The 139,640-nt window shown below is 51.4% G+C and overlaps 6 protein-coding genes and 2 pseudogenes across 10 annotated transcripts in view; 3 read left to right on the forward strand and 5 right to left on the reverse strand.

Annotated features, from left to right (window-relative positions):
• Nucleotides 1–625: 625 nt before the first annotated feature.
• Nucleotides 626–30,743, reverse strand: MARK4 (microtubule affinity regulating kinase 4). Of its 2 annotated transcripts, XM_040252537.1 has the most exons (18): nt 30,416–30,743; nt 25,494–25,694; nt 22,927–22,980; nt 22,781–22,829; nt 22,001–22,066; nt 21,824–21,894; nt 20,643–20,699; nt 17,835–18,071; nt 14,404–14,523; nt 13,847–13,946; nt 12,269–12,378; nt 12,002–12,161; nt 9,352–9,569; nt 7,003–7,106; nt 4,538–4,816; nt 4,306–4,385; nt 3,301–3,345; nt 626–1,946 (listed from the first exon to the last, which is right to left on the reverse strand). In XM_040252537.1, exons 1-18 carry the CDS (start codon nt 30,464–30,466, stop codon nt 1,882–1,884), a joined length of 2,067 nt encoding a protein of 688 aa, XP_040108471.1. In that variant the 5' UTR covers nt 30,467–30,743; the 3' UTR covers nt 626–1,881. The 2 variants fall into 2 exon arrangements, with proteins under 2 accessions (XP_040108471.1, XP_040108470.1); XM_040252536.1 differs by lacking the exon at nt 4,306–4,385.
• Nucleotides 30,744–34,759: 4,016 nt separating this feature from the next.
• Nucleotides 34,760–65,978, forward strand: EXOC3L2 (exocyst complex component 3 like 2). 2 transcript variants are annotated; one of them, XM_040252525.1, is made up of 12 exons: nt 34,760–34,914; nt 39,001–39,539; nt 42,401–43,034; nt 44,560–44,671; nt 45,769–45,870; nt 45,977–46,077; nt 46,259–46,369; nt 47,830–47,965; nt 50,820–50,942; nt 51,405–51,560; nt 52,330–52,451; nt 65,815–65,978. In XM_040252525.1, the coding sequence occupies exons 2-12, from the start codon at nt 39,017–39,019 to the stop codon at nt 65,846–65,848; spliced, it is 2,154 nt and encodes a 717-aa protein (XP_040108459.1). In that variant the 5' UTR covers nt 34,760–34,914; nt 39,001–39,016; the 3' UTR covers nt 65,849–65,978. The 2 variants fall into 2 exon arrangements, with proteins under 2 accessions (XP_040108459.1, XP_040108458.1); XM_040252524.1 differs by lacking the exon at nt 65,815–65,978 and adding an exon at nt 54,608–55,259 and having other exon boundaries at nt 34,761–34,914.
• Nucleotides 65,979–69,464: 3,486 nt separating this feature from the next.
• Nucleotides 69,465–71,079, reverse strand: LOC120873261 (annotated as a pseudogene).
• Nucleotides 71,080–71,372: 293 nt separating this feature from the next.
• On the reverse strand, nt 71,373–84,042 carry LOC120872318 (very-long-chain 3-oxoacyl-CoA reductase-B-like). 2 transcript variants are annotated; one of them, XM_040252591.1, is made up of 11 exons: nt 83,781–84,028; nt 83,405–83,451; nt 79,327–79,402; nt 78,938–79,048; nt 78,700–78,767; nt 74,060–74,104; nt 73,798–73,832; nt 73,497–73,578; nt 72,925–72,990; nt 72,285–72,434; nt 71,373–72,094 (listed from the first exon to the last, which is right to left on the reverse strand). In XM_040252591.1, the coding sequence occupies exons 1-11, from the start codon at nt 83,938–83,940 to the stop codon at nt 71,987–71,989; spliced, it is 948 nt and encodes a 315-aa protein (XP_040108525.1). In that variant the 5' UTR covers nt 83,941–84,028; the 3' UTR covers nt 71,373–71,986. The 2 variants fall into 2 exon arrangements, 1 of the variants encoding a protein (XP_040108525.1); XR_005723222.1 differs by lacking the exon at nt 72,925–72,990 and having other exon boundaries at nt 72,285–72,666; nt 73,362–73,578; nt 83,781–84,042.
• A 28,072-nt stretch (nt 84,043–112,114) lies between these two features.
• LOC120873262 lies at nt 112,115–112,439 on the reverse strand (annotated as a pseudogene).
• Nucleotides 112,440–115,556: 3,117 nt separating this feature from the next.
• On the reverse strand, nt 115,557–120,212 carry BLOC1S3 (biogenesis of lysosomal organelles complex 1 subunit 3). Its single transcript, XM_040252610.1, has 2 exons — nt 120,063–120,212; nt 115,557–119,613 (listed from the first exon to the last, which is right to left on the reverse strand). Exon 2 carries the CDS (start codon nt 119,603–119,605, stop codon nt 119,003–119,005), a length of 603 nt encoding a protein of 200 aa, XP_040108544.1. The 5' UTR covers nt 119,606–119,613; nt 120,063–120,212; the 3' UTR covers nt 115,557–119,002.
• Nucleotides 120,208–130,222, forward strand: TRAPPC6A (trafficking protein particle complex subunit 6A). The gene is made up of 6 exons (XM_040252621.1): nt 120,208–120,743; nt 127,938–128,005; nt 128,165–128,282; nt 128,753–128,836; nt 129,005–129,098; nt 129,921–130,222. The coding sequence occupies exons 1-6, from the start codon at nt 120,660–120,662 to the stop codon at nt 129,950–129,952; spliced, it is 480 nt and encodes a 159-aa protein (XP_040108555.1). The 5' UTR covers nt 120,208–120,659; the 3' UTR covers nt 129,953–130,222.
• A 2,216-nt stretch (nt 130,223–132,438) lies between these two features.
• Nucleotides 132,439–139,640, forward strand: part of NKPD1 (NTPase KAP family P-loop domain containing 1) — a 7,615-nt gene continuing 413 nt past the window's right edge. The window contains exons 1-5 of one of the 2 annotated variants that reach the window (XM_040252545.1): nt 132,439–132,506; nt 133,244–133,356; nt 134,211–134,657; nt 136,491–136,622; nt 137,959–139,640. The exon at nt 137,959–139,640 is cut by the window's right edge and continues 413 nt beyond it. In XM_040252545.1, the coding sequence (XP_040108479.1) occupies nt 133,257–133,356; nt 134,211–134,657; nt 136,491–136,622; nt 137,959–139,640 (2,361 nt within the window). In that variant the 5' untranslated portion in view covers nt 132,439–132,506; nt 133,244–133,256. The remainder of the gene's footprint in view (nt 132,507–133,243; nt 133,357–134,210; nt 134,658–136,490; nt 136,623–137,958) is intronic. The other variant, XM_040252544.1, reaches the window with a different exon arrangement.

The following is a 139,640-nucleotide window of genomic DNA, read 5'->3' on the forward strand; positions in this document are numbered from 1 at the left end:
GGTTCGGGGTGATCACATGACTTATCCGGGCCAATGAGAGCCTGTCTTGGGACTTTTGCTTGAAGTTGGCAATGAGGAACTCTGCTATAGCTGCTAAGCTGGAAGGATAAAAGCTTGGAACTGCTGGTGTCACCGTTGACACCAGGCACCTATTGGATGAAACTACTAGAATGAAACTTACACTGAAAAAAGCAGAGATGAGCCAGCCTGCGGCCTGAATCCAGCTATACCTGAAGTCACGCACCCCTGACCTATGAAATGAGCAAATACCTTTTTGCTTAAGTGTAGATGGACTATTAGTCCTAATACAGCATTCCTCTTGCTGATTTTCCACCCAGCCCCCAACACAGCAGCCATACTGAAATTACCCACAGTTCTCTGAGCTATACCACGCATTCCCACGTCCTGGCTTGTGCCCAGGGAATGCCCAAAACCTGGTCAACGCCTACTCATCCTTTAGAGCCCAACTCCAGCATCAGTTCTTCTGGAGTGCTTTCCCCAAACCCTCTCACTTTCTCTTCTGGCCCAACCCCCTCCAAAAGCAATGGTTTCTTTAGTGTCTGTCAGAACCCATGCCCCACAGACAGGGGCTCCCTGCATCTCCATGTCCACCACTGGGCCTGGATGGAGTAGGCACCGGTCAATGACTGTTTATTGAATAAATGTACTACTGGAGTAAGAAGTGGCTTAGAGTCCAGTATAACATGTGGGTGAATATGTGAGTGGATGAACAGGGGTCCGATAGAGGAACTGGGGCCTCGTGGATGAGGCCGAGTCCCTTCCTGCCCTCTTCCACAATCACCCTTGACCCCACACCCCCACTGCTCCCATTCTGCAGATGAGAAAACCGAGGCTCAGAAAGGAGAAACCACTGGCCCAAAGTCACACACCTCCTTTTCATCTCACTTGCAGGTGAGGGCAGGGAAGGAAAACCCCAGGGTCAGCATGGGGGAGGGGGGGACTCTCCTAAGTTTATTGGGCATCAGGCTGCAGGTGAGGGGGCTGACAGGAGGAGGGTGGGGGGGTGTAATAACTTAAAAACCAGAGGTGAGAGCGGCAGCTCCTCCAGAGATCTCTGCAGAAGGGAGGGTGTGGGGGTATTTACAAGGATTTGTACAAAGTGCCCCGCGCCAGCCTGGGGCAGGAAGGGGGAATTCGAGCAGGAGGGGTGGGGGAGGGGAAGGAATCTGCCTCTCTGACCCCCACTCCCAGCCCCCCCCATACCCCCAATTCTTCAGTCTTTAGGCTCAGCAACTCTTCTTGTCCCTGCCCAAGGCCTAATTCTTGAGCTGTCGGGGAATGGAAGTTTCCTCAATTTCCTTTTCTGCCCCACCCTGACCCCAAAGTCTCCTCAGGTGCCCCATGGCAGGGTGAGGGGGGACTGGGTGGGCTGGAGGCTCCAGGAAGGTGCCAGCTCCCCCCTGTGAAGCCCCTTAGCTCTTCTCTCCTGCTCAGCGGGCCCCGGAGAACACAGAGGGGACAACTTCTGCCCCCAAATCCATTTCAGGGAAACTGAGGTGATGACAAAGGGAGAATCCCCTCCTTGACCCCCTTTCTCTGTCGAAGTGAAGGGGGCGAGGAAGAGGAGGGGACTCGGGGCCGTGGCGGCTCAGAGCTCGAGGTCGTTGGAGATGCGGGTGACGAGGGTGCGGAAGGCCAGGGCAGTGCCCGCCACGCGGCGGAAAAGAACTCCCCGCAGGCCCGGCCGGGGCAGCTGGCAGACCTCCACTTCGAAGTGGGACAGGGGCTCGGGCCCGCCCGCACCCCCGTGCAGGCAGGCCAGCAGGAACGGCTGTGGCTGGCGGCAGCGGCAGCGGGCGGCCGTGGTGGCCTGGCGCAGAGCTGCCATCAGGGCCTCGGGCGGGCGTGAGCTGGTCAGTTTCACACTCCAGGGGAATCGGAGCAACCGGGGGGCGGTTTCCGTTTGATCCCAAGGTAGATGGCAACTGAGGTGGGAAGATATGACGGGTTAGAGACGGGAGAGAAAAGAAAGGTAACCCGCAGTTCCTGCTTTGGGACAGGCTGTCCTAGACATCTTCTCAAAACCTCTTTTACTCCAGGGGACAGTCTCTCTGCTGTACAAATAGCTGTCCACCTGGAAACGATATATCCCAGCCTCCCCGGCAGCCAGGTGTGGTCTTGTCTCCAAATGCCTGGATGTGCGTGGATGTGACCGTGTAACTCCATATCACCTCTTTCAAAGGAAACTGTATGCCCTGGACTCTCCTGCCCCACCTCCTGCGAGGCTGCAGCACGAGCTAGCATGGACTGTGAAGATGACAGGGCTCTAGGGGTGAGGATGTAGGAGCCCTGGGTACCCGAAGGATCTCACATAACAGAGTGGCCCTGCCAGCCTGGCCTGGACACACGGTTTGTGTGAGACAGACACGTATTCCTGTCTGTATTTTGGGGTCTCTTCCCTATAGCAGCTCAGTTTGTTTCCTAACATATCCTTTTTCTGGTAATAATCATTTTTCCCTTGGAGAACCAATTCTCACTCTAGGGATTTCTCACACCTAGGAGCAGTACTGTCTTCCAACGGATATTAGTAAATTTCTGAGGGCTTTTTGATTGTCAAAATGTCTTGGGAAGGGACGCTGCCTGCATTTATCAGGGTGGAGGGATGGTTCAAGAATGATACACATTCTGCAGTGTGTGAAAGGGCCCTGCCTAACAAAGAAATGTGTCTCTTAAAATACCAAGAATGTTCTTGAAAAGCACTGCAGATCTAGTCTTTCTGGTTTAGGTGGGGCAGACTCACCTCTCAGCGCCAAGAGTGAACACGTGACTCACTTCCAGGCAAAGAGAGCATTCCACACCTCTCCCCACACTCTGATTGGTTCAAAGATGAGCATGTGACTAAGTCTGACCAATCAGAGTACTCCACCCTCTGGTCACAGGCATTGGTTTAGAGATAGACAGGTGACCCAACTCCAGCCAATGAGATTAGGTCCTGGGACTGTTGGCCCTGCCGGGGAGGCCCTCTATTTCCACGGAGGTTTCTATACTGGCCCAGGGTTGTCGGCAACCATTGTGCCTCACTGGATGAAAGGGGAAAGGTGGTGTGGTGTCAACAGGGTGAGGAGTGGGTTATAGATGGGAGAGGCTGAAGTTAAAGATGGTCAAGGGATGATGCTCAGGGATGGAGGTGGACGTGAGAGGAAATCAATGCGGGGGTGCATAAAAGGAAGTGGCAGAGAAGAGGGGGTCATAGCCCCGACCAGGGGTCTGGCACGGGTGGTAAGGAGAGGTACTTACACAAGAGGGGTCTGAGGCAAAAGGGGAGGCACAGATACTCACCTTGTGACCTCAGGTCCCCCGATTCTCTCAGGTTCGTCTGTGACCCTACAGGAAGGGTTGGGGGATGAGTGTCTAATTTGGACATAAAGGAGCCCCCCTCCCTCAATCCACTGCCTCCAGGACTCGGGTAGCCCTTGCCTCAGCCCTGGTTCCTCCCTGAGGGCTGGAGCTGGGCTGGGAGTCAGGATTTGATCTCCCTCTCCATACCCAGAAAGGGAGCCCATTCGGAAATGGTTAGTGCAGGTTGGAGGAAAGATACTGAAGAATTTGGAAGACAAAAGAGGCGGGGTGGGTAAAGACACGCCTACATATAGGAGACAGACAGACACACAAACCCCTCCTTCAGCCTGTGCTCAAATGACACCTCCCTAGCGAGGCCTGCTCCATTTAAACTGTACCCTTCCTTCCCCATACCCTGACAGGCACATCACCACCACCACCACCCCACCCCATTCCCTGCTCTATTTTTCTCCTTAGTACTTGCCACACCTGATAGTCTATATATTTTATTTATTGTTTACTGTCTGGGTCCCCTAGTAGAATGCCCTGGGCAGGGATTTTCTCCCTCTCGTTCACTTTACTCTGCGCTCACGATGGTGCAAAGCACACAGTAGACACTCAAAGAATAAAAATGATAGAAAACATTTATGAAGTATTTTCCAGGGCAACATTCAAAGCTCAGTCGATTTACCACCTCACTTAGTCTGCACAACAACCCTCTGAGGAAGATACTGTCATTACTATCCCCATTTTAGGGAAAAGGAAAGTGAGGCCCAGAGAGGTTGAGTCATTTGCTTAAGGTCTCTCAGAAGAGCTCAGGGTCTGAACCCGGAGTCTGGCTCCAGAGGCCAGACTATTGTTTATTATCTGAGTAAATGAACGACCAGAGCCCATATACAGACCCCCTAACCAACTCACAGCGCCCCCTCCCGCCAGGCCCGCACACGGGTCAGACATGCAGACAGGAAGGCAGAGCCAGTGAGAGCAGAGGTGGAGGGGACTTACTGATTTTGGATCCCTGGGGCAGAGAGGCGCCCGAAACGCAGCGGTTAGAGTTCTGCCGTTTAGAGGGATCGAGGGTAACCCTGTAGTGTGAGGAGGGAGGTGAAGAGTGATGGAGGAAGAGGAGGAGGAGACGGAGATGTTGGGGCACAGGAGGCAGAGTAGAGCAGAAGACAGGTTAGGTCCCATCAGCCCCCGACCCCTCTCCCTGTCCCCCATGTCCCGTGGGGCTCACCTTCGGGTCAGTTTGGAGGTCAGCTTGGTGAAGAGGTTGGTGGTGGGGCGGGGCCGCCCAGTGGGCAGGGGCGTGGCTTCGTGGGCCAGTGTGGGGGAGGCCGGGGGCCCATTCTGCACGCCCCCACCTCCCCCGCCCCCTGCCCGCCTGTCTCGGACCTGGCCACCGTGGAAGGTGCTGCGGATGGTGGAGCCGCGTGCCAGGCGGCTCCGCTCCCCTGATGGGGGAGCCAGGCTGTGACTGGAGGGGGAGGCGGGGGGCACCCGTGGGGTACCCGAGCTGTGGGCAGAGAGGTACAAGTTAGGGTGGAGCTTTGAGGCAGGCCAGAGTCCTCAGTCCCTCTGATTCCTCACTGGTCTGTCCTGAGATCAGAAACCTCTGCCAAGCTAGAACTCAGAGACAGGGCTGTGGGGCAGAGTTGTGCAGGTTGTACCCTATACACCCTTAGCATTATTTGACTGACTCTTCTCACCTCCTAAATCATTCTTCCTTCAAACCATCCTTTCTTCAAGCTCTGTCCCCTCCAAACCATCCCCTATCCCAACTCTCCTCTCTCCAAACTTGGCAACTGAATAGATTCACATATACTTTTAAATAAATCCCCTGCTATTTGCCATCCAAACCTCAGGAACCACATCAATTGTGCAAACACTTTGCTATCTGAACTTTCATTATTCAAACGTGGGAGAGGAACAGATGTGAACATCAAGGAAACTTACATTCATTATGAAAATTTTCAACAGGTAAAAATAAAGAGGAAGGAACCCTCTCTCTAATTCTCAAGATTCTGTGTAGGCAGGAGTGGTCTATTATCCTAGGACCTTCCTCAGGCCCTCTGACCCTCTCAGTCCTCACAGCAGAAGCCAGACTTCCAATTAATATCCTTCTAGGGACCCCAAGACCAGCCAGATCTCAAAGAGGGAGCCCTGATTGGCAGATACCATTACCTCTCACCCAGAATCCATACACAACGTTTTACTCTTAGTAACCAAACCCCTTAAGAGTATAAACATTGCACATGGCCACCCAGCCGAAGACTACAAGTCCCAGCTTCCTTTGCAGCTAGGGATGGTCATATGACCATGTTCTGGCCAATAGGATGTAAGCAGAAGTGCTTTGGCCCATTTCTGGGTCCTGTCTTTGAACAGAAAAGCAGTTTGCACTCCACTATCTTTCCACCCTTTTTGCTGGTTGGGAAATGGTGGGAACTGGTGCAGTGGCCTCAGATCTAGAGCTGCAGTCTCATGTTAAGATTGGTCCTGAATCCTTGGAGGACCCTGCCTCCTACTTCTGGATCACGGAGGACTAAACCTCCACCTCATCTACTGTGCCTTATGGTCTCTTCACTCCTGAACCTATAACCTAACATTATGCTATCTCTTGGCCAGGACTTGGAGGCCATATATTATAGTGATTAAAAGTACAGATTCTGGAGTCAGTCTGGAATCTTTGCTTCTTGACTTACCAGCTGTGTGGCTTTGGACAAGTTACTTAACCTATCTGTGCCTCATTCCCTCAGCTGTAAAATGGAGACACCAGGATCGATCTCATATAATTGTTAGGGGCATTCAACCAGCTAACATACACAGGCCCGGCCTACAGCTACTGCTTGATAAATGTTGGCTATTATTATTTTTATTTAATAACTCCCAAATAAGTTCTGACTCATTGAATGCCTACTGTGTCTCAGACCCTGTGTGAGGTACAGGACACACCTATCTCCACCAGATCCCTCTAATGGGACTGGAGGCAGAGGACATCAGCTCCATCTCACACAGGAGGAAACGGAGGCTCAGACACCTGCCGCTGGTCATCTTGCTCGTGGAGTGCAGAGGTGAGATTCGGAACTCAGAGCTGAATCACCGCTTCCAAACACTTCCCCCTGCCCCCACCAAAGGACACCTGCATCCCTTTACTGGGTGTTTCCCAGAGTGCACCTAGGAATCACGCCCTCTAGTCCTGATGGGTGGGAGTCTCATGATCCTGAAGCCCACCCTACTCTAGGACTTGAACTGTGATGTGAACCAATTCATTCCCTTTGTATGCTCCGGCCAGCCTGCTCTAGTTTCCCTCACTTGCCAGCTGAAGGAGCCTGAACCAACTCAAGCAAGTAAGTTTGAAATCCCGCCAACTAGAGGATGTTGAAGCTGTGACATTCTAGGGCTTCTCTCCAACTCTAAAAATGAATCATTCAAAAAAAATGAACTCAGGTTCCCCAGGCTCGTGGGCAGAGAGTGGGGCAGACTGCTTTGCTGGTGCTGATGACTAATTAATTAAGGGGGGAGGATTTTTCAGAGGGGTCTGGGACAGGGAGGACATGGATAGATTCTGCCAAAGGAACGGCAGACATGCAGACGCCCCTGTCCTCACACCATCCCTCCCCACAATGTCTAACATCTTAGATCAGGGGGTCCTGCTCACCTACACCCCATCTCTCCTTCCCTGTTGCTGCCCTCCCTTCATACCTGTTTTCTTTGCCATTTGGCAACAAGGATGGGCGCTCAGCCCCCGGGCGTTCTGTGCAAACGTAGGTGTTTCTGCGGGTCATCATGCTGGGAGGGAGGTTGTTCTGTAGGAGATAAAGCCAAGAGGAGAGTGAGGGGGCAAAGGGACCCTCCTTAATCCCTTTTACCCTCTCTGGCCTACCTCATTAGGAATGAGGCAGGGGCCTGTGTGTGAACCAAAAGTGAGTAGGTGACGGTTTACTTTGGCTAAAGACATGAAAGGTCAATGGGTCATGCCAGCAGTGCAGGCTGAGAGTCATGAGGGGCCTTGGAGCTGGGAGGAAAGAAGGTCTCGGAAAGTTCCCAGGGGGCAGCCTCGCCCACCTCCAGCCATGTCAAACTTTTAAAAACATACTTATTCAGGCCACGTTGAGAGGCACATGGCATCTCAGTTCCCGGACCAGGGATTGAACCCAGGCCCCCTGCGTGGGAAGGTGGAGTGATGACTGCTGGACTGCCAGGGAAGTCGCATCTCTCCTCCTAAAGGCGTTTGCACAGGCTGTCTCTTCTGCTTGGGTCTTCCCCCTACCTGTCCCTCTGACTCACTCCTACGGATCTCTCAGGTGTCAGGTCGACATATCCCCACCCTGGGCTCTGGCTAAGTCAGCTACCTTCTTTGCGCTCCCAGCTACAGCCTTGTATTGGCCACATCGCTTTGTACTGACCACTTCTTTTCATACATACATCTCCACCCTGCACTGCACTGAGCTGAGGACAGGAATAGCATATCAGGATTTTGTTGCCTCATAAAATGTGCTGGGAAGTGATCCTTTTTCCCTCTGGAAGTCTGCCTAAGATAGGTATTATTCCTTCTTTCATGTTTGGAAGACTTCCACCAGTTTAGAGCCATCTGGGTCTGGAGTTTTCTTTATGGGGAAGTGTTGAGACTGTTCAGGTTTTCTATTTCTTCTCGGGTCAGTTTTGGTGTGTTTCTAAAAGACATTTGTCCGTTTTATCTAAACTGTCAAATTTATTGGCATAAAGTAGTTCCTAATATCATCTTTCTTTTTGTCACAGTGAAGCTCTTCTTTTCACTTCTGATACTGGTAATTTGTGCTTGCTATCTTCTTTTTAAAAATTGAAGTATAGTTGATTTACCATGTTGTGTGTTTTTTTCTTAACTAGTCTTGCTAGGCGTCCACTGACTTCATTTATCTTTTCAAAGAATCAGCTTTTGGCTTGTTGATTTTCTCTCATGTGCATCTGTTTTCTCCTGTATTGATTTCTTCTCCTTATTATTTCCTTCCTTCTATTTTTTGGGGGAGGGGGTAATTTGCTGTCCTTTTTTAGTGTCTTAAAAGTGTGGATATATTTCAACAACAGCTTTCATTCACTGAGTGTTTACTGAGCCAGGCACTGTGTGAGGATGGCACGAGATCCTCCCAAATCCCAAGCTCTGTGATAAGCTCATTTCACAGGGTGGCACAGTGAAGCTCAGAGAGGGGAAGCCACCTGCTCAAGGCAACACAGCTCATCAGTGTAATTCAAATGCAGGTCTATGCTGCTTCCGCGTCCGGACCACCTTCCTGTCACTTGCTTCCACCTCTGTCTTCTGAGGTTGAGGATGTTTTGGTTCCCTCAGCTTGTATTATAGCATTCTAGGGAGCTGCAGGGGCAAGAAAGCCAACTGCTACATTCCCCAGAAACTCTTCAGCAGCCCAGGTTCTGGGTATGAATGGTATCCAGAAACCTCTGCTCTTGTGGAGATCTGGAAGGTGGAAATGGGGTGGCAGCCACGTTCCTGCTCTCTCTGACTTCTGCTCACACAGGCAAGACTGGGATGAGGGTCTCTGCTTCAGCAGGGCACCAGGGCCAGTTCTCCAGACCTCTGGGCAGCAAGAGGCTCTCCTGGTGGAGGATGACGTTTCTGAGTCTTGCATCGTAGCCCTGACTGTATGTTCTTGAACTCAGCAGAGCTCAAGGGGGCCTCAAAGGCGGGAGCTCCCTTGGTGGGTCAGCTCTGCCGTGGTAATGTGTCTTTCTTGTAGGTCTGGTCCAGTGTCTGCTCCTCCAGCCCTCCCTACAACTGTGTAAGCACCACAGCTAATTCTCCATATTAAATCCTTCAAGTTGAAAGCACAGGGCATCTCTTTTTGAATCCTAACTTATACACTAGAGCCGATTACAAGCTCAGGCAGAGAGCGCACTCGTGTGTGTCGAGTGAATGAGTGAATGGATATAACAGAGCCCTGTGTGGTGGTCTGCGTAACAGGAGGGATGGGAAATGACGGAGCACGAGAACTGTGACCCAGGTCACCGACAGGCTGGGCCACAGGCGGGGTGCCATCCCCCCAGCGCCCCCCAACTCACAGGGGTGCTCGTGCTGTCCTTCCGCCGCTCTGGGATCTCTGCCTTGTTGGGGTTGTGGGCGCTGCTGACCATGGGGCTGGAAGGGGGCAGCCCTCGGCTCCCGCTGCCCGCAGCACTGCAGTGAGCCTTCCGGCCTGGCAGGCGCTCCTCCTTCAGCTCCGCCTCCCCCGTGCTGGTTGGGCTGCGCTTGGGGTGCAGGGGTGCGGGGGACGGGCCACCTGGTAGAGGGAGGGGACAGTTTTGTGCAGAAAAAGCAAAAACCTGCTCTGGGTGATCCTGAGAACCTTACAATTCCTCGCACAGGCTACTCTGACAATGCCTAAGTGACACGAATTCACGGACTCAGAGGCTCCACATAAATGACGCGACACTTGAGCAGGTTGTTCACCAAACCCTACCCTTTTTTCTTTTTTTCAGGCCAAAAGATTGCGAACAGCCTCAACGCCCCTTATTATGGGAATAACTGAATAAGTCAAGATATTGCCACCCAATGGAATACTATGCAACTATAAAAAATGTTCCCATACAGAAAGACCTCCAAGACAGACAGTGATATAGAAAGGGCAAGGCTAGGTATGAGGTCTACAGTGGGCTACCATGTGTAAAAATGAGGAGAGAGTACGTACCTATCTATACCTATTTATCTGTACTTGTTTATAATGAATGTTGCCCAAAGACTATCACTTCTATTAAAAGGGAGACTATCTTTATAGTATATTAATATATTAATATTGTATTTATACATCTTTATGCATTTTCATATCTTTTTCCTTCTTTTCATGTCTGTCTCTTTATATATTTATATATGAATAAAACTTCTCCAAAAGAGTTCATATAAAACCGGTAACAGTGGCTGTTTCCAAATGGGACTAGGGGCTGGGAGAAACGTGTAGGACAAAGATGTTTTTACTGTCTACGCTTTCTGCACTGAGTTTTGAAGGATGTGACTATTAATTTCAAAAACAAAACAAATTTGGTCCCGTAGAACATCTTCAAAATTTATGGTTTTAGAACCCAGGGGTTAAGGGTGTTCTAGAACTTCAGAGAGTTGGAACTTCTGTGTGTGTTAAAATTCAGAAAACTTAATGCTCAAAAGCCCCAGAACCATAGCAAGCCCTACAGTGACACTCCCGGGGCATCCATTGACCATCTTTCATCCCGTGAACCCTGGAACCCAGGAGGTCTCCATGGGGATTATGTCCTAATCATAGGTTGTTGGAATCACAAGCTTCTCAGGGTCTTTCTGGGCCAATCTCGCTATTGTATAGGTGGAGAAAAGGAAACCCAGGGAAGGGGAATGGTTTGACCATCCAGGATACGCCCTGCTCAAGACTAAGCTTCCCTGACTTCCCTCTTCCTGTACTACTGCCTGTCCCAGAGTAAGGAACTTCACCCCCAGGAGAAGTAGGGATGCAAAAATAATAGAAAGTTGGAAATCACCTTGGCAGTTATTTAACTATTAAATATAGAGTTACCATATGACCCAGAGATTCTACCCTTAGGTACACACCCAAGAGAAATGAAAACAAAGACCCACACAGAGAATTACTCACAACAGCCAAAGGTGAAAACCCAAATGACCCTCCACTGGTGATGCATAAACAAAATACAGTATATCCATGTGACGGAATATTATTTGGCAATAAAAAAGTGGAATATTGATACATGCTATGATATGGATGAATCTTAAAAACATGCTTAGTGAAAGAAGGTAGTCACAAAAGGCCACGGATTATATGATTCTAATCATAAGAAAGGTCTAGAACAGGGAAATCTATAGAGAGAGTAGGTTAGTAGTTGTCAGAGCGGGGGGGTGCTAGGGTGGATGGGAGATTTGAAGTAGATGGCTAAGGGTGGTAGAGTCTCTTTCTAGGGTACTGACCATGTTCTAAAGTGGACTGTGGTGAAGGATACACACATCTGTGAACGTACTAATGCCACTTAATTGTATATTTTAAATTGGTGAACTGCATAGTATGTGAATTATTTCTCAATAAAGCTGTTAAAAAATATAGTGAAGATGATTAAGATGAGGGTATAAGTAGAGACCTCTTGCAAGTTCCCATGTCTCATTTATGGTGGCAGTGGTCGTGGGTCTATTTTCTGCAGGAAATGAGATATCTGTTAGTTGAAGACTGTAGGATGCAAGCAGGTGTCTCCCCAGCCCCTTCCCACTAGTAAGTTTGGAAGAGAGGCAAGAGGGCAGGCTTTCAGCAGCCTTTTTGTACAATGTGACCTTCTGTGTCCCAGTCAAGTGGATTAATCCCGACTGGACCCTGATATCAAGTGGATCAAAGGGATTTCAGTTACTATTCAGCTGGCCTCTAAAACTGAGTTGTAAGAAGTTAAGAGACTGGAAAAGGTAAGGCAGGATATGAAAAAAAGGAAGGAAGAACCAGATGAACAAAGAAGAAGCAAGTCACAGAGTGTCTGTTCTAGGGTTGGCTGCTTTTCCAGTTTCTAATCCCTTCCTGAGCCTGGCTGCCTCCACATTCCATGCAATGTCCCTGCACCTTTATAACACGTTTCTCCCTTTGTTGCAGTTGTTTCGAGCCAGTTTCTGCTGCTTGCCAGCCAGAGAACCCTGACGTAATGCAGGTCTGCAGCCTTGGGCCGGGATGGCATGTGCAAGTGTTGGGGGAGTACTCACAGAAGTCGCTATGCCTGCGCTGGCGGTGGTAGGTGGAGGAGGAACTCCGCTGCCCTTTGCTGTGGCTGGTGCCTTTGCTGGAGCTTGTTCCATTGGTGGTGTCGCTGGGCGCCCGCACCCGTGCCAAGGCCAGCCCTGGGGCACCCCGGTCCCCACCCTCCTGCAGGAAGATGACAGACAACGAACCTCAGCCCCTTCCCCTCTGTCCCAGAGGTCTCCCTCCACCCCGGGTATCGCGCATCCCAAATGTCCCTGACGCCTTCTGACCTCAGTCTTCCTGCCCAGCAGGAGGTAGGTGGCAGTCACTTCGTTGTACTTCTGGCTGGTCAAGGCCTCTTTGATTTCTTCCCGCGTGTAGCCCATACCCACCATCACCTCTGGGAGAGGGGGATGGAGAGGAGGTTCAGTCTCCCCAGATCCTTCCCTTCCACTCTTTTCTGCATCACACAGTAATGTCTGCACTTTGGCCTGTCCAGTAATCATTCCCCCTTCTGCCAGCGGCACCCCGATTTTCCTTGGAAGAATATTTTTTCTCTGCTCAGATCCCCCAGCTGACTCCTGCCTGCTCCAAACCCCCGGGGGCAGGCATATTACTCAGGTCTGACCGATCAGAGTGTTCCATCCCCAAGGCCACACTGATTGGTTCAGGGTGGGCATATGACCCACTTCTGGCCAATAAGAGTGTTCCATTCCCAAGGTCAAACTGACAGCTTCAGGGGTAGCCAATGGGTCCCACCCTACAGCTTCCATTGGAACATTAGGAAAGTGGCTTTTCTTCCCGTTGAGGTGTCCAGGCCACTAGGACATGCTGTTATCAGTTTGCTCCTGCAGGGAGAGCTGCCTGGGAAAGAAGTCACCACTGAGAAGATTCTTAACAACTGTCTCTGAGCACGTGGATCCAGCTGTGCCTGAAAGCTGACATATCATGGCCTTTTCAGTTATGTGAATGAAATAACATCACTATTAGGTTAAACTACATGAAACTGCTTATACTGATCATTTCTGAGCTATGGAAATGGTGATTTCATATGGATCAACCAATTATTACTTTCTGGTTGAAGCCAGAATGGCTTAGGTTTTCTGTTACCTGCAACTGTGAAGTCCTGATTAATACAGCCAGATCTGATGGTGGCTTCAACTTCATCAGCTGCAGAGTGAGGGTTTACTAGATGGTTCCTAAGGGGCTCTTCCAAGGCTAATGCTTTAGGGCCAAGTGTTCAAGGGCTCTGGGCTGAAGGGACTGGGCCTGAAGGGGTGGTGAGTGAGGCAGGTGCCAAGGTGGGAGTTTTTCTCAAGCATGCAGATGACTGATGCCTTTGTCCAAACTCTTTCGGAAGTCACCTGTGAGTTCTTGTGTGTTAACAGTCAACGCTTGGAAAAGGAAATGGCAACCCACTCCAGTACTCTTGCCTGGAAAATCCCATGGACTGAGAAGCCTGGTAGGCTACAGTCCATGGAGTCGCAAAGAGTCGGACACGACTGAGCGACTTTCCTCGCTGAGACAACAGCACTTATCACATGTCTATTATGACACAAAATCACTTGTTTCATGCCCAGTGTAAGTGCTTTACATAAACTCATTCATTTACTATTCACAACAAACCTATAGCACAGGTTCTATGATTATCTCATTTTATAGACAAGGAAACAGAAGCACAGAGAAGGGAAGTCACTGGCCCAGGGTCGCACAGCTAGAAAGGAGCAGGGCAGGGACCAGAGCCCAGACTTCTCTGCTGTCCCCAGGTGCCTTGCAAACTTCTCTGATGCACTAACCAAAGGGGTAGGTGCTGGGAAGTCCCCACTCCCGGGTGTGTGGCCCATGGCCCTGCTTCCCCCGACCCTCACCGATTCGCTTGGTGTCCCCAAAGTCCTCCTCGGGTTCTGTGTATGGCTTCAACTCCTCACCCTCATAGCCGATGTTGATCCATTTGTCTTTCATGATTTGCTGCAGGAATTGGGAGCAGGACACGGAAGGGGAAAGAGAGAGATGTCAGAAGACACTGGGACAAAAACATAGCTCCCAAGTGGGGCTCCTGCTCTGCCTTGCCCCCCACCTCCAAGGCCCAGCACCCCAGAATCGAGGCCATCCTGAGAGCTAGCACCTCCTCTCCCAACCCCCAGACCCCATCTGGAGCCTGCCGAAGCCACCCTTCCTCCTCCGCATCATCTGGGCCCCCAGCACCCTGTAATCATCCTAGGAGCTCATTAGCTAATTACTGGCATGTCGGGGAGTAGGCGAGGCTGTTGGGGGTGGGGGCGGTGGTGTCAGGATGAGTCTAGGAGCCTTTTCCTGGGCTGCCCATCTCCCCTCACCTTCCAGCGGCGGATTGGACAAGGGAGAGGAACCGTGTCAGGCAAGAGGGCTTCAGTGGAAGGGGTGTGGGGCTGGGGACTGAGCTCACCTCGAGAGTACAGCGTTTAGCTGGGTTCAGCACCAAAAATCTCCGCAGGATGCTCTCACAGTCTGTTGACATGTAGAAAGGGACCCGGTACTTCCCTCTGAGGACTCGCTCCCGCAGCTCCTGGGGGGACGGGGTTACTGGGGGAGGGCTCCACCCCACCTCCCCAACCATCTCTCACACACACACACACACACACACACACACACACACACACTTTCTCTTCCTCTTTCTCAATCCCCCGACAGAAGTGACAGGGCCCTAAGTCCTAGCCCTGATGTGATGGGAAAAACCCCACCACTTTCTCTGGACCTCGGTTCCCATCTGTAAAATGGGAACACTGTTACAGATGTAGAAGTTTTCAAACAGGTTTTTTTTTTTAAAAAAAAAAACAAAACAATATAACTTTTCACTTTGAGGAAACCTTACAGAGTGTGTGAGTTCTATGAGCCAGATAAGAGGGGAGGTGGGCCAGTGAGTTGGCCTCTGGGGCCTTAGTTTTCATATCTGTAAAAAGGGACCATAGTGCTCACTTTACAGGCCAGGGTAGGAGTGAGTTTAGAGAAGTGAATGCCTAGTACGAGTCAGGCCCAGAGCAAGTGCTTTTTAAATACTAGGTTTAGGGAACTTCTCCCGTTAACAAGCTGCTTTCCAATGCAGGAGATGCAGGTTTAATCCCTGGTGTGGAAAACTAAGATCCCACATGTCACAGGGCAACTAAGCCCACTTGTTGCAACTAGAAAGCCTGTCCGCTGCAACAACTGAGCCCGCACTGTCTAGAGTCTGCTCTGCAATAAGAGAAGCCCGCGTGCCACAACGAAGACCCGGTGCAGTCAAAAATAAAAGCAAAAGGAAAGACTAGGTTTACAAAGGGGACAAGAGAGAGGCATCCTGCCCGCGCCCCCCACCTGTCTTTCCAAAAAGCTATGAGGCCCTGGCAGTCTCCAAGAATGAACACTGATTTACATGCTGACTCCTCTTTTTTAAGGGCTTTTTAGGAGGGCCCTGCCAAGGCTACAAACGAAAAAAATAAATTCCATGCTCCATGGCATGGCAGACCAGGGGAAGCCCCTACCATCCTGAACAAAGAACGGGGAGAGAGACAAAATGGAGCGGGAGGTGAAGGGAAGAAGGGGTGTCTCTGGGTGGAGCCCTGTGCCAGGGCCTGGGCTGGGAGTTCCCTCCGGGTACTTTCTCCTAACAGGGCAGGATGAGGCCTGGGCCTGGGGAGCCTCCGACACTGCACATTATCACAGCCCGGAGGGTTGTGAATATTTCATAGTGGTAAGCATTGCTTTCAGAGCCCTCATCATGAGCCAGCTGCGTTCTAAGCGCTTCATACGTATGACATCTATGCTCACAAAGAATGCTGTGGAGCAGGGTGATGACGCCCATTTTCCAGATGAAGAAACTGAGGCTCAGAGAGGTTAAGTCACTTGCTCTGGGTTTGTGCAGCCAGAAAGTGGCAGGGCCAGGGTTCAAAGCCAGGCAATCGGGCCCTGGAACTTGTGCTATGTAACCACTGCTCCACACTGCCTCTGTCGTGTAATGCTGCGAAGTAATCAAAGGGACATTGACCCCTCCACCAGGGCAGCTCCCAGGGGTGACACTCTGGCCTGATGCCAAGTCCTGGTGAAGGGCCTCACACACCCAGTCTGGCTGTAAGTGTCCCCACAAGGAGAGGTTCAGAAAGAGACTTATTCAAGGTCACTCAGCAAGGAAATGACAGAGCAGAGATGGCTCCCAGCCACACACCCAGCAAGGCCTGGGGTGCCTGGTGGGGAAACCAGGCCAGCAGGAAGCGACAAGAGCCTGGGTCGGGTGAGATGCTGGCCTGGCCCTTCGGGAAGATCTCCTGATTTCACACTTGGGGCTCAGAAAGATTGTTATCTGATCTCATCAAGTCCTCACATCGCTACTATGAGGCTGGTACTTTAGGGTTCTCACTGAACAGAGGGGGAGACTGAGGCTCGAAGGGGTTGGCTGACTGGCTGACGCCACGGTGACAAGGGGCCCCTCCAACTCATCACTCAGGGCTCTGCTGTCCTGTCCTTGGCAATGACCTCCCCGATCCCCTGACTGCTCCTCACGGCCACTTTGAGCAGGCCTGAGCATTCCTGCTGGAATTTTGGAATTCCCACCCGAAATGCACCACCTGGATCCAATCAGGAGGAAACACTGGGCAACCCAGACCGCGGGAGGCTCTTTCTGCAAGATGACTGGCCTGAACTCATCGCTGCCGGCCGCGGAAGACAAAGAACCGCCGAGGAGCTGTTCCAGATGAAAGGAGAATAAAGAGACAGGACAGCCGAACGCAATGAGGGCGCCCGAGGGGACGCTGGGGCAGGAGAAGAAAAGAGCTGCCAAGGATATTCTTGGGATGGCTGATGAAACCCGAGCGCGGGCCATGGGTCAGAGCTGGGGACTGCATCTGCTCTGGATTTCCTGAGCGTGATCGTGGACGGAAAATGCCCCCGTCTCAGGGGATCCCGGCTGTACGCAACCTTCAGGCAGGGAAGCGATGTGGTGTCTACAGCCGACTCCCATGTGTTCCATCAGGAACTGCAATGGCAGTGACAGCTTGGGCGTATGCAGACACATACATGCAGCACACGTGGCCGCGGGCTGGCAATCAGAGCGTCTCCCGAAAAGAACCACTGTCCTCTGTTCTAGTCTGACTGTCTCTGTTGATCAGCATGTTTCAGAATAAAAAATTCAAAGGGAAAAAAAAAAAGAAACAACCCAACACTACAACTCACCCCACACTTCCCACCCCCTTCTATAGAACTGGCCAGCATCTAATGTGCTATATATTTTGCTTATTATTTTATTTTCTGCCTGGCTCTGTTGCAAGAATGTCAGCATGAGAGAAGGATTTTTTTGTGTGTGTGTGCACCATTCAATGGTTTTTTAGTATATTCACTGAGCTGTTGCAGTCATCACTCAAATCCATTTTGGAACATTTTCATTACCCCCAGGAGAAAACCCTGTCATCCAGCTCCCCGCCGCCTCCCTGTCTTAGGCAACCACTGATCTGCTCTCGGTCTCTGTGATTTGCCTGTTCTGGACACTTCATAGGCGTGGAATCTACCACGGGGGCCTCTAGTGACTGGCTTCTCCCACTCAGCCTGTTTCCAGGGATTGCCTGGGGAGCAGCATGTCTCCTCTGTTCACCCCACGTCTGCAAAACTTAAAATAGAGCCCGACTCATGGACGGTAAACAATAACTATATAAGGAGTGGATGGGTGAGTGAGCAGGATTTGAATCCAAGCTTGCCAGCTGCGAGCCCACTCCTGACCCCCGTCTTGCCTTGAGAACTCGGCCCCGCCCCTCCGGGCCTCTGCAGGGGAGGGATCTGGGGGGTGGGGGCTGTGAAGGCGGGAGACACCCTCCCCAGGGGAGTCAGAGCCCCCGTGCCAGCCCCGCCCAGCACCTTGAGGTTGTGCCCGTCGAAGGGCAGGGAGCCGCTGACGAGCGTGTACAGGATGACACCAAGGCTCCAGATGTCCACCTCCGGCCCGTCGTACTTCTTGCCCTGGAACAGCTCCGGGGCGGCGTACGGGGGGCTCCCGCAAAAGGTGTCCAGCTTCGAGCCCAGCGTGAACTCGTTGCTGAAGCCAAAGTCGGCAATCTTGATATTGGCCTCGGCGTCCAGCAGGAGGTTCTCGGCCTGCCAGGCAAGGAGAGGGCAGAGGGCGGATGTGCGCGGTGCCAGAGCCGGCCAACCTGAAGCAGCCGCGGCCTCGTCCCTTCTTTCCGTGTGACCTCGGGCAGTGACTTGACTTCTCTGCGCCTAGTTTCCTCATCCATATGATAGCGATAATCGGGGTCCCCACCTCACAGGGATGTGTGAGAATTACGTGAGTCAATCCGTGCAAAAGGCCTCAGACAATATCTCACGCCCAGTGAGTGCTACGTAACATGCTTCCCTGGTGGGTCAGCCGTAAAGAACCCGCCTGCCAATGCAGGAGACGTGGGTTCTATCCCTGGTCCAGGAAGATCCCCTGGAGAAGGAAATGGCATCCTGCTACAGCATTCTTGGCTGGGAAATCCCCTGGACAGAGGAGTCTGGCGGGTTAGTCCATGGGGTCGCAAAGAGTCGGACCTGGCTGAGCAACTAAATAACAATAAGCAGTATATGGTTAATGTTGGCTCTTATTCTCCCACGTGGCCCGCAGGGCTGAAGGTCCTCAGGCAATCCCCTGCCCATCTCTGAGTCTCAGTTCACCCAGCAGAAAAAAATGAGGATGGACTGCTCAACACTTATAAAAATGAAAATCATTTCATATAAAACTTATTATGCACCCACTATGCACTGGGCTTTTAGACTATCCTTTATAAAAGTAGCTACATAATAAGGGGCTAAAGTACAGATTCTGGAAGCACCCTAGCTTTGAATCCCAGCTCTACCACTCACTCGCTGTGACTTCAGGTGGATCACCAGCCCTCTCTGTGCCTCGGTTTCTGATGTGTAAACTGAAGGTCATTATAGCACCGGCCTCACAGGCGGTTTTGGGGTTCACTGAAAAGTGCTCATCACAGCACATGGGGCAGAGTCAGCACCCAATAAATACGTTGCATGCTATGTATAGGCTTTTGTCTATTTTTGGTGGCAGGTGTTTGTGTATTTGCCATTTCATAGGAGAGGAAACGAGGCTCAGGGAGAGCATGAACATAGCAGAATTGGAACCCAGAAGAGGCCTGCCATCTCCATAGCCCGAGTGTGGAAGGAGCCTCCAGCATCCGTCTTCCTCTTGTGTGCTGACTACACTTACTGCACAAAAAACCTACCCTTCAGAACGCTGCCAGCGCCTGACCCCTGACAACCTCCGCCCTTCCCCAACCCAGCGTGCGGGGCCTCCTCCTGGTCTCCCTCCCTCCTGGTGGTGCATTTCGGTACCACCCTTCCACACTTCTGACCGGACAAAGGGACAGAACCCGTACAGACACGCACCAAACCTCAATCTAGGGGCACCTCCATCTTGCTCAGGACACTCCCCGTGGTGGCGTCTGAAGCTCCAGAGTTCGGCCCACCCTTACGTCTGGGTTGCTCCTCCTCGCCGGTCCCCTGGGTGCACTAACTGGTTCCCCAAGTCCCCTTTTAGCCACTTCCAGGACCCTCCACCAGGGGGCGCGCCTCCCCCAGACTGTTGGCAATGGCTCACTCACACCCCTGCAGGGCAAACTCACGCCTCTGAGGAGCTTCCTCAGTGGGCTGTGTGGGGATTTCAGCAGCACAGAGGCAGTGTTTCAAACTTCTACAGCAGTTTGACAGAATTTTCTGTTTTTTTTTTTTTTTTTTACTCTATTAATAATCATCTTAAAATCAGGCTTGTATTTTATTTTTTCTTCTATTTTTTTGGTCTCCTTGGGTGGCATACAGAGATCTTAGTTCCCTGACCAAGGATTGAACCTGTGCCCCCTGTGGTGGAAGCATGGAGTTCTAACCACTGGACCACCAGGGACGTTCCTTGGGCTGTACTTTATACATCTCTTTTTCCTTTAACTTTTATTACACTTTACCCAAGCCCCTGTTCACAACGGCCTGGGAGCCGAAACCACTCAAACCAACCCAGTATTCTGTGGTGGAAACCCTGAGAAGCAGTTCCTTAAGTACTTAGCCCAGGGCCTGGGACACAGTGGGTGCTCAAGAAATCACCATCAGGACAACGGACGACCTGATTCGGACCGGACACACGTTTCCTGAGAAAGGAGGTTCTCTCGGGTGGGAGGTGTGCGGCAGAGGCCCTGGGACACACAGCCCAGCCCAGTGGTCGGGAGGAGCAGGGCAGGCCCTGCAGAGTCTCCCGTGCCCACCAGGCACTCGCCCTCCTCTCGAGTTCAAAGATGCCTGTGACTCTGATGCCCTGGAGGCTGTGGGACTCTGGGGCTCTAGGATCTCAATTCTCGAAGCTTCCTGAATGTTCTAAAGTCTCTGGAGACTCTGAGAGTGATGTTCCATACTGTGTGCATTCCAGCGACCTTGCCCGGGACGCATGTAACTGCCCGAGGCCATTTGGGGACACTTTGTTTCTTTCCCCTTTGTTCACTCCTCCTGCCCCCGCCCCACCTGCTCCCCGCTTTGGCTGGCCTTGTTTTTGCCACAGAAGCCTGGGGACAAGTCAAGGGGTTCTGGATGCAGAGGGAGAGCACGAGGAGGAAAGGAAGGGAGATGTGGTGGAGGGTGCGGGGCGCCCGGGGGACTGCAGCGGGCGTCGGCGGGCTGAGCCGGGGGGCTCACCTTCAGGTCCCTATGGACAATGTTTTTCTGGTGACAGTAGTGCACGGCCGACACAATCTGCAGGGGAGGGGAGAAGAGCGGAGGTTGGTTACTTGTGGCCCCCAAACCTCTCAGCCTCCCTCAGAGACCCCAGGAACCTACCCACGACCAAGCTCTGGACTCCAGGCCTCCCCAAGCACAGGCCGTGATGCTGGGTCCCCACCGAGCCCTAACTCTGCCCACTCCCCACCCAGTCACAGCAGGAAATGAAGAGGGCGCTGCCCCGACACACGCCTCCACCCAGAGGAGGAGCTGCCCTCGTGGCAGGGGCATCAGCACCAAGGCCACAGGACCGGCCCCTCCTGACTTTCATGCCGAGAAACACACACGAGAGCATCATACACCCAAACACAGACAGGCAGCCCCGACACACCAGGGCTTACGCCCTGCGCACCCAGCACAGCTGCGTCCAACAGCTGGACAGTCCCAGATCAACATTCTTGCTCAGGTCTCTTCACCCACCAAACCCTCTTCCATACCCGGGCATCCGCACTGCCACGCACCTGGACATCCACACACCTGCTTATCCACCTGCACATCCTGGCGCCATATACCCTCTGGTCCATCAGCCTATATGCCCACCCTTGGGCTCCCTAGCACCTGCTTATATACCTGAGCATCCTCACTGCCACAGAGCTGAAACCACACGCCCTCTTACCCAAACGCCTGGGCACCCATATATATTGTGCCCTCTTACCCACAAACTTAAACCCACGCTTGGGGTTCCTTCACCCATACACCCCAGCTACCATTTCCACTTCTACCCAAAGAGCTACACACCTGTACACCTGGACACCCACACTCCCTTACTCACACACCTCAGCACCCTTGTACCTGCATGCCCTCTTAGGCACACTCCTATACACTGGGCACACCTTCACACTCACACACGGACACTGACCTACCTGGGCACCTTCAGGCTTGGTCCTCTCACCCACCCAGCTAGGCAGCTGCACCCCTCCATGTGGATAGCCTGACACCTGGGCCTCTGCATGCCCATGGCCACCCAACTGTCCACCTTCACCCCCACCCTGACTTAAGCCTCACCCCCCAGGTCCTTCAACAGTCCAGACTCACAATCAGACCCTCATCCCTGGAGACTGGGCGCCCCTCCCAGGCCCGCCCGCAGCCATGACCCTGACCTGTCGGAACTTGGCTCGAGCCTCCTTCTCCTTCATGCGGCCGTGCGACACGAGGTAGTCAAACACTTCTCCTGCAGGGCAGAGGCCGAGTGGGTCAGGCGGGGCATGTCGGGGGGTTGGGGGTGGGGGTGTGGGGAAGCAGCGCAGAGAGCAGGGCGGGGAGGGGAGGGGCCTCACCGGCACTTGCATATTCCATCACCAGGTACAGCGTCTTCTCCGTCTCAATCACCTCGAAGAGCTTCACTGCAACGGCCAGGGGGTGGCGGTAGAGGGGTTAGGCGAGAAGAGACTCCTCACCCTCCACCTGCACTCCGTAACTGCGCATGTGCTGACCACGATACCCCTTACTCAAGAACAGTCAATGGCTCCCTACTGATGGCAAGATTTTTCCAAACTCCCTGACCCCACTTGACCACCGTCTCCACTTCCTCACAAGAATGTCAGTTCTGTGAGGCTGGGGATATGTGCCTGTTTTCTTCACTGCTGGGCCCCAGAGTCTGGCGCATGAGCAGCCACTCAGGGAATACTTACTGAGTACATGAACAGACGGATAAATAAGTGCTGCGGCCACATTCAGGCCAGGCCATATCCTGCTTCTCTGGTACAGACCTCACTCTCCCGGCTCTGACTAATGATAATGACAATGACGATGCTGCTGATGACAATAATCAGAGCGGCTCCCACAGCTCAGCTCTGAACTAAGTGTTCTGAATGCACGATCTTATCCAGTCCTCACAATGACCTTGAAGTAATAAGCCCTCTTATCACCCTCACTCCAGAGGAGGACACTGAGGCTCAGAGAGGTTGAGTGACTCACCCAAGGTCACACAGCCAGGAAGCAAGGATAGAAAACAGGTCCTTCTAACTACTGTAACAGCCAGTTCTCTCTTCCCCTGATTCTCTTTTCCCAAGTGCCCTGATTGGTATCCACTGAGCCCACTCCCTTCCCCTCCTCACCGATGTTGGGGTGGTTAAGGCCCTTCATGATACGGACTTCTCGGAACAGCTGGAAGAAAGGAAAAAAGAGAAAGATGAGGGTGGGGGGTTTCAAGGACCCTCCCCCCCACCTTTCCCCTGCCTTGCTCCCTCTCCCTGGGTCTCACCTTTTGCAGGCTGCTGGGGTTCAGCTGGGTTTTGTCGATGATCTTGATGGCCACCTGGAGATGGAAGAAAGGGGGAAAGGTCAAGGTACCACAGGCCCTCAAGCTCGGAAAGGGTCCCTCATCTAGACACCCTGGTATGTCCTTCCTTTGTCCCCTTTCAGAAACGGTGCTTTACCCAGGCCATTCTTAGTGGATGGGGGCTGGAACCGCAAGGCCTTTGCACACTCTGTTCTCACCATGCCCAGTGCTACTCTTACTTCTGCAGGGAAATATCCCCTATTCCATCACGGGGTCTGGTTGGGGCTGCTCCAGGGGCCTGTCCAGAGTGAGGGTGACCGAGCCCCTGAGGGGGCCCCTTAGTGAGGGCATGTCAGACCATTCACACTGTGGAACAAGAAATAATAACCAGAGCTCACATTTACCAAATAGTCACATGAGCCAGGCCCTGGTCTATGTACTTTAACAATGAGAACCACCTGGCATGTGGGATCTTAGTCCCTCAAGCAGGGATTCAACCTGCACCCTTTGCATTGGAAGCACAGAGTCAGCCACTGGATCACCAGGAAAGTCCCTAAATGAGAACTCTTTGAATCCTCCCAATAACCCCATGAGATTATCCTCATTTTCACAAATGGAGAAACTGAGGCACAGAGCTGTTCCATAATGTGGCCAAGGTTATACAGCTGGGAAGTTTGTGGGCTGGGGTTTGAACTTATGCAGCTTGACAGAATCAGCCTTTTACACTCTTAAAATCTATAGCTAGTTTTGAAAGAGTTTTGGGATGGTCATCATTGGGGAAAAATCAAAATGTTATTGAAGCCTCTTTATACTTATCTTGCAGTTTAGCTAAGTTTTTATTTTGAATTACACATTAAGGTACAGCACTTCAAAAGTCTTAATCCAGCTTAGGTCTTTGATTTTCTCAAAGAGTTTTGGGGTTACCCTCAGTCACCCCAGATCCACTGGATAACAGAACTCTTCCCCTGGGAGGCTCTGTTCCCTAAGAAACCCCTGGAGTCACGTTCAAAACCCACGTGAGGGGAATAATGCACTTTTTGTGGGGGAAGAGGGTCCTTAAGCTTCCTTTATATTTTTACAAATGGGTTTTTAATCTCGACAAGAACTTTTTATGCCAGTATTGAGATGATCATATGGTTTCTGTCCTTGAATCTGTGCATGTGGCAAAGTACATGAATAAATTGTCAATTTGAAAAGAACTGTGCATTCCTCAAATAAACCCAGCTTTGTCACCATGCAGCTTTCTTTAATTGACATGTCAGAGTCTATTTGTTAATATTTTGTTGAAGATTTCTGTACCTATATTCACATGTAAGACTGGCCTACAATTTTATGTCTTACCTGGTTTCACTGTCACTGTTGAACAAGCACATAAAATCTGGCAGCGGAACCTCTTTCTCTAGTCTCTGGAAGTACTGGCATAAAACTGGAATGTCTGGTACAATTTGCCCATAAAACCACTGGGGCCTGGTATCTTTTGTGTGTATGGCATAGACAATGTGAGAGCAGGAGAAACTGCTCCTGTCACTTCTCTAAAATTGAAAGAGGTGTAGAGGGGTCATAAACACACCCACTCTCTTTTATCCCCTACAATGGCAACCCACTCCAGTACTCTTGCCTGGAAAATCCCATGGATGAAGGAGCCTGGTAGGCTGCAGTCCATGGGGTCGCTAGGAGTTGGACACGACTGAGCGACTTCACTTTCACTTTTTACTTTCTTGCATTGGAGAAGGAAATGGCAACCCACTCCACTGTTCTTGCCTGGAGAATCCCAGGGACGGGGGAAGCCTGGTGGGCTGCCGTCTATGGGGTCGCACAGAGTCGGACACGACTGAAGTGACTTAGCAGCAGCAGCAAGTGTGACTTACAGACTCCTCTCCATTTCTGCAACATTATTGCCACACTCAGTGTATATATGCCCACCTTAGAAGGCCAGGTGGGGAGGGTGCCTAAACATGAATAAACCTCTCGCATTCTCAATCAAGATCACTGGAAGACTCCATTGAACCAAAGTCCACCATTAAAACAGGGAGGTGGCCTAGGTGTAGGGGCTTCCCAGGTGACACTAGGGGTAGAGAACCCGCCTGCCAATGTGGGAGATATGAGACCTGGGTTCGATCTCTGGGTGGGGAAGATCCCCTGGAGGAGGACATGGCAACCTACTCCAGTGTCCTCGCCTGTCGAATCCCATGGACAGAGGAGCCTGGCGGGCCACAGTCCACGGGGTTGCAAAGAGATGGACATGACTGAAGCGAGTGAGCACACACGCACGGCCTAGGTTTAGGCACAAGAGCCACATGACTTCGAAGAGACCCTGCATGAGGCTTGCCTGTGATCTGACTGAGACGGTCCCACAATTCCAGGGACGCCCGACACTAGCTCTCTTCTTCTACTTGGGTTGTTCTGGAACAAAAATCGGAGGTGTTCTGAGAGTCAGAGATTTACCTGTGGTCACAAAGCCAAGTGAGGGCCAAGCCTGACCTCCTCCCACCAAGCACCAGGGCTACAGGATTCTGGCCCAAGCCCCGCCCCCCCCCCACCCCACTCACCTCCCGGCCAGTAAGGATGTGGCGGGCCAGCTTGACTTTGGCAAAGTTGCCTTTCCCGATGGTCCTCAGCAGGCGGTAGTTGCCTACGTGGGGCTGCTCCTCGGGACAGGAGGCGATGGAGTTCCGGCAGCGGGCGCCCAGGGAGCGGCTGGACCAGGATGGGCCTTTGTCTGAGGAGCGGCCGCTGCCCAGGGTGCCATGCTGAGCGGGAGAGACGGAGCCTGAGTGGCGGGCAGCGCCCATCCAACCTGCCAGAGGGCTCGGGCGGCTAACTCCAGCCATGGCCTCCGCCCCTCTCAGGGCCCTTTGCAAACCCACACAGGACAGAGGCCTCTGGTTCCCCTCCCCTTCTTTCCAAAAAGACGTCTCTAAGAATAAAGATGCTGGGGCCCCCCAACTCTTAGGCACCTGGGACCCCAGACATCAGCTGTCTTCTTCTTTCCCCTTCCCTGTGATCAGGCTACCCCTGCCTCAACGTCCTTTCCTAGTTACTGGGACCTCCATCAGCTCCAAGATACTTGACTCTAACGCTGCAGTCCTCAACCCCCATGTCTGAACTCAGCCCTCTACCCCAACTCTCACTAATCCCAACTTTCCATATTCTCTATCTCTGTCCCCACCCAGCCCCTCAATTCCATGGCAAACCCATGTATCAACACTTCACTCCCAGTTTCCTGCTCCTAATGTTTTCTTCTGATCCTTACTGCCCCCAGTTCTACTCCAAACACTGTAACTAACCGTCCTTCATTCCACCCTGATACTGTAGGCAACACTGTTAACCTGCCTCCAGTAGGAAACTTTGTTGCCTCCTCCATCAGTCCCCCATGCCCAGCACTGCCCTGTGAAACACCACAGCTCCATCGGCGCCCAGCAGTCTCCCACGCCACACCACAATCTGTCCCTGACGTTCTGTTCCTGCCATCCTGTCCCTCCTGGGCCTCTCCCCCCGCAGGTCACCTGCCTGCTCCTGGCTGCCCTGCCCTCATTGTGAGCCCCAGGGACTGTGCCTCCCTTTCAAAGCTGGGGCCCAGGGTGCGGGAGACAGAGGCCCCAGCCAAGACAGCTCAGCTCAGACCCTATGCTGTCCCTGAGCCCTTCCCAGGGCTGGGGGATGGGACTCAGGAGGACAGGGAACTGAGGAAGAGAGAAGGCGAAATATGCAACAAAGAGGAGGGCCCAGGGCAGCTCCTTGCAGGGACTCTGCCAGGCCACTTAACAGTGATGAGGACCAACATCTAATGAGCACTGGTCATTAGGGCACCATCATCCCCATTTTACAGGTAGGAAAACTGAGGCTCAGGGCTTCCTGGGTGGCTCAGATGGTAAAGAATCTGCCTGCAATGCAGAAGACCTGAGTTCAATATCTTGGTTGGAAAGATCCTTTGGAGAAGGGAATGGCTACCCATTCCAGTATTCTTGTCTGGAGATTTCTGGGACAAAAGAGCCTGAAGGGCTCCTTATAGTCCATGCGATCACAAAGAGTCGGACATGACTGAGTGATTAACACTTTCACTTTCAACTGAGACTCACAGCTGGGACCTGAACCCAGACCGTGTACCCCAGAGTTACGTCTTCCCCTTCGCCACACCATGCTGCCTCATGCTCCTGTCATTTTTATTAAGTTGCCTTTACTATGGGCCAAATCCTGGGCTTCAATGCACCTCATCTGCATTTAATCCCCACAGCAGCCCACTGAGGGTGGCACCAGCACCCCTGTATTCCAGAGGAGAAACTGAGGCTTGTGGTGAGATGCTGCCTTGTCAAGGTCACACGGTTCATTCATAAGAAACAGGGAGGCAATGTTCCCCATGAGGGGCAGAAAGACAGCCGCAGTGCTGGAGGCCTTAGCCGCATGCCTGTGGCCCACTGTGCCATCACCCTGGCCTCCCAGGGGGGCCCGATTACCATCTGCACTCCCTACACGGGGACCCCAGGGCTGAGGCACGGTCAGCACCTTGCCCAAGGTCACAGGGCAGAAGGAGCAGAGTGCCTAGGATTTGAACCCGGCTCTGCACACTCCTGAGCCCCCAGCTCTTTCCCACATCCCCCGCTGGGCCTCCTCCCAGGGAAAGGTGGGAAGGGAGTTGGAGATCCTGGCAGATAACGGCTCTGATTCTCACCCAGATAAGGGCTTGGAGAAGAAACCCCATTAGGTGGCACCAGGGGAGCCAACTGGGGCTGGGCTGGCATTCCACTGAAGGCAGCGTGGCTGAGGGACTGCTGCAAGGGGCCGCTGGGGCAGTGGGTGATAAAGCCCCCCAGGGGCTGGGGGCGGGAGCGAAAATTGGCCAGCACCACCAGCTGGCCCGGCTCCTTCCTGACCGGCTGGCGCCCCAACACTGAGCCTGTTGCTAGGGAACCTCCAGAGGCTGGGTGGTAGGGGGCCTGGAACTTGGACATGACCCCACATGGCTGTCGTCATGGTAGGTGGCGTCATGTCCAGGTGGCAAAGGAGGGGGATATGACCTCAGATTCTAGGAGAGAGGTGACCCTCTGCCAGGACTGACAAGCAGGTCTTACAGACTAGAGTTGGGAGGAGAGGAGAGAATTAACCATCCCCGAATTTCCCCACACATCTGAACAAGAGGAGGAGGAAGTGCTTGTATGAGCCCTGTTTGCTGGATGAGGAAACTGAGGTTCAGAGAGGTGAGGTCACTTGCCTGAGGTCACACAGCTAGGGAGGGACAGAAACTCGATGTGAACTTATGCTTCTCTGGATAACCAAAGTCATTAACAACAACAACAATAATAGCAGCTACAATAGGTCTGGCCCTATGCATCTTACTCACATAATCTCATTGGCTCCTTTTACAACTTCCCTAACAGGGAGGTGCTACCATCTAAATGGTGCTACCATTTAGAGGTGAAGAAACCTCTTAGAGGCTCCAAGCAGGGAATGGGCCTGCAAGCCTGCACAGCAACCAATGACAGCCCTGCACTGAGGAGGCACTGCCGTCCGACTTGCACCCACGGTCACAGCAGCTGCGAACACGTGTAGAGCGCGTCCTGTGTGTCAGGCTTTGCCCCATCATCTTGACTAATCCTCTGAGGAATTCAAGTGATCAGCCCCATTTTGCAGGGCAGGAAACTGAGGTTCAGAAGGCGAGAACCAGCTATCTGAGGTCACACGGCAAAGCGGCTGGCAGAGCCAGGCCTGTGGGCTCCCTGTCACAGCCTGGGGTGACTAGGGGAGCGGTGGTTCTCACTGGAGACTCCAAATCAGAGTCTGGCCTGGAGCATGATGGCAGGTGGCGGCAGTGGGGATGGTGATGAGGGAAAGAGTTTTCTGAGGCAGAGTCCTGTGAGACGAAGGGACAGAAACAAAATTCTCTGGTGGGCATCGAGGGTGAGGGTGGCTGGGGATTGGCAGGGAGCTGGCAGAACACCTTGAGGGGAAAGGGATGAAGAACCCAGCTGGGGAAAAGTCTGGCATTGTTTGGTGGTAGAGTCTTCAGAAGTGCTGAGAGTAATCAGAAATCAGGGAAATGAGGAATAGGGGGATCTCCCTGGGGGGTTGTTCTGGGCTGTGGTGTAGGGGCAGGAGGACCTGGGCATAGTGGGAAGGGTCCAAGCCATGGGACAGTGGAAGTCAGCAGCCAAGGATACCTGAGCCAGGGGCCTGGGTCTTGAGGAAGCTCCTAGAAGTTAAAGAAGAGGGTTTCCAGGAGCAGTCCCTGGAACCAGAGGTCCCGGGGCCTGAAATCCTGGGGAAGGGGCTTCCTGGTCAAATGGTGGATCCAAGGAACAAAGGCTGAGCCTGGTGGGAGGTCAGAGGCCTAGGAACCTGGGGAGAAAGCTTCCAGCGGACAGACCCCAAGAGAAGAAGGCTTAGAGCAGGGCAAGACCAGAAGCTTCAAGCCCAGGAGTCTTCTGGAAGAAAGATCTGGGGCCAGGCCTTGTGAGCTGGGGAAGGGCTCTGACACTGAGGAGGGGCTCCTCTGGGAGGCCAGACCCCCTGGCAAGGAAGAGGGAGGCCCTGGGGGCAGCGGAAGGGATGAGAGCCTGGAGCTCTAAGAGGTGAGGTAGTATCCTGTCAGGAGGGGGGTCACAGGGTTGGGGGCTTGAGGAGGGGGCTTGCCTGAAGCAGAGGAGTTGATACAGGAAGGATGAGGCCTGGAGTCAGACTGGTTCAGGGCCTAGAAATCCGAGACTGAGCTGGGGGGGGCCTGGAAGTTGGAAGCCAAGGTTTCCTGGGAGAGGAAGAGACCAGAGAGGGTCCGGGCGGGGATCTGTGGGGATGGGAAGTGCTGAGGATCCAGAGACAGGGCTGCTTGGAGGATGGGGACCAGGCCTTGGAAGTGGAGAGACCTTGAACAAGCTAGAAAGGGCCCTTGGCCCAGGAAAGGTGGAACTGGCTTCCTGTGAGGGGGTGCCCACAAGAGCTGGGAGCATTCCGGAGGGCCGGAAAGCTGTGGATGAGAAGAGGGGATGATGGGGAGCCCAGCACCCAGATCCAGTCGCGGAAGGCCAGAAGCAGAGGCAGCACGGGGCCAGGCCTCCCTGGGTGGAGGAGCGGGGGCCGGGGCTGGGCCTTGGGGTCAGGAGCCCGGCAAATCCGGGAGGGGGCCAGCTGTCGGATGCAGGCGACCTGGAGGGGAATGGGCTTAAGGACACGCCGGAGAAGGGAGGGGCTCTTGCCAGGCAGGGGAGGGGGCTTCCTGGAGAGAAGAGACCCAAGCGGAAGCGGTCTGCAGAGGGACAAGAGAGGGGTCCCGCGAGAGGGGCGCCCCCAGGGGTCGGGCTGGGCTGAGGAGTGAGTGGGGGAGGGTCGAGAGGCCTGGAAGTCCGGGCGAGGGGCCGGGGGGTGCCGGGCCGCGCCGGGAAAACGAAGGTAGGGGCTTGTGTGGCCAGGGGCACAGCAGGGCGAGGGGTTCCGCGGCAAGACCCGGCCGGGGCTCCCCAAGGGGCCGGGCCCCACTCACCGTGTCCGAGTTCCGATCGTTGCCCGGGGCTAGCGCCGTCCGCGAAGACATCTTCTCCGAGTCCCGGGGGACTGGGCGGCCGGGTCGGGGGGGGCGGGGGTCCCGGGGTCCCCTGTATTCCCCTCCCCCCCCGCCGGCCTGGGGACGCGAGCTCAAAAGCTGGGCGCTGCGGACACCCGGGTTCGCACCGTGGGAGAGGGGGCAGGGCGGGGGAGGGAAAGGGATGCCGAGGGTCCTAGTGGCCCCGAACGGCGGGGGCCCGGGGCGCCATGGGGGCGGCGGGCAGGCGGGAGGGCGGGGGCCGGGGAGGGGGCGCGGAGCCGGCCCGGGCGGCGGCGGAGGGAGGCGGCGGAGGGGCCGGGGAGGAAGGGACGTCAGGGGGCGGGGCGCGCGGGGCGGGGCCGCAGAGACCCCGCCCCCCGCCGCCGGCACTTAAAGGCGCAGGCCGGGGCTGGCCGGGCGCTCTCGGGGCGGAGGCACGTCTGGGCGCGTCGGCTCGGAGCAGGTTCTCACCGGAGAGCAGAGACTCACCGGAAGAGGAGTGAGAAGCGCCAAGGCACGGCGCCAGAGACGCAGAGAAAGATACTGAGAGGCGCAGAGACGGGGAGGCTCAGGAAGAGAGAGACAAAGAGACACAAAGAGATAGAGAGACAGGGGTAGCGAGAAACACAGAGACACAAAGAGATGAACAGGCAGCCAGACAACGGAGCGGCCAAGACAGAAAGGCAGAACGAGGGAGAAACGCTAGGAGAGACACAGACAGGCAGGGTGAGAGACGCAGAGACACAGAGAGCGACAGAGACTGATGGATCCACGCACAGAGACAGAAGGCGGGACGGAGGTGCACAGACCTGAGAAGAGAATGGAGACAAAGAGGCAGGACTGACGGAGAAGCCCTCAAAGGCAACAGCCAGGCCGGCGGCGCTTCCCTGTTCTCCCTCCCAGCCCCGCCTCCTCCCCAGTCCAGGAAGCTCTGGGGACCGCGGGCTAAGGATGCTTGGGGGGACGGTGTCTGGGCGGAGCCACTGAGGAAGGGTGACCAACCTCTCTAGCAATGCTGCCTCCCACCTCCCAGAAAACTCCAGACCCCAAGGTTGTGGGTTGCAGTCTCCTTTCCTTTGCAACCCAGTTGGGGTCTCCAGACTCTCTGTGTCCAGCTTTGGCACTCAGGACAGGCACTGGCTCTTTCTGGGCCTCAGTTTCACACTTCTATAAAGGGAGGGGGAGGAGCTGCGTGTTGCCTTCCTAGCAGGGCTGAAGTAGGTGCAAAAGAACCTGGTGCAAGTATTCTGCTAGGCAAACTGAGACCAGAGAGCTCAAGGGCTTTGCTGAGATCACACAGTGCCGTGGGGGCCACGCATCCCCTCTAGACTAGGGTGGAATGAAAGGAAGAGGGACATTGCCCTGGCCTGGGATTCAGCCCTTGCATGGGATCTATGTCTGTTTGAACGTCTTCCTGAACCTCAGTTTCCTTTTCTAAAAAACTGGTTTGACAATAATAGCACCCTGCTGGAGCCAGCTCAGCAAGCTGGTTGTTGAACTCTCAGGGATTTGGGAGCTGGTTGTTAAACAGTCATTATTAAAAATTAAATTATGAAAACATACAATGAAATAAATTATATTTAAAGCAAAGATAATAGTCATCACGTCCTAATTTTTTTACATTTGGTTCTTACGTGTGATCCTGAGGTTATTTACATCTATTGTATTCTGTTACAGTGAAACTGCTATGTAAGGGGTAACTGCACATCTCTTTTCCCCCAAAGGCTTTCAATGTTGACCCCCTGGTAGCCTGGAATTAGCCATGGTGGGAATATTTACACCATGGAAATTGGCACATGCTACAAAGAAAGGCTTTCCGCCCTCACTTGGCAGAGGGCTGGTTGTAACATATTGACCTGTATATCACTGCTTGATACTATCAGCTACATCTACTCACAGAGGCTTCCTCTGTGCCAGGCTCTGAGCACTTCATCCTTTCTGCTACAGTGTGAGATTGGACCATCATTGTCACCCCCGCTTACAGAGGAAAATCCATATGCTGAAGTCCACACAGCTGGTAAGCAGCAGGGCTGAGGTTTGAACACAAGCGTCACCAAACTCCACAAGGTAGGCTCTTGTCCACTATGGCTTCCTGTCTCTGGAAAGTAAAAGTAGCAGCCCAGCTCTGTGACAAATTAATGAGACTATGGAAGGAAAGCAGTTCTTGCGGGAACAGATTAGAATTTCTTAAATGGGTGATATTATTATTTTCAACAAATGGAGCATGAGGAGTCTCAGGGATGGTGGGAGGCAGAGAGGGAGGAGCTCAGAATGTTGTTCTGGAAGCTTTGGGATCCCAAGGTTTCTGCGGGATGAGGGGTGGGGTCTTGGGAATGGGATAGAGGCTGAATCCGCCCAATCCTTTCCAAGCCCTAACGCTGACAGCTGCAGTTCTCCGAAACACCACACGAGGGCAGAAGATCGCCTCCCTACACAGGTTGCCCACCACTCTTCAGGGCTCACCCTGGCTCCTTAGTTCCCAGGATGGTCCCCACCTCATTTCCCAGATGGGGAAACTGAGGCTTAAAGAGGGGAGGCTGTGGCATGGATGACCTTAAAAAGTTATGCTCATCAAAAGAAGCATACAAAAGACCATTTACTGTATAATTCCATTTATAAAAAATGGGCTTTCCAGGTGGCTCAGTTGTATAGGAATCTGTCTGCCGATGCAGGAGATGAGGGTTTGATCCCTGGGTCGAGAAGATTTCCTGGAGAAGGAAATGGCAACCCATTCTGGTATTCTTGCCTGGGAAATTCCATGGATAGAGGAGCCTGGAGGGCTACAGTCCACGGGGTTGTAAAGAGTTGGATACAACTTCACAACTAAACAACAACAAATTTATGTGAAATATCCTGAACAGGTAAATCTATAGTGATGGAAAGTAGATTCAGGGTTGCCAAAGGCTGGGGGGAGAGTGCAGTAAGGAACGACTAGAAAAGGTTTTAGGATTTAAGGATTTCTTTTTGGGGTGGTGAAAATGCTTTGGAATTAGATGGTGGGGATGGTTGCCACAACCTTGTGAATATACCAAAAACCATTGACATATGCTTTAAAAGGGTGAATTTTATGGTGTAAGAATTACAGCTCAATAAAAAATTAAGTTAAAAAAGAGGGAGAGATCCAGCAGTGTCCATGGCCCATAACAGATGCTTGGTTCCAGCCCGGCCTGCCTTCTCATTGTCATGGGTCCACACTGACTTGGGGAGGACAAAGCCTGTTTCTCCCCTTGCCTTCTTGGCCACCAAATCAGCCCCTCCCCCGGGGCCCTCTGCTGACAAATCCAGTCCTTGAGTGGAGGCCTTCAGACCTTGGAATCTTAACCCCTGATGCACTTATCCCAACCTACTGTCCACAGAGCCAGCACTGGGGCTAGGGGAGGAGTGATCCCTGAGCCCAGCTCCTGTCCCTAATGTCAACCCTACCTCACCCCAACCCCAATCGAGCTGAGGCCAGTGATCATTCTCTCAGGCCCAACACCTGGGATACTATGCCTGGGAACCCAAAGGGCCACCTAAGCCTAAAACCCAGCCTTGAAAGTAACCCTAATCCTGCATCTCACTCCGTCCAACCCCCAACCCATTTCTAGCCCCAACCCATCTGCCGTCTTCATCCACAACCTCCCATCCTTAGCGCTGCTCTATCCCCACTGGTGCATTCCGTTAACAGATCTTTACTGAGCACCTGCTATGTGCCAGGCATGTATTTAGAGTTATCACGATGAACACAGCAAGCAAAATCTGCATTGAATTTACGTTTGATTGGGACAGTCAGAAAATCCACCAGGGAGAAAGAGGGATATTTGATCATTTCAGGTTGTAGAAAGTGCGCTAAAGGAACTGACAAATCAGAGCAATGTCTCTGGGGAGCGGGGAGAGTACAGGGCGGGCAGAGGTGCTTTTGCTGGTCGGGAACCTCTCCTTGGAGGAAAGGACGCTGGAGCTGTGACCTGGGTAATAATGAGAAGGCTGGCGTATGGAGACCTGGAGACAGGGGCTTTTAGGCAGAGAGAACCACGGAAGCAAAGCCCTGCCTAGGGCCACCCCCTGAGGCCTCCAACCAGCCCCTGGTCCCAGCAGAACCTTCCTCCGTGTCTTTACCCCAGAGCGGGGGAACCCAGGAGAGAACTTCGGGGCCCACAGCCAGCATGGGGTGTCTCCGAGGGGGGTACCCAGGAGGGTGTTGTCACCTTGGGAGGTGTGAAGAGCAGACTAGGGGGGTGGCCAATTCCGGTCCGGGTGGATGAATGTGGGGCCTGACCGCAGCCCAACACAGCCTGGCCTAAAAGGGCAGACAGATAACAAGTCCTTCCCGCCCCTGGCCCCAGAGAGGGAGGGGTTTCCTGACAGGAAATTGACCTCCTCTAACCCCCCCTCCTCAGATCCAAGCTCTTGGCAGTCCTGGCTGAAGGAGCCTCAACACAGGACAGCAGCCGAGACAGAGAGACACCGACGAGGAGGTGAGTGTGCAGGAGGAGGGAGTCACGCGCCCCGCGCCTCTGAATTCGGCGCTGGACCATAATTGGGGAGAGCGCGTCCCCTGAAGCCAGGAGAGTCTGGGGGCAAAGAGAAACTCTAGGGCCTGACCTGGTGGGGGGCGGTGTCAGCCAGCAAGAGGGGCAGCAGGAGGAGCAGGGTGCAGGGCACGCCGTGGGGACTCTGTCGATCCAGGCTGCCAGGGAGCCACGGAGAGCTCGGAAGCACCAGGGGAGAGGAGAGACACGGTGTCACTGGGTCGGTGTCATTGGGTCGGAAGTGCTCTGAGTTCAGGTGGGAAGGCTGAGGCCAGAGGGGGATGGGCGGTCTGCTCCGTCCCCAGGAGAGGGGGTCCCAGAGATGGGAGCGGTGACCAGGGTTGGGATGGAGATAGAGCAGGAGGCGGGATGAAGCTGGGATTGAAGATGTAGGTGAACCTGGAACAGGCCGGGCTGGTGCCGGAGTTGTTTGCGGGCAGGGTCTGGATTGGGGTTGTGTAGGACACAGCTGGTCAGGGCAGTTCCCTGATCACAGGCATGGGACTGGAGGTGATAACTTCTGCAAACAGGCCGGCCGGCCTGCAAAAGGTTCGGGGCATTGGGGAAAGGCTGGTAGCAAGGAAGAGGAGGAGGAGCCCAAAGAGGGAAGCTCTGGTGGCCAAGACATCCTGCGGGGGGCACAAAGCCTGGGGGGCTTGAGGGATCCCTCGGAAGTGAGTCAGGGGCCGGCACCCGGAGGCCGACGAGGGGGCTGGAGGGGGCAGGATGTTGGAGTCAGGTTGCAGAGGTAGGTGCTGGAGCCAGGAAGGGGAAAGACGTCGGGGTCAGTTTTGGGAAAATGTTGCAGACAGGTCTGAGGATGTTGGAAATTATTTGGGGGGGAGGGGTCCCAGTTTAGGGGTGGATGTGGGAGCTGGCGTGGAAATGTCAAATCTTGTTTGGGTGAAAAAAGATCTAGTTTGAGTGGTGTTGACTTCTGTTGGAGGGAAATCAAAGGCCCCTGTTTTGAGGGGGAGGGGGAGTTTTTTGCTGGTGGAGGAATGATGGAGCCAGTTCTAGGGAATGACAGAGCCATTTTGGAGATGAGGCCTGTGGAGACCAGCTTGGAAGATGAAAGAGAATCAGTATGTGGGGTGTGTGCATGCTTGCGTGTGTGTGTGTGTGTGTGTGTGTGTGTGTGTGTGTGTGTGTGTAGGGGCTGGCACCAATTGCTCATAGCCACAGGGGTTCCAGGCAAGGGTTGCCATGGTGACTGCCTCTGGGGTTGAGGGGGAATCGGGGACCATGGAGACTACAGAGAGGCTAGGATGGTGTTTTGAGGAACAGGAGGCTTGAGAGACAACAGCTAAGGTCTGGAGGCTGAAGTCAGGAAGGAAAGAAGTGGGGTCACCACCAGCAAAGGAGAGGCTTGTGCCCACAGCCCAGCCAACTCAGGGCCCCTTCAGCATCGGCTTCCTCCCAGTGCCCCCACGCCCCCCCACACCCAGTGCCCCATCTAGACCCTCTCCTTAGCCTGCTCCGACCCTGTCCTGGTTGAAAGCAACCATGTGTCTGGCCAGAGGAGGATGTGGGCACCTCTGATACTTCACACATTTTGTCATAGTTGCGCAGTGGGATACGGTAGGCAGCGCTAATTAGATCCACAGAGACAGGCGTGGACAAATCTCACATGTAAGATGTGAGGAAAGAAGAAAGCAAGCTGCAGGGACACATGTAGTAGGATAGTGTTTATAGAGAGTTTGAAACCACGCAAAACAATATGATATTTCTGGGTGCTAGTCTGGGTAGGCAAAGGGATGGCTTTCCTTGGGAGAGGGCTAGAGCGGGCGGGATGAGGGAGGGGTGTAGGAGGCTTCAGTGCCTTTGCAACGCTTGAGTCTTAGTTCCCTGACCTGTGTCTAACCTATGCCCTTGGCGGGGAAAGCGCAGAGTCCTAACCACTGGTACATGCTAAAGCACTTCAGTTGTGTCCAGCCCTTTGCGACCCTATGGACTGTAGCCTATTAGGCTCCTCTATCCATGGGATTCTCCAGGCATAATACTGGAGTGGGTTGCCATGCCCTCCTCGGGGGGATCTTCCCGACCCAGGGGTCAAACCTGCATCACTCACATCTCCTGCGTGGTCAAGCGGGTTCTTTACCACTAGCGCCACCTGGGAAGCCCCCTAACCACTGGACCACCAGGGAATGCTCTGCAATGCTTATTTCTTTAGAAAACAAAAAACTGAACCCAAGAGAGCATATATTTGCATTAGATGCAGCTAGGATCCTAAGCACAAGGGTGTTTAGTAACTTTGTTTTCTATACTTTTCTGAATGTTTGGACTATTTCATTGTTTTCAAAAGTGCCCTTCCGGAACTTCCCCAGCAGTTCAGCGGTTAAGACTCTGCCTTCCAATGCAGGGGGTGTGGGTTCAATCCTTGGTTGGGGAACTGAGGTCCCACACATGGCCAAAAGTTAAAACAAAGGAAAAAGAACCCTTCACGGCTCCTCGGTACCCTCGGGAGAAAGCTCAGGCCCTTCCTTATGACTTTTGAGGCCCTGCCTAGCCTGCTTCTTGCTGACCTCTCCAACTTGACTTATCATTCTTCCTCCCCCACGAGAAATGAAGTCCTTGCCCCCTTCCTTTGTTTCCTGTTTGGCCCCCATTCATTCCCAGAGTGCCTGCTCTGGGAGCTGAGGACACAGTGGTGACCCAGACAGTCCTGACTCAGCCCTCTTGGGGCTCACAGACCCAACCCCAGAAAGCAATGACCCAGAGTGGGAATATCAAGGAGGGGAGCACCTGATTCAGCCTGGGTATCCTGGAGAGCTTCCTGGAGGCAGCAACATCTGAGCTGGGTCTCAAAGCCTGAATGGACTATGGAGAACAGAGTTCCATGTAGAAGCAGATGTTGAAGCCCAGAGGAGCCTGGAGGAAGAAGGAGGAAAATGTGGGATAATGCTGATGAGGGATACAGCTGGCCAGCTTGAATTTTGTCCTGAGGGCACTGGGGAGCCATGGAGGGTTAAGAGAAGGGGAGGGGCGGGTTCGAGCCCTAACAAGGTCCTCAAAGGTGCACTGGAGGACTAGAGGGTAGAGATCAGGGAGGAGGCTGAAGTAGAGAAGCAGGAGGGGGCTTGGACTAGGGTAGGAGCCATGAAGAGGGAGGAGACAGGGATGTAGGAGATGGAATGGGCCAGACTCTAGAAGCTCAGAGACTGGGTCTGCCTTGGCCACCGCTGTGTCCTCAGTGCCTGCACAGGGCTGGACTGATACAAATACCTAATAAGTGTGTGTGTGTGTGTATACATGTGTGCATGTACGTGTGTGTGTGGTAAAATCTGTACAACATTAAATTTACCATATTAGCCATTTTAAAGTGTAGAGTTCAGTGGCATCTCATGCATTCACAAGGGTGGTCAAACGTCACCACGAATCCCAGAGCATCTCCATCCCTCTAAGAGGAACCCTGCGCCCATTAAGTGGCCAGGCCCCAGCCCCTTTCTCCCAGTCACTGGCAACCACTAATCTTTCTGTCTCTATGGATTTGCTTGTTCTGGATCTTTCCCAGTAAGAGTTTGCTGGAGGAATGAATGGGGTAGAGGTGACAGGAGTACTGACTGGATGGGGAGGAGACGAAGGTGCCCGAGAGTGTGAACAGCATGCCTAGGTAGATGGTGGGGTGCGGTCTGGGTCCCCATGTAGGAGGGGACCTTCCCCTCTCAGCCTGTTTTCTCCTGGAATAGGAGGGTCCCAGGGCAGGAGTGAGGTAGGGGAAGGGTCTGAACTCTATTGCTCCAGGGAAAGAGCCCAGGATCTAGAATCAGACAGGCCTGGGTCTGGATCCCAGCTTTGTCCCTGAATCACCATGGGACGTTAGGCCCTTATGAGCCTCAGCTTCCTCATCTGCAAAATGGGCATAGTGACGGTGCTCAGCACAGGAAGCTGTGCAGATTCTGGGGGTGTGTAAGTGCTCAGCCCAGTGCTTGGCACACATGCTTCAAAGTGCTGGGGACACAAAGGCTCTGTCGTCAGTGCCACCCACCACCAACAATACTGATGGGCCATTTCCACCCCTCCCGCCCCCAGGCCCTCTCCGGTCAAAATGCCCATCCTCAAGAGTCTAGGGATGGCAGACTCTAAGGTGCCCCGGGCAGGGACACTGCCTCTGAGGTCCTCTCGGAACCCCTTTGAGGAAGTCTCCGGACTGGAAGAAGAGGAGGCTGCGGAGCTGGGGGCTCTGCCCAATGGAACGTCATGCCGTCGTCGAGCCACCCTGGAGAAGCTGGCAGGCCTGTCCCCCTTCCGGCTGGGCAAAACCCCTGGCCGGCAGGCGGGCAGCCCCAGGGATGGGCAGCCTCGCTCTTTCCTGGGCCGGGTGCTGTTGCCAGGGATTCGCAGGAGCTCAGCAGACTTCGGCCTCCTGGCCAGGCTTCACGGGAGCCGAGCCCAGGGCGAGGAGGAGGCGGCTGGAGAGGCTGCGCGGAGACTGGCCTTCCTGAAACTGGGGCGTGGGCCCAAGCCCCTGCGGGCATCACTGGCTGAGAGGGTGGTGCCCGCAGGCGAGGCGGCTCCCGAGCCCCCGCCCAAGGTCCCAGAGCCCCCGAAGGCGCAAGAGCCCTTATCAGGTGAGTTGGGAGCCCTGGCTCAGACCTGAGGAGCCAGTATCTCTACCTGTGGCATCATTGCCATTCACGTCTCCAGTTTTCCATCCGCCCGCCTCCTGGACAGGGCCAGCCCGTCCCTCCTGTGGTCCTAATCTCCATCATCAAGCTCCAGCTTCAGCCCCATCTCCACCCCCAGCCCCAGTCTGTCCCTTTCTCCACCTGCCACCTTCAACCTTGCCCCGTGGTCCAACAACAATCAAATCACCAACTCTGGTCTCATCTCCTCCAACGCCCTCCCTGCCTGCAATATCAGTCCTCTTTCCCTTACTCCCCTCAAATTCAGCCTCAATCCCATCTTCAAAGTATCCACATTTGACCTTGACCTTAAACCCCTCCCTAACCTCCACAGTCCACCCTATTCCCATCCTTAGCCCTAATTCTGGCCCCAAACTCCAACCCCCACCTCAACCTCCTCCTTCATCATCAATCTCTTCTCTTCTTCCATCCCACTCTGAACCCCAACCCTAACTCCACCCCAATCCTAAGCCCCCAGCCCCAGCCTCCACCTTCAGCTTCATCTCTACTTCCACTTATACCCAAGTTTCATCTTCAAGCTCAGCCCCATGCCTGATGTCCCCCTCCATCTCCCGGCTACATCCCTCCAAACCCATCACCACCTGGGTTAGTTTTCTGTTAGTACACAGACTGGCTGACTGAAGACCACAGACGTTTATTCTCTTGCAGCTGAAGAGGTCTGAAATCGAGGTGTTGACAGGACCACGCCCACCCTGAGGCCTGCCTGGCCTCTGCCACCTTCTGGCACTCCGCTAGCTGCATCCCTCCCGCCTTCCATCCGCCTGTGGCCTTCTCCATCTTCACCTCATCTTCTCCTCTGTGCCTGTCAGTCTTGGTGTCCAAATGTCCCTTCTTACAAAGACGACAGTCACACAGGATCAGGGCCCACCCTGTTATCCCATTTTAACTTGATGACCTCTGCAAATGATTTGTTTCCAAATAAGATCCCATTCTGATGTATTAAGGGTTAGGGCTTCATATATCTTTTTTTTTTTTTTTTCTGAGGTTGGAGGGGGGACAAACACAATTCAACTCACAACACCATTTTAGCTATATCCTCAACCCCAGCTGTACCCCAAACCCCAATGTCTTCCTTGGTGCCTTTCTGGTTTCCAGTCACACTTATTCCAAACCCATCACCCGTCCTCCACCCTGAGACACATCCACACGCTTATTCTCAACCCATCCCTTTTTCCAAATGCCATCTTTAACCTGAGAGCTATGCCCAACACCATGACAGCTGCCAAGCGGTCCAGTCCCTTGCCACGGCCCGTTCCTCTCCTCTTATCCCACCGCTCAATCCCGTCCCTGTGTGCAACTCTTTCCCCTCTTCCATCTCACTCCCACCTCCCAACCCCAGGTCTATCTCAGTGTCCCCCTTCAACCCCACTCACCCCCCCCAACTTCCTGGTTCAGGAAGTCACATTCCCAGCCCCAGTTTTCAACCTTAACCCAAACTCATCCTCTCAGTCCCAATCCTAACCACCCACTTCCAGCCTCCAACTTCAACTCTCCGCATTCCTAACCCCAGTTCACCTCCAGGCTTCTTCAAACTCACCTCCTTCTTTCCATCCTCACCATTGCCTCAACTCATCCCCAGCCCCATCCTTACCCCAAGGCCAGACACCATCCTCAACTCTTTCCCCACCTCCCTCTTCAGATTGCAGCACCACCCTAGCTCTCCTGAACGCCCACATCCCAACCCCCACCTTCACCCCATCCTCATAACCCCAACCCTGTCCCAATCCCCACCTTCATCCAATCCCACCCCCCGGCCCTGTCTCTATTCCCCGACCCTCACCCCTGGCCTCCCCCCACGGACAGCCCTTGCTGCCCCAGCACCGGAGTCCCTTTCTCCATCCTCTGATGCCTTCCACATCCTGCATCAGAGGCTATTTCAGCCTGGCGCCCTAGGGACTGGGAGGGCACTGCAGGGAGGTGCAAAGCGGGTGAGTGGAGCCCCCGCCTTCTGGAAACGGATGGGCAGAAATAGCACTGGCCAGGAAATAGTTTCTCTGCCAGGGAGGAAGGGGAGTGGGGGGAGGTGTTGGGGGTAACCCTGGGCCACTGGGACCCTGCTTCTGCCTTCACTCAGAGGCCTCTCAGCCCCTCAGAGGACCCCCCCTCACCTGGGGGAGTGTGAAATCACCAGACAGCCAGATCACCCCCACAGTTGTCTGCACCCCAAAAGCCCCACCTCTGGTCCTCACATCCTCCTCTCACCTCCAGGACCCCATCTCTCCCCTCACCTGGATCTGACTGCTCTCCCTCAGCCTCTCCACTTTCTCTGATGCCTTTTTAAAAAATCATGACGCAGGTTTTCTATCCTATCCGCCCTCAGCTCCCCGACCCCTCCCCACATCCTAACCCACCCCCTGATACTCTCTTCCCCAAGCCCTAATCCTTTCCTTCTTCCTCAACCCCTACTGTCATCTTACTCTGACTCCCCCATCTTATCCTCTTCCTAATTAGACATCCTCTAGTCTTTTGACCTCCTTCCCATATCCAGACTCCTTCTCCCATCACCAAACCCCTTCTTCCCTCCCCAACCCTCTCCTGTCTCCTTTTTCCTGACTCTCTCTCTCTGCCTCCTTCATCCCCTCTCCTCCATCCTCCCCTCCCCAAGTCCTGACCCCTCTCCTCATTCTCTCCATTCTCCTCATCTTCCTCCCTTGACCTCCTCCTCCACCTCTGCCCCCACCCCCTCACCACCCCGAAACTTCTCCCCCTCGCCTCCCACCTTGTCCCATTCTTCGCCCCCTTCCGCCCCGTTTTCCAGCCCCTGATCGCCCACTTTGCGCCCACAGTGTTGGAGATCCTGAGCTTGATCCAGCAGCGTGAGCTGGCGCGGGCCGACGAACACATCTTGGAGCTAGAGGCCGAAGAGCTGGCGTCGTCGGGGGGCGGCGCGCCCGGGCCGCCCAAGGCCGAGGGCGCGGGCGGCGGCCGCCGGGCGCGGGACGTGGCTCTGCTCTACGAGGCCCTGCAGCGCGAGATGTGGGCGCTGGTGCGCGAGACGCTGGCGGGCCCCGGGCTGGGCGCGGGCTCCGGGGCGGGCGCCGTGGCGCAGCTGGGCCAGGTGTTGGTGCAGGAGGAGGCGGCCGACGGGCGCCGGGGACCCGAGGCTGCCCGCAAGCTGCGCGCCCGCTGGGCCGAGGCGGTGGCGCGCGCGGCCCGGGAGCGCTTAGAGGCGGCGGCGCCCGGGGCGCCCGGGGGCCTGGCCGGGCAGCTGGAGGCGCTGCGGGGACGGCTGCTGGAGGACATGGGCGTCGTGCGGGGCCGCCTGGCGCCCTCCTACCCAGCCGGCCTGGGCGCCTTCGGCATCTACCTGCGCGGCTACCACGGCGCGCTGGCCGAGTGGATCGGGGCCGCCGCCCGCCGGAGGCTGCCGCTGGCCGACCGCTACGCGCTGCTGCACTGGCACAACCAGGTGTACCCCAGGTGAGCTGCGGACCAGCGATCAGCTGCCCGAAGTCCGTAGAACGCCCCTCCCTCCACCCCGTCCAGTCCCGGCCTTTTCAGATCCTAAGGACCCTGGACTTTCAATCCTAGAACTTGAACGTCTTTGGTGACATTTACAGTCCGAGAGTCTAATGGCTCAGCACGCTTTCCACGCTAGAACTCATTAATAGGAAGCCTCTGATCGTAGCACCATACACGAACCTTAGAATCCTCAACACTTGCACTCTTAAAATTTTAGCACCGCCCACCTTTCTAATCGGAGAATCTTAGCACCAGTGACCCTTGTCCTGCTGAAATCTTGGCACTGTTGACCCTTAGAATTCTAGAACCCATACAGCGCTCTAGCCTTCAACCCTAGGGCACTAGCACGATGACTCTTCCAATCTTAGAACTTTAGAATTGATGACATTTTCAATTCTAGAACCTTGGCGCTGATGAGCCTTTTGAGTCCTATACCTTAGCTTTTTTTTCTGGTCTGCCATGTAAGACTTGTGGGATCTTAATTCCCTGATCAGCAGTGAAAGCTCAGAGTCCTAACCACTGGACCACTCGGAAATTCCCTATCCCCTCTTTGGATCCTAGAACTTTGACACTGTTGACCCTTCACAGTTTTAGCCTCTTGAATTCTATAATCTTAGCATCTAGAACCTGAGTACCATTGACACCTCCAGCCCAAGAATTTTATAACCATCGAGGCTTTGGACCTTAAAACATTCCATTCTTGTGGCCAGAGGATGGAATACCATGATTAGCAATAAGTGGGTCACTACGGGCTCCAGGGAAAAGGGATCAGCCACACCCAAACCACACACTGGAAGGAGAGGGAGTGGGTGGTTCCGCATCAAAATCAGGGTGCTGACACCAGAAGAATAGTAAGGCAACAGTTACCCCCAACCCACATCCCATTTGGGAGTATCTGTTCATGACGCTCACATGCCGACTGTCAGAGGGGGAGGCAGAATAGGGAGCCTGGGATGTGAGATGTCAAGTCTGACTTTCAGGGAGATGGGGCTTCTGGCTGAGGGGATGCCATGAGCCAAAGGCTGGTGTGTGGGGGGGGGGGTTAGTGGAGAAGTGTGGTGACAGTGATGGCATGGTACAGGCCGGGGCACGTAGAAGGGCAGAAGCCAAGGGTGAGGGCTGACGCTGGAGGCCTACCAGGCGAGGCGAGGCCGCAGGGACTAGGGGCGGAGGTGGAAGGGAGCTTCTGTCCTGTGAATCTCTGGTGGGTGAGACCTTGCGTGCCAGATCCTCACGTCTGGACTTGATCCCTCCAAGTCTTGCCCGGACACCATGCATCAGGGAGCTGACTCAGAGAGCTGGAGCCAAGGGAGCAACAATTCCAGAGACTTCCTTTGAGGGATGAGCAAAGCTGGCCCCAAGGGAGGAAGGGAGTGGCTCAGGTCACAAACAGAGAGCGAGTGTGACGGAATGAGTGTGGGGAGGGGTTCAGTTGTGCAGCCTCAGCTCTCACAGACCCCCTGCCTCTTTCCCCCACTCCTAGAGAGGTCCTGGGTCTGGTGGACATGGTTGCTCTGGAGAACGGGGAGCTGGGACCCCTTCTGTCGCCCGGCACCCTTCGTGGCTTGGAGGATGAATGTGTCACAGACGTGAAGGTACCCAGAACTTGGCATTGGTGATCTGGAAGCGGGAGGCACTCTGCAGAGGGGAGTGGGGGTTACACTGGGGTTGGGGGGGCCTCTCGCCTCCCCCTTTCCCTATTTCCATCTCCCTTTTCCCTTTATGGACTTCTGAGTTTTGTCCAAAAGAGAGAAATGTAAGCCCATACTGATCCATTCTGTCTCATGTTCAGTGTATCTCAAGCACCCAGCCAGGCATAGGAACACTCGGTAAAAGTTCAATATATTTGGACACTTCAAATCTTACAGCAAGACAGAGTTGGTCACAGGACCTCAGCTCACAGACCCAAGGACTCACAGAAAGAGGGATTCGAAACATCTTTGCAGAATTCATGTTGATGTATGGCAAAACCAATACAATATTGTAATTAGCCTCCAATTAAAATAAATAAATTTATATTAAAAACATCTTTGCATATAAGCAGGGCTGATAGTAAATAAACATGCTTAATGATTGGCATAGTTACCGCTAAGCAGAATGGTCCTGCTGTAAACACCCATCCCAGCCACAGCTGTGTTTCTGGTCTAAAAGCCAGTCCTGCCTCAGCCACAGAAGTCAGAATCTTTGCAACTCTAATTCTAGTTGCAATTCTGATTCTAATTAGTTCAATTCTAAACTTGAAGCTTTGAAATTTAGACTTGAACAAGTCTAGATAGTCATACTCACTGAACTGAAGACAGGGCAGGACTAGAGAATCAGAGATGTGTAAACCTGAGAACCTCAGATTCTTGGAATTCTTGACTCACAGAATTTGGAAACCCTGAGCGAACTATTTTGCGGAACCTGACAGCAGAGTCTTAGAATCATCAGATAATGAGAGAATAAACCCTCAAGCCCTCTGGCTATTAGATGGAGGTACCTTAAAACCACAGACTCTTAATATCAGGCGCCAAATTGTAGGCTTAGGAATGGAAGGGCTGGGGCAGTTTTCTGGGCCAGCCTCTCTCTCCAGTGTTGCCCTGATGAGCTCACAGGTAGACTCCAGCTGGGGCCTAAGGTATGGGGATTGTGGTGGGAGAGGCTCCTGGGGTTCTGACGTCTGCCTCTGACGTCTGCCTCTGCCCTCCTCCAGGCTCAGACGCGGGCAGCCCTGCTTCGGGTGCTGCAGGAGGACGGGGAGCACTGGGGGAGCACGGAGGACTGGTCCAGCAACCTGGCCCAGGACGTGTGTGAGGTACGGGGCAGGGAAGAGGAGGGAGAATCAGCTGGGGCGGGCAACTGGGACCTGGCTTCCTCCTCACCCCATCCTTACACCCCCACCCCTACTCCGGACCATGCAGCTGCTGGAAGAGCACACAGAGCGAGCACCCCGCATCAGCCAGGAGTTCGGGGAGCGGATGGCCCACTGCTGCCTAGGAGGGCTGGCGGAGTTCCTGCAGAGGTATGGAGGACCGGGGATGGGGCTGGGCATCTGGACCCGGGATCCAACAGATGAAAGTGAATCGAGTCAAGATGGGCAGGGGTGCCTCTGTAGGGATCCCAGGTTTTGCTGGGCTGACTGCCCAGCCAGGGACCCTTATCCTGCAGTGCTTCCATCTGTCTGCCATTTCTCCTCCCACCAGCTTCCAGCAGCGCGTGGAGCGATTCCATGAGAACCCAGGAGTCCGTGAGCTGCCACCCGACACCTACATCAGCAGGACCATCTCCCTGGTCAACTGTGGCCCCCCTCTGAGGTGAGAGCATCCACAGGGTATGGGGGAGATGCCAGTCCAGGGTGACAAGCTCAACTGGGGTGCCTGGATCCTGGGTGGGGTGGCCCCGAGAGGCCTATAACAGGGACCTGAGAATCCTAAAACCTGGGAGTCCTAGAAAGAACCACAGCACCACTAGATTGTAGAGTAATGAAAACCTGGGGGTGTTAGAATTCCAGGAACCTAGAAGCCAGACTCCAGGAATTACATTGTTTTTAATGTTTTTGTCTTACTTGTATAGTTGATTTACAATGTTGTGTCAATTTCTGCTGTGCAGCAAAGTGATTCAGTTATATTACTTCCCCTTTTAATGACTTATTTTTAAGTGAGTTTTTTAAATCGGGAATGCATTCAAGATACAATAGGGCATACAATGAAAAGCTTCCCTCCGTTACTCCTCTGGTCAAGTTATTACTAACGTCTCCCATATCTTTGCAGGGTTATTTGATACATTTACCACTAAACATGTGTAAATAAGTGTATATATGCAGAGGCAAGCTTCATGCATATGCAGAGAGGTGCATGCATATACATATTTCAAACATACACAAGTAAATATATTACTATGTACATACATATTATTTCTTCCCTTAAAAAAAAAAAAAGAAATACAGGCACTTCCCTGGCAGTTAAGACTCTGTGCTTCCACTGCAGGGGACGAAATTTTGATCCCTGGTGGGGAACTAAGATCCTACATGCACATGCCTTGCATCATAGCCAAAAAAGGGGGATGACTCCCCCCAAAATACAGATGGTAGAATATTGAACACACTCTGTCCTTTTCCCTTTTACACCTTGGTGGTCTTTCTGTGAGCACCTGAAGAGTTCCCACATTCCTCTTTCATATCTGAAGTGTTGTCCACTGTCTGGATCTGACATCATTCATTTAATCTATCCGCAGTGGGTGGACAGTGGCCTCCACCCTTTTGTAGAGAAAAACTTGGCACAAGTTTGGGGACTCAGGGATATGTTCTCAGAAGGGGGTCTGCTGGAATTTGGGCAGAAAGTCCCAAATGCCCTCCAAACCGGGTTATTCTCCTTTCAGTGATGGAGATGGTCATCAATTGTTAGAATGACAGAAAATGAGAAAAGTAGAATTTTAGAATTATAGTCCTTTAGAATCACAGACTTTTAGGATGGAGGCGTCCCCACTCTCACCCAGAAAGCACCAAGAGAAAGAGACCAGAGAGACCGCTTCCTCCCCACTACATCCCCCTAGACTCCCAGACAGTCCATAGAGCCCCCCAAATCCCCAACCCTCCAGACATCCCCTGATATTTCTCACCCCAGGCCCTCCCCAGAGCCCCTGACTTCCACCAGCTCCTCCTCTGACCTGTCACCCCTGTGACCCACAAAATAGGGTCCATCTAAGGGGAGACAGGTCCAGACAGTTGGGCTGAGATGTTTGGGTCCATGACTTTTGGTTCCATGGATCCCTGCAGGGCTCTGGCGGAGCGCCTGGCCCGAGTGGGCCCCCCCGAGAGTGAGCCAGCCCGGGAAGCGGCCGCCAGCGCTCTGGACCGCGTGATCCGACTCTGCCACCGCGTCCTGACCGACCTGCTGTTCCAGGAGCTGCAGGTGAGAGGCAGTGGGCTGGGGTGGGGCCAGGGTAAGGGGGCACCCCCACCTCATCCTGCAGCTCCTTTCAGCCCATGACTCAGTGTTTGGGAAGCAGAGTGGGTGGGGTGGGGTAACAGCTATATCTGGGTGGTTTAGGGGGGTAGGGGGTGCAGGAAGGAAGAGGCAGGAGGACATGGTCGGGGGAGGATAGCCATCAGCAGGAAGGGGCCTTGGGGACTGGCTGGAGCTCCTCGTCACCGAGGTCCCCCAAACCCCTGCCCAGCCTCTCCTAGTTCCAAGAGCCCCATTTACTCATCTCTGGGCTCCTGCACATGTGCAGAGGGGACAAGGTTCAGAAGGAGTGGGGGGCTAGTGGGAACACTGGGGAACAGAACTGAGCATTGTGCGTGTCCCTGCTTGCAACTGGTGCTCAGTCCACGTTGTATACCAGATTGTGTCCCACCTCTGCTTAGAACCCTCCATGGCTCCCAGCTCACTCTGGGTAAAAGCCAAGGTCCTCGCTGTGGCCCCCAAGGGCCTGGACGGTCTGCCCGTTCCCTCTCTGACCTCATCTCCTCCTGCTTCGCTCCTTGCTTATTCCACTCCAGCCACATCCACCCGCCAGGCCAGCTGCTCCTTAACGTGTCAGACACATTCCAACTTCAGTACCTTTGCAACTGCGGGTCCCTCTGCCTGGACTTCTCTTCCCTCAATAGGCCCAGTGCCCCCTCTCTCACCTCCTTCAAGTTTTGACTCAAATGTCACCTTCTCAGAAGGACCTCCTCTGACTGTCCTATTTAAAATAGAAGCCCCCTGAGACTCTCCCTCACCACCCCACCCCCCGCAAGCTCTGTTTGTCTCTAAAGCACTTATCACTCCCTGCCATGCTATATCCTTCGCTTTTTTTTTTTTTTCAATCTGTCTCCTCCCGTTGGAATGTTAGCTTCTCAAGGGCAAGGATTTGTTGGAATGCTTCTAAAATAACTTTCTTGTAATGGAAAATTTCAAACATACACAAAAGTCAGCAGAATGACCTCCCGTGGACCAGCTCCAGCAAGTATCAGCTCCACCTTTCCCCTACCTCTCCTGCCCACTGGTTTCTTTTAAAGCACATCCTTGATATGCTGTCATCATCCATCAGCACTTCAACCTGTATCTCCAAAAAGATAAGGAATCCGGCCTTTAAAAAAAAAAAAACATAATTCACTGCCACTCTCCTACCTAACAAATGGAACAATCAGTCCTTAATATCATCACATATCAATCAGAATTCAGATTCCCCCCAAAGGCTTACGATGATCACGCCCTTGGAGTTTTGTTTATCTCATTTTGTGCTGTGTCCTCAAGAGTTCTCTGATGTGTTCCCAGTGATCCACGCAGGGCCGGGCCATGTGGGAAAGGTTCAGAGAATGTTTGTTGAATGACTCAATGGACAAGTATGGGAATGAAAGTAAGTGAGTGTGGTGGAGGAATTAGGTACAGTGTTTATTCCAGGCCTGGCGGTACCACTTCCAGGCAGGGGGTCTTGGGCAAATGGCTTTCCCTTTGGGGTTGCTGTTTGCTCATCTGGAAAATGAGCACAGCCTTCTCGGATGGCTGTGTGGAAGCAATGGGCTTGCCTCCATAAAGTGTTTAGCTCTCCGGTACTGACCATTGCGATCTTCATAAATGTACAGAGTTCATAGCAACAGCAACACTTCCTGAGTCGAGTGCTGTACTAAGAGTGACGGCTCGTTTGATTCACACACCTGCTTTCTAACAAAAGCCCACATTTTTGGAGGATCAGAAAACTGGGCTACTGTGGGATGAGAAAGCAGGAAGGGGGTGCAGGGCCGAATGGGATAGGATCCTGCTTCGGGCCCTCATGGACACCAACCTCAAAGGTGTCTGGGGACCTCCTGCTCCCAGTGTCCACCCAACAGCAGCATCTCCCCTCGCTCCTCCCAGCCTCCATCTCAGGGACAGACCCACTCCCCATCCCACCTCCAGGATCCAGATGCCTCCCGTCCCTCCCTCAACAGGCGACCACCCACTATGTCCTATGCATCTGCTGCCTGTATTCTCCTTGCCTCCTCCTCATCCCTTCCGCCTCCTTCCAGACCCCCCATTTCTGCCTCAGTCTTGCCCCGTCCCAGCCATCTCAGTGAAGCACAAAGCTGATCTGCTCCCTCTCCTGCTCAGAACCTTCCATGGTTCCCCAGTACCCTCAGGAGAAATCTGGAGATCCTCACACAGCCCGGGAGGCTTGTGTGTTCTGCTCCGTTCACCTGACCAGCCCCATCTGTCTACTGGGCAGTCATACATGACCTTCCCCTTCCTTGCTAACCCTAACTTCTTTCCCTGCTTAGATTGGCCCTTAGCTTGGTTTAGCGCTCTGCTGCCTCTGAAGTAATTACTTTTCAACAAAGGTCTCGCATTTTCACTTTGCATTGGGCCTGTGAATTATCTAGATGGTTTTGCCAGCCACACTGACCTTTCTGGCCCTCTGACCTGCAAGCCCATCTGAAATCTGAATCTTCTTCACACTGCCTTTCCCCTGGATTCAGCTACTCCCTCTCCCACTCCTCACTTGGCTAACAGTGACCATCGTCTGCGCCTCAGCTCTGGGGACCCCTCCTCCAGGAAGCCCTCCTTGACTCTCTTTGCTGACTCAGCCATTCCCCTCTGGATTTCCTAACCCCCTGGAAATGGGTCTGTCTCCCCATCTGGACTGTGAGGCCCCAGGGAGGCAGGGCTGGACTGTCTCTGGCACTGCTGTATCCCCAGCACTGTGCAGGAGCAGAGTTTGGGGAACAAATATTGAATTGCTAAGTGAAGAAAGAGGGTGGAAAGGAGGCGAGCCTCCAACCTCTGCCCACTCTTTCCCACCCAGCCGCACTTTAGCAAGCTGATGCGCAGGAAGTGGCTGAACAGCTCGGAGGCCCTGGATGGCATCGTGGGCACGCTGGGCGCTAAGGCCCTGGCGCTGCGCAGAATGCAGGATGAGCCTTACCAGGTGCGTCTGCTTGGGCGGGGGAGGGGTGCGGGGTGGAACCCGGGTGGGGCGAGGGGCGGAGGGGAGCCAGAGTGCTCGGCTGGGAGAGACCTCTTCTAGGTGGGGAGCAACTCTATCAGGGAGAGATAGGTGGCGCTCAATCTGGGGTCTGCGCGGAGGGCGCCCACGGGTATCCGGGTATAGCGGGGGAGGGGGTTGCCGGCAGGGTTGGGGCCTCTGGGAGGTGGAGCTCCGGAGAAACCCGGAGAAGGCTGGGATGGGGCATCCTTTGGGGGCCGGTGGGCTCGCGGGCTGATTAGGGAGCAGGTCAGGGGTTCCCCATATGGAGTCAGGAGGACTGCCTGGGGACTGGGGGCGGGGAGGGGTTCCCGTTGGGTACCCGGAGTGGGCGCGGGCGGGTGGGAAGCGGGGAGAGATGGGCATCAACGGCTCACACTCCCTCGCGGCTTCCCGGGTCCCCAGGCGCTGGTGGCCGAGCTGCACCGGCGGGCGCTCATCGAGTACGTGCGGCCCCTGTTCCGCGGGCGCCTGCGCTGTGGCTCCGCGCGGACCCGCAGCCGCGTGGCCGGAAGGCTCCGGGAGGACGCCGCGCAGCTGGAGAGGCTGTTCCGACGGCTGGTCAGTGCGGTCAGAGGGCGGGGGGCTCCGAAACCAGGAAAACCGGGAATCTGGGGACTCGATAGCCGGGGGCGGGGGCTTAGAATGAGACCCTCACCCAACTTGTACCCACCTGTAACACTCTGATCTCTGCCCTCTGCGGGTAAAAAGTCGGCTTTCTCCCGGCGGCAAGAGCTCAGTCTGGGCTCAAATGAGAAAAAATGGTCCCTATGCGTTGTTGTGGCGATTAGATAAATTAAAGGGGTTTAGGACCTGGAATCCTGAACATTAGCTATTATTACGAGCACAGAGAGTCGCTAAATGCAACAGAAACTCAGGACTTGAGCGCTCCCAAATCCGAGCATTTAAAATCAGCAAATCTTATTTGTACCCAGTTATAATCATCAAGACCGGAAGAGTCTCACTCAGGCTATCTGGGGAGTTTCTAACCTAGAGTCCTTGGAATTTTCTTGTTAATTTGTGGAGAGATAACTGTAGGTTCACATGCGGTTATAAGAAAGAGTGCAGAGAGAGATCAATGACATACTTTGTCCAGTTTCCCCCAATGCTAACATTTTGTCCCTGAGCCCGAAATTATCTACAAACAGTAGATTATATTACGGATTTTCCTTCAAATTTCCAAAGGTTCCAGATAATCTCTTGACTACAGCCCGCCTCTGCCTGGTTTTACCGACGAGAAAACCGCGGGGCCTCGGGAGAGGGTGGTTTCAAAAGGGTAAGCGTTGACTGGGGGCGAGGGTGTGAGCCCGGGGTCCTCTCTTAACTGCAGGAGTCCCAGGCCTCGTGGCTGGACGCCGTGGTGCCCCGTTTGGCCGAAGTTCTCCGCCTGGAAGACACGCCGAGCATCCAGATGGAGGTGGGGGTGCTGGTGCGGGACTACCCGGACATCAGGTGAGATCCCCACCCCCCAACGCCGCCCTGGCCCTTTCTGCCGCCGGCAGGGCCGAGGTCTCCCGCGAGCCCTGGCATATCCGTCCGTGCGTTTCCTGCCTGTTGGGCGAGGGAGGGAGGCGGCGAGCGTGTCTGACGGCCGTTTCCTGCTGGAAACCAGGGCATTATTAATACGATTTCCCTCCTTCTGCCGCCGCCGTCGCTGCCGCCGCCGCCACCAGGGCTCACAAACAAACAAGCAGTCACAGGAAGCCCGGGGCAGGGGGGCCGCGGGGCCGCCCGGCCGGCAGGAAGGGCCGGCCCATCAGGGGAGCCGCGGGGGACTCGGGGACACGCAGGGGCGGCACGGGCGCACACGCACTGGGATAGTGGCAGGGGCCGCTCAGGTCCTGGTGGACTCTTTCCTTTGTGATCCTCTCTGAGCCTCAGTCTCCCCCTTCTGATCCATGGGGACAATAGTTCTCTTTTCATGATTAGCAAGGGATGATTTACCATCCTCCGTGGTAACAGCAGTAACACCACCAGTTCTTGTTTATTGAGTCCTTAGGTCAGACCTAAAACAGCCTCGCACACACCCCCTCTATAAGTAAGAGTTATTTTAGAATGGAAGCTATTTTAGAAATTCTTTGCAGGTAAAAGGCAAGCACTGTTCTGAGAGCTTAGCACCATCAGAGTCAGGCAGAGATTAACTAGCTGACACCAAATGTCACAGCTAGCCAGCAGCAAAGTCTGGACTTGAACCCAGGCAGTGGGCCCTAAAGCTGGTACTCCTGACCACCACACAACACTGCCACTTGCATAAGGTGGTGGTGGCGGTAGTCCCACAGCGTTGGGCAGACAGACATTCTGTATTCAGAGAGACACACCCCACAGGACCCCAGAGTACCGCTGGGTTTAGGGTCAGGACTTGGGGCTGAAGGTAAGGACTCTGGAGCTGATTCAGGATGAATAGTTCTGGTTGTGAGGTGTGGGACTTGTGTCCTTGGGAAACCACAGCATCCCAGAGTTGCATGGCATTCCTGCTGAGCTGGGGTTTCTGAGCTTGAATCTGAACTTGGATATACAGCCCAACAGCTGCATATCCAAGTTTGAAAGGTCTCCAGCTGGCCTGGGAGGGGGGGCTCCAGAGCTGAGTTAGGGGGGGCCACATTTTGAAGCTCACTTGAGCTGGAAGGTTCTTGAGTCCCATTTTAGACTAGTGTTTGGGAGCTATGGGGATTTTGAATTTGGAATGTGGACAGGTGAAGATGCTGAGCTGGATTGAAGGGGGGTGGTAAAGACCCCAGAACCTTGCTTGAAATGAAAGTTCTGGAAATGAATGTTGGGTGCAGGATATTGAATTGAAATATGGTGGTTCTGGAATTGCATTTTGGATCCAGGATCTGGAGCTGAGATTGGGTGAAGGGGAGGTTCTAATGTGTTGCATTTAGGGGCGAGGGTTGTGGAACAGAGTTAGTTTTGACAACAGTTTCTGGTGGGAGTGAGGGTCCCCAAGGTGAATTTGGCGTTCTGGGGGAGGATTTTGCTTGATAACAATTCCAGGAATGGGCTAGTGGTGAAGTGAGTGTTCTGAGGTTGAATTTGGACGAGAGTCCACACAGCAGTGGTGGAGAATATTCTAGACTGGGTGTTGGGGTGAGGTGAGGGTTAGGATAGGGATGGGGGTGAGCACTTCCAGGCTAGATCTGAGTGATGATGTGGAGCCGTGTGAGATGAAAGTGAAGATGAAGTTAAGGGTTGCTACAGAGTCCAGAGCTGAAACAGGCGCGAGAGTAGCAGAATGGTCATTCAGGAGCGGTCTGAGCTCCTGAAGGGGTGGAGATGGAAGGTTATTTTAATCAAGAGCTGATATGGGGTGAGGAGGAAGATGCCTGTGCTAGTTTTGGAGGTGAGGGTTCTGGAATCCACTGTGAGTAGGGGGATTTGGAACTGGTTGGGAGGGAAGTTCTGGAGGGGGGCTGGTGGGATCTAGGGGAGCCGGTGGGAAGAGAGGATCTGGGGGGAACTGATACTGAGGAGGGATATGGAGAGAGCAAAGGGGTTCCAGAGCTAAGACAAGTTCTGGAAGAGATGGCTGGGGGGCAGGGTGGGTATCCCAGGTGGGCTGGGAGTATATCCGGAAGCCCCCATGCAACTGTCCCCTCCTCCGCCCCCAGGCAGAAGCACGTGGCAACACTCCTTGACATCCGTGGTCTGCGCCACACGGCCGCCCGCCAGGAGATCCTGGCGGTGACCCGGGACCTGGAACTCTGCGAGGTGGCAGCCCTGTCCCCTCCTCGGGACCGTGCCTTCTTCGCAGACATTCCCGTGCCCCGGCCGCCTGTTTGCCTAAGCCTCCCTCTCTTCCTGGGCCGCCTCACCCTCTCCCGGCTGGCCTGCCTGCCGTGGCCTCGGCCTCCGGCTCCGTCTCCATTACGGCGGCCCCAGGCCCGACGCTGAGACTCTCCCAACCCCACCTCAGTGCCCCCCATCTTTGCTGCTGACAGACCATCCCCCCCCACCCCGACTCGACTCCCAGCCTGGCACCGCAGACGCCTGGGCTGCCAAGATCCTTAGCGGTCTTCTCCCCTACCCCCAAACTCCCTGTTCCAAGGAGAAAGCGGCTAGAAGGAGCAAGGACTTTCCCAAGGCCATGAAGCCCGTTCCCAGCACCAGCTCCCCAGCCCAGTATGGGGTGGGTGGCGTTTTGGAAGGCTGTACACAAATATCCCAGGCCCCCCCCTTTCCCCTCACCTCAAGGTCTGGCCTCAATCCAATGTATTAAGGAACGTACGATACTTAGAATAAAGAGGTTTCTATTTAACACAAGGAAGGGCTGAGTCCCCAGTGTGTGGGGGGAGGAAGGACCGGGGCAGGGCCCAGGGCCAAGGGCTTCTCACACACCCAAGGCCGGGCTAGGGTCCAACTCCTGGGCAGAGCAGTGGAGGCCGTGGGAGGCCCTGCAGGACGGGAGCAGCCCTGCCGTCCCATTTACACCAGGTCCCTGAGTCTGCATGACTCTACGGCAGGCCCTCGGCCTCTCTGGGCCAGTGACCTTTATTTTGTCCATCCCCAAGTGCCTTCTCTCCTGGGCCCAGTGGTCCCACCTTGGCACACACCCCCTCCCCCATCCTCAGGCGGGAAGCGGTATCAAGAGAGGAAGGAGGTTGGGGGCAGGGCTGGCGGCATCCAGGGCGCCCTCCTGGGTTGACGCAGGAAAATCTCAGGGTGGGAAAAATTCCAGCCTCTCACCCCCAGCCCTGCCACCGGATCCTAGTCCCCACGGAGACCTTGAGGTCACCTCCTTGCTGACCCCTACCCCTCCGGCCCAGTTGGACAGGCTATGATGGATGCTTCCTGGCATGGCTTTTTTTTTCTTTCTGCAAAGTCGGAAGGAGGAGGCAGCCAGGGGTCAGAGTGGAGGCTGGGGTTGGAACCTCATGCACATTTGAACTCACGTTTGACGTCTGACCGTCTCTTGGAGCCCCAGGGCTGTGTGATGCCAGGCAGGAAGCTGACCCTCTCTGGGCTGCAGTTCCTGTCCCTCTCCGAGGAACTGCTTAACCTCTCTTTGCCCAGGACAAGGTGAGATGTCCAGAGGATATATGCCCCTCACTTCACGTCCTCAAGTGATACTTTCAATGTCATGGATATACAAGTGGGGAGTTGAGGAATGAACCAGCTGCAGTTTGTGGACATTTAATGAAAGATGTATTCATCTCAGTTTGGCAGGATTCTTTTTCGAGAGTTTGGTGCCCCACTGTAAAGTGGCTGTATTGAAATAGAATTTACACAGCAGAGAATTCATCCATTTAAAAGTGCACAGTTCAGGGCAGCCACCTCTGCAGTCAATCTTGGGAACATTTCATCCCCCTAAAGAAACCCTGCACCCATCAACCCAACCTCTATATTCCTCTCAGGCCCTGGGGACCACTGGGCTCCTTTTTCTTTCTGGAGATCTGCATGTTCTGGAACATTTTTGTGTAAATGGGATCACAGAAAATGGGGTATTTGTGTGTGTGTGTGTGTGTATGTGTGTATGGGTGTTCAGAACACAACATGAGATCTACCCACTTAACCCATTTCTCAGTGCGTAATACAGTGCTGTTAACTATCGCCACAAAGCTGAACAGCAGATCTTTGCACTCTAACTGTGCGCTCATTAAACAACTCTCCCCCCTCCCCCATCCCATCTGTTCTCTACTTTGATGACTCTGAGTTATTTTCACTTTTCTTATTTTCTATTGAGGAGTATAGTTGACTTACAATGTTGTATTAGTTTCTGCTGCACAGCAAAGTGATTCAGTTACACGTATCTATATACATAGTCTTCTCATATTTCCCATTATGGTTTGTTATAGGATGTTAAATATAGTTCCCTGTGCTATATGGTAGGACCTTGTTGCTTACCTGTTTTATTATGTAGTCATTTGTATCTGCTAACCCCAAACTCCCAGTCTGTCCCTCCCCCACCCCCCAAGTCTGAGTATTCTGAATACCTCATGTAAGTGGAATCATGCAGAATTTGTCCTTTTTTGACTGGCTTATTTCACTTCACATCATGATTGTCACAAATGGAAGGATTTCTTTGTTAAGGCTGAATAATATTCTACTGTGTGGCTTTACCCACTCATCTGCTGCTGGACATTTGAGTTGTTTCCATATCTTGGCTACTGTGAATAAAGAAGTGATTTTTGGGGGGCCTGTCTTCTTTCACTTCGCAAAGTATTTTCAGGATCCGTCATGTTGTAGCACGTGTCACTACGTCATTTCTTTCCATTGTTGGATAACATTTCACTGTATGGCTATACCTCATTGTATTTATCCATGTATCAGCTGATGGACAGACTTCTCAGGTGGCGCTAGTGGTAAACAACTCTCCTGCCGATGTAGGAGACATAAGAGATGCAGGTTCAATCCCTGAGTCAGGAAGATCCCCTGGAGGAGGGCATGGCAACCCACTCCAATATTCTTGCCTGGAGAATCCCATGGACAGAGGAGCCTGGCGAGCTACAGTCCATGGGGTCACAAAGAGTCGGACACAGCTGAAGCAACTTAGCACACACATATGCAGCTGATGGACATTTAGGCTGTTTCTACTTTTTAGTTATGAGTATTGTGCTCTACTTTTTTTTTTCTAGATTACAAACATTTTCTTGGTTCCCTGAGAAGTTCTGACCTTACCCTGAGCTTCATTCCACTGTTTTTTTTTTTTTTTGACCTTGTTGCATGCTTGCAGGATCTTAGTTCCCTGACCAGGGACTGAACCCAGGCCACAGCAGTGAAAGCCCAGGAGCCCTAACCATTAGGCAACCAGGGAACGCCCTCAGTTTCCACTTTTGTAAAACGGGAGAAGAGTCCTAACAGCAGCGTTAATGTGGCACCTGCAGCATGCCAAGTGCCATGCTCCCGAGGATTCTCAGCAAACTTGCAGATTTGGAAACAGAGGCCCAGACAAAGACAGGAGTGCCACTAAAGTCGCCATCCAGGGGCTTCCCTGGTGGCCCAGGGGCGAAGACTCTGCGCTTCCAACGCAGGGGGCATGAGTTCAGTTCCTGGTTGGGATACTAAGATCCCATGTGCTGTGTGGTGCGGTCAAAAAAGTAATAAAAAAGTGTCAAATCACCATCCAAAGAGTGCCAGGGGCAAGACCCCACCTACTCACCCCAGGCTTCCGAGGAGATTGTGTGGGAGAAATCTGGCTCAGATCCTGACCCAGGGGGAGTGCTTGGAAAATCCTTAACTGATTGGATTCACACAGAGCTGATTTCTGGACTGTGGGACTGGGGCGGGGTGGTAACTCTTTATTGGGTACCTACCTATTCTGTGTCAGGGGCTCCCTCAATGTATCCTACATGCAGAGCATCTCAGGACTCCCTGCTCCCAGTACAGGGGGCCCAGGTTCAGTCCTTGTTCGGGGAACTAGATGCCACATGCCGCAGCTAAGAGTTCCCATACCGCAACTAAGACCCAGTGCAGCCTAAACAAACAAAGAAATAAAAAAAAATTTTTTTTAATGCAGAGTGTCTCATGGCACCATCCCCCTAGCCCTGGGAGAAGGGACTGGTCCTCTCAGGCAGGAAGCAGTCTCAGAGGTTAGGACAGAGGCGGTGGCTGGGATTTAAACCCCAATCAAATAGATTCCAAGAGCTCTCGGTCACTGTCTGCTGGCCCTGCTGTGTGCCAGGCCAAGCACGTGCCTAACTCACTGTACCCGTGCCTCGCTGCCTGGTCCAGGGCCAGCCTCCCCGTCAACCCCTGGGAGATGGATGGTGTTATTGTTCCTGGTGCACTGATGAGGTCCCCAAGGCTCTGATGGACACTCTGGTCACACAGCCAGGAAGTGGCTGAGCAGCGCCTTCCTGGGAAGGGTAGAAAGGAGACAACGCCGGCTGGGGAGGGGACTATCCCTATGGGCCACAGCCACGGTCCAGATGAGAGAAAGGGAGGCAGGCGGCCTCCAGGGGGCCATGCCCTCCCCTCGGACTGGGCTTGGTTCAGCTGGAACCAGGATCATTCGGCTTCATCAAAATGTGAAATTGCAGCCAGGACCATAAAGGCACCAGGGCAGGAAATTCTGGGAAAGGAGAGGGCCCGGGGTCAGTAGCCACCCCCACCCTGGGTCTTCCCGCCCCCACCCCTCCAGCCCCACCCAGAGTGGGTGGGGACCCTCCTTTTCTGCCCAATGCCTTTCTGATGAGCTGCCCACCCATGCCTGGTCATTTTCCACTGAGCCCTGTGTCTAAGGCAGCCCCATCAAAGCGCCCAGACAGTGTGAAAGAGGCCCCTAAGGCCAGGGGGAGAGACCAACGGTGTCCAGTGCTGACCTAGCAAAGCCCTTGAGCCCCTCCCAACGCCTCCATGACCGAGCAGGTCGTCAAGCTGGAAGGGGCAAGCCTGGTTGTCGCTATCTGCAAGAGGAGGAGGAAGAAGGTGGGAACCTACGCAACTCCCACCCTGTCTAGCAGCCTCAGTTCCCAGGTCTTCTGTAACCTCCACCCCCGTCAGAGCACCTGTCATCCTTGCCAGCCTTAACAGCTCTCTCTAACCCCCAGTCGCCACTGAGTCCCCATGCCTCTTCCTGAGATGCCACCCCTCTCTGGCTGTCTCTCTCTTCGTGGCCTTGCTTCCTTCTGGAAGCCCCCTTCCAATCCTCAAGTCTCCACCTCTCACTCTGAGCCTCCCTACCACCTCTCTGAGCCCCTGGAAGCTGAGTCCTGTCCCCATCTTGGGTCCCCTCTCTTTCTGTCGTCATAAATTCACTCATTCTATCCATTCATCCACTGAGTTCATCTTGTACACCCAACCTTGTACAGGGTGATGCTGGGGACACTGTAGTGACCTCAACAGCCTTGGCCCTGCCCTGACAGAACTGACAGTCCAGGGAGGAGACATGTCTGTCATCCAAAGTGGTCAAGGCTAGAGTTGGGGAGCTCTCTAGGGGAAGTTCAAAGTTTCCCTGACTTTGTCTGGGAATCAGGAAGGCTTCCTGGAGGAAGAGGCACCTGCTCTGAGATCCAACCCTCCACTGGACCACAGATATCATCTGGCAGGTCATAATACCCCAGAGGACCCAAGGAAGAAAATGGAATCAATAGATTCCCCCAAATTTTCTTGTAGTCTTGCCTAAAGAACTTTGTATTACATGGAATGATGTTCAAAGGGAAATTTAAAATGCTCATACCCTTGAACACAGAAACCCCACTTCTAGGAATGTGTCCCTTTGCAGTACTCTCGCAGGCGCAAGACAGACCCTGCTACTCTGTTCAAAGTGGCGACGACGGACAACAGTCAACAGGTGACCAGTTAAGTTGGGTCCAGTAGGTACAGTCCCCAGTGGAATACAACATAACTAATACAAGATTGGAGGTTGACACTCTCATCTTATTCCCAAGCTCAGAAGGGAAGCATTTAGTCTTTCATTATTAAGTATCATGTTGTTGTTGTTGTTTAGTCGATAAGTCTTGTCTGACTCTTTGCAACCCCATGGACTGTAGCCTGCCCGGCTCCTCTGTCCATGGGATTTCCCAGGCAAGAATACTGGACTGGGTTGCCATTTCCTTCTCCAGGAGATCCTCCCAACCCAGGGATGGAACCTGATTCTCCTCCATTGGCAGGTGGATTCTTTATTGCTGAGTAATCAGGAAAGCCCAAGTATCATGTTAACTGTAGGCTTTTCATAGGTGCTCCATATCAGAAGGAGGAAGATCCCTTCTATTCCCAGCATGATGAGAGGTTTGTATGGAAAATAAAGTTTGCTTGATGCTCTTCCTGTATCTTTTAGGGTAATTAAACTATTTTCTTCTTTATTCTATTAATAGAAGATGGATTACTTAGCTTGATGGTCGATTGTTCAAACGATCTTGAATTTTTAAGGTTAAACCCACTTGATCATCATGTATTATTATTATGTATTGCTTACTTTGCTTTCCTAATATTTTATTATTTTTGCATTCATGTTCATGGGGATATGAAAAAGAATTAGACATGAACTGACACCTTTTATGACAAAAAGCAATAGATAAACTAGGAACAGGAGGGAAATTCTTCAACATGATAAAGGCAATATATTAAAAAATAAGTAATATTACCTGCAATGGGGAAAGATTGAAAACTTTCAATCTTTTTGAAACTCCTAAGATGAGAATCAAAACGAAAATATTTGCTTTCACCATTTCTATTCAACATAGTACTAGAGTTCCAGTTTCTAGAAAAAGGCAAGAAAAAGACATAACTGGAAATGAAGAAATAAAATCTGTTTGCAATAGCATGATCTTATAAGTAGAAACTCCTAAAGAATAAAAAAAAATTTAGAACTAAAAATAAATTCAGCAGTGTGTAGGATATAAAATCATCACACACAAACCAGTTGTATTTCTATACACTAGCAATAGTCTAACAAAGAAATTAAGAAATAATTCCATTTACAAAAGCAAACAAAGTAATAATTAGGAGTAAATTTCACCTGGGAGTGAAATTAGGAGTAAATTTTCACTGAAAACTAAAAAAGCAGTGCTGTAATGGAGAAGGAAATGGCAACCCACTCCAGTATTCTTGCCTGGAGAACTCCATGCTCAGAGGAGCCCAGCAGGCTACAGTCCATGAACTTGCAAGAGTCGGACACAACTTAGCAACCAAACCACCACCACCACGCCCCACCAGGGCACCCCAGGGCACAACAGATTGCGGGGGCAACACAACTGGCCCACCCTCTCAGGCAGGGCTCACATCAGGTATCCAGAGGTGGGATATAAAAAACAAAACAAAACGCTGCTTTAAGAAAGTATAATTTGAAAAGATACATGTCCTCCTATGTTCACAGCAGCACTATTTACAACAGTCAAAACATGGAAACAAGCTAAATACCCATCAACAGATGAATGGGTGAAGAAGATGCAGTATATATACACAGTGGAATATCACTCAGCCACAAAAAAGAATGAGCGAATGCCATCTGCAGCAACACGGATGGCCCTAGAGATTCTCATACTAAGCGAAGTAAGTCAGAATGACATGATATCACTCATCTGTGGAATCTAAAACATGACACAAACGAAGATGTCTGTGAAACAGAGACAGACTCACAGACATAGAGAACAGACCTATGGTTGCCGAAGGGGAGGAGGGGTGCAGGCGGGAAGGACTGGAGTCTGGGATTAGCAGATACTAGTATATGTGTAGGATGGTTAAAGAACATCGTGTGACACAGAGAACTACTTTCAACACCCTGTGATAAACCATAATGGAAAAGAATTTGAAGAAGAATACGTATTTGTAACACTGTATATCACCTATACTCCAATCATTTTTTTAAAGCTACAGTAATCAAGACAGTGTGGTGCTGGAGGTTCTCTGGTGGCTCAGTGTTAAAGAATCTGTCTGCCAACACAGGGGACACGGTTTGATCCCTGATCCGGGAAGAGCCCCCATGCCGAGGGACAACTAATCCCCGCGCCACAGCTTTGCAGCCCATGCACGTGCCGAAACTGAGGAAGCCTTAGCGCCTAGAGCCTGTGCTCTGCACCAAGAGAAACGACAGCAGTGTGAAGCCATTACACTGCACCCGGAGAGCAGGACCTGCTCGCTGCAATTGGAGAAGGCCTGTGCACAGCAATAAAGGCCCAGTGCAGCCACAGATAAACAAGTAAATACTTTAAAAAAGACAGTGTGGTATTGGAATGAGGATATATATCATTCAAACACAATAGTGCCAAAATAGACCCGAAGTTGATTTTCTATAAACATGTAGTATAATTCAAGGGGAGGAAAGTCTTTTTGATAAATGATCCTGAAACAACTGGATATTTGCATGAATAAAACTGCACCCAGTTCACAGTGCACACAAAAATTACCTCGAATCAGAGACCTAACATATAATCATAGACCCAGCATATAAACTCTAAAACTATAAAATTTCAAAAAAAGAATTGGACAAAATTTTCATAAACTTGGGGTAGGCAAGGTTTTTTAGACAAGACATTAAAAGCACTAACCATAAAAGGGGAAAAAAAACAAAAGATCAATGGAACTTAACAAAACTTAAAACTTCTGTCCTCCAAAAGACAAAATTAAGAAAATGAAACTGTAAGCCATAACCTGGGACAAAATATGTGTAATATGTTTTCCACCAAATTGGTTGAAATCAGAATAGATAAAGTATCTTTACAACTTAATAATGAAAAAAATTTTAATTTCCAAATTTAAAATGGGCAAAAGACATGAACACTGCCCAAAAAAAGATATATTAAAGGCCAACAAACATATCAAGACAGTCAGCATCTACAATCACCAGGGATTTTCAAATTAATGCCACAAAGAGAAACAACTAGATATCCAGAAAGGCTAAAATTTTAAAAGACTGATAATACCAAACACTGGAAAAATATGGAGCAGCTAGAACTCTCACATAGTGTTGAAGGGAGCCCAAAATATTGGGTTGGCCAATAAATTCGTTTGGATTTTTCCTTAAGATGTAACGGAAAAACCCAAATGAATTTTTAAGCCAACCCAATAGTACCCCCACTTTGAAAAACAGATTAGCACTTTCTTGTTAAGTTGAATATACATTTACCCTGTGATTTAGAATCCTCTTGGGTATTTATTCAAAAGAAATATATATATATATATATATATATAAGGCTTCCCTGGTGGTGCACTGGTTAAGAATTGCCTGCCAATCCAGGGACACGGGTCACATCCCTGGTCCAGGAAGTTCCCACATTCCTCGAGGCAACTAAGCCTGGGAGCTGCAACTTCTAGAGTCCTAGAGATCATGCTCCGCGACAGGAGAAGCCACCGCAATGAGAAACCAGCACACGGCAACCAGAGAGTAGCCCCCACTCTCTGCAAGTAGAGAAAAGCCCAACAAGCAACAAAGACCCAGCACGGCCAAAAAGAAATAAAATTATTTTTTTAAAAACAGTGTATGTCAATTATAAGCTTCCTGAATTCAATCGCTGAATTGTTGTTATTAGAACAGTGTCTTTGTTCTTGGGAGTTACCTGCTAGAGCGTTTAGGGGTAAAGAATCATAAGGTCTCAAATTACTTTCAAATGGCCCATTCATTAACACCACCACCACGACCATCATCATCACATATCCACGGAGAGAAATAAAAGCAAGTTAAACGAACATTAATGAGCAGTGAGTCTAGATGAAACAGTGAACAAAGATACTAGTCTTGCAATTTAAATAGGCTTAAAAATGTTCAAAATAGAAAATTAAGAATGCCCAGCCTGTGATACCTGTTTCTGTTCTTTGAAGGTGTTCAAGCTTGACCTCAAGGTGAGGGCTTGCTCTTTCTGTGGAGATGGGTCTGCAAGGTATATTCCTGGGAGTGGCACTGCTAGGTCTGAGAGTAAAGACATATGTTGTTCAGCTAGTTAGCTATCATCAGATTTCTCCCCACGGAGTTTGTATCATTTTGCATATCCACCAGCAATGCATGAGAAGGTGTTTCCCACCTTAGAAGTTGTTGCCAGTTTTATAGGTGAAGACTGCCACTTCAGGGTAGTTTTCACTGGAGTTGCTCTCATTATGAGTGAAATTGAATAACTTTTCATATAGTTAATGATGGCTCATATTTGTTTCTCTGTGATCTATTTCTTCTGCACATTTTAAAACATTGGGCTTTTAGTCTTTTCCTTATAAAGAGGTAAACATTTTGTGTGACAAAAGTTGTAAATATTTTCTCTGAGATCGTCACAGTTTTACTTTGCTTATAGCATCATCTTCTTTTTCAATAATCTCAACACTCCAATGTTTTATTAACTATTTTATGTGCATTGCTATCCAGTCTTGAAATCTGATAAAATATGTCCAGAGTTTCTTATAAAGACAAGTGCAAATGCTCATTTACATTTTGCACATTAATAACGACAATGAAAATGACACAACAGTTATAACTACATAAAAATATATACAAAGATTTGGAAATTCCGTGGTGGTCCAGCAGTTAGGACTCAGCACTTTCACTTCTGTGGACCCGGGTTTGATCCTTGGTCTGGGAATTAAGATCCCACAAGTCATTTGGTGTGCCCCATATACATATATTGGAGAAGGTATATAGTAACTTTACCGACAAAGGTCTGTCTAGTCAAAGCTATGGTTTTTCTGGTAGTCATGTATGGATGTGAGTTGGGCTAAAGAAAGCTGAGTGCCGAAGATTTGATGCTTTTGAACTGTGGTGCTGGAGAAGATTCTTGAGAGTCCCTTGGACAGCAAGGAGATAAACCAGTCAGTCCTAAAGGAAATCAACCCTGAATATTCATTGGAAGGACTCATGCTGAAACTCAAATACTTTGGCCACCTGATGCAAAAAACTGACTCATTCTTCAGGAAAGACCCTGAAGCTGGGGAAGATTGAAGGTAGGAGGAGAAGGGGATGACAGAGGATGAGATGGTTGGATGGCATCACGGATTTGATGGACATGAGTTTGAGCAAGCTCTGGGAGTTGGTGATGGACAGGGAAGCCTAGTGTATGCCGCAGTCCATGGGGTCCCAAAGAGTCGGACACTACTGAGCGACTGAACTGAACTGATATAATAAAAGTATAATATAGATTTATATGGATTCAAGATAGACTTAATGTTATTTGACTTATAAAACAGGTAGATACTACACAAAAAATGAGGATGTAATTTCCAGAAAAGTAAAATGTCACTTTTCTTCTTAAAATTTAACAATAAGTTTCCTGTTGTAATTACTAATTCATAGCCAAATCTTAGACTAATTCAAATTAACCTGGGTTAGAGTTAAATACTCTGCATTAAAAAAATAAGGTTTTCAATTTAATAAACATACATAGGGTTTCCCTGGTGACTCAGATGGTAAATTTGATAACATTTTGTCAAAATTAAGAACTGTTTATCCACGTCATTCTAGATCCTGGAAACACACTAGAAAAAGTGAATACTGAACAACTGATTCTTTGGAAAGCTGCACCCCTAGCCCTGGAAAACATCCTTAAGGGGCCCAGGGATCACACCCTAATGGGGGACTTCCCTGGTGGTCCAGCGGTTAAGAATCTGCCTGCTAATACAGGAGACACAGGTTCAATCCCTCTTCCAGGAAGATTCCACACTGCCGCAGGGCAGCTAAGCCCATGTACCACAACTATTGAGCCTGTGCTCTAGAGCCCAGGAACCGCAACTACCGAAGCCCCCACACCTACAGCCTGTGCTCCACAACAAGAGAAGCCAACGCAATGAGAAGCAGCACACCGCAACTAGAGGAAGCCCTCACACAGCAACCAGTGCAGCCAAATAAATAATTAAAAAAAGAATAGGGGGGTTGGGAAGGTCATATTCTGCTAATGTTCAAAATGGATAACCAACAAGGACTATTGAACATACATGTGACATGAAACTCTACTCAATGTAATATGCCAGTCTGGATGGGAGGGGGGCTTGGGGGAGAATGAATACATGTGTACGTATGGCTGAGTTCCTTGCTGTTCACCTGAAACTATCACAACATTGTTAATCAGCTATGTGTGTGTGTGTGTGTTAGTTGCTCAGCTGTGTCTGACTCTGCAACACCATGGACTGTAGCCCACCAGGCTCCTCTGTCCATGAAATTCTCCAGGCAAGAATACTGGAGTGGGGTGCCATTCCCTTTTCCACAGGATCTTCCTGACCCAGGGATTGAACCTAGGGCTCCTGCATTGCAGGCAGATTCTTTACTGTCTGAGCCACCAGGGAAATCCATTAATCAGCTATACCCTAATACAAGATAAAAGTTTAAAGTTTGAAAAAAAAAAAAGAATTGCTTTATAAAAATCCTAATGGGAAACTTACAAAGTAGCAATGATGCTGAGAACAAAGAGAGGGGAGTAATATGCAGATATTTCATTGATGTATATAGTATAATTAAAAGGTATGAGGTGATATTACTGAGGTTTTGGAAAAGGTTTCAACTATTCTTAGGGGATCAATTAAGATGCTGAGAATGAACAATCCTATTAAGATCTCAGAAAGAACATCTCCCCTATTATCATGGTGTTATCTCACTAATAGGAAATTCAGTTTCTAACAACTCTTTTCTATATTTTACTCTACTGGCTTGAGAAGCAGCTTCCTATTTTGAGAAATATATGACATAATATAATCATATATAATTAAGTTAATGGCTTAGAAAACAAAATGATAGTAATTTTAAAAAGGAGCAAGTATCTCTCTTGCTAGGTTGTGACACCAGGCTAAGAGGGCTTAGGGTTGGAAAGTAAGTCGTGGGGATTGTGAGCGGTTCAGGTATAAATCTACCTCCATTCAAGGAGAGGAAGGGCATGAGAAGAGGAAGGGCATGAGAAGAGTCTGGACAGCCCAGAATGGTCCTGGCACATGGATGTACAGTTACCACACTGGGTCAAAGACAGGCTGGTGCATCTCCTCATGCTATGGGACCCAACTCCTGCCCAGTATTAAACTGGGAACATAAGCATCTCAAAGCATGCTTGCCAAAAACAGATTATTCACCCTCATAGTATGAAGCCTAGAAGGAGAAGACATTTGATTATTTTAAAAAGTGGGCTATAAAATGATGACGTTTCTCCTTACTTCTTCTGAAAAACCCAAAGAACAAATATGTTAAAAATTTTGGGACTTCCCTGGTGGTCCAGGAGTTAAGACTTCCTGCTTCCACTGCAGGAGCCAAGAGTTTGATTCCTTATCAGGGAACTAAGATCCACTCCTTCAGGCCACATGGTGCAGCAAAAAAAAAAAAAAAACTATGACTATTAACATGTTTAGAAGGTACTTAAAACATTTGTTTGCAATCCAACTCAAATATATCTGCAACTACATTTTGGACAAGTGTTTAAAAAAATCCCGCTTAATTTTGATGCAAGTTTTCTTGTAACTCAGTGATATTTACTACTTACAAGGGCTGAATGTTTTGAAAAACAGAGCCCCAACTTTCTGCAAAACATCCTGAAAGTGCTTTTATCCTAGAAATGGGGAGGGGCTAATGATCTGCTCTTTCACTGACAACATCCTGTAGTTATTTAAGTAACACATTGTCATTTTCTTGATGTTGATTCTACAACATCATCGATAGCTATTGCTTGCTTCTTTTATATTTTTTGGCCAAGGCACGTAAGACCTTAGTTCTCCAACCAGGGATGGAAACTGTGTCCCTTGCATTGGAGACACAGAGTCTGACCACCAGGGAAGTCCCTATCTTCCATTTCTTGGTTCTCTTCTCACCTTGCCTTATCACGTTGTTGATATCTTTCAAACTCTTAGAGGCGCGGCACTGGATTTAGACAGCAGAGCACTCCTTGGCGTAAGGACTGACCCATCCATGGAAACTGATGTCAGTGTGATCGATCCAGCATCATTTGCTGGATTGTAGGCAATGGGATTATAATTTTATGTCCTGTTGTCCCTATTCTATGTCTCTGGCCATTAACAGAAGACTCTGTCTGGGTGAAATTGACATATTTTCAGCGGTAATGCTTGAAGAAGGAACAAATTTCTATTTTGTTCCCTCTGTTACGATCCTGTGCTTATGCATTTCCTTTGGGGGAAGTCTTCCCCACAAAGTCTCTTAGCACTCCCAGCCGTAGGAGAACTGCAGCGTTTGTGGACAGAAATTGGAGACAACAGTTCCCTACCCTTTTGAAGACTTCCACTGTCAGTCCAAATTTCTTTGACCCTTGGATGACAAGGTCATCCATTTCTTTGACCCAGAAGACACTGGCATCATGGGAAAGATGTCCTTGTACATTTCCCCCACCTCCTGTTTCAAAATTATTTGGGAATATAACTTCTTCACAGGTAGGAACTTTGCAGAAGCATGGAGAGCCTCCCACAGTGCAGAATCATGACTCCATACTAAATTCTCTAAAATCTGTTCTTCGATGCTGTTCAGGTGTTTCACCATGTCTCTGGAGAGTCCCTCTTCTGAGCAGATCACCACCTCTATCACTTCAGCTCAGTCACCCAGTCGTGTCCAACTCTTTGTGACCCTATGGACTGCAGCATGCCAGACTTCCCTGTCCATCACCAACTCCCAGAGGTTGCTCAAATTCATGTCCCTCAAATAGGTGATACCATCCAACCATCTCATCCTCTGTCATCCCCTTCTCCTCCTGCCTTCAATCTTTCCACAAATCAGGGTTTTTTCAAGTGAGTCAGTTCTCTGCATCAGGTAGCCAAAGTACTGGAGTTTCAGCTTCAGCATCAGTCTTTCCAGGGGACTGATTTCCTTTAGGACTGACTGGTTTGATCTCCTTGCAGTCCAAGGGACTCCCAAGAGTCTTCTCCACCACCACAGTTCAAAAGCATCAATTCTTAGGCGCTCAGCTTTCTATATGGTCCAACTCTCATATCCATACATGACTACTGGAAAAACGATAGCTTTGACTACACGAACCTTTGTCGGCAAAGTTAATGTCTGCTTTTTAATATGCTGTCTAGGTTTGTCATAGCTTTTCTTCCAAGGAGCAAGCATCCTTTAATTTCATGGCTGCAGTCACCATCTGCAGTGATTTTTGGAGCCCAAGAAAAGAAAGTCTGACACTGTTGCCATTGTCACTCCACCACCTCTATAACCTTACAAAAATAAAATGGCCACAGATTAAGAACTTTAGTAATCCAGAGAAAAGTATGAAGTGAGCTATAGGCAAAGAGGACCATTTCGAAACAACAGGCTATCAGGGAATGATGAAAAATATATATCCTGCTCTAAAATAACTGACATGTCTATTCCATGAAGTCTTTGTGTTGCCTGAACCATTGCAGTCTCTCATATTTTATAATACAAAATTTCTGCAAGTTCCTGTTTGTTTACAGCGAAGTCTATGCAAGATCCTGGCTGTTCATCTGTTGATTGAGTATAGTGTTGGCAGAGTCTCTCTCACTAGTTTCATTATGTTTTCCCTTGGATTACACAAACAAGACTCAAAAATATTTATAACTTGGTTACTTGGTGCATTTTTCAATCCAGCCACAATACTCTGTAATCAGCTCACACTCTGAGTGACTGAAGCAACAAGAGTTAATGACTGCTACTTTTTCTCTTAAATAATGCTGTCCTGTCAGTGGGGTAGAAGGTATAAATAATGTTTGTTTCAAAGTATTGTTGATCGTTACACTCCACAGTAGTCTGGGTTGTCAGTTTCCGAACAGGGCATCACCAGTGAACCTTCCAGGAGTTTATTTCCTCTTCTGCATTTTCTCCCCAAAAGAGCTTCTCATCATAACCACCAATAGTTAAAACATATTCTTCACACTCCGTGTTCACTGCTTCGCCATTGTCAGTAAACTGGAAAGGCCCAGGAGGCATTCTCTCCTTTAAAGTCTTCCTGTCAAATAGTTTTGAAACATACGGATTAAGGCAGTGCTCCTTTATCCCTCTGGCTATAGTTCACACAGTACAGCAGTGATGCAGCGAGGCTATACAGAAGCTCTAAAATCAGCAATACGAAAATCAGGATGGTAAACCTTTAAAGATGAATTCAAGGAGTCTCGTCAATTTGAGCATATAATGTCACTGGTGAAAATTGGATCCAAGCAGCACAGAAGGAAATGATGAGCTTACTAAATCATCTCCAATCATATGAAAATTATCCTCAGTATAAACAAAGTGTCCAAAAGAAATTAAAAAGCTCCTTAACACTGCAAGGAATCCTCTGCTTCCTGCTTCGTGGTAACTGTGGTGGCTCTTCATATGGATTTTGAAACACATCTTTAAAAATTGGCTCAAATTTTTTGAAAATTACAGTAGACACCTCAAAATTGCGTTTCGCTTAACTTCCTTCCAAGATACGGTTTCCAACTGTGGGGATAATGCTTTTGAGGCAGGCGACAGATAACGAACAAGCCGACCAGTGTGTAACTTCCTCTAGGCTGTAGATGTCCTGGATGGCGGCAGAGTTAGCTTGTAGTTCCCCTCGTCCGGGTTCAGCTCCCGACACAAAATGCCTGCAGCGCCACCCACATCGCGCCACCACCGCCACCTACCTCTGCTTAGTGCCCGCCCTTGTTTATCCTCCTTCCGCTGAGCGCTACCCACAACCACCCGCACCAAGGCGAGCGAAGAACGACGGCTCTTCGATGGTCTACATCCGCGCTTCGCCTCAAAAAAGTCCGTTTCTTCTCCAGGGTTCCGAGCCTGTCCTTCACCAGAAATGTGATAAAAAGCATATCATCTTAAGTGACTTCTAAATCTGCTTAGGTCATTTTATTTATAAATTTAACTTGATTGCTCCTGGATTTCTCCCAACATTTTATTATGGAAAATTTCAAACATGCAAGAAAGTCGAAAGAGGTGTACGTGTCTACCACTTAGATTCTGTTACCAACATTTTGCCATACTTGTCTAACTGTATTTCTATTTACTCTATCCATCTAACTTTTCAATGCATTTCAAAGTAAATTGTAGACATCAGTACACTTTTCCTAAATAATTCAGCCTGTATGTCATTAACCACAGTTCAATTTTTTTTTGCTGCTTTTAATTTTCGATATTAATAATAAAAGATTCTCCCACTTTCAAGATGGAAAGAAATTCATTCATGGATTCTTCTAGTTGATGTGTTTCCACTTTCACACAGCGATTTAGGGATTTCTAATTTATTTGGAGTTTATGCAGGTACATGTTGTGAGAACTAAATCCAACTTTATACATACATATATATATATATACATACACAGGGGCTCTCTGTTTTAAAAGTATTTTTATTGAGATTTAATTCACATACCATAAAATTCACCCTTTTTAATTGTGTACTAAAATTTTAGTGGGTTTTAGTATTTCACAAAATTGTGCACCTATCATTGCTACAAGCTGTATTTGTACATATATGTTATGTATGTGTGTGTGTATTTGTTTTTCTCCAAATGTCTATCTAGTCTTAGCGGCACATATTAAGAGCTGCATCTTGCTGTCAGAGAGTTGAGATGCTGCAGCTGTCACTAATGTCCGGGTATCTGGGAGACCAATTCCGTTCCACTGGTCTGTTTGTCCGGTCTCCCTAACAACGGTTCTGGTTTAGGACTCTGGTAAGGGGCGGGGGGCGACAGTCATGCGGTCACGCCTTCATGGCCTTTAGTCAAGTTCTTTCAGAAAAGAATCCTGCTACATTAAGGCTCTGCAACAGAGTAAATCCCCCAGGACTTATAAAAAACCAACTGGGCAGGAACATGGTCAGCAGGAAATCCTGGGAAGGAGAGGTACCAAGGATCAAGACACGCCCCATTCTTGAGTCTCCCCTCTCCTCTCCCGGCTCCCCAGCCCGGGCTGGGGGCCCTCCCCTTCTCTGTCCGTCTCCCCCTTTCTGAGGACTAGTGGACCCGCACCAGGGGCTGTCCCATCCAGCTCGCATCCTAGGACTGTCCCCAGGAAAGCACCTGAATAGCGTGGCTGAGGCACCCAGTGGTTTCGGAAGTGAGGCCAAGCGTGTCCAATGCTTGCCGAGCGAAGTCTTCGGAGCTCACCATGAGCAGTCCCTTTCTCAAGGGATAGGTCATATTTGTTTCAACCAAAAAGGGGCTCACTGTCTGCAGGTAGGAAAGGGATCAAGATATGAACTCCCTTCCCTCCCGAGCCTAAGCTCCCGGGCCCTCTCCAAGAATCCCTGAATCCCACCCCTCTTGCGGACCACGCCCCCAGGTATGTGCTGACCACGCCTCCCGGGCCACGCCCCCTCGAAAACCCGCCCCTTGCGACTTTCGCGCCACGGAAGCTTTTTCTTAAAAAAGGTTCTTCCTTCCTTCTTCCCTCTTTCTCTCTCTTTTCCTTCCTTCCTCCCTTCTTCTCTCTCCCTCTTTTCTTTTTTCCCCTCCCTTCCCTTCCTTTCTTTCTTAAATTTTACTGAAGTATAATTGATTTACATCCACCGAAGATTTTGACCTCACCCCCACCTCATTCCCAGCCCGCCCCTGCTCCTAGGAGCCTCCACTGAATCCAAGCTCCTCCTCCTTCAGAGCCCTCCCCTCGTGAGTTGCCCCTCCTGCCCATCTCGAGCTCCTTCCCTCCGGAGTCAGGCACCTGCACGATGACACCTTTGGAGCGGTACTCTGTGCCCACGGCCACGGAGAAGCTTCGCACAAACGCCTGCGGAGAAGGAGAGGCGGGTCCCAGGACCACGAGCTTTCCGCGCGGAGTCCTCCAGCCTGCCCCCTGTCCCGGCGTGCCGTCCCGTATCCTAGAACATTCCCTCGTTCCCGGAGGGGCCCCTCCCTCACGGCTCAGGTTCTCACCTTAACACCTGAAAGTTTCTTTGCTCTAAGCCCTCTTTTTGTTCCCATACTCTCACTCTCCATTCCAGCCGTGCCAGTCTGTGTATTCCCTGACCTCCTCCCACCGCACAGGTTCTCGAAATCCTAGCTTTCTTTTCTCTTAAAAAAAGAACACAAAATCTGACTTGCCCACTGGACTGTGCCCGAAATATCTGACCTATTAATAGCCTCAGACTCTGGTGATACATCACACACACACACACACACACATACACACGCATTCGGGTCTTTTCCGCCATAACCTTCAGGGCCAGAATTGAGGGCTACTGTAGGAATGACAGCATGACAGCCAGCCTGTGCCCGGTCTGTGGGTCTGGGTACCTTGGTGGCCGCATACACTGCTAAATATGGATAGGGCTTCCTGTCAGCTACTGAAGATATGTTGATGATGATGCCTTTGCCCCTGGAGGAGGAAGCATTAGTTGGAAGGCAGTCACTGCCAATGGGGAAGAGAGGGTCCTAGTGATTTACCCACCTCCCCACCCTTTAGTCGCTGTGCTAACCAGAAAGATCAGAGAGATAAGGAAGAGTTGGAAATGTAAATGGGAGAGCTGAGGACTAGAAATAGCCAGAGGTTGGATGAGAAAGATCCAGAGTGAAAGATAAAGAGACTGCCTCTTACCTGCTGACCATTCGGGGCAGGAGGATTCTAGTCATCTGCAGGAGGAATGAAGAGGATCCTGTCTTTCCTTCTTTCCACTGCTTTCACCTGCCCAGACTCCGGGCCCCTCCTCAAGTTCACTCCTGTCCCCCTACTTTCCATCAGGGACTATTCTGCTAGCACTGCCTCCATGCCAAGTCCAGTACTGGGGGATATTGAGGACCACCCAGAGTGATCAGAGCTACGCTGACTCTGAACCCAGTCCCTTGTAGCCCTGACTCACCTGGGCCACAGACATCATGTTGCAGTTTATAATATCCTGGAGTTTCTAGGGGAAGAAAATGGAACCAATCAGTCCTTTCCTTCACCACAACTCTGTCACAACTCCCATATTTTCTAGCTTACTTTTCTTTTAATGTGGAACACAGTTTTTAAAAGTTGCATCTACTAGAATTTAAAATACACATAAACTTCGACGCATCGACTCCACTTCTGGAAATGTATTCCTTTCTAAGATACTCACATATGTGGGGAATGCACATGTCCAAAAATACACATTATAACACAATTTGTAGTCGGATATACCAGGAAACAGCCTGAATATCCATCAATACAGGGATGACTAAATAAACACTGGGTAGCCCATGGATAGACCACTGAACAACAAGTAAAAAGAATGGATCAGCTAATTATTCTGATTAAAATGATCCCCAAGATACATGTCTACTTGTGAAAGGTAAAGTGCAGAACAATAGGCTGCTGCCATTTGGATAAAAATTACATATACATCCTTCTGTAGGCATAAAGAGAAAAATCTATCACTATTTTAAACTGGGGGGCACTTGTGGGGAATAAGATTGAAGGGAGAAGGGAGATTTTCACCTTCTTTTCGTAAACGTCTCTCTTTGGATTTTCTGATCAGTAAACTATTTATAAATGCATAACATATACATACCAAAGTGCACAATTCTTAGAGTAAAAACTGAACACAAATCTTTAGCTTCTACCCACATAATGGAAGTATTGAGACTTCCTTGGTGGTCCAGTGGCTAAGACTCTACATTCGCAATACAGGGGGCCAGGTTCAATCCCTGGTCAAGGAACTAGAACCCACAGGCCGAACTAAAAGATCCCACAGCCGCAACTAAGACCCAGCGCAACCAAATAAATAAATAAAATATTTTTTAGAAGATTCAATGCAACTGCTATTAAAATCCTAGTAGCATATTTTGCAGAAAGAAAAACCCTGCCCAAAATTCATGTGGAATCTCAAGGGACCCTGATATTAGCCAGACTAATCTTGCATCCATCATTTCCACTTCTGGGTATATGCCCAAAAGAATTAAAAGCAGGTACCCAACACTAAAAGCCTCTTGATGAAAGTGAAAGAGAGTGAAAAAGTTGGCTTAAAACTCAACATTCAGAAAACGAAGATCATGGCATCCGGTCCCATCACTTCATGGGAAATAGATGGGGAAACAGTGGAAACAGTGTCAGATTTTATTTTTTGGGGCTCCAAAATCACTGCAGATGGTGACTGCAGCCATCAAATTAAAAGACGCTTACTCCTTGGAAGAAAAGTTATGACCAACCTAGATAGTATATTCAAAAGCAGAGACGTTACTTTGCCAACAAAGATCCGTCTAGTCAAGGCTATGGTTTTTCCTGTGGTCATGTGTGGATGTGAGAGTTGGACTGTGAAGAAGGCTGAGTGCCGAAGAATTGATGCTTTTGAACTGTGGTGTTGGAGAAGACTCTTGAGAGTCCCTTGGACTGTAAGGAGATCCAATCAGTCCATTCTGAAGGAGATCAGCCCTGGGATTTCTTTGGAAGGAATGATGCTAAAGCTGAAGCTCCAGTACTTTGGCCACCTCATGCGAAGAGTTGACTCTGAAAAAGACTCTGATGCTGGGAGGGATTGCGGGCAGGAGGAGAAGGGGACAACAGAGGATGAGATGGCTGGATGGCATCACTGACTCGATGGGCATGAGTCTGAGTGAACTCCGGGAGTTGGTAATGGACAGGGAGGCCTGGCATGCTGCGATTCATGGGGTGGCAAAGAGTCGGACACGACTGAGCGACTGAAGTGAACTGAAACCCAACACTGCTGTATTTAAAATGGATAACCAACAAGGACCTATCGTATAGTATGTGGAACTCTGTTCAACGTTATGTGCCAGCTTGAATGGAAGGGGTTTGGGGAAGAATGGATACATGTCTATGTATGGCTGAGTACCTTCACTGCTCACCTGAAACTACCAGAACATTGCTAATTGGCTATACCCCAATACAAAATAAAATGTTTAAAGTTTGGGGAATAAAAAGCAGGTACTCAACAGATATTGGTATATCAACGGTTCATAGCAGCATTATTCACAACAGCTAATAGGTGGAAACAACCAAGTATCTATCAACAGTGAAGAGATAAAGGGTGATACATATTAATACATATGATGGAATATTATTCAGCCTTAAAAAGAAAATTGGGACACAGGCTGTGACATGGATGGACCCTGAAAATACTACGCTAAGTGAAACAAACCAGGCCCAAAAGAATAAATACAGTATGATTCCACTTATAGGAGGCATCTAGAATAGGCAAATTCATAGAGACAGAATGGTGGTTTCCAGGACCTGCAGGTAGTTAGGAACTGGGGGTTACTGTTCAACAGGTAGAGAACTGAAAAAGTTCTGGAGATGGATGGAGGGGATTATTTCACATCAGTCTGAGTGTACACAATACCACTGAACTGCACACATAAGAGTCAAAATGACAAAATTTAAGTTATCTATATTTCCCATAACTTAAAAGCAAAGAACAGAAAAAGAATGAAATTTTGATATTTGCTAACAACACAGATGAAGTTGAAAACATGCTAACTGAAATAAGCCAGACACCAAAGGAAAACTATTCTGTGATTTCTCCTGTATGAGGTATCTAGAATTAGCAAGCTTGCAGACACAGAGAAGTAGAAATAGATGTTACCAGGGAATAGGGAAGAATGTGGAGATACTGCTTAATAGGATCTGTTTAACTTACAGGTCCTGTATTTAACTTATACTGCTTAATGAGCTTCTGTTTGGGATGATGGAAAAGTTTTGGAAATACACAGTGGTGACGGCTGTACTACATTGTGAATGTATTTAATGCCATGAAGTTGCAAACTTTAAAATCGTTAAAATGGCAAGTTTTATGTTATATATGTCACAATTTTTAAAAAAATTTATGCTGATATTTCCATTACCCTGGCTCCATGTGGACCTTGTTATATTATCTATTATTTCTCTTGTGTTCAATCATGAATTTTCTTCTAATAATCCTGGTTATATTTTTTTGGTGCTGAATATTTAATATTAAAAAAAAATAACTGCTAATTTGAGTCTCTGGACTACATTGTTTTTCTCTAAAAATGGTTTGGTTTTGTGTCTCCCAGGTAGCTAAACTAGGGGATGCCAAAATATCAGATCCACATAATCCCAGTGGAATTAAGATCATCTGAGAATTGGCTTCAGTTCTTATGAAACCTGCCGCTGTGCTGTGCTTAGTCGCTCAGTCATCTCCAAGTCTTTGTGACCCACTGGACTGTAGCGCACCAGGCTCCTCTGTCCATGGGATTCTCCAGGTAAGAATACTGGAGTGGGTTCCCACGCCCTCTTCCAGGGCCTATGAAACCTACTTTACCCTAACTCCTGGATTACAGTGTTCAGGATTCCAACCTAAAATCTGAGATATTTTCCAAAGCTTTGTGCTATGTTATTTGTTGCAGCTCCAAACACTATCTATGTTGAAGGGGAATGTTGCTTCAAATGTCAGATTTCACCTCTCTTGCATTCTCTCTTCCCTCAAATCTTGATGTGACAATTCCTCATTGACTTAGTAGGTTGATGCCTTCAAACAGTTATTTTAAAACTATTTTATCCAGCTCTCCTACTTGTTCTCATTTGCAGGGTTAGTCTTCAGTCACAACTTCCTCTAATACCAGAGGCAGAATACACAGGCTAATTCTCCTTGCATTTTCTAAAATGCCTTCTTTTTCTGTTCTGACTTCTGTTATCACAGATTAATTTTGATTGGAGCATAATTGCTTTACATTGTTGTGTTAGTTTCTGCTGCACAACGATGTGAATCAGCTCTGTGTATACATACATCCCCTCCCTCTTGGACCTCCCTCCCACTCGCTTATGCATTCCTTCTGAAATAATAATACTTAGAATTTATTTATTTTTTTGTGTATAGCAAAGTTTTATTAATGTGATCAAAGGACAGGGAAAGCTTTTGATATAGACATCAGAAGGGGGACGGAGAATGCCCCCACTCCCACAACAGACGTCTTAAACTAACATGATTAGAACAGTAGAGATTTAAAAGCCATCCTGATCTCCTATGTCTAACAATAATAGCCCTCATTTATGGAGCACACAACTTAGGTTTATGTGCATTATGTTGTCTTATCAGCTGATATTATCTTATCAGCTCTACGAGGTCAGCAAAAAAACACTGATTCCCATTTTATAGATATGAGACTGAGGCGCTGATTTTCCCACGTGGCTCATTCCCCGCCCCCTACTCTTTTTTTTGGCCACACTGTCGGCCACGTGAGATCTTATTTCCCTGACCACGGACAGACCCCCCAGGGGGGGGGGGGGGGGGTCATAGCAAGCACGGAGTCTTAACCACTGAACCGCCAGAGAAGTCCCTCATTTCTCCAGAAAGTTAGCACCGGAGAATATAAAACGGGCAGAACCAGACTCAATTTAGACAGTGGTCCTGGTTGAGCACTGCAGAAGGGCGCCCCATGGAAGGAGAGCATAGATTCCTAGCTCTCCAAACACGTAATCAAGCTAGTGTACTGCGCGGGGTTTTCCAACAGAGGGAGCAGTGTAAGGCAGAGGTCCCGCGGACTAGTTCTCGGTGTTACTCACTTTGCCGATGTCCTCACAGTCGAGCAGTTTACTCAAGTGGGTTGTATATTTTTGGCCCACGTTGTTTACTGAATGAGAGGGGACAAAGTGCTTGTGTCACTCCAACAGTCCCTGGGACACCGGGCGGGGCCAAAGGGGAGTGTTTGCCAGAGAGGGCGACCAGGAGAGTGTTCCGGGGTCAGGGTGAGCCCGAGGGCGGCTGAGAGCAGCGCCTCTCCCAACGGGCACGGGGACATACCCAATACTCCGATCTCCAGGTCCTTCAGTCCCGCCTCAATGGTCTCGTAGATTTCCAAGCCCCCGGTGAAATCCACCTGAATCACTCGTGCACTTTTGCCGTAAATCCGCTCTGGGAAGTGTGTGAGGGGTTGAGGAGGAGAGGCGGAGTGGGAGCCAGGCTTTTGGCTGCAACTCATCTCTGCCTGCATCTCACTCCAGTCTCAGTTCAGCCCCAGGCCCTTACCCCATCCTTCGCAGGCCCCAGAGGCAGTGGGAGCTTGCTCCCTGCACCTGCCTCGACCACGCCCTGACCACGCCTTCGACCACGCCCCGACCACGCCCCGTCAAACCTCAGCCGGTGAGCCAGGAGGGCAGGGTTTCCGAGCTCCCCTCCTTTCCTTTACTCACCTATCTCCTTTGCCTCGTGCTTCAACTTGCTCAGGTCTCGACTGATGAGGACGACGTTCAGACCTCTCCGGGCGAGCTGCAGGAGATGCATTCGTCTATTTATTCACGAAAGCCACAAATATTTACTGTTTGCTGACAGCGTGCTGCGCTGTTGTAGGCGCTGCCGATGTAGAGGTGAACAAAAGAGAAATAAGGGACGTCGGCCCTCGCGGAGCATGCATTCTGGGGCCAGAGTATTCCAGGCAGAAGGAACAGCAAGTGCAGGCCCTTGCGCAAAGGCTGGCTAGCTGAAAGGACAGCACACAGCCCAGGGTGCACTGAATGAAGTATTCTTGCCTGGGAAATCCCATGGACAGAGGGCCCTGGACACGACTTAGTGACTAAACAACAACTAGCCTCCCCTGCCTTCGTACCCACTCGGGGACATCGCTGCAGCTTTCTCCCATTTTCCCCCTGCATCACGCTCTCTCTTTTCTGGATGATTCCCATCCAACGTGCAGACCTGCCAGAAGGTCTTCTTTGTTCCAGTGTTTCCCCATTTCTCATCACGCCACCCCACTTTACTCAACATTCTAAGAACTGCTTACCCTGGCTCTCTCCTGGCCCGCTTGTACCCACTCCGGTTGGACTCCTGCCCCCACTGTGCCACCCAAACCACTCTGGTCAACAGTAACTTCCACGGTGGTAAACCCAGTGCCGTTATCAGCACCTCCCAGCAGTAGCTGACACGTTCAGCACCCCCTCCTCCAGGCAACGTTCTTTCCCTGGCTTCCAAGACATCTCTTCCAACCTTGGTTTCCCTCCTGCTCTGGCTCAGATCTTGTGCCTCATCTTCTGTGTGTCTTAACTTTGAGCGCTCCAGGGAGCAATTTGGGGGGATTCAGACTGTGCTCCCCTTCTCCATCCACACCCACTACCATGGGCGTCTCATCTAGCACTGGGACTTTATTTTTTTTACAATACTATGTATTTTATTTTTGGCTGTGCTGGGTCTCCATTGTTGTGCGGGCTTTTCTCTAGTGGTGGTAGTCAGGGGCTACTACTCTCTAGGTGCAGTGATGGGGTTTCTCTTCCTGGTGGCTTCTCTTGTTGGAGAGCATGGGCTGTAGGCACATGGGCTTCAGTAGTTGCAGGATATGGGCTTCGTACCTGTGGCTTCCAGGCTCTAGGGCACAAGTTCAGTAGTTGTGAGGCATGGACTTAGTTGCTCCTCAGCATGTGAGATCTTCCCAGACCAGGGATCAAACTCATGTCTCCTGCACTAGCAAATGGATTCTTTACCGCTGGATCACCAGGGAGGACCCCTAGTCTTAGGACTTTAAATGGCATTGTTATGATGCTGATGCTCCAATTTCTATCTCCACCCATTCTGAACTCCAGAATCGCATTTCCAACTTCTGGAACTTCACAACTTGGATACCTAACTGGTATCTCAAATGTGTGTGTTAGTCGCTCAGTCATGTCCAACTCCTTGCAACCCCATAGACTATATAGCCCACCAGGCTCCTCTGTCCATGGGATTTCCCAGGCAAGAATATTGGAGGTTGCCATTTCCTATTCCAGGGCATCCTCCCAACCGAGGGATCAAACCTGGGTCTCCCGCACTGCGGGCAGACTCTTTATCATCTGAGCCACCAAGGAAGATAGAATGTCCAAAATGTCAAACTTAGAATGTCCAAAACTAGACTCCTTTCCACTTCCCCCAAATCTGATCCTCTCCTCAGTTCAACTCCATTGCAGTAATGGCAGCTCCATTCTTTGAGGTATTCTGGTCACAAATCCTATAAGTAATTTATTTTATGAGGTCAGCATTATCCTAATAGCAAAAATCAAACAAAGATGACAAGAAAACTACAAACTAATATCTCTCATAAACTTAGACACAAAAGTTCTCAATGAAATATGAGTAAATCAAGTCCAGCAATATAGAAAATGATGAGGTAATGCTCAAGCTGGGATTTATTGCAGGAATGCAGGGTTAGTTCAACTTTTGCAAAATCAATTGATGTAATTTACCATATAATCAGACTAAAGAAGGAAAACCATATGATCACCTCAACAGACAGAAAAATTACCTGACAAAAGCCAACTATCCATGATAAAGAAAAAACAAAACAAAACTCTTAGCAACCTAGGTATAGAAAGGGCCTCTCTTGACCTTATAAAGGTCCTATAAATATATACATACACACATACATGAATTTTAAAAACCTAACATTATGCTGAATGGTTGAAAACTGAATACTTTTCCTCTAAGAACAGGAACAAAGCAAGGATGTTACCTCTTACCACTTCTCTAAATGTCCTATTTAATTTCCTGGGCAGTACAATAAGGCAGAGAAAAGAAATGAAATGTATGCAGATTGGAAAGAAGAAATAACATTGTCTCTGTACATGGATGACATGTCTGTCTACATAGAAAATCTCAAGAAATTTACAAAATGGTTACAAGAACTAAGTGGGTTTAGCAAATTTTCAGCTTATATAAGGTCAGAGGTTTGGAGTCATACTCTACATCCAATCTTTAGAATAAATCTTGTCAGTACAAGAATTCCCTTATAGCTCAGTTGGTAAAAAATCCACCTGTAAAGCAGGAGACCCTGGTTTGATTCCTGGGTTGGGAAGATCTGCTGGAGAAGGGATAGGCTACCCACCCCACTATTCTTGGGCTTCCCTTGTGGCTCAACTGGTAAAGAATCCATGAGTACTAATGTCAAAATCAATCTGAAATTTTGGGACTTCTCTGGCGGCCCAGTGGCTGACTCTGTGCTCCCAGTGCAGAGGCCAAGGTTTGATTCCTGGTCAGGGAACTAGATCTCATATGCTGCAATTAATAGATGCAGCATGCTACAATGAAGATCAACAATTCCCTGTACTAAGGGAATTTGCTGCAGGTCAACTAAGATCTGGCACAGCCAAAATAAATGAGCTGATAATTCTATAACCAAAATGCAAGTACTTCTCATGCCCCGATGCGACCACACTTGGATGAGGCATCAAGATCTCTTGCTTGGATTTTGCAAGAGCATGCATAAGCAGGATCTCCCTGCTTGCATCCTCAGGCCCTATAGTATCATATCCCTCTTCAGAACACATCTCACTCAGTAGATGTTAAAGCCTCCACAATAACCTACCGGATTCCCCATGATCTGTCCTGAAATTGCATTTCTGCCCTCATGTCCACTCCTCTCTCCTTGTGACTCTGATACAATCACAGCCGGCCTTTTCTTGCTTCTCCAACAAGTGATGCTCCCTGCTGCAGGGCTTTGCACTGGTGATTTCTTCTCCCCGGAAATTCCTTCTCCCAGTCTCCTTCTCATCTTTGCTCAATGCTGCCTTCTCAGTGACACATTTGATTACCCTATATAAAAATTGGAACCTGCACATCTCCAGGGCTCCCTCTTCTTCCTTGATTTATTTTTAACTCTTTTTAAAAATTTAAATCTATTTCTTTCTTTCTATTTTTGGCCACTCCGTGTGGCATGTGGGATCTTAGTTCCCCGACAGGGACCAGAGATGGAATCCTTGCCCCCTGCAGTGGAAGCACAGTCTTAACCACTAGACCACCGCAGAAGTCCCTCTCTTTAACTCTTGTGACAATTTGATGGGCTTCCCTGGTGGCTCAAGCAGTAGAGAAACCACCTGCAATGCAGGAGACCTGGGTTCAATCCCTGGGTCAGGAAGATCGCCTGGAGAAGGAAATGGCAACTATTCCAGTACTTGATACACTATACATTTCATTTGTTTATCTTACACCTAGCTCCCCTCACTACAACATAAGCTTCCAGAAGACAAGTTCATTTTTATTTTTTTTAATTTCTTTTGTTTACTGTTGTACCTCCTAGCATCTAGAAGATGCCTGGTGCATGGAGGTGCTATATAAATATGTTTTGAATGAATAAATTAGAAGAAGCCCAGTGTAAACACCTGCCCCCACCCTGGGGAGCAGAGGAAAGGCTCCCTGGAGAGGATGTCTGCGGGAACCAGAGACAGCACAGCATTCTCAGTCTGACAGAGTTAGCTGACAACAGGCAAACAGGAAGAGCCCTCCCATCACCCACCCCAAGCCCTGGCTCACCTCATGTGCGTAAGCCTTGCCGATGCCGCTGGTGGCTCCTGTCACCACTAGAAAGGAGAGGAGGAAAGGGCAGGAGGGGATCCCCACCCTCTCCTACCCCCGTCATCCTCTTCATGTCCCTCTTGTCCCTTTTTGCACCTTTTCTGGGAATCCCCCTCACTGAGACCCAACCCTCCTGGTTTTCGTCCTCCTCTTTCATCGGCAAGGGGCTCTGACACCTCGGACAGGTTGGAGGACTTCATACATGTCCAGCCTTCACCCGTCATGCTTCCAGGGGTCCCTGGCCTCTGCCCTGACTAGGGGTCCTCACCGGTCATCTGTCCGTGTTCCTGCTGCCCAGCCTCTACCTGCTTAGTGCAGAGCCCTTCTTCCTTACCTGCCCAGGCCCCGTGCGCCCGGAGCCAGTGGTTGCTCCGGCGTGCCTGAGGCAGCAGATACACATAGACTGTGGAGCCCACCGCCCAGGTCGCCCACAGCAGCAGGAACAGGGCTGTAACCGCTCCCAGCACTCTCAGCGCGTCCCACTCCGCCTCCATCACAACCCCGACCAACAGATCACCCGACCTAGGACCAAGGGGGTTTTTCAGGGGCAGCTATTAGAAACCTGGGCGTTAGCCCCGCCCACACTGCCAGTCAAGCGTCTCACCCCGCCTCTCTCCCTAGCTACGCCCAATGAGGGTTTAATCTAACCAACAGCCACGCCCATAGCCCCTTGGTGGGTCCACACCTGAGCTCAAAGTCCGCTCCCAACGCCTGCAAAGCCAGCTTACATCCAGCCTCCCCTCAACCTACAGAGCTGGGCAAAGCGTATCCACAGATAACCTCCATTTGGGTCACTGAACTCAATCTCGCTGTTGGTGGGTGAAGGCCAGAACTGAAACGAGGGACCAATCACGTGGTTGTTCAGGCACCAAGTTGTGTCCGACAGGCAGGGTTTATCGATACACAGTTTGTCAGAAGAACCTCACCGACAACTTATCTGCCGGGGCAGTATAAAGGCCGGAGGTCTTACAGTGGCTCTATGTAACCTTTCTCCTCACTTCTCCTTGGCAAATTGTTTTTTTCACTTGTTCTTCGCATTTATTATTGAATAATTTGTTGTTGTTCAGTCCTGAAGTTGTGTCCAATTCTTTGCCACCCCATGGACAACAGCACGCTAGGCTCCTCTGTCCTCCACTACCTACTGGAGCTTGCTCAGATTCATGTCCACTGAGTTGGTGATGCTATCCAACGATTCCATCCTCTGTGGCCTCCGGTCTTCTTTTGCCTTCAATCTTTCCCAGCATCAGGGGCTTTTCTAGTGAGTCAGCTCTTCACTTCAGGTGGCCAAAACACTAGAGTTTCAGCTTCAGAAACAGTCCTTCCAATGAATATTCAGGATCGATTTCCTTTAGAATTGACTGGTTTGATCTTGTAGTCCAAGGGACTCTCAGAAGTCTTCTCCAGTGCCATAATTAGAAGGCAATTATTTGACAATAATAAATTGTAATTATCATCTAATGATTATGGCTATGGTTTAATAACATAAATTATAGTTATTTAGAATAAATATTATTATTATTTAATAATGGGGTTCCCTGGTCGGTCAAACAGTAAAGAATCCGTCTGCAATGTAGGAGACCCGGTTCGATCCCTAGGTAGGGAAGATCCCCTGGAGAAAGGAATAGTTACCACTCCAGGATTCTTGCCTGGAGAATCCCATGGACAGAGGAGCCGGGCAGTCTATAGTCCATGGGTTTCAAAGAGTCGGACACGACTGCTGTGGTAAAATAAATATACGTAACATAAATTTTACCATTTTAATCCTTTCAAAGTATAGATATAATTCAGTGACATTAGGTGCACTCACAAGATTGTGCAACTGTCACCACATCCTAGAGCTATTTCATCATCCCTGATAGAAAAGAAGAAAACAGGTGCCAAGTGGACAAAGCAAGATTTAATAACTAACTTAATGGTTGTTTCAACCCCACCAGAATGTAACCTTTATTCAACCTAGGGTCGCCTGATTGGTACTGAGCCTTGCTGTTCAGTCACCCAGTCGAGTCCGATTCTTTGCAGCCCTGTGGACTGCAGCCTGCCAGGCCTCTCTGTCCCTCACTATCTCCCAGAGTTGGCCCAGGTTCATGTCCAATGAATCAGCAATGCTAGAGAGGTAGGCCACCCAATAAGCCCTTCCATCCCCTTAGGAGGATAGCCTTGACTCAAACAATGAATTTTTTGCTGAAAAGATCCTTTTTTCAACTCCCTTTCTGCCTTTAACAACTTCCCTTTTCTACAGCTCAGTGGAGATCCTTTCTACGGCTAGATGGGATGTAGCCTGATGCATGAACCATTGAATAAAGCCAATTTGATCTTTAAGTTTACTGAGTTGGGACTTTGTGTTTTTTAACAGATTTGGTGGCAGCAGCAGGACAAAGGGGATTTCTGATGGCTTTGGAGACAGCAGGAGACAGGTGTGGCACCCCGTGAACCCTTTGGGCTCACTGTCTTTCTGGCCATTTCCGAGGATCCTGGGTGAGTTCTTGGTTCTGAGTTCTGTCCTATTTGTGTCAAGTTCCTGACCTAGTGGGCTTTCCAGTTAGTTTTCCCATTTGTCTGGAATTACTAGTTCCATGTCGGGAACAGCCGGGGACCACTGCAGTTTCCCATTTGTCTGGAAGAAGCCTGCAATTCTCATTCTTTGGAGTCTGCTGGTTCAGTCCTTTCCCCAGTCCCTGGTTCCATGTTGGGAACTGGTCATGGTGTACACAGGACCTTTTCTGGGCCAGGATGCAGTAACAGCTCTTGATCTTCACCAATATATTAAGGTACATGTGTTTGCTTGTTTTGAATCAATGAGAGCTGTTGCTAACTGGGACCTCAGAGGTCAAAAGCTGCAAAAATTGATGGGTCTGGATGGAGCAAGAACAGAGTTATGACAAAAAGGAATATAAATCCTAGCAGCACAAGACACTATTACTAAGTTTAAGTAATCCCTCCAATGTAGACCTTATTTCTATGGGATCCATGTCAAAGTGTTTCCTGTGAGACTGAATCCATGTTCTTGCAATGACAAGCAATCTTATTGTCTAGTACTACTCTGGCTAATGAAGTTCGGGCCTTTTGCTGGCAGGTTATGGCTTAAACCTGATCTTTTATGTCCTTTACAATCTGTCCTTGATATAGAAGAGAAAGAATTAAAACAAAAATTCTCTAGTTTAACAGAGGTGCCCCCAAATCTATGGGGTTATTTCTCTCTCTCTTTTTTCTTTCTTGCATTTTAAGCTTTATTTATGAAACAGTGAGATGCTCTCTTTTATATTAGCATTTAATACTTACGAGAATTGGTCTATTTACTGTAACCTGCCTTCGTAACTAAACCATTTTTATTGTTGTTTAGTCACTAAGTTGTCTCTGAGTCTTGTGACACCAAGGACTGTAGTCTGCCAGGCTCCTCTGTCCATAGGAATTTCCCAGGCAAGAATACTCAATCTGTGGGCTATTTCTATTCCTGACTTTGGGAAAGCAAAAAGTGCAGAGCTGGTAAAATCTCTGACATATGTGGTTAGACCTCTTTCTAAACTGCCTCAATATTCATTAAAGCCTGAATCCATACAAGGCCTCATACCAACTATAGACAATCTAACCACCAAGGGTTAATCATACTGGTCTGGCTGACTGGAAACCCTAATGAGGACTTCCCTGGTGTTCCAGTGGTTAAGAATCTGCCTGCCAGTGTGGAAGACACAGATTTGATCCTGGTCTGGGAAGATCCCACGTGTCATGGGGCAACTAAGCCTGTGGGCCACACCTGCTGAGCCCCCTCTCTCTAGAGCCTGTGAGCTGCAACAAGAGAAGCTACCACACCACGAGAGAGTGGCCCCAGCTCACCATTGCCAGAGCCTGCCTACAGCAGTGAGGACCCAACACAGGGGAAAAAAATCGAATGGTTGGGAAGCTGTTTACAAGATAGTTACTCCCTGCTTCCCAGTTGTTTCAAACACAAACATTCTTTTGTCACTAATTCCACCAGGCTCAAAATGGTTCACTGCTGTAGCTCTTTGCTTGGCTTTTTTTCCCCCCAGCATCCCTGTGGACCCCAACAGCCAACATCTATGTACCTTTACTTGGAACAATCAACAATATACTTGGACACTCATGTGGCAAGCGTCCACAGAGACCCCTTCTTATTTCTCCCAAGTGCTCCACCAGGGTCTGAGCACCCTCCACTTCCCCAGGAAGTCGACTCTCTTACAATATGTAGATGAACTCTTGCTTTGCTCAGTGTTCCCTAAGAGACGTCCATAAATGATTCTATTTATTTGCTGCAACAGTTAGTTCAAAAGAGACATGAAGTCTCTAATGCAAAATAACACCCATCTCTAGACACTTGTTTATTACCTAGGTCATAATCGAAGTGCTGAAGGAATCCAATTGTCTCCCAAACAGATTAAGTTAACCCAAGAATTTCCTTGACCCACAACTAGGCAACAGCTTGGTGGATTTCTAGTCCTGGCTGGCTACTGGAGATCCTCATTTTCCTCTCTATAAACTTACTAAGGGCTTCCTCGGTGGCGCCAGGGGTAAAGAACCCGCCTGCCAACGTAGGAGATGCAAGAGATGCGGGGTTTGAGCCATGGGTCCGCATGATTTCCCTGGAGGAGGAAATGGCAACCCACTCCAGTATTCTTGTCTGGAGAATTCTGTGGATGGAGAAGCCTGTGGGCTACAGTCAATGGCGTCGTGAAGAATCAGGCACAACTGAGCAACTAACACTTTCAAACTTTCATTGCCTTTTATAGCAGCACACAAGTGGATTCAGAGAGTAGTGCCCACCCCAACTCTAAGGCTGTAACTAAAACTGTGCTCCACAGGGTTAACAGAAATTGGTGACTAACAAATTCTTGAGCTGGTCTTACAGAACAGCAACCAAGGAAACACCTTGTTTAAAAAAATAAACAAATCTCTACTTGTAACTCGCCTTCACTGACCAAGCTTGCCCTTTTTTTTTAATGCCTTAACCACCCCTATAGATAACACTACTGACCGATGGGTCACTATAGTAATGGGGGCTTAAACTGTTTTTCAGGAACCTGGAGCCAGCTCTTGTCCTGTCCGAGTCAGCTGAGACTGACTGGGACCACCGACCCTAAAGCTGGTTCTGCACAAGTGTCCAACGGATGCCCTTTTGACATCAGAGGGGCAAAAACTCCAGTCTCAGAGTGCGCTGTGTGAGCAGTCGTGTCCGACTCTTTGTGACTGTACCCCTTCAGGCTCCTCTCTCCATGGGATTCTCCAGGCAAGAATACTGGAGTGCGTTGCCATTTCCTCCTCCAGGGGATCTTCCCAACCCAGGGGTCAAACCCTTCTCTCCTGCGTCTCCTGCATTGCAGGCAAGTTCTTTACTGCTGGGCCATTGGGGAAGCCCCTCAGATTGTACTAAAGCACTTCCATTTTTTAACATGCATCTCATGAAGAATTATGTATTAATAATTAGTATCTCATGTATTAATAATTCAGAGACATCTGTGCAGAATGCCAGTTACTTCACCTTTTCCCCTACCTCCAATCTCCTTTCCCCACGCTTATGATCACTCTAACTCTTTCACCCACAGATACTCCAAGTTCCTCACCTATGAGGAGCAGGATTTGTGGATTTGAGATCTTGTTTGGCTGCTTTGTGAATAAACTTTTTCTGTTGCAAACCTTAGTGTCTCGGCCTTTGGCTTGCTTCACTGTGGGCAAATGAACCTGGTTCAGTAACAAATTTGGTGAGCCATCCTGGAGATAAAGGTTCAGACGGACTTTTTGCTGGTTATTCATTGGCCCCTTGCTGACACTGAGAGTCTGTGGACTAGTCTGAGCAGCTGCCTGGCCCCTTGTTTTAGGGACTGTCCCCTGGATATCCCTCACCACAGTGCCACTGAACTTCAGAGCTCAGGGTTTGTTTGGGTTTTTTTGTTTTTTGTTTTTTTTTTTTGCAGTAGAGACGTCTTTTGGTAGCAAGCAACCTTGTTAAAATATACCTGTGCCAGGGAATTCCTTGGTGGTACAGGGGTAAAGAATCCACTTGCCAATGCAGGGTGCGCTAGTTCAATCCTTGGTCCAGGAAGATTCCACATGTCTTAGGGCAACTAAGCTGGTGTGCCACAAGTACCGAAGCCTGTGCACCCTAGAACCTGTGCTGCACAAGAAGAGAAGCCATCACTATGAGAAGCTTGCACACTGCAACTAGAGAGTAGCCCCTGCTTGGTGCAATGAGGCTTCCCTGGTGGTGCTAGTGGTAAAGAATCGGCCTGTCGATGCAGGAGCCACAGGAGACCTGGGTTTGATCCCTGGGTTGGGAAGATCCCCTGGAAGAGGGTGTGGGAACCCACTCCAGTATTCTTGCTTGGAGAATCCCATGGACAGAGGAGCCTGGCAGGCTATAGTTCATGGGATCACAAAGAGTAGGACATGGCTGAAGTGACTTAGCATGTTGTATCTAAAGAATGACTGTGTGCAGCAACAAAGACCCAGTTCAGCCAAAAATAAACTAAAAAAAGAAAAACTAAAAGCTTGTGATTAGGTTTAAAAAAAATCCGCCTTCCAAAGCAGGGGACTTGGGTTCCATCCTTGGTCAGGGAACTAAGATCCCCCATGCCATGAGGCCACTAAGCCTGTGCACTGCAACTAGAGAAAACCCAAGAGCTGCCCCCCCACACACAAAAAAGACCTGTTCATATTTTAGCTAAATGTGAAACCCTTTCTTCTCTTTACTCTGGCATTGGCCTAGCAAGATAATGCCCTCATCATATCTCCCAGGCCCTTGGTGAGTGAAGCAACCTTTCAGACTGCTGAATATTTCATCAAAAACTCACCTGTCCGTGAGGTGAGAGATCCCGGCTGATCCTTCCTGGGGCCCAATTTTCTTCTGTTCACGATGTCACTGCAAACCATGACTGACTCCCCTTAGAAGTCTCAGCTCCTGTGGCCAGAATATCCGGTGCCTTGTCTTTCCCTTCTCTTGTTATGCCCATGCTTACCCCATTACACAGGAATACCTACGTCACCTGGAGGAGGGCCTGGCAATCCACTCCAATATTCTTGCCAGGAGAATCCCAAGGACAGAGGAGCCTGGTGGGCTACAGTCCATAAGGCCACAGAGTCGGACACGACTGAAGTGACTTCACATATACACACGCACCCCTATGTAAATCTTTGTACACTTGCACCCGCCACCTACTCATGATTATCTAGATCAGATCTACTCCCACTCACTAAACATTCTCACCAGCAGCTCCCATCTTTGCAAGGGATTTAAAACGACTCTGTTTCAGGCTAGGAGATTTTCTTCCTGTATGCACTAAAAACCTAACTGACCTCTGGCTTGAATGGGTAAACACAGTCATGCCTTTGAATGGATCTATTTATAGTACCCCCATAAGGGGAATGGTCTGTCCTGCAACAAGTTTTGTCTTTGTCTGTAATGGTTATCATTCTCGTAGGGTGTATGAATGCCTAGATGACTGGTGTACAGCTGAGTAATGCCTTTAGATTATCTAACTGTGCCTCTAACTTTGCGGACAAAGGAATGAAGACATTTCATTGATTGAATCCCTTTGACCTACATTGTCTAGTTAGAAAGGAACTACCAGGAGGCATTCATGATTCAATCCTTTGGCAGGGCCCTACTTTTCCAGTTAGGATTAACTGCAAATGGGAATATGACCTCAAACATCTCCTTAACTCTTGAAGATACTGTAGTCTCCATTGCTAAGACCACAGCTGCCCAACAAAGGGCCTTAGACCCTGGTCCAAGTTGTTCCTGGTAACAGGACAGCCCTTGATTATCTTGTAGCTGAGTGAGGCGGTGTCTGTGGCCAACACCACCTGTTGCACCTGGGTTAACACTTTTGGAGAAGCTGAAACTCAGGTACATATGATCATTGAGGAGGCCACCTGGCTTAAGAAGATGACTCTCTGGGCTTCCCAGGTGGCTCGGTGGTAAAGAATCTGCCGCTAATACACGAGACACAGTTTCGATCCCTGGTCCAGGAAGATCCCACATGCTTTGGAGCAATTGAGTCTGTGGGCCAAAACTATTGACCCTACGCTTTAGAGGTGGGGAATCCCAACTACTGAAGCCCACATACCCTAGAGCCCATGCTTAGAAACAAGAGAAGCCACTGCAATGAAAAGCCCATGCATTGCAACTAGAGTGTAGCCCCTACTTGCCACAAGTAGAGAAAATCTCAAGTAGCAACAAAGATCCAGTACAGCCAATAAATAAATAAATAAAATTATATAATATAATACATTATAATATATAATATAATCATCTTTATATACACATACAAAGATCATTCTTTTAGTGGAGTTTTTCTTTGACTTATTTGATTTGATTGGTTTGGGTCTTGAGGATCATATCTCCAAAGTGCACTCAGGACACTAAGAAATATCCTGCTTATAAAAACCACAGTCATCTCCCTGGTACACTGTACCCTCTCATACTCTCAAAAGCTTTAATTGTGTGTTCATAGCCGATTATCACCAAACAAGTGTTCTCCCTGGGATATAAGAAAAGAAACAAAGAAAATGTCCAGCTTAACAATTGTGAATCTGAAGTTGTGGCTGCGAGTATCACAGATTAAGGAAAAACATCAGGACTTGGGGATACGGCACAGAGGATCACTAGGAGCTCAGAGAACTGCAGAGCAGTAGCTTCGAGTGGCGTTAATGCCTTAAAGTTTAATCATATCTCTCAGGCTGAGAATCTAATCAAAATTAGGGGATGGTTAAAAAGAAGACATGCACGGTCAATTGATTAGTCGAGTCCTCCTCTTTTTGATGGAACTTTTTAGGGAGGAATACTGGAGTGGGTTACCAATTCCTCTTCCAGGGAGTCTTCCCAACCCAGGGATCGAACACGAGTCTTCTGCACTGAAGGCAGATTCTTTGCCACTGAGCCATTAGGGAAGCCCCCTTAAAAAAAGATAGCAGGCTCAAAATGGAGTCACTTGTGCTCAACCCCATGCCAGGAAAACAAGACAATATCTAACCCAACTGTAGTCTCAATCTCCAGGTATGTGACCTTTGACCAGTCAACCTGGAATTGCCTGGTCAGTACCACTGAGCTCCTTCCATTCCCATTAGTAGGTTACTATGCCTGAAAAAAATCTTTCTTTTTTTTCTAATAACTTTTTTCCCCCACCTCTTTCCACCTATAAAAGACTTTTCTTTTGGGATTCCCTAGTGGTCCAGTGGCTAAGACTCTGTGCTCCCAATGTAGGGGGCCCGGGTTCGATCCCTGGTCAGACAATGAGAGCCCACATACCACAACCAAGAGTTTGTGTGCCACAGTGAAAAGATCCTGCTTGTTATAACTAAGGCCTCGCTAAGCCGAACAAACAAATAAATATTAAACAAACAAACAAACAAACTTCTTTTTACAGCTCCATGGAGCACCTTTCTGCTGGTGGATGGAATGTAGTTTGAGTCATGAACTGTTGAGTAAGCCAAATTAATTTTTAATTTACTTACCTGAATTTTATTTAACATCCCAAATAGAAACTCTGTGCCCATTAAACAATCATTCCCTAACCCACATCTATGGTGATGGAATTCCAGCTGAGCTGTTTCAAATCCTAAAAGATGATGCTGTGAAAGTGCTGCACTCAATATGCTAGCAAATTTGGAAAACTCAGCAGTGGCCACAGGACTGGAAAAGGTCAGTTTTCATTCCAATCCCAAAGAAAGGCAATGCCAAAGAATGCTCAAACTACCGCACAATTGCACTCATCTCACACGCTAGTAAAGTAACGCTCAAAATTCTCCAAGCCAGGCTTCAGCACTACATGAACTGTGAACTTCCAGATGTTCAAGATGGCTTTAGAAAAGGCAGAGGAACCAGAGATCAAATTGCCAACATCCGTTGGATCATTGAAAAAGCAAGAGACTTCCAGAAAAACATCTACTTCTGCTTTATTACTATGCCAAAGCCTTTGACTCTGTGGATCAGAACAAACTATGGAAAATTCTTAAAGAGATGGGAATACCAGACCACCTGACCTGCCTCTTGAGAAACCTATATGCAGGTCAGGAAGCAACAGTTAGAACTGGACATGGAACAACAGACTGGTTCCAAATAGGGAAAGGAGTATGTCAAGGCTGTATATTGTCACCCTGCTTATTTAACTTATATGCAGAGTACATCATGAGAAACGCTGGACTGGATGAAGCACAAGTTGGAATCAAGATTGCTGGGAGAAATATCAATACCCTCAGATATGCAGATGACACCACCCTTATGGCAGAAAGCGAAGAAGAACTAAAGAGCCTCTTGATGAAAGTGAAAGAGGAGAGTGAAAAAGTTGGCTAAAAACTCAACATTCAGAAAACTAAGATTATGGCATCTGGTCTCATCATTTTATGGCAAATAGATGGGGAAACAATGGAAATAGTGATGGACTTTATTTTTTTGGCTCCAAAATCACTGCTAATGATGACTGCAGCCATCAAATTAAAAGATGCTTGCTTCTTGGAAGAAAAGTTATGACCAACCTAGACAGTATATTAAAAAGTAGAGACATTACTTTGCCAACAAAAGTCTGTCTAGTCAAAGCTATGGTTTTTCCAGTAGTCATGTATGGATGTGAGAGTTGGACTATAAAGAAAGCTCAGCACTGAAGAATTGATGCTTTTGAACTGTGGTATTGGAGAAGACTCTTGAGAGTCCCTTGGACAGCAAGGAGATCCAACCAGTCCATCCTAAAGGAAATCAGTCCTGAATATTCATTGGAAGGACTGATGCTGAAGCTAAAACTCCAATACTGTGCCCACCTGATGCAAAGAACTGACTCATTTGAAAAGACCCTGGTGCTGGGAAAGACTGAAGGCGGGAGGATGAGATGGTTGGATGGCATCACCGACTCAATGGACATGAGTTTGAGTAAACTCTGGGAGTTGGTGATGGACAGGGAGGCCTGGAGCGCTGCAGTCCATGGGGTTGCAAAGAGTTGGACACGACTGAGCAACTGAACTGAACTGAATGTCTATGTAATCTTTATTCTACTTTCTATCTTGATTAATTTGCATATTCCAGATGCATTATATAAGAGAAATTATACCTATTTGTCCTTTAGTGTCTGTTTTATTTCACTGAGTGTAATGTTTTCGTGCTTGTGCATGCTGCAGGATGTATCAAAATTCGGATCCTTTTCCAGGCTGAATACTATTTCATTGTATGTACATACCACATTCCGTTTATTCATTCATCTGCTGACAGACATCTGGGTTGCTTCCACCTCCTTGGCTATTGTGACTAATGCTACCATGAACATTCATGTGCAAGAATCTGTTTGAGTCCCTGCTTTCGATTCTTTTGGGTATATTCCTAGAAGTGGAGTTGCCAGATCATATAGTAATTATATATTTAACCATTTATTTATTTATTTTTGGCCACACCACATGACATGTGGAACCTTAGTTCCCTGCCTGGGGATCGAACCCTTACCTCCTGCATTGGAAGTGTGGAGAGACCGCATTGCCTAGAGCCTTCTGCCCACTCTGGAGGCTGCAACTGAGAGATCCTGGGACCTGACAAAGGCAGCAAAACGTTAGGCTTCTTTTCTGTTTCCCAGACCTCTGCATGTGGTCTGATCAAGCCCAGCAGTACAAGTCTCTACAGTATTTCTCCCTTCTAAATTTACATTAGCTGGAGAAAACATTCGTGTGAACTAACTCCTGGAGTCTAGTGACTTTTGTGATTATTGTCTCTTTCTGGGTTTTGGGCTACCTAGGTGGTGCAGTGATAAAGAATCCACCTGCCAATGCAGGGGACATGGATTCCATCCTTAGGTCAGGAAGATCCCCTGGAGGAGGGCACGACAACCTACTCCATTGTTAGAATCCCATGGACAGAGGAGCCTGGCGGGCTACAGTCCATGGGGTTGCAAAGAGTCAGATACAACTGAGTGACTAGACAACATCTTTGAAAATTCTACCCATCAGTGGTGAGATAAGGGATCCTTTGCTTTGGAAAAACATTTGTGTTTTTAAAAGATTTTAAAGACTTCTCATCCTAAATAAAGGTCCTGTTGGAACCAAGATCAAACTGATAGAAGGAAGCAAAAGAGCATCCTGGCTAGCCTTAGGGATCCCTTCAACAAGATTGAAAAAAACAGAAGTCAGACTTAGAACACAAACCTACAGCCCCCATAAATTCCTCTCTCCCACATGCCTCTTCATACCCAACTCCGTCCCTGACCCTCCAGAAGGTCTTCTGCATCTCTGGGTCCCTGCTTCAAATCCATCTCCCCCAAATCTAGCCTCACCTCTCCAGCAAATACCTTTAATTTCTAAAATTACCCCAGCTTCCCCAGAAAATCCCTCAAACACACAGCTGCCAGGATTAACTTCCCCTTCCCTGAAAGAATCCAGAGAGCACTTGGGCCTGATCTCTGGACTGAGGGATATAGGTCATTTATGTAAATGCTGATATTGAGGAGGAACACTTGGTAGAGGCTTCGGTACTGGTCTTGCCATCTCTGGTAATCAGGGGTGCTTCCCAGGGCTCTGTAATCAAAATCCATCAGCTTCAGGCTTTCCCAGGCAAAGGGCTGGTCAGACGTTTCCTGGACTCAGACTTCCCTGGTGGTCCAGTGGTTAAGAATCCCCCGGCAAATACAGGAGACACTGGTTCAAACCCTGGTCTGGGAAGATGCCACGTGCCATAGAGCAACTAAGACTGTGCGCCACAACTCCTGAGCCCGGGTGCCTAGAACCGGTGCTCTAAAACTAGAAAAGCCACTGCAACGGGAAGCCCATACACCACAATCAAGAGTAGCTCCCGCTCCCTGTAACTAGAGAAAAGCCTTCTGGCAGCAAAGCAGCCTCAGTGCAGCCATAAACAAGTAAACAGATAAAACGTAAGATTATGCTTGGGGTAAACCAGAGCTAATAAATGAATAAACGTATCCGGGACGGGGATGTCCCTGGTGGTCCAGTGGCTAAGACTCCATGCTCCCAATGCAGGGGCGAGGGTTCGATCCCTGGTCAGGGAACTAGATCTCACATGCTGAAACTAAGACCTGTCTCAGCAAAAAAAAGAAAAAAAAAAGAAGTATCCTGGATTCCACTGGAAAGCATCCATGTTCCCTGGATACCAGCAGATCTTTTAAACTTCCACTTCCAGAAGATCCTGCCAAATGCAGAGAGGAGCTAGAAACGTTAGTGGCCATATATAGCCCTGCACATAGCGGGCAGCTTGTAAGATGTGTTCTTTCCACTGATGATGATACTGCGGTGGTGGTTTAGTTGCTCAGTCATGTCTGACTCTTGCAATCTGGTGGACGATAGCCCGCCAGGCTCCTCTGTCCGTGGCATTTTTCAGGCAAGAATACTGGAGTGGTCTGCCATTTCCTTCTCCAGGGGATCTTTCCAACCCAGGAAATGAACCTGTGTCTCCTGCACTGCAGGCGGATTCTTTACCGACTGAGCTACCAGGAAAGGCCCTCTGATGATACTAAAGCCATATGCCAAGAGCTCCCGCAGGAAACTCCCCACACCGGGGAAACTGGTGGCCAGAACCCTTCCCAGATGCTTCAGCAAATGGCCAGGAAATGACCCGAGTGGAGCCTGATGTTCCAGGTCTGATAGGAGTGATGCTAAAGGGCTTTCCTCCAAAGGTAAACTGGTCCCAGGTTGAACTGTGTGCTCAGAAAGAAGAGCATCCCCAAATCTCCGTGGAAGGTGTTACAGAGACTTTTCAAAGACACACTGCATCAAACTCAGATGCCCCAGAACACGTCTGCTTTGGCTGGAAATCTCTCTAACGTGTGTGTGTTAGCACACATGTGTGCGTACTCAGTTGTGTCCGCCTCTTTGCGACCCTCTGGACTGTAGCCCGCCAGGCTCCTCTGTCCATGGAATTCTCCAGGCAAGAATACTGGAGTGGGTTGCCATGCCCTCCTCCAGGGGACCTTCCCTACGTAGGGACAGGCAGATTCTTTACTGTCTGAGTAAATCCAAAATAGCGTAACTGGCCAAGATGGACAGGCTGTCAATGTTATTACAGAAATTGCTTCTCGGTTCTTTCACAATAGCCTTCAGGAAAGCAGGAGGAAAAAGCAGTTAAAATCAACGGTCCCTGCCTTTGTCCCAAGACAATTGTACATTCTGTAAAAGGCTGGGACATTGGGAAAACAGTGGTCCTGTATGTCAAATAAAGGAAAGCTTAAAAAGCAATCATCTTAGAACCCTGAGCCCACAGAGGGTCAAGTTCTCCTCCTTCGGGGGCAATTCCCCTTCAAGGACAAGGTCAGTCCTATCCTGAGTCACACCCTGGCACCTACCATTGAACTTAAGATAGAGGATCAGAAATTGGATTTCTTAAATTCCATTTTTTTTTGATAGGAAGAAGTAGATTTATTCAGAGAGAAACACACTCCACAGACAGAGTGGGGGGCCATCGCAGAGGGCAAGAGCCAGAACCTTAAATTCCATTTCTTAATTAAAAAAATTTTTTTAACGTTGGTATTTGGGCTTCCCGTGTTGCAGAGCTCGGGCTCTAGAGGGCACAGACTCAGTAGCTGCAGCACCAGCTCCCAGGTCCCCTGCATTGAAAGGTGGATTCTTAACTACTGGACCATTGGGGAAGTCTCCCTGGATTTATTTATTTTTAAATTTACATATTTGTTTATTATTATTATTTGGTTACACTGCGTCTTCACTGCGGCACTCGGGCTTTTCCCTGGTTGCAGAGAGTAGGGGCTGCTTTCTTGCTGCAGAGCATGGATTCCAGGCCCACGGGCTTCAGCAGTCACGCCACGTGGGCTCAGCAGTTGTGGCGCATGTGCTTAGCCGTTCCGCTGCATGGAGAATCTTCCTGGACCACGGATTGAACCCGTGTCTCTTGCACTGGGCAGGTGGATTCTTATCCACTGGACCACCGGGAAAGTCTCCCATGGATTTCTTAATCGACACAGGTATGACTGCCTACCCTTGGCTCCGAGGATTTATGTCTACCCACCACGTCTGACTCCATTCCAGCTGTCGAGAGTCGCTGGGCAACTTCTTTTATTCCCGGATTCCCTTCTGAATCAAACCTGGTGATATGTACAAAGGGGGCAGAGGCATAAACACTTGTCACTCCTCCATCGCAGAGTCCCTAATCCTGGCATTGACTCCTGCTGATGCAGCCTGGTTACAGTGATGGACTTTGCTCAGCTTTCTTTCCCCTGTTGATTCCTGACTCACCATTTCTCTCTGCAGTTATGTTTAGAGGGAGACAATTAACATGGACTCACGTATCTCAGGGATGGTGCGAGATTATTTTCCCAAGTCTTCAAAGCTGACTTCACTTTGCAGCCTTTACCCCAGACTCCACTGTTGCTCAATACATGTGTGCTTTCTTCATCTGTAACCAGATAAGCAGAGTGATGAAACAGACCCTCTCATTCTTTTAGGTCCCATCCTCCAGGGGGTCTTCCTGACCCAGGGATCAAGCCCACATCTCTTTTATCTCCTGCACTGGCAGTCGGATTCTTTACCACTGCACCACCTGGGAAGTCCAGGGCACCAACGAGACAAGACCAGAACGCTTCCATATCTAAGCTTCAGTGGCTGCTAACCACTGCCACCTACTCAAGACAGGAGTTATTGCAGGGAACTCAAAAACTCACTCCTAAACGCCTTAAATCACTTCTGTCCATCCCTCTACTCAGAGCAAAAAAAAGCAGATGTGCAAACCCCGGGGGGAAAGCTGCATTAGGCAGATGCCTTTATTTTTGCTGCCTTTCCTCAAGCTTTATTTGCCCTCCTTTCAGATGCTATTTGGAGCCTATGTCCTGGCTCTTGGAGGCATGAACCTCCTCTGAAACTGTTCTTTTTAAATTGAAGCATAGTTGATTTACAAGGCTGTTTTAATTTCAAGTGTATAGCATCAGGATTCAGTTATACATACATGTATGTATCTATTCCTTTTCAGACTCATTTCCCTTATAGGTTATTACAAAATCCTTGTGCTATACAATAGGTCTTTGTCGGCTATTTTGTATACAGTGGTGTGCTAATATTAATTCCAAATTTCTAATTTATCCCTCCCCCCTTTGGTAATCATAAGTCTGTTTTCTATGTCTCTGGGTCTCTGTTTCGTGTATAAGTTCATTTGCATTCTTTTAAAATGTTATTTATTTTTTAAATTTATTTTTAATTGGAGAATATTGCTTCATAGTGTTCAGCTGGTTTCTGTCACATGACAATATAAAGTAGCTATTAGTATACACGTATCCTCTCCCTACCCACTCCAGCAATCTTGGGCTTCCCTTGTGGCTGGTAAATAATCTGCCTGCAATGAGGGAGACCTGGGTTCGATCCCTGGGTTTGAGAAGATACCCTAGAGAAGGGAACGGCTACCCAACTCCAGTATTCTGGCCTGGAGAATTCCACGGACTGTATAGTCCACGGGGTTGCAAAGAGTCAGACACGGCTGAGCGACTTTCACCTCCCCTCTCCGCAACCCCCCATTTCATTTTCTTAGATTTCACACATAAGTGATATCATTTGATATCTGTCTTTCTCTGACTTATTCCACTTAGTATGAGCGTCTCCAGGTCCAGCCATGTTGCTGCAGATGACATGATTCCATTCTTTTCTTAGGACTGAGGAGTGCATATATATAGCCCACATCTTCTTTATCCATTCACCTGTTAGTGGATATTTGGGGTAGCTTCCGTGTCTTGACTGTCGTAAATAATGCTGCAAGGAACATCAGTCCCCTGACACTTTAAAATGAGCACTGTCCACACCCCCAGCTCTCAGCTGACCTCATTTGGACAAACCTTTTCACCTCCACTGCCACAAAGACGATGTTTTATGACAACTTTTGGCCTCTCAGATACACACTGTAGCGTATTTCCCAGGTCAGTTAGACCCTGTGGCATCAGACACAAGTCCCCCTCTGAGCCACCACCCTCACCTGGGGCTCCCCAGTCCTCTCTGCTCCCCCTGCTGTGCCAAAGACGCGGCCTCTCTCTGCAGGCACCCACCCTGCCCTCATCTTGCACCACTGTAACACTTTAAAGCCATTTGCACTGTGGTCGCTTCCTGGTGACAGACAGCCCACCCCCGAAGCCCTGGGCTATGCTTAGTCGCTCAGTCCTGTCCAACTCTTTGCAACCTCATGGACTGTAGCCTGCCAGGCTCCTCTGTCTGTGGGGATTCTCCAGGCAAGAATACTGGAGTGGGTTGCCATGCCCTCCTCCAGGGGATCTTCCAGACCCAGGGATCCAACCCGATCCCTTATGCCTCCTGCATTGGCAGGCAAGTTCTTTACCACCAGCGCCACCTGGGAAGCAAACAGACCTCCCTGCTAAAATTGCTGCTGTTCACCGTGGAGACAGACACACAGCTCCCCGCCCCTGCCCCGATCCTTTCTCCACCCAGTAGTCTAAATCTGCCTTTATCCCTAACGGATATTAACAGCTAGTCAGGCAAATACACCACAAACTGAAGAGGACAAATTGGATACAAAAGGGTACCAAACAGTGTGCCCCAAGGATGTAACGTACGGCATGGGGACTGTAGCTCACAACACTGCATTGCATATTTGAAAATGCCTAAGAGTGGATCTTACAAGCCCTCATCACAAGGAAAAAAACTTGTAACTGAGGATGGTGACGGATGTTAACTAGACTTACTGTGATCATTTCACATATACACAAATGTTGAGTCATTATGATCTGCAGTTGAAACTAAAATGTTATATGTCAATTACACCTCAAATTAAAAAAAAAAAAAGGCACCAAGCAAACGATTCACTGGTGGACTGAGTATACATCAGGCCAAATGTTCTTCCAGTGGCCCCCACTTTCTTTTTTTGTTGTTGAGCTATAACTGAATGGCCCCCCTCATGTGACCTTCTGGCTGACCTTATCTCCCATCAGATGGGACCTGCGTGCAGATGGGCAGTGGTGAAGCCTCTAAAGGACAATGGGTTCTGTCCCAGCATCTATAAAACCTCTAACCAAAGTATTTCCTGATTGTGCTGTTTGAGAATCTCAGCGGCTCCCCAGAGAACAGCTTATCTCAGGAAATCCTCCAAGGTCCACGCTGACCCTTGCGCTGTTTCACGTGAGTTCCATACCTTGCCCTCTGGCTTCAGGCTGTTCCTACTGTTCGTGTGTTTACTGGAGGGGTTGGAGGTTATCCAGCTAGACATGCAGATGCTGTGACAGAGGAAAAGAAATGAATAATGGAGATTATCCCTCAATTGGCATTCCTCTGTGGAATCGGGCCAAGGAACGGCAGAAATGTCAATACATACGTACATAGCTTGACTGAGCATAAGTTTTAGTCCCTCAGTCGTGTCCAATTCTTTGTGGCCCCATGGACAGAGGAGGCTGGCGGCTATAGCCTGCCATTGTCCATGGAATTCTCCAAGCAACAATACTGGAGGGGACTAAACCAGAGTCTCCTACACTGCAGGCAGATTCTTTACCATCTGAGCCACCATAAATATCAGATACACAAAATTTACAGCAGACGGACTTCCCTGGTGGTCCAATGGCTAAGACTCCAAGCTTTCAATGCAGGGGGCCCAGGTTCTAGATCTGCGACTTGGATTCCACATGCTGCAACTAAAGATCTCTCAGGCCTCAATGAAGACTGACAATCCCACTTGCAATATATATATATTTCTAAAGGAAATCAGTCCTGAATATTCACTGGAAGGATTGATGCTGAAGCTGAAGCTCCAATACTTTGGCCACCTGATGGGAAGACCCAGCTCACTGGAAAAGACCCTGATGCTGGGAAAGACTGAAGGTAAAAAGAGAAGGGATTGACAGAGTGACAGATGGTTGGATGGCATCACTGACTCAGTGGACGTGACTTTGAGCAAACTCTGGGAGATAGTGAAGGACAGGGAAGCCTGGTGTGCTGCCGTTTACGGGGTTGCAAAGAGTCAGACATGACTGATTGACTGAACAACAACAAAAACAATTTTTTAAAACGCTGATCATTGTCTGAGGCTTCAGTGAATTGTCATCTTTCCGTTGCTGGAGGGGCCTGCCTCAGTGTTGACAGGCACTGACTGATCAGGATGGTCAGTGCTGAAGGTTGGGGAGGCCGTGGTGATTTTCTTAAAATAAGACAACAATGAAGTTTCATGCATCGATTGACTCTTCCTTTCACAGACGATTTCTCTGTAGCCTGCAGTGCTGTCTGAGAGCATTTACCCACAGAACTTTAAAAACTGGAGGCAATCCTCTCAAAGCCCGCCGCTGCTTCATCAACTACGTTTACGACATATTCTAAATTCTTGGTTGTCATTTCAACAGTCTTCACAGCATCTTCACCAGGAATAGAGGGCAGCTCAAAAAACCACATTCTTTGCTAATCCGTAAGAAACAGGTCCTCATTCATTAGAGTTTTTCCATGAGGTTGCAATAATTCAGTCCCATCTTCAGGCTCCACGTCTAATTCTAGTTCTCTTGCTATTTCCCCCCATCTGTACTTACTTCCTCCACTAAAGTCTTTTTTTTTTTAAGATATTTTGAAGTGGACCATTTTTTAGTCTTTATTGAGTTTGTTACAATATTCCCTCTATTTTATGTTTTGGTTTTTTGGGCCGAGAGGCACATTGGATCTTAGCTCACCAGCGATCATACTGTACCTGCTGCGTTGGAAGGCGAATGCTAAACCACTGGGCTGCCAGGGAAGCCCCTTCTAGCTTTTGATTTTAAGTGAGAGATGTGTGACTATTCTTTCATTTGAACACTCAGAGACCTCAACAGGGTTTTAATTGGCCTAATTCCAATATTGCTGTGTCTTGCGGAACAGGGAGGCCGGAGGAGAGGGAGAGAGACGGAGGACGAGCTGGTTGGTGGAACATTCGGAACACACCCAACGTTTATCAGTGAAGCTCACTGTCTTACATATGGGTGCTGTTTGTGGCACCCCCAAAGTGATGACAAGAGTCACGGAAAACTGGTCAACCACTTGTAAAAGAATGAAACTAGAAGACTTTCTAACACCATACACAAAAATAAACTCAAAATGGATTAAAGATCTAAACGTAAGACCAGAAACTATAAAACTCCTAGAGGAGAACATAGGCAAAACACTCTCCAACATACATCACAGCAGGATCCTCTTTGACCCACCTCCCAGAATACTGGAAATAAAAGCAAAAATAAACAAATGGGACCTAATTAAAATTAAAGCTTCTGCACAACAAAGGAAACTATAAGCAAGGTGAAAAGACAGCCTTCAGAATGGGAGAAAATAATAGCAAATGAAGCAACTGACAAACAACTAATCTCAGAAATATAGAAGTAACTCCTGCAGCTCAATTCCAGAAAAATAAACGACCCAATCAAAAAATGGGCCAAAGAACTAAATAGACATTTCTCTGTATGTAAGAAGACATACAGATGGCTAACAAACACATGAAAAGATGCTCAACATCACTCATTATCAGAGAAATGCAAATCAAAACCACAATGAGGTACCATTTCACGCCAGTCAGAATGGCTGCGATCCAAAAGTCTACAAACAATAAATGCTGGAGAGGGTGTAGAGAAAAGGGAACCCTTTTACATTCTTGGTGGGAATGCAAACTAGTACAGCCACTATGGAGAACAGTGTGGAGATTCCTTAAAAAACTGGAATAGAAATGCCATATGACCCAGCAATCCCACTGCTGGGCATACACACTGAGGAAACCAGAATTGAAAGAGACACGTGTACCCAATGTTCATCGCAGCACTGTTTATAATAGCCAGGACGTGGAGGCAACCTAGATGTCCATCAGCAGATGAATGGATAAGAAAGCTGTGGTACATATACACAATGGAGTATTACTCAGCTATTAAAAAGAATACATTTGAATCAGTTCTAATGAGGTGGATGAAACTGGAGCCTATTATACAGAGTGAAGTAAGCCAGAAAGAAAAACACCAATACAGTATACTAACGCATATATATGGAATTTAGAAAGATGGTAATGATAACCCTGTATGCAAGACAGCAAGAGACACAGATGTATAGAACAGTCTTTTGGACTCTGTGGGAGAGGGAGAGGGTGGGATGATTTGGGAGAATAGCATTAAAACATGTATAATATCATATAAGAAACGAATCGCCAGTCCAGGTTCGATGCAGGATACAGGATGCTTGGGGCTGGTGCACTGGGATGACCCAGAGGGATGGTATGGGGAGGGGGGAGGGAGGGGGGTTCAGGATGGGGAACACGTGTACACCCGTGGCGGATTCATGCTGATGTATGGCAAAACTAATACAATTCTGTAAAGTAAAAAAAAAAAAAAAGAGTCACGTCAAAAGGGGGACTTCCCTGATGGTCCAGTGGCTAAAACTCTGCACTTGCAATGCATAGGGCCTGCGTTCAATCCCTGGTCAGGAACTAGACCTTGTGATGGAACTAAAGACCCTGCAAGCGGCAAGTTAAAAAAAAAGCAAAAAGACCCCACTGGCGGCAACTAAGACCCAAATAAGTGCAGCCAAATAAGTGAACAAATATTAAAACCATAAATAAAAAATAAATCGTTTGCTCAATCTGATATTTGAAAAAGATCAGTGAACACAGATCATGGCAAATATAGTAATTTTTAAAATGTATTTATTTTATTTATTATCTATTTGGCTGTACTAGGTCTTAGAGCTTCTCTCTAGTTGTGGAGCTGTAGAGCCTGCAGGCTTCAGTAGTTGTGGGGCACGGGCTCTCTAGTTGTGGCCCATGAAAATACAGTATTAATGAAAAAGTCTGAAATATTGCAAGAATTACTGAAATGTGACCCATTTCGAAGCAAGCAAATGCTATTGGAAAAATGGAGCCAACAAACTTGCTCATCCTAGAGTTGCCACAAATCTTGCCACAGATTTGTAAAAGTGCAGCGTCTGAGGAGTGCAGTAGAGCGAAGGGCAATAAAACAGGTCTGCCTGTGTCCTTGGAGAGTGTGGTCAGCAGGCCGCCCCTGGCCAATGAGCCTCGTCATCCCTTCCAACCAGGAGATCCAGGGTATGTCAAGGTTTTAGAAGAAAACATGTACTATATCACCTGGCTGGAAAGGACCTCTCGAGCACTGCTGATCACCTGCACTGCCATTAGAATAAAAGCGATCCTGCTGAATTCACGGGAAACACGCCAAACCAGACCCAGGTCAGCACTCCTAGGATTCTCGGAAGCCCGTCCCTACAGATGATGACTACCACCAGACGATTTCCAGAGCCAATAAACTCGTTCCTGAAGCAGACGGTGCCAAGAGGTAGGCAGCACTTCCCAAGATCACAGATCTTAAAAAGACTTAAAAGACCGCCTGATGGCAGTTGTTGCAGGCAAGACCTACTGATGGATGCTAACCCTGGGCAAAAGTTTAAGAAACAGGATACATGCATAATCGCAAAGAATCTCCCCCAAGATATCTGTCAATTACAGCACGACCGCAGTCCCTGCAGCTCCTGCATTGCAGGCGGATTCTTTACTGCTGAGCCGCCGGGGGAGCCCCGATGTAAGGCACCAAGGTGCAAAATACCACTTCTGGAGTATTCCTGACAGAAGTGCATAGGGTCACTATAATCATGGGGGGAACCTCAGACAAGCCCAAACTGAGGAATGTTCTAGAAAATAACCGATCGATATCGTTTAAAAGGGCCACGGTCACGTGAGATAGGGAGCTGTTACTGATCGGGGGACACTCAGAAGGAAATGCAGTGTTTGATCCTGGGTTGCTTCTGGAACAAAGAGGACATTGACAGACAGGAAAACCGCTGAAATTCAAACAAGACCTGTCACTGAGTTATTGGTATTGGTATTGTACCAACACTGCTACTACTGGGCTTCCCTGGGGGCTCAGACAGTAAAGAATCTGCCTGCAACGTGGGAGACCTGGGTTCGATCCCTGGGTTGGGAAGATCCCCTGGAGAAGGAAAAGGCTACCCACTCCAGTACCGTGGCCTGGAGAATTCCATGGACTGTATAGTCCATGGGGTCACAAAGAGTCGGACACGCCTGAGCCACTTTCACTCACTTCCACTACTGCTACCCTTGGAAACCGGCCTGCTTCCATGAGATGGCAGGAGCGCCCCCTGTAGTCAGACTTTAAATCAAAAAGCCCTGAGCTAGAATGTGATGTCAGGATCTTTATCGGTTTTGGCAACCACATTCCACAACTTCAATGAACCCTTCCCTAGGGTTCACCAATTAGAATCTGACTCTGGCCTTGAGATTTGCTTTAACCAATAGTGTCAGATGGAAGTGACTCGCAACTGCCCGGGCTGGCCTTATAACATCTATAGGATCTGCTTCCCATGCACCTGGAAGGTTCTCTCTTGCAACCCTGGTGCCACCTCGGAGAGCCCCAAGGACATCTAGAGGACTGACCACAGTGGACGACAGCCTTATCTGTAGGCTCAGCCCCTGACATATTTATAACAACCGTAGGAGATGGATAATGGTTTTATCCTAACTTAGTAGATATACTAGTTTGCTACGGCTGCCATAGCAAAATTCCACCAACTGTGCTGCTTAGACATGAGAAGTGTTTCTCACAATTCTGGAGAAATTCTCTTCCTGGCTTGGAAACCGCCCGCTTCTCAAGTTGTTGTCACACAGTCTCTCCTCTGCAGATGCCCGGGGTTTCTATTTGTCCAAATTTCCTCTCCTTTTTCTTTTTGGCCGCACCTCGCTGCAGGCGGAACTTCCCCGACCAGGAATCGAACCCTCACCCCCTGCAGTGGAGTCTTAACCACTGGACCACTAGGGAAGTTCCAAATTTCCTATTCTTAGTGGACATCAGTTGGATTGGATTAGGACCCAGCCAATGGCCTCATTTAACCTACATGCCTCTTTAAAAGCTCTATCTCCAAATACAGTCACATTCTGAGGTACTGGGGATTACAGTTTCAGTCCATGAATTTTGAGAATACACAAGTCAGTCCATAACAGCAATAAGGAAATGCACAGAGAAGTTAAGCAACTTTCCCAAAGTCACACAGCTGATAGGCAGCAGAGCTCAGACATGAACCCAGGCAGGCTGGCTCCAGGGGCCACGCTTTTATCCGCTAACCTCCACCAACTTGTGAATCAGGAAGTAACCTGGGGGACTTCCCTGGAGGTCCAGTGATTAAGACTCCAGGCTTCCACTACAGGGGGCACTGGTTCAATCCCTAGTCAGGTAACTAAAGACCCTGCATGCCATGTGGTGGGGCCAAAAAACAAACGCAAGTGAATTGGAGTCAGCCAGCACTCATTCTTCCCTTGGGCTAGAATGGGTCAAGGACTTAGCCACAGTTAAAGCAAGCAGAGATCTGGGGCCAGCTCAAATCCCATGAGGCCTTCCAACAAGGACAAGGCACTTAATTCCCCCTACCAAGATACCCCTCTACTGTCAGAAGGCTTGTGCCCTTAACTGAGCTCCTCGATTCAAGGGGATATGGTAGGTCTTGATCCTTGGATCCTGTGAGAGTTGCCTTCCATGTCAAAAAGAATCTTTGAAACTGTGATTAAATGATCTTGGGGTGGGGGGTTATCCTGATTATCCAGACAGGCTCACAATGCAATCACAAGTACCCTTATAAGAAGGAGGCAAAGGGAGATTTGACAGAGAGCGAGGGCAATGGAATGACCTTAGCAGAGAGTGAGTGTGCATGCATGATCTGAGGATGTGTGGGCTTTTAAATATATATATATATATATTTATTTGACTATGCCAGGTGTTAGTCCATGAAGAAGGAATGCCGTGAAAGCGTTAGTCGCTCAGTCCTATCTGACTCTTTGCCACCCTATGGACTACAGCCCACCAGGCTCCTCTGTCCATGGAATTCTGCAGGCTCGAATACTAGAGGGGGTAGCCATTCCCTTCTCCAGAGAATCTTCCTGACCCAGGGATCGAACCCAGGTCTCCCACATTGCAGGCAGATTCTTTACTGTATGAGCCACCAGGGAAACCTAAGGAATGCAGGCGGCCCCATAAAGTTGGAAAAGGCCAGGAGATGGATTCTCCCCTAAAGCCTTCAGGAGGAATGCAGTCCTACTGATACCCTGGTTTCAGGACCTCTGATCCCCAAATGTAAGATAATACATTTAGGTTGTCTTAAGTCCATTCTAAGGAGATCAGCCCTCGGTGTTCCTCGGAAGAAATGATGCTAAAGCTGAAACTCTAGTACTTTGGCCACCTCATGCGAAGAGTTGACTCATTGGAAAAGACTCTGATGCTGGGAGGGACTGAGGGCAGGAGGAGAAGGGGACGACAGAGGATGAGATGGCTGGATGGCATCACGGACTCGATGGACGTGAGTCTGAGTGAACTCCGGGAGATGGTGATGGACAGGGAGGCCTGGCGTGCCGCGATTCATGGGGTTGCAAAGAGTTGGACACGACTGAGCGACTGATCTGAACTGAACTGAACTGAAGCCACTAAATTTGTGGTAATTTGATACAGTGACAATAGGAAACCATTATTGTCTATGCCTCCATCCCTTCAGGGGCTCAAGCCAGGAAGTTCAGACTTGCCCTTGATTGACTCCTCCTCTCCATCTCCCAGAAGCAGGTCTGTTGATCTCATTTCCTAGACAGTTCTTGACTCCATCCGCTTGTCTCCAGACCCCCTGTCCTTGCAAGTTTGAAAGGTGGTCCAAGCCACCATTTTACTTCACCTGTATCCTTACACCAACCTCCTGCTAATAAAGCTTTCAGAAACAAAATCCTGATTGAAATTAAAAAGGTGTTTTTTGGGGGGTTTGTTAGAACTTCAGCCCAGGAGACACAGATTCAAGAAGCACTTGCACTATTTTCCTATCTTGTAATAACTGACAATGGAAAGTAATCTTAAAAATAATATATGTGTACATGTGTAACTGATCACCTTGCTGTACACTGGAAACTATACTTCAATAAAATATATATATTTAGAAAAAACAAACAAGTGCATGCTTGCACGTAGTCGCTTCAGTTGTGTCTGACTCTTTGCAACCCTATGGACAGCAGCCCACCAGGCTCCTCGGTCCACGGGATTCTCTAGGCAAGAATCCTGGAGAGGGTTGCCACGCCCTCCTCCAGGGGATCTTCCCCACCCAGGGATCAAACCCAAATCTCTTGCGTCTCCTGCATCGGCAGTTGGATTCTTTACCACTAGTGCCACATGGGAAGCTCCAGATTACCAAAGAGGGGAGGCTTGAAACGGCAAACACTGCAAAGTTACAGCCAGATACATGAGTTGTTTCTCAAGAATCGTAATCGGAGTTGGCAAGAAGTAACAGTATTTGTTAAGGAAGGATTGGTTGGCGTCTGAAATGGTTGCACAGCTACAAGGGGAGACCTTGAGAGGATAAGTTTGCAGCTGGCAGGTATTGTTCTGACTACAGCTGGTGGTGTCCTTGGAGCTAGCACAGTGCAAAGCAAGTTCAAGTTCGAAGTGGTACCAAGAGGTGTTTGAGACCAGATCTTCAATGGCCGATTGACTCCGTTTTTGTACACCTGAACTTGGATCACTCCATTATTTTTTTTTTAATTTATGAATTTTTCCACGCCACGTGGCATGCTGCATCTTAGTTCCCTGACCAGGGATCGAACCCATGCCCCCTGCAGCGGAAGCACAGAGTCTGAAGCACTGGACCACCAGGGAGTCTAGGATCACTCCATTGTTATCTCCATTTGTCATCACTCCTGCCTGGGCTCACCATCCCCACTCTTGTCTCTCTCTGCTTTTCATCGTGTAGCTGATACAGTCACTTCAAAGTGCAAATCTGATGGTGTAACTTACCTGCTTAAATTCTTTTCATGATCCTCCACTGTTCTCAGGAGAAAGAAACACCATTCTCAAGGGGGTCCCCAGTCTGGTCTGGCCCCTGCTCACCGTTCCATCACGTTTCATTCCCTGTGCCCCCAGCTCTTGGCTCTTAGCATCCCAGTCTCCAGCCTCAGGAGCTTTCTCTCTGCCATTTTCTCTATCAGCATACCTACCTTTATTTCTCATTTGCCTTATGGAATATGTATGACGTGCAAACAAGCAAAATGAACACCTCTGTCTTTAAAAAATAAATTATTTTTGGCTGCGTTGGGTCTTCATTGGTGTGCTCGGGCTTCCTCTAGTTGCGGAGAGCAGGGGCTACTCTTGGTTGCGGTGCATGGGCTTCTCATCTTGGCGACTCCTCTTCGTTGCCGAGCACAGGCTCTGAGATGCGTGGACCTGAGCAGCGGCAGCACTCAGGCTCAGTGGTTGTGCGCACGGGCTTAGCTGCTCTGCGGCATGTGGGATCTTCCTGGGCCAGGGATCGAACTCACGTCCCCTGCATTGCAAGGGGGATTGTTAACCACTGGACCACCAGGGAAGCCCTGAATAACCCTGCCTTGACCATCCAGTTCAAGGGCAAAATGTCATCCACTTAGGTGAAACCTGCCAACTACTACTCCCTGTGACACCCTTCTCTTTGCCCACGGGAAACAATTAGGAAATCTCGCATTGCTCCCACTTCCCTTTAAATTTATAGAGCATGTACTTACAAATCCAGGAATCCATACTAGTCATTTGCTTGTTATTTAACTTTAAATGAAGGATAGCCTCCTGAATGTATTCTTTTGCAGTTTGCCTCGGTCTTCTGATGTTCTGTTGTGTGCTTAGTCGCTCATTTGTGTCCAACTCTTTGAGACCCTGCGGACTGTAGCCCGCCAGGCTCCTCTGTCCATGGGGATTCTCCAGGCAAGAATATTGGAGTGGGTTGCCATGCCCTCTTCGAGGGGATCTTCCCAACCCAGGGATCAAACCCAGGTCTCCCGCATTGCAGGTGGATTCTTTACCACCAAATGAGCCACCAGGGAAGCCCGATGTTTTGTTGTAGGGGGTCTTTAGTTAACTCATTTTCACTGCTGTATAGTATTCTTTATCAATATACCAAAACATATATCTTTGCTCGTCTGTTAATGGGCATGTAATTACCAGGGTTTCTATGAACACAGAACATGAGATGGGGTGTGGGGTGGGTACATCGTCAGCTATTGGTTGTCTCCCCAGGTAGTCATGTCAATGTCCATTTCTTACCTACAGCTTGTAAAACTTCCGCTGCTTCATTTCCACACCAATAATTGGTATTGTTAAGACTTTTAAAATGCTGCCAACCCGATGGGCGTGAAATGCTGTCATGCTGTGGTTTTAATTTCATTTCCTGCCATTTAAAACTACACTGAGTGCCATTTTCCCCCTATCAGATTGGCAAAGATACAACCCAGTGCTGATGCTGTGCTTGCCACTGGAAGGAAATGGGCACTCCCGAGGGAAGGGCGGGGAGGGGTGTGTGTGTGTAAACTGACCCAGTTCAAGGCAGGGTATCGGCCAACTCTGATAGGAAGCTTACACTTCTTTTTTCTCTTAAAAAAAAAATTAACAGCAAATGAGAGGAAAAACTGTACTGGCACCTTAATGGATTTATATGACTTCAAAGTACTATAGCAAGCACGGAGTGTCATGAGAAGACAGTGCTGAGTGGCTGCTGCAGGACCACCTCGCAGGCGTTTTCTGCTTTGGTGAGTTCATCTTAGAGGCCTACAGCCTGACGTCGGTCACGTCCCACGATCCATCCAAATTCAGGTGAAATTTCACTGATTACATCATAAGATTTTAAAAAAAAAACACCACTTCCTGGTGCAGGACGTCAGAGGAAGCACGGTAGCGTCGTCAGTAACTTTCACTGTCTTCACTGAGTGACCTATTTTATGAATATGCCAAGGAAATGGAGTCACACTGCAATCCCTCGAAGACTGGTGGCTTGGGGTCGGAGAAGTACATTGTACGGCTTCTCTGGAGGTGGGGGTGCCTTCAGCCTAGTGATGCTGGAGGAGGTGTGGAAGGAGAGGGATGCCACTTCCATTAGGGGCTCGTTCTGGATAATCCCACTCTGGAGCTAGGAGGCAGCGCTGTTTTGAAGGCTGCGTTTCCTGCCTGTTTCCAGGTGATCTCCCAGAAGTACAAAGCTGGTCCCCCATAAAGATTAGAGGACCCAGGTGTCAGCTTCCTCCTGTGGGCCCTAGTGAGGCCGAGAGACCTGAGATGGTGGCAGGTCCCCTCTAAAATGTTTTAAATTTTATTTTTATCTTCTGGCTGTGTCGCAAAGCATGTGGGATCTTAGTTCCCAGACGAGGGATCAAACCCATCCATGTCCCCTGCACTGGCCAGAGCCTTAACCGCTGGACCAGGGAAGTCCTGGAAGCTTCCATTTCTGTATCTTCACTTTTCTGTTTTAGGTGAGGTAGAGAAACAGTGTACATTCATTCTTTCAGTCCTGTTTTCGGAATGGACTGACCACACCCCATCTAGAACAAATATTCTCGTATTTTCCCACCGCCTCCGCTCCCAGGGTAAATCCCCGGACTGTTTCCAGAACACAGGAGCTGTGGCTGCCTCGTTTGCCTTTAGGAGAGGCTATCAGGGATCTGGCTGCCTCGCAGGCGGACTTTCAATCAACTTATTTTTGCCTTCCCAGTAGCTGTTTCAAACAGTTCCTGCAGCTTGAGGGAATTCTGCTGCTTCAGTTGCTTGGCTCTCGGCTGTCGGCCTCTTCTAGATTACTTTTCTCGGGACTGCTAAGACCTTTTCACTCATCTGGGTGCTTCTCACCTTTCCAAGTACCTGTGGCATCGTCCTCCATGCTTTCTAGATCTGTAGGATTTTGCCCTTGAGAAGTCCCTTTTAGAGAGAACGAGCACTAACCTGTGATGCCAGGGTGGAATAGAAAGAAATACAAACAATGTGTGCCAACAATCGTGCTCCTTGGTATTTATCCAAAGGAGCTGAAATGTGTATCGACACAAAAACCTGCACACAAATGAGCGGCTTTAAATTCATAACGGCTAAAATTTGGAGGCAGCCAAGATGTCCTAGAGCAGATGCATGGATAAACAAAGCGGTGGTACCTCCAGATAACAGGATATTATTCAGCGTTAAAAAAAGAAATGAACTAGGCTGTTGCTGCTTGTGTTGAGTCCAGAAACACAGCCGGACATGGGGCTAAAGAATGAACAAAGGATGCTGACCTGGTCTGGAGGCCCCAGGGAGGAGGAAGAGGGGGAGGAATTAGTGGACCCCCTAACAACAGTGAGAGAGCAACACAAGCAGCTGGAGAAAGGCTCGGGGGCAGCTAGAATGCTGATGAGCATGTATTCTCCAGGTCACAGAAACAGTACCGCACAGAGGAGCTCTTCGACTTCTGGCATACAAGGGCCCACTGTGTGGCCCACAAACTGTTTTAATGGCTTGAAATAAGTGTGCAGATTCATTCACCCCAGCCTTCATCACCTGGGCATGGGGATATTTTCTATGGTTCTGAACATGCCATTTATCTGTGTAACTAAGTTCACGTGAACCTCAAGGATTTCGGCTTATCAAGTAGCTTCTGTGTCATTATCAGTGATTGCACCTTAATGAAGTCCAGCGATCAGCCAAAAAACAAACAAAAAAAAGGAATGAACTATCCAGCCACGAAAAGATATGGAGGAAACTTAAATATTACTCAGCAAAAGAAGCCCATCTGAAAAGGCTACATACCGTAGGATTCCAACTATACAATACTCCAGAAAAGGCAAAACTGTGGAGACATTAAAAAGATCAGTTGTTGCCAAGGGGTTGGGGGACGGGAAGAAGGAAGAGAGTGCACACAGGATTAATTTTAGGGCAGGGAAACTATTCCGTATAGACATTCTACTGTAGATACCTATCATTTATACATTTGTCCAAACCTAGAGGACAAGGAATTGGCAACCCATTCCAGTATTCTTGCCTGGAGAAGTCCATGGACAGAGGAACCTGGCGGGCTATGGTCCATAAGCTCGCAGTCAGGACTCAACTAAGCATGCACAATAGAATGTATTAACAAATGTGAACTCTAAAATACAGACTTTGGGTGGTAATGATGTTGATGTAGGTTCATCGACTGTAACAAATGTACCACTCAAGTGTGGGATATTGATAGTGGGGGAGGCTGTGAGGGGCAGGGTTGGGGGCATTTGGGAATTCTCTGTACTTTCTACTCAATTGTGTTGTGAACTGCTCTAAAAACAAAACCAATTTTAAGATGTGTGTATGGCATAGGGATTACGTAGTTTTGTTTGCTTGCCTTGTTTTTGTTTTAGGTTTGTGCATTGAGAGGGCCTGGGAGTAGCAACCCAGCACCCACATCTTGGCTTCTAAACACCATTTCCACTAAAAGGAATGAGGGACCCATGCACAGATGGCTGACTCCAAGGTTGAGGCAGAGAAAAATACAAGATGTGCCTAGATCATCTCGTGCTAGTCAGCAAGAAAAGTATTCAAACAATGATGGAGAAATGTCAACAGGACACAGAAGCCAGCTCGAAAAGAGATCCTACTGGCCAAACTGGACACAATTTGAGCATCAAAGTAATGCGAGGAATGTATTATAACCCATTAAACAAAATAGGAATCTGGAACACTCCTGACGTGACCTCACCCTCCCCAGAGGGTCTTTGTGGCGGCTGCTGTTGTCTCAATCATTTATCCAAGGCAACATGAAAGAGAGGGACCAAAACAGTCAAAGCCTCTTTCACAATCCACTCCATCTACCTGTAGTGATTTCAAAATAGATCCACAAATGTGGACACTATCATTCAACAAACGTCCACGTCTCCTTCCCCTCCACTCCTGCCTTTGAATCTTGGCTGGACTTAGCGACTAGTTAGTAACTGAGAGAACATTCCCGAGTGCTTCTACTTTGTCCACTGAAATATATTTGGGGACTTTTCTGGCAGCCCATGGTTAAAACTCCGTGCTTTCAATGCAGGGGGCATGGATTTGATCCCTGGTTGGGAACCAAGATCCCACATGCTGAGTGGTGTGGCCAAAAAAGTTTTAAGTAAAAAAATTGAAATATATTTGGAGCTGAGCTGCCATGTAAGGAATCTGATTACTTAGGGACTGCCATGTTAGGAGGAAGCTTGAGCCATATGAGGAGGCCACTGATAGACACTTCAGTCAGCAAGCCTAATCTCTGAGTAAGCGTAGTCCAGGCACCTGAGTGAAATTGTGTGGGATCCTCTGTGCCAACCCACTTGCCAGCTGAACACCTTGAGTGACCTCCAAGGAACCAAAGAATTTTCCAGTTGAGCCTTGGTGGAATTCCTGACCCACAGAATCTGGGGCTTAATAAAATAGTTGTTTCCGGCCACTACGTTTTTGGTCATTTATTACAAAGAAATAAGTACCAGTATATTAGGCCAGAACCAGAATTCTTTGTCCCTGAAGACTTCGCAACAGTTTTCTATTCCTCAGATCCTGACTTTGTTCTTTCTTCCAGCTTCTCCAAGGCTGAAGTTGTGGAAAGGAGCCAGCAGCCCGCACTAGTTCATCACTTTGCCATCGGTGCGCCTGGCATCTTTCAGCTGTGGGTTTGTTTGGTCTGTGTTAGTCTGCTGTAACTCCGCACGAGGCCAGTTGAGGGCGTATCCCCTGGCTGCGGCCTTCGATCAGTTCATTTCTGGTTTCCTGGGCTGCTCTACAAGGGCAAACCCCAACCCTAATCAGGCCTGAAGAAAGGCCTGTGGTTATGAATTCCCTGAGGAAACAGTCCCTTTACGCACAGCCCAAGCCAAAATGGACAAGTTTCCTAAGTGTGCCTCAATGGCACCACGCCTTGCCTGGCCCAAGGTCCAGCAGCTGTTAAAATCCAAGGTTTTATATGATCCTGCAATCCCACTCCTGGGCATATATCCAGACAAAACTATAATTCAAAAAGACACGTGCACCCCAATGTTCATAGGAGCAGTACTTACAGCAGCCAAGACGTGAAGACAGCCTAACTGCCCACTGACGGGGGGTGGGTGAAGAAGATGCGACATGTCTACAACAGAGTATCACTCAGCCATAACAAAGAACGACATGCCATTTGCAGCAAACTGGCTGGACCTAAAAATGATCGTACTAAGTGAAGTTAAGTCACATAGAAAAATAAATACTATATGATATCACTTACATGTGGAATCTCAAACAGGACACAAGTGAACTTACTTACAAAACAGAGTAGACGCAAAGACATGGAGAACAGACTTGTAGTTGCCAAGAGGGTCGGGGAGCGAAGGATTGGGAGTCTGGGGTCAGCAGATGCAAACTATTATATATAGAATAAACAACAAGGTCCTGCTGTATAGCACAGGAAACTATATTCAATATCCTATGATAAACCATAATGGAAACGAACATAAAAAAGAACGTATATACACTCAATGGACATGAGTTTGAGCAAACTCCGGGAAACAGTGAAAGGCAGGGAAGCCCGGCGTGCTGCACGCAGTCCATGGGGTCACATGACTGAGCGTCTGAACAACAAAAATAACTGAACCACTTCGCTGTACAGCAGAAATGATCACAATGCTGCAAATCAACTGTACTTCAATAAAAAAAAAAAAAAACCCAAGGCTTTGAGTATCTGGTATTGGCAAATACTGTCAGGACAACTGCGGTTTGAAGCTACCTCTGCAATTTGGGTACAGATTTCCCATGCTCTGAGCTCAGCTGTACATTTAAAAGGACGTTTGGTTTCGAAACCAGTATTTCTGGGTCTTTTTCAGAGGCAACCACACTGCAGAAGCACCAGTCTGAGGCTCCTTCACAAAACACATTTACCAGATGGCATCTTTCTCTACTCGTTGGCTTTTCAATAAAGACCAAGGATTTTTACTTGGTTTAAAACTCCAGCTTTGTCTGGCCCCTGCTAGCACAGTCCTCACCACCCCCATCTCCCCTGGTCTCCCCATTCCAGTAGAGACTAGAAGGTATCACCCTCTTCTGTTGTTAAATAGGCTATGCCCTCTTCTGACTCAGGGCCTTTGCATATGCTGAGCACAACAGTTTTCCACCCCTCGCCATGTTTCACCTTTTTACACCTTCAGGGTTTTTTTTTACACCTCAAACTCACTCATCACTTCCTCACAGAAGCCATCTGACCATCCTCCAAACAAAGTCTGACAGATTTCAGTTACACTCTCACAAAACTCCTGCATTTCTTTAGGGCACTAACCACAATGCCAGAAAAATTACAGTCAAAGTATAAATTACAATTATTAAGACTATCCACTTATACAATATTTTCATGTCTGTCTTCCCCAGTGGATTGTCGGCTCTGAGAGGGCCCAGCCTGGGTGGGGCATCCCCAGGGCTTGGCTCAGGACAGGCGCAGAACAGGAGCTCAGTAAATGTGTGGTGAATGAACAAAACACAAGGAAGTACAGAACCAGGGGGAAAAAACTTGGGGCCCCAATCTCCTAGCCACAGGTCCACTTTCAGTCGGCCAGGTGGGAAGGATCCCTTTCTTGGGACTCACACTGGCAGTAGAATCGCCAACTGACCCGCCCGCCCCAGCTTAGATGGGGAGATAAGAGGAACTGATCATATCAGTGAATGTCTTGAGTTTTAATGAGTTTGCCATACAGTGCTCTTCCTTAGCACTTCTTCATCCTGGGAGCTCAGATCTCAGCTCAGGCTGGGATAAGAGAGTGGGGGAGGGGAATGCATGTGAATGGGACTGAGGGGCTGGGGCTGGGAGAAGAGGGAGCAGTGAGGAGGAGGAGGAGACAGAAGGAGCTAACCCAGAAATCCAAGCAGTTTAGCATCTACAGCATCCAAGGAACATAGTTAACAAAGTACACTTATCTGCGAAGTGGTGTCCTATTGCACATAAAGTTCCAGGGCAAGTCTGTACTGGGCCCTCAGTGCCTGCTGGGGGCACTCTCAGCCTGGTGAGTCAGGCCGAGGCCTGGAGCTCATACCTGGAGCTTGGGCAGAAGGCATAATCTTGGCCTGGGGGGTGGGAAGGATACACCAATTTGGGCCTGGAGGAGATGCCACCTTGGGCCTGGACAGCTGGAAGGGGGACCTCCTTGGGTCAGGAGGATATCTCATCTTGGACCTGATGAAGAAAATCATAGGGGATCCCTGGAGCCCAGAAGTAAGCAGGTAGTTTAAACAGAATGGGAGAAGCAGAAAGAAGCAGAACCAAAACTAAGGGTGGAGCTGGACCCAGGGAACAAGATCAAGCCAAGAGGGTACGGCTAAGCCCAAGGAGAAGGAGCCAAGAAGTGGCAGAGCAAGGACCATAAGGCGGAGATGGAATCAAGGCCAAGCCTGGGGAGCAGAAAAAGGGTCCCGGTTAGAGGGACAAAATTCCAGAAGTGGGGCAAGAAGGAGACAGAGCCAAGGGAGTAAAGGAAGATATCAGGGAACTGACTTTCAGCGCGATTCTGGCGCTCCCGTGGGGAGAAAGAAGCAGGTCCAGCCCCTGTGAACAGAAATCAAACTGAGGAAGGCAGAGAGCAAGGAAAGATGAGGCTCCGTGAGCTGTTAAGAGGGAGACAGATCCAAGGGCAGATAGGTACCCAGGAGCTGGAGTCAAGTTTTAGACACAAGCTCTGAACCAGGAAGCAAAGGCCAAGCCCAGGGGGGTAGGAACCAGAGCTACGGTCCAGCAGGGGGACACACACACACACATCATTATCCAGGGGCGAGGTTATCCCTGAGGGTGACAGCAAGATGGGTGGGTGGCTAAACAGAGCAGAGAGCCAGGTCAAGAGGCCGCAAGGCCTACCCCCAGGGCACAGTCAGTGGAGACAGTGGGTCACGGCTAGGCTCTCGGCCCCGGGTCTTGTTCAGGCTCGGTCCCGGGCACACCGCGGATGTCAGGCAGCAGGCGGCAGCTGGCCACGATGTCCAGACGCTCCGCCAGCGCGCAGAGGTCCCCCCTCGCCAGACGCACGCTGTGGGCTGCGGCTAATCCCGCTGCCTGGGCAGCCGCCAGCCTACCGGCCAGGGCGGCCACATCACGGCCCGCGCGACGGTACACGCCGCTCACCGCGGCCGCTACGTCGTGGTCCAGCCGCGCCTGGCTCTCAGCCAACCGGAGCTGCAGCAGCGAGCGCGCAGGGGCGGGCGCCGGGGCCTCCTCCTCCGCCCAGGCCTCCCCGGCCGTCTCCCGCTGCACCACGAGCGGAGGCAGGTCGCGCGGCGCGGCCTTTGGCTCCGGCTCCGGGTCCGAGTCGGTCTCTGCAGCCTCCCCAGCCACTCGCAGTCCCGTGGGGCGGCCGCGCGTTGGGCCCGAGGGGCCCAGGTACAGCTCCTCCTCCTCCGACGAGGACGCAGAGAGATCCGAGTCCGACTCGGCCGCTTCCCCCTGCACCAAAGTCTCAGGCCTCCGCAGCGGCCTCCGCCGACGACTCTGAGACTCCATGGCGCGAGCTAGGGAGAAGACGCGGGAAAGGATGATATGAGAGGAGGGCGCCGTGCCGTGGTTAAAAGCCGCAGTTTCTGGATTCTCACCTCCTCCACTATCTTAACAATTTGGGGTCACTGCCTGCCTGCGGTTCAGTTTCTGCAAACTAATGATGGTAGGAACTACTGGATTCTGCCTCTTCAGTGTACTGATGGGAAAACTGAGGACCACCAGCTCGATCAAGACTCTGAGACACGAGGTCCCGGAATCCTAAACTCTTCCCGATTTAGCTTCCTAGCAGAGGCCACACCCTCCACGCTGATCTCTTAGCCTGTGACGGATTCGGAAGCACACGGGTTTCTGAGCCGCTCGGGAATCAGGGACTCCCATCACAGAAAGGGTAACAGTCCAAATGGACTCGGGGGAGGATGCAGAAGGGGCAGGGGGAGGCGAGCGTTATCACCGAAGACCGTACCGGGTCACCAGAGCTCCGAGCCTGCGGGATCCTCTACCTATCCGAAGTGCGGCGTCTTTACCGAGGAGCGCGGCAGCCCCAACCAATAGCGGAGAAAGTTGGGCGGGTGTTGGCGGCCTATCACCTGGGCCGCCCAGCTACCAACCAGGAAGTAAGCCCTCCGGACCAGATGTTGGGGCTTCTGTAAAGAGCCACGTGAATAAGGGCACGGCCAATAGGAAAGCGGTTGGGCTGGCGCTTCCGGGTTGTGCTGCGAGAAGAGTGGACAAATAGAGAGTCTAAAAGAAGAGCTGTCACGTGTAACCAGCGACTCGACCAATGGAAACGCTCGCAGACCCGGAAACGGTGAAGAAACAGCAGGAAGGGCAGAGGTGCTTGTCACGTGCGGCCGTTACAGACAAAGCAGGCCCTCCCCCTAGACTCCCGGGTTCACGCGCGCACCACGAGAGCCCAGGAAAGGAAGGCGGGGCTAGCCTGAAACACCAATGGAAGCAGGAGTGGGTGGGCCGCACTTAAGAAGCAGGAGGCGGGGCTTGCCCAACTGGGCCAATGAGAACACGAGACGCTGAGCGGTTGTTAGGCGACTGAGACCCGCTCATGGCGGACCCGGTACTGTTCGAGTTTCTGCACACCGAGATGGTAGCGGAGCTGTGGGCTCAAGATCCAGACCCCGGCCCCGGGGTGAGCGCCGGGTCCTGGTAGGGAGGAGCCACGGGCCACGGCTGGAAAGCCAGTCGAGGCCCCCGGGAGGCGCGGAGGGCGCGGCAGCTGCCCGGGCCGAATACCCGCCCAGCCCCTGATGGCGGGGAGACCTCCACTGCGGGCTTCCGCCTTTGCAAAGCCGAGTCCGGACAGGGCCGGCCTCGCGGGTTACTCCTAGAACTGTGCGAGACAGCTCGGGGACAAGCTCCTAGCTCAAAACCTGACACAGAGTAAGAGGGTAGTAATTACGATTGCTTGATATATATTGAGGACTTACTGCCCGGGTTAAATCCCGCCTGCGCCACTCACCCTGGGTGTGAAAGCCAGTGATTCGATCTGCGTGCCTCAGTGTACCCCCTTGTAAAATGGGATCATAACAGCACCTAAGACTCGGTGAGACATTCATTCAACAAACTGAGCACTTACTGTTCCCCAGGCACTTGTTTCCTTGTCCTCACAAAGCTTAACCTTTTAGTAGGGAATTTCCACCAACAATGGGCTTCCCAGGTGACTCAGTGGTAAAGAATCCACCTGCCACTGTAGGAGACGTGGGTTAGATCCCTGGATCGGGAAGATCCCCTGGAGGAGGAAATGGCAACCCCCTCCAGTATTCTTGCAGGGAAAATATCACGGACAGAGGAGCTTATCGGACTGGGGTCACAGAGTTGAACACAACTGAGCGGGACACCCACGCGAACAATAAAAATAGCAATAAATGTGCCACCTGCTAGTGAGAAGTCCTATAAAGAAAACTTGAGTAGAATCAGGGAAAGAAAAGGGATGGAGTGGTGGATGGTGGAGGGAGGCCTTTCTGAGGAAAAGCAGCAGCAAGCCCTGGGGATAAGTAGGGAGGAAGAACATTCCAGGCAAGAGGAGGCCTTAGACCGTGCTTGGAATTTTGAAAGTTGGTCCTTAGGAAAAATGCTTAAGACTTTAAAGCACTTAGTGCCATGTCTAACACATAAGTGAAAGTGAAGTTGCTTAGTCGTGTCCGACTCTGCAACCCGTGGACTGTAGCCTACCAGGCTTCTCCGTCCATGGGGTTCTCCAGGCAAGAATACTGGAGTGGGTCACCATTTCCTTCTCCAGGGGATCTTCCCGACCCAGGGATCGAACCCGGGTCTCCTGCATTGGAGGCAGACGCTTTAACCTCTGAGCACCAGCCACCTCTGTGCCCGTCTAACACATAATCAGCCCTCAAAACATGGAGCTCTGTTTTAAAATCTGGTACTAAGAAGAAAGGGTGAGGGAGAAAGCAGATGCTTAATAAGTGGGTGCTATGCCCACTTCTTTCATTATTATTCTATCATCATCATCAATATGCAAGACATTTTTATTGATGTATGTTTCCTTCCCAATCCAGGAGCCCTAACAAGGCTGTTGCTTGTTAGCATCCCAACATAGATTCAACAAACTCTTAACTATTAAAACATGCAAGGTGCCAGGCCTTGCTGTAGGGGCTGGAGATTACTCAGCAAACCATGCAAAACCCTTGCCTTGTGGAGCTTACGTTGTAGTGGGGGAAACAGACAAATCAGATAAATGCATCTATATTGTACCTTGGGGAAATGCTATGAGAACGATAACACTTGGGAGAGGAATGTGCACTGGCCTGTGTCAGGGAGAGGGTTTCAGTGTCCCAGCACCCCATCCATCCTGGCATTCAAACAAGGAACCCAAGGGTCTGCAATAACCACCTTCAGCCATCAGCCAGGCCCAGCCTGTTCCACTGTCTAAATACAGTTCCCATCTGTCCCCTCCCTGTTGCAGTGTGGCTTCCCTCCCCTCTACTCCATACCCGCCCCCTTCTTCATCTTCCAGCTTATTTTACCTGCCACGTCGATACTACGTCGACGTCTATTAATCCTTCAGTTCGAATGTCCCTTCCTCAGGGAAGCCCTGAGTGGAAGTGGGGGTATCTCTGTTCCGTTTGCACGTTCCCCCCCAACGCCACCATATGAACCTGAATTATGATCCTTTAGTTACTGCCATCTCCTCTGCCAGGCTCCATGCTTTGCGCTGTGGGCAGGGACCAGGTCCTCAGAATAGATGTATATATTTTTAAATTTATTGTTTGTTTGGTTTTGGCTGTGCTGTGTCTTTGTTGGTGCACTTGGGCTTTCTCCAGTTGCGGTGAGCAGGGGCTACTCTGGTTGCGGTGCCTCTCACTGGTGTGGCTTCTCTGGTGGAGCATGGGCGCTGGAGTGTGCAGGCCCCAGTGTTTGTGGCACACGGGCTCAGTAGATGTGGTGCACGGGCTTAGCTGCCCCACGGTGTGTGAAACCTCCCAGGACCAGGGATTGAACCCGTGTCCCCTACACTGACAGGCGGATTCTTTACCACTGGACCACCAGGGAAATCCCAGTGTGGATCTGTTGAAGAAGTGAGCGCAGCCCCTGTGCCGTGGAGGGTGAGGGTGGGGACTGGGTTCACTTATATTGTGGCCAATAGTAACGCCCACCAGGTGCCCGCAGGGGCCTCACCTTCCTGATTCCATTTGATCCACCTAACAACCCACGGAGGTCAGCATGATCCTCCCCACTTTGTAGGCGAGGAACAGAGGCTTTGATGGATGGAGGCTTTGCTGTCAAGTGGCAGAGTCAGGAATGTAACTGGGCCTCCCACTCCCAAAACCTGTGCTATAAACTCTCACCTGTTTCAGCATCTTCCCTGACACTCTTGGGAGGATTTTGATGTGGCCAAGCAAGTGTGGGGGACACGCGGTTACTCAGCTTTGCTCAGCATAGGGTTTTCAGAGCGTGAGTGTGCCCATGACCTTTGGCAATGGCTCTCTGCCTGGCTGCCTCCGTGGCCCCAATGCTGGGGTCCCTGCACCAGGGATTCCGGCAGAGCTGGGCTGGGAGGTGGCCTGGACATTGGGCCTCAGAGCTCCTGGGTGGTTCCCGTGTGCAGCCAGAGTGAGGACTGCCATCTCCTCACATTCCTTCAAGCTGGCAAACCCTGTTCCTCAGCGGCACATCGTGGGCAGCTGCCTGGTTTTCCCACAGTCTTTTCTCTTTTGCCCCACCCGGCCCCTCCCCTCTCTGCTCCTTCTTTTTGGTCCAGCAAGTGTCCTGTCTGCCTCTTGGATACTTCTCGTGGCTCCAGCACAGTGCTTTATCTGATTTAGTTCTCAGAACAGCGCTCCAGGGTTGACGTTATTATCCCATTTTACAGGAGAGGGACTGAGGCACCAGACAGGAAGAGCTTTTCCGGGATCAGAGGCAAAATCAGGACTCGGGCGTCTGGGTCAGAGCTTGTCTGTGGCAGCAGCCCCACCAGCCCCAGAGCCCCTTGAGGAAAGCAGTGGTGGCTGGTTCATCTCTGTCCCCGGCGCCAGGCGCCACAGGCATTGTTTAGGGCTTTTTGACCTGCACGTCCTGCCTGGTTATTTGTAGCTGTTGAATGGATTCTCCTGGAGGGTTACGGCTTGAGTGGAAGGCTGGCTGGAGGAACAGGAAGGTCTAAGGGCCTTTGTTATCTGAGCAGGAAAAGTTCCGGGAGGAAGAGGCAGAGGAGGAGGAGGAAAAGGAGGCGGCTGTGGTTTGTCCATCTCAGGAGTTTTGACGATAAGGGGAACCTGTGGGCAAAGGAATGAAGCCTGCGTGGGAATGAGCTGTCCTCTGGAGGCCCAGGAACAGCCGTGAGGGCCGGGCCCTTGACCATCGAAGCCCAGTGGGCGCTCAGCCAGCACCTTCTCTCAGGAGGGCCTGGGCGGGGGGTGGAGCAGCCATCAGATACAGTCCTTGTCCTCAGGCCGGAGCCTGGGAAACCACCTGCTTCCTGGAAAAGTGCATGGCATCGGGGCGTGGTGCCTCTGAGGCCGCAGAGCCGCAGTGGGGCCTCTGTGAGCCAACTGGGGCTCTGTCCTGAGGGTGGTGGGGGCTGTAGAAGGTTTAAACTGAGGTCGCTGGGCTCAGATTTACTTCTTCGGAGGTCCTCCCTGGCCACGTGGGTGAGATGGGACGGAGACTGGGCGGGGAAGGAAGGGGCAGACAGACGGGGGACTGGGCGAGCTCTCCCGAGTGTCAGCGGAGAAGGTGGGATCTGCAGTTGTCCTGGAGACTTCCTGGGTGGATGATGGGGGAGAAGACTAGCGACAGGTTGGGAGGTGTGCTCTCACCCGGTCACTCTCCATACTTCCTCTTTTTAAAGAAAAAAAAAAAGATTATTTCTTTGGCCACACCGAGTCTTAGTTGTAGCACGCCGGATCTTCGGTCTTTCAGTTGCTGCACACGAGATCCTTAGTTGTGGCATGTGGGATCTAGTTCCCTGATCAGGGATCGAACCCGGGTCCCTCTCACTGGGAGCTCAGAGTCTTAGCCACTGGACCACCAGGGAAGTCCCCTCACCATACTTCCTTTGCATCTTCTGGGGCCATTGACGCTGGGGAAGCCAGAAGTCATCCCTTCTCCCTGTGCTTAAGGCAGGACCTGGGCTGCCCTACCCTGGAACCTCACAAATAACTGAGGGGCCCGGCACGCAGCCCCCCCACCCAGCAGTCCAGGACGGCACGGGGGAGGCAGTGTGGTTTCCCGGTCTCGTGTTCCTCCTGCTCGGAGCTCTGTGGCCCTTTTCAGCCTGGACGCCTGAATCTGCCTTTAGCCGAGCACAGCTGAGCACGTTTTCCTCTTTCAGCGTGTCTTCTCCCGTTGTTGTTCCATCTGTGGTGCTCAGAGGAATCGTAAACTTTCTGGGTCTCTCTCCATGTGTCAGCTTTTCTTTTCTTTTCTTTTTTTTTTTGCCCTTAACAATCTGTGAGGTTTTAGCGACTTTTTAGAGTTCTCTCTTTTTCGGCTCCCTTGCAGAGAGATTCGTTTTGTCCACCACAGTCATTTTCACGCATGCTCCCTTGTCAGCTCGTCCCTTCCTCAGAGCGCCCGTGGTGCTCGTGGGTGCCCTTGGTGCCCACACTAAATAAGCCTTCCCTGAGGGGGTCCCCCTGCCCTGCTTCTCCCATCACCTCAGTTCCTCTCCGTGAGCTCTCGTGTAAACCGGATGCGGGGAGCCCAGAAACGCACTGGCTCTGGGCCGGGCTCCAGAGGCTCAGGACAGGATGGGAGAGGCCCCCCGCCCATCACTAGCAGTGATGACCCCCTAGTGTGGAGGAGCTTTTGCAGGGCCTGGGGTGTGCCAGCCCTGCCGCCCTCCCCTCCCCCAAAACCCACCCCCTGTCACACTTCCTCCCCCGCCCCTCCCCACCGCCTCTCCTCCGCCCTGCTGGCCTTATGTCCCCTCTCCCTCCCACCCCCAGTCTCTGCACTGCAGCAGGTATTTACCTGGCCTCTTTAGAGGGCTGGGACCGTGGGGCCAACAGCAACAGCTGCTGTGCTGCGAGCTGCCGGTCACCCACCCCTGGGAGATTGGGCCCCCACCTTAACCCTGTCAGCAGCTTGTCATCCCCACTAGGCACGGTGTGCGAGCTCTGGATGGGAGCTAGGAAGTGACCGCAGGATGAATGGGGGAGTCCTGGGAACACAGGTGTGCTGGGTCAAAGTGGAGCCCCGTCCGGCCCCCTCCAGGAGTTCCCCTGAGCAGGGAGGTGATGCAAGAGCAGCAGAGGCCTGTCGAGGGCCAGGCAGGGAACCAGGTGCTGAGATTCGTCCGCCCATAGAACAGAGCCCCTCCTTTGTGGGCTTTTCCTTTCCTTTTGCCATCCCCAGCTTATCAGCAGGCTGACAGGTACAGAGGCTGCAAATGACGACAGTACCACTTCCCCAGCCCGACTCGGGGTGCTTGGCTCGCACTTATCCACTCCTTTAATCCTCATGAGGGCCCTGGGAAGGTCCTCATTTTACACGGGAGGACACTGAGGCACAGGACAGCTGGCCACTGCCCCAGGCCCACAGCTGGTAAGGATCCGGACCCTGGACCCAGCCACCAGGCACGTGTTCCCCTTGCTGCCCTCACACCTGAGCTCAGACCTCGAACACCTTAGTCATCAAGTCAGCCTACCCCCCCGAGGCCAGCCCTGCCGTGCTGGAGGACACCAGAGAACACACGCCGGCGTCATGGGCAGGAAGCTGTGTCCTTCCCCAGGCCCGGTTCCCACAGGAGGAAGGCGGAATGGCGGGCTAGGGTGTGGGTGTCACGTGGCCCAGCAGAGGAGGGGGCCGTCACGCGGGGCACCTCTGCTCCGGCTCCCCACCCACTCCTGGCACCTCCCCTCAGCCGACGTCAGCCCTTGCCACTTCCCTGGGGCACGGACAGCTGCGAGTGTTGCCCTGATCACCTGCCCATCAGCCACCTACATGCAGGAGCCGGACCTGCTCAGGGCCGAAGGTGCCTCTGGGAGGTCTGACCTAACCCCTCTGTGCCCCGGTCTCCAGATGTGAAACACAACCTACCTTATGGGGCTGTTAAACAAGGGGGTCTACACAAGGCAGCTGGCAGAGCGTAGGCCCAGGTCCCAATTCCTCACTTTGCTCATTCAGCATGTTCTCACATGCCCCCAGTGTGTGCCTGGCCCCCCTAACGCCGTCTTGGCGTTTCTGCTGCTCAGCTCTCTCTGGGTCACACAGATCGGCAACATACACAGGCCGGCTCTCCTCCAGCCACGCTCCAGGACAAGTGGACAGACACCAAGTGCAGCTTCCTGCCGCTCGCTTCCCACGCCTCAGCACCCCCACCGTGGGACCCTGGCCTGGCCCCCCGGAAGGCCACTTGGCCACCCCTGCCTCCCCTGAGCCCCTGCGGGTCACTCCCAGGAGTCTCGGCTCATATTTAAGGCCTCATAATCACAGTTGACGTTTCAGCCGCCTGCTGGCCCATCTGGGGGCCCACCCCTGTGGCCCCTTCACTGCAGCCCCCTTGCTCACCATATGAGCCCCAGGGCAAGTCACCTTGAGTTTCTGGGGTGACGAGAGTGCTATCCCACAGGGTGTTTAAGGACGGACGCTGAAAGTACACTCAGGAAGTGATGGGAGTTGCAAGGAAAGACAACGGGCGAGGCTGAGCCTGGGCAGGACCCCCATGTTTCCTGGAGTGAGGGCGAGCAGAGCCTGAGGGCTGGTGTAGTCTGCGGAGCCAGCCTGCCACTCAGGAAGCCCTCTATCCTGGGTCTTGTCTCCCCGCACCAGCAGGGATGCACAAGCCCCCCTCAGCTGCTACACCGGCTGGCTCCTGGCTGGAGGTGGCCGAGGGCCCCTGAGCCTCCCTTCCCTGGCCTTCTAGGGACAGAAGACCAGCCTGTTGGTCCTGGAGGGCATGGGCTTCCGTGTGGGCCAGGCCCTGGGCGAGAGGTGAGAGGCGGGCAGGACTCGCAGTGGGCTCCCTTCCTGGGCAAACGGGTGGGGAGGGTGCCTCGCTCTACATAGGATCCTGAGCCGGTCTCCTCCCTGTTCCTCACCCCGGGGCTCCCCCAGCCCGGCCCCCATGGTGTCTGCCACTTCCCCTTGCAGGCTGCCCCGCGAGACGCTAGCCTTCAGGGAAGAGCTGGACATCCTCAAGTTCCTTTGCAAAGACCTGTGGGTGGCCGTGTTCCACAAGCAGATGGACAGCCTCCGCACCAACCACCAGGTGTGTGCCCCCCAGGCAGACAGCGGGCAGAGGCCGGAGCCCTGGGAACTTAGGGCAGTCACAGCAGGCCCAGCCCCCCTTGGGGCCTCCCCACAAGCCCCCCCCAGGACAGGCCCCTCGAGGCTGGCGGCCGTGCCTCGGCCTGACGCGGCTTGTCTGCACCCGAGCCTCGTTCCCATTAGGCGCCCACGCTGGGCCCGGCTGGTGGCCCAGTGGCCTGGGCTGTATCTTTCAGGCACCCTGGAAATTGTGCAGCAGGGGCGTGGAGGGGAGGACACCAGGCCCTGGTCGGAGGGTCCACGGGTCCTCGTACAGCCCAGAAGGACGGCTAAGACTGACCACAGCCGTTTTGAGGGAAGGGTCCTTCCGGACCTCAGGGTGGCGGCGCTGGGCCCTTGCCTCCCCTCCCTGCCCCCACCAGGAAGGTACAGGTGCCACATCGGCTCCCTGGGACCCTCCTCTATCCCCAGGGGACCTACGTCCTGCAGGACAACAGCTTCCCCCTCCTCGTCCGGATGGCCTCGGGTCTGCAATACCTGGAGGAAGCGCCCAAGGTACCGGGCGTGATTCCAGCCTGGGGCAGAGGCCTCTTCCCAAGCCCAGGACCCTGGGAGAGGGAGGCGGACCCACTCCACCCCGCTGTGAACCCTCAAGCCCGCGTGGCCCCGGGGTGTTGGCCTCCCCCTGCTCTGCCCACGGTGACCCGTGTCCCCCGCCCCTAGTTCCTGGCCTTCACCTGCGGCCTCCTGCGTGGCACCCTCAGCACCCTGGGAGTCAAGAGCCTGGTCACCGCCTCCGTGGCAGCCCTGCCCGCCTGTGAGTTGGGGTGGGGGGGTTTCCCATCCCTCAAGTGTGCCAGGGGGGCCCCCCTGCTCCCAGGGGCCGCAGAGGTGGAGCCGGGCCACCCAGCCCCACTGCAGATGGGAATCTATGGCCCAGAGAGCTGAAGTTACAGGCCCAGGCCACGCAGCAGGTGCGGCCCATCCACGGCCCTGCCCCCGATGTCCTCCTAGACTGCCTCCCTGGGCGTGCCAGCCTGGCGGGGAGAGCCGACGACAAGGATCTGGGCTAGTGTTTTCCAGCACTCTTCCCAGCGCAAGAACCCAGGTGGACACAATAGGAGTCACCTGGGTGCAGTGGGGGGGCGGTGCTGGGCTGAGGGGCTCCAAAGGCAGCCAGTGTGAGGGGGTGTCCTCCTGACCCCGGGGCCCCGCTGGCCCACAGTGCCCGCCATCGGACAAGCCGAGGCCCCACCCTTCCCTGGGGGCTGCCTGCAACCAGCCCTCCACGCACCCTTCCCTCGGGCGTCTTCCCTTCTGCCGGTCCCCAGGGCCACACATCATGGGGGACTGGGGCCCGAGCTGGGAGGATCTGAGCCACATGTGCCACTGAAACTGGGCCAGGCTCCTCCCCCACAACCTACGTGCCTGACCTGCTGCCTGCCCTTCGTGCCCCCAGCCACCCACACAGCCCTGGGGCACAGGCCGGGGGTGGGGCTAGGGCACCACCATCTATGATGTCCAACCAGGGCCACCCAGGCTGAGGGCACTGGGCCTGGGTGAACGGCTCGGAGCAGCTGGGGTGCCACCTCTCCCCTCCGGCCCCAGCCTCGAGCTCAGGCCAGCCCTTCTCTTCCAGGTAAGTTCCAGGTGGTGATCCAGAAACCTTGAGGAGCCCCAGGTCCCACTCCCAGGCGAGCTTCACGGCACCCCGGCCCAGAGAACCCCGCTGCTGCCTGTGCTGGGGGCTGGTGCTGGGGAGACCCGGGTCCCCGCACTGCAGGGTGTCACAGATGCCCCACAGATGGGTGTCAGAGGGAGGTGGGGTGTCCTGGGGGCCAGGTGGTCCCCGCGGCATTCGGGGCCGGTGTGGAGGGGGTCCGCATCACACGTGTCCCTCCACAGGGCAGGCGCTCAATAAAGGTTCTATAAGTGGAACCAGACTCAGAGTGGAAGGCGGGGGGGCGCTCTAGAGTGCTGGGCGCAGGGGCAAAGCGACTGTGTGTGTCACGGGCCCAGTGTGAAAGTACCCTGCCGAGGTACTCCCTGCTGAGTCCCCTCCTCCCCAGCCTCAGCCCTGTGGCTGGCCGCCTCCCGCCCCGCATACCTGGCAGGGGAGGGTGGCCCCCAGCACGGGTGGCCTTGCCAGCATGGACAAGTCTGGGGCTGCTCTCTGCTCAGCGGGGCCCAAAAAACGGACCTCTCCCTGGGAGCGGGGCCAGCGGCCCCTGGAGTTGCTGCCAGGTGTGGGCTGGCCTGGGGGGCCACCAGGAACAAGGATGGGTGAGTGGGTGGGCCAAACACCCTCCGCTCCCCTAACACACACACACACACACACACTCTATCGAATACAAGCTTCACATGCCTGGAGGATGCGAGTCATACCCAGAACAATGGCCCCGCTGACTAGTCTCTGGGCAGTTCAGCCTCCGTGCCCATACCCCACCCCCTGCCACCACCTCCCGTGTTTACATTCATAGCATCTGGGGGCATCACCCATTTGGACTCTGCCACTCGCTGCCTGAGGTGGGTAAGTACCCCGGCCTCAGAGCTGTAACCTGAGGCTGGGATCGACCCGAATGGGAGGAGGAGGGGTCCCCTTGCCTAAGACCCCCCCAGGGGCTGGGGCTCCTCTGCCTCCATAGTGTCTGGTGCAGACACCGCAGGCAGCCCCTTCCCCAGCACACACAGCCGAGCCCCGCAGTCCCTGGGTTGCCTCTGAGCCTTAGCACAGGCCTTTCCTGCCTGGCCCCCTCCCCAAGCTCCTACTCCAGCAGCCTGCAGCCTCCGCTGCCCACCAAATCCCCTGCAGCGGTGCCCACTCGAGCTTCCCTGTGGGGCCCTGGCTAGGGGCTGGCACTGTCCAGGATGAGTCCTAGATGAATCTCGGTCACTCAGCTAAACTCTGCAGGCGGCGGGCGGGGGTGGGGGAGCGGGGGAAAGGCCCAGCGGCAGTCCAGAAGGAGCCGCCAGAGACCCTCCCACCCCTGACAGACACGCCAGCCTGGCCTCCTTGCTCAGGACGGGAGGGCGGGGGGTAGAGTCCTGAGCTGGAGGAGGATGGGGAGGAAGAAGCTGCTGGGAGGCCTGGCGAAAAGGGAAGGAGACATAGCTGGGCTGCAGGGGGTGGCGTCTGGTCACTGCGTGCCTCGAAGGGCCCGTAGGTGTCCTCTCTCGTCCCAGGCGCTGCTCGGGGATTGCCTCCCCCACCTCCTGGGGGAAACCTCTGCTGGGGCCATCACCCCAGCAGCAGCCACAGGGAGACCAACAGCAGCCACAGGGAGACAGGACCCTGGAGAGCGGAGAGGCCCCCCTCCAAGGTATCTAAGATGCCTCCTCCTCACCCCCACCCCCCAAGAATATCTGCAAGGTGCCTTCACTACAGGGCACAAAACGCTGCCTGCAAAGCCCGGCTCGGCCTCCCTAAGACCTGGGCCAGGGGACTCTGTTGGTCCTGTTTGCTCATCTGTAGGGCAGGCCTCACCCTCGCCCCGCGGCGGCATGGTCCAGGGAGAGGGCGTTACTGTAGAGAAGGGCGTGGGGAGTTCCCTGGTGGTCCAGCGGTTTAGGACCCTGTGCTCTCACGGCCGGGCCGGGTCCTGGCTGAGGACCTCGGATCTCACAAACCATGTGTTGGGCCCCAAAAGGGAAAAGCATGTCCACCGAGTGTGGCTCGTTCGCGTGTCCTCACTTTATGTGAAGCATCTGGAGCAGCCGGTAAGTGGGTTGGTTGGAGCCTGTTGCCGAGTGCCAGGCACTGGGCTCGGCAGACTCCCGACGGCTGCGAGAGGCCGCCCCAGATGCCAGTCTACTCAGCAGTGAGGAAGCCAGGCTCAGAGAGGGGAAGTCACCTGGCCTGGCAGGAGCTGGCACCCGAAGCTGGGATCGCTCCTTCCCTGGGCCTGGACTCCCCGCTTCCTTCCTGCCCGCCCGCAGCCGAGGTGCCCAGACCTGCAGACCGTGGCGGGGCCCTCCCTGGGCGGCACCGAGGCCTGCCGTCTCTGTGGCTTACCTCGGGCACCCCCAGTCCTGGAAAGTGGAGCGCAGCAGACGGGGACTGGGAGGGCTTGCTGGGGACGGGGCGGGGACGGGGCGGGCAAACCGGTCGGGCGGCTGGGCTCCCGGATCCCAGGCTCCGTAGTCGGGCCCGCGCTGACGCTGTCGGACGGACTGAGGGGCTGGCGCAGAGCCGGGCGGGGAGCTGGGGCTGCGAGGCTGCCTTCAGGTACGGGAGACCTCAGGCCGGGGGCTGTGGGGTGGGGTGGGCGGGGCCACGCGCCTGGTCCCCAACCCTCACTACCCCGTTTCCGCCGCGCCTTGGTGCCCCCCGCCCCTGCTGCCTCTAAACAGCATCCTTCCCGTCCTTAAAATGGGTGCCTCACATTTTAAACCCGGTGTCCCCCACTACCCCGCATCATCCCTAGTTTGCTCTCTCAGCCTCTCCCAAATCGGACCACGCCGATTTCATTTTCTCCCCCCCGAGAGTGCCCCTCTCTCCAACCCCTCATTACATCCCGAACGCCCCAGCCCTGAAACTCCAGTCGCTGGCTGGGTGGCTCACTGCTCCCACCTCTCATCACTGATTGCGCTGGTTTCAAAGGGCGCCAGCCCCCACGTCCCACAGCACAAACCCCCAATACCTAGTTCCCCCTGGTTTTACTCAACCACACACCAGCTCCCAGCCCACCTCAGCTCAGTACCCCCATTGTCCTGGCCTCTTGGAAACCTCCCAAACACCCCAGATCACCCCCTTAACACCGCCCAACCTGGGGCCTCGCCGTCCACCCCCCACCCCATCCAGACCTCCCAGTGTTCCTTGGAGGAGCACCTCCACCCCCAGCCTCAGGAAGGGGGCTCATCCAGGGCAGGTCTCAGGGAGCCGCCCCGGGGGTAGGCTCTGGCTGCTGGCACCCAAGGCTGCTGGGCACTGAGCCGGGCCCCTCCCGCCCCCTCCCTGAGCAGGCCCCCGGCCACCATGCACCAGCACTGCACCGTCCACTTTGCCAAGGGTGCCCTGCCCCCCCGGACTGCCACCGAGCGCTACTTCTTGGACCCGGAGTTGGGGCACCAAAAAGGTAGGGGTTTAGTTTTGGGGGGTCCTGGCAGCAAGGAGGGGTGGCTGAGGGGGATGGCCAAGCAGAAGAAGACTGTCAGGCCCCAAGAGAGAAAAACCACCAGCACTCACCATAGAGGCGTCTGCACAGGGCGCCGTGGGGGGCCCTGGGAGGCCCACCTGACCTGCCTCTCCTCCCCCAGCATGGGAAGAATTTCCTCCCCGAGTCACCAGGCCTGGGGGGACTGCCCCCCACTTGGGGGGAGCCATGTGGTTGGAGGGAGGGGTCAGAGGGCAAGCCCCCTCCGACAATGAGTGTATGAAGGAAGTAGGGGTCCAGCCTCTCATGGTGACCACAGGTGCTCCTGCTTGGGGTCGGGAGGGGGTGGTTATCGCCCACCAGGGCTGATTCAGCCTCCTTGGGGCCTCCCAGGGCAGCCCCCTTCCCGAGGGCCTCATCTGAGCCAGGTGTGAGGCCCAGCCCCCCTTTCCTAGTCCCCACCCTGTCCCCTCTCCGCAGTCACCTCCCGTCACTCTGGCCTCTGGGCCAACCGGGCCAGCTCCCAGTGGAGTATTCTCAGTGCCTGCACTGGGGGACAGCCCGAGGACTGGGGAATTTGGGGGAGCAGGGACTCCAGGACAGCATCGCCACTCTAGTCTCTGACCTGGCTGAAGCCCAGGCCTCCACACTTCCTCCCCTCCTTCCCACCCCAGCCGTGGGAGAGTGCAGGGCGAGGCTGCCCCTCTGCCCTCACCCCCTGCTCATCTTTCTGATTTCTCCTGAGCCCCCTCCACCTGAAGACCCGACCTGGTTCCTGCCAGTGCCCTCAGGGCTCGGGGACCCAGGCCCAGTCACCCCCACTTCCTTCCTTCCAGGACGCTGTCATCAGGGGTGCCATGACCCAGCAGCACCTGGCGCCCACAAGCCCTGTCGGCCGACCCCCCAGGCATGCCGGCAGCTGGCCTACCATGGCCACCAGGGGGGGCGCGGTGGCTGTCGCCGGGGCCCCCAGCCCCCCACCCAGCAGCAGCAGCAGCAGCGGAGGCGGCAGCCCCAGCCCCCGCCTCCCCAGCCCCCGCAGCAGTGTCTCTGCTCTGTTCACGGGGCCCAGAAGCGGCCACCTGCAACCACCGCTGCCCCCGCGCAGCCGGCCAGCGCCCCCCAGCCGCCCCCCACCTCACTCACTGCGGCCAGCATCCCTGCCACCGGCGGCCCAGCCCTGCCCTCCGCAGCCGGCACCCTCCTGGAGCCCAGCAGGCCCACGGACGCCCGGCCCCTGCCCGCCCCTGCAGCCTGTGGCTGCTTCACCTCCTACAGCTCCGGTGCTCGCCCAGCCTCCCCTTCCCAGGCTGTCCCTGCCACCTTGCTTCCCGCCTGGGCCTGGGGCCTGCCCTCCTCACCCCTCCATCTGGGCTCTGTCTGGAGGGCGCTTGTCCCCGACCCTGGGCCTCGGGGCAGCCACCACTGCTTCACCTGTCAGGAGCCGAGGGTCCCGGGCCAGGCCAGGGCCCTGGCCCCAGCTCTCTCCCTCTGCTGACACCCTTGCTCTGCTTCGTCTCCCCCAGCCCTCCTGACCTGGGGCAGTGGGTGATGAGCACCAGCTTGCTGGCCAGCTCGGGGGTGGGGGAGATGGGTCAAGTGTGCGGCTACAGCCAAAGGTGTGGAGCGGCCTGGGAGATTGGGAGAGCAATGCAACCATGGGAGGGGACTGGCCCTCTGTCAGTGTTGTGATTGACATTGACAAGTGACACCCAGCCTCTCACTCATTCATTCATTCTGTGACTAGGTATGGACACCTACAGGAGTGCCAGGCTCTGTTCTGGGAGTGCCCCAGGGAGCAGGGCGGACAGATTGCTGCCCTTATGGAGCTCGCATTCTGTAGGCAGTTGGGGGAGGCGGGTTTAGAGGAAACAACAGGAAAGTTCAAAACAGCGTCACCAGGTGATAACCATGTTGGGGTGAGGATAAGGCAGGGAGGGGAGATGGGGTCTGCAAATTAAGCAGGGTCATCAGGTGAGACCCCAGTAAGTCGACCTTTGAGCAACATGGGGCAGTTCTCTTGAGTCAGTGGCGAATCCACTGGGCCTGAGGTGGCCGGTTCATGGGCCAACAAGGAGGTGCTTGTGGCTGGATCGGGGGAGGTGAGGAGGAAGGCCAGGTAGGGCCGAGAGGGCCAAGGGCAGCCAGACTGTGCGGACCTCGTGGCCGCAGTGAGGGGTCAGCCTTCTCATGGAGAGGCAGGAGCCGTGAGGGCCCAGGGCTGACTCTGGGGCATGACATGAGAGTTGACTCCTGGAGTCCAGGCGAGAGGGGCTGGCAACCTGACCAGGGAGGTGGCAGCAGAGGTGGGCACTCACACTGGTTTCGAGGGCTGTTTTGAAAATAGAGTGCGGCTGAGCTCATCTCCAGGTCGGGCACAACCTCATCTACAGAGAAAAACTAGAGCGCAGCCTCGTGGCCATGATGCCCATTTCACACACTGGCAAGTAGAGGCTCAGTGAGGTGAGGTCAGCCAGTGACCAGACAGAGCAGGCTCAGGTCCTCCCTGGCTGCCGCCTTAGCTCACTCTGGCCCTAGTCTGCCCCCTGCCCTCCCAGCTGTGCCCCCAGGCCCAGCGCTGGCCCTGGGCGAGGGATGAATAACGCAGCCCAGAGGCCTCTATGAAAGCGGGCGTGTCATCCCCACCGAGCACCGTGAGATTGGCCAGTGCCCCCCCACTGCAACCCTGCTGTACCCTCCTGGCGCTCCAACTCTGGGTCCAAGTACTGGCGTTCAGTGGGGGCCCAAAGGGGGAGAGCAGGCCCACTCTGGAGAGTGGGCTGTAGCAACATTGAGCCCCTGTGCCGGGACTCAGACAGGACAGCTGCGCCCTGAAGGGCCACCCCAGACCACGACATTGACAGAGGGCCTGGCCTCCACCAGACCCTTTGGTGCCCTCCGACCCAGACGGGCACATCTGGTCCCGGAGGAGGGGGCTGCCTGCGGCCACAGAAACCTCTGCTGGGGGCTTTGGCCTGAGTCGCAGCTGGGAGATGGGGAGGGGTTGCCAGCGGTGCAGGGAGAGGGCAAGCACTGCGGAGGGCAGAGGGGAGGAGGGTGGTGCCTGGCCAGCCTCACTGACTCGGGTTTCCCCTCCCAACCCCCGGCACCCCCAGACATCTTGACAGAGGATGACGTCTACTGCAGCTGCCTGGCCAAGACTCTCTGCCACGTGCCCGTCCCTGTGACCGTGGGTTTCTATGCCCCCTTTGGCTGTCGCCTGCACATGATGCTGGACAAGATCACAGGTGAGGACTTGCAGGTATTCGAGGGAGAGGGATTAAGGGAAATGGAACCTTGGGTCCCTGCCCCGCCCCAGGCTTCCCCAAGACCTGCTTGCCCCTGAGGTCAGTCGACTTCAGGCCAGAGGCCTGTAAGTCAGCATTAACCAGGTCCCTCCCCATGCCTTTGCCCCACTCCTCCACCAAATCCACTGCACGGAACCTTTCTAAAATACAGTGGTCCAGTGGTTAAGACTGCATGCTGCCACTACAGGGGGTGCATGTTCGATCCCTGGTCAGGGAACTAAGACCTCATATGCCACGAGCTGCAGTCCAACAGTTAAGCAAATAACAACAAAAAATAAAATACTCATCTAGCCCTGTCCTTCCCCTGCTGAGAAGTCTCCCATGGCTTCCCAGCACCCTCCGGAGGAAGCCCAGGTTCCTCGCCAAGGCTGCAGGCTCTTGCTGAGTCCCTCCTGGGCTCTGTGCTCCTTAGGCCCATCTCTTCTCCCCAGCCCGGGCCCAGGGCCGGGCACCCACAAGACCCCTGACAGCAGTGTTAACTGAAAACATGAGCAGGTTCAAACCCTGCTGCAGCTCAGCCCCCAGCCCCAGTCACCGCCAGAGAAACCGGAGGTGACTCACCCCTGTGTGCCCGGCCCTGGGGAGCTAAACGAGCCCACATCTTGTTGTTGTCACAGAGCAAAAAATAGGGTCCTGGGAGGAGAAAAGATCTGGCCAAAAGGCAAAAGCAAACAAAGCTTCTGGTTCACTCACTCACCCTCCTGGCAGGAAGGTCCTGCCCCCAGCCTCTCACGATCCAGTCCTCTAGACATCCTGCCAGCACCCAAGGGATGCGGGGTGGCCAAAACAACTGGGGCCCTGCCCTTCCTGGGCTCACAGACCAGCGCAAGAGACAGACCTGTCCCCACACAGGGAGGACCCAGTATGGGCAGGGCTGCAGTGGAGGAGCTCAGGGCCACCTGAGCCAGCTTGGGTCTCAGGGAAAGCTTCCTGGAAGAGGTGACAGCTGAGCTGAGAGCTGGAGGAGGGGCAGTAAGCCAGGAAAATGGGAGCCCCGGGGTATCCTTGAGGCCCTGCATTTCCCTTCCTCAGCACCTGGCTGCCCCAACCCATCCTCTCTCCTCCGGGGGCTCTATTTCTGACCCCCCCCATCCCATCTCCCCACCTCGGACCCTCCCCTGTTCAAGCCTGGCTCCAGGCCTCTCCTTCCACCCTTGTGCACCTGCCCAGTGCTTGGGGATGGCCCCGGGCTCCCTAACATCCAGGCCCCCGTGCTGGTCTGAGCCGGTTCACATCGCCCCCCCTCCCCCCGCCCCGGCGCCCTCGGTCCCCGCAGCGCTGATGCAGCAAGAGGCAGCCCAACGCGAGGCCGAGGAGCTGGAGCGCGTGCAGTGGCGGCCGCGGCCCGTGCGGGGCTGGGCCTTCCCGAAGCTGCTGTGGTACCTGGTGTTCCTGCAGCCCATCATCACCGAGGTGCACCTGCGGCGCAAGAACGTCAAGTTCCTCTTCATCCGCTTCAGCGCCTGGCAGTACGCAGGCACCGACAAGCTATGGGCCGGCCTGGTGACCACGCTGTGCGAGGGCATCCGCCACCAATACGGCGCCCTGCCCTTTAGCGTGTACTCGGTGCTGGGCACGAAGGCGGCCACGACGCTGGGCTTCCACCAGCGCGAGTGGCAGTGCCGGCACCGCGTGTGCCTGGCGCTGCTGGCGCTGCTGGCTGTGCTCAGCCTGGGCGTGGGGCTGCTCTACCTGTCGGTGGGTGCCCGCTCGCTGAGCCACCGCGCCACCAACAGCAGCCTGCTCCGGGTGTTCGGCGGCGCGGCCACCACGCTGTCGGGCTCCGGGCTGCTCATGGCCGTGTACTCGGTGGGCAAGCACCTGTTTGTGAGCCAGCGGAAGAAGATTGAGCGGCTGGTGTCGCGCGAGAAGTTCGGCAGCCAGCTGGGCTTCATGTGCGAAGTGAAGAAGGAGGTGGAGCTGCTCACCGACTTCCTGTGCTTCCTGGAGATCTACCAGCGGCGCCGGCTGCGCGTCGTGCTCGAGGTCACCGGGCTGGACACGTGCTACCCCGAGCGCGTGGTGGGCGTGCTCAACGCCATCAACACGCTGCTGTCCGACAGCCACGCGCCCTTCATCTTCATCCTGGTGGTGGACCCCAGCATCCTGGCCGCGTGCCTCGAGAGCGCCGGCTCCATGAAGGGCACGGCCGACAACGGCTACCTCTTCCTCAACCGCACCGTCACGCTGCCCTTCTCGGTGCCCATCATGGGCCGCCGCACCAAGCTGCAGTTCCTCCAGGACGCTGTGCAGAGCCGCGACGACCTGCTCTATCGCGAGATAACGCGCAAGCTGCGGCCGCCGGGCGGGGCCGGGGCCAGGGGCGGCGAGGGCACGCAGCTCCTGGAGGTGCAGACGCAGGGGTGGGGCGAGCGAGAGCAGGGCCGCATCGACGCCGAGGCGGCGCGTCGCATCCGCGAAGCGCTCTTCTGCCTGCATGACGAGCGCGACTGCCTCTACGAATACGTGCCCGACAACGTGGTGTCCATGCGGCGCATCGTCAACACCGTGCCCATCACTGTGCGCCTGCTGCAGCAGCAACAGGGGGACTTCGGGGGACCCTCGCCGCGCCAGGCCGTGGCTTGGGTCGTGCTCGCCAACCAGTGGCCGTGCCGCCTCAGCTGGGCCCTGCAGTGCCTGGAGGACCGGCAGCAGGCCGGGGGCGCGCCCGAGGCCCGCGCGCGCCTCTGGGACGTGTTCAGCGACCATAGCCGCGAGCTGCACACCATGACCAAGCCGCTGCAGAACGTGCTTGACCTGGACGGCGACCCTGAGCTTTTCGAGCGCTTCCTGGGCGCCGACTTCCCTTTCACCGTGGCCGAGGCTCAGAGCCTCCTGCGCTGCACCGTCAACCTGGACCACTCCATCCGCCGCCGCATGGGCCTCATCCGGGCTGTCAGCGCGCTCAAGCCACCCAGCCCGCCCAAGTCCCCTGCCCGCGACACCCCCCACGCCGCC

Source organism: Oryx dammah, unplaced genomic scaffold (genome assembly GCF_014754425.2).
Source record: "Oryx dammah isolate SB20612 unplaced genomic scaffold, SCBI_Odam_1.1 HiC_scaffold_13, whole genome shotgun sequence".
Taxonomy (NCBI): Eukaryota; Metazoa; Chordata; class Mammalia; order Artiodactyla; family Bovidae; genus Oryx; species Oryx dammah.

Coding starts and splice junctions, on each gene's coding strand:
- MARK4 (XM_040252536.1), bottom strand. CDS start 30,466: ATGTCTTCGCGGACGGCGCTAGCCCCGGGCAACGATCGGAACTCGGAC. Junction 20,700..21,823: donor CTCGAGCCAAGTTCCGACAG/GTCAGGGTCATG, acceptor CCTCCCCTGCAG/ATTGTGTCGGCCGTGCACTA. Junction 12,379..13,846: donor TGGGGACACCAAGCGAATCG/GTGAGGGTCGGG, acceptor CCCCTCTCCCAG/AGGTGATGGTGGGTATGGGC.
- LOC120872318 (XM_040252591.1), bottom strand. CDS start 83,940: ATGGAGGCGGAGTGGGACGCGCTGAGAGTGCTGGGAGCGGTTACAGCC. Junction 79,049..79,326: donor GCACGAGGCAAAGGAGATAG/GTGAGTAAAGGA, acceptor CACACTTCCCAG/AGCGGATTTACGGCAAAAGT. Junction 73,579..73,797: donor CTGCCCCGAATGGTCAGCAG/GTAAGAGGCAGT, acceptor TTCCTCCTCCAG/GGGCAAAGGCATCATCATCA.
- EXOC3L2 (XM_040252524.1), top strand. CDS start 39,017: ATGCCCATCCTCAAGAGTCTAGGGATGGCAGACTCTAAGGTGCCCCGG. Junction 47,966..50,819: donor TGCTGTTCCAGGAGCTGCAG/GTGAGAGGCAGT, acceptor TTTCCCACCCAG/CCGCACTTTAGCAAGCTGAT. Junction 50,943..51,404: donor TGCAGGATGAGCCTTACCAG/GTGCGTCTGCTT, acceptor CCGGGTCCCCAG/GCGCTGGTGGCCGAGCTGCA.
- TRAPPC6A (XM_040252621.1), top strand. CDS start 120,660: ATGGCGGACCCGGTACTGTTCGAGTTTCTGCACACCGAGATGGTAGCG. Junction 120,744..127,937: donor ATCCAGACCCCGGCCCCGGG/GTGAGCGCCGGG, acceptor CTGGCCTTCTAG/GGACAGAAGACCAGCCTGTT. Junction 129,099..129,920: donor CGTGGCAGCCCTGCCCGCCT/GTGAGTTGGGGT, acceptor CTTCTCTTCCAG/GTAAGTTCCAGGTGGTGATC.
- BLOC1S3 (XM_040252610.1), bottom strand. CDS start 119,605: ATGGAGTCTCAGAGTCGTCGGCGGAGGCCGCTGCGGAGGCCTGAGACT.